The 144,179-nt window shown below is 39.5% G+C and overlaps 2 protein-coding genes and 1 long non-coding RNA gene across 4 annotated transcripts; all 3 read right to left on the bottom strand.

The window, feature by feature from the left end:
* Positions 1-14,716: 14,716 nt before the first annotated feature.
* LOC122987701 lies at positions 14,717-21,230 on the bottom strand. 2 transcript variants are annotated; one of them, XR_006404566.1, is made up of 5 exons: positions 21,204-21,230; positions 20,225-20,312; positions 15,832-16,788; positions 15,227-15,296; positions 14,717-14,886 (listed from the first exon to the last, which is right to left on the bottom strand). It is a non-coding gene; the product is annotated as an uncharacterized LOC122987701 (long non-coding RNA). The 2 variants fall into 2 exon arrangements; XR_006404567.1 differs by having other exon boundaries at positions 15,832-16,785.
* Positions 21,231-63,957: 42,727 nt separating this feature from the next.
* Positions 63,958-132,522, bottom strand: LOC122987483 (eukaryotic translation initiation factor 3 subunit H). Its single transcript, XM_044359383.1, has 8 exons — positions 132,362-132,522; positions 124,270-124,426; positions 96,154-96,321; positions 86,159-86,258; positions 83,344-83,493; positions 74,971-75,091; positions 64,822-64,954; positions 63,958-64,270 (listed from the first exon to the last, which is right to left on the bottom strand). Exons 1-8 carry the CDS (start codon positions 132,461-132,463, stop codon positions 64,176-64,178), a joined length of 1,026 nt encoding a protein of 341 aa, XP_044215318.1. The 5' UTR covers positions 132,464-132,522; the 3' UTR covers positions 63,958-64,175.
* Positions 132,523-133,817: 1,295 nt separating this feature from the next.
* Positions 133,818-143,282, bottom strand: LOC122987471 (double-strand-break repair protein rad21 homolog A-like). The gene is made up of 14 exons (XM_044359366.1): positions 143,149-143,282; positions 139,926-140,113; positions 139,390-139,519; positions 138,984-139,083; positions 138,732-138,838; positions 138,309-138,506; positions 138,050-138,175; positions 137,692-137,817; positions 137,056-137,279; positions 136,387-136,540; positions 136,055-136,200; positions 135,625-135,807; positions 135,151-135,234; positions 133,818-134,780 (listed from the first exon to the last, which is right to left on the bottom strand). Exons 2-14 carry the CDS (start codon positions 140,067-140,069, stop codon positions 134,589-134,591), a joined length of 1,914 nt encoding a protein of 637 aa, XP_044215301.1. The 5' UTR covers positions 140,070-140,113; positions 143,149-143,282; the 3' UTR covers positions 133,818-134,588.
* Positions 143,283-144,179: the final 897 nt, after the last annotated feature.

The following is a 144,179-nucleotide window of genomic DNA, read 5'->3' as shown; positions in this document are numbered from 1 at the left end:
TTTTAAATCAGACAGTTTTCCCAAGCAAGTATAACATCTACACCCCCTCATGTCTTTTAATAACTGCTATTTCATAAGAACCAGGTTTGTTAATAAATGTAAACATTCTTTGAAATAGAGTTGCTTAGACGCCTTTAGAAAATCAAGGACAATTCTAAGAATTGCAACAATTTGCATAAATAACATTTTATATTCTGTCTGATTTTTCCGCTGAAGGCGCTAAAACCACGGCCCAACTGAACAGCCTCTGAGTTAACAACGCTAATACCAACCTCCCATATAAAAATACACAATTTAAAATAGGTCTTGTTCGTAGGTGTAAGGCAAGCGACATGGATGATATTTCAAAAATAAAGTAACATTAGGAGCCACTGTTTAATTTTGGACCTATTTTGTAGGTAAATGTGGACTTGTTTCAGTAAAAATGTAACTTAAGTGACTAGTTAACAAGCGATCTATCACCAATCATCATGATGTTAAATTGTCATTTTTTTCAATGGAGTTCGATGCACTTAACATTACTCACTTCAGTCCTGAAAAGCAACTTCATTGTGGCCATCACCCTTGGAGCAATTGCCTCTCACGCTGTGCTTTTTGGTGAAGTGCTGCCCGGTAAATGCTCTCCCACTGCCCGGGTATCTCCTGGCCGCAAGAGGCCGAAGCCCTGGGCTGCCACTGCCAGCGCTGCATCTGTTGACTCCACCCATCTTCCCAGCCGAACAACCAGTGCTGAACCCGAAGCCGCTGGAAACGGACGCTTCAGCTGAGTCTAAAATATCTCCTTGTCCGCTAACTTTGACTGAAAATAGCCCCATTCACCAGTAACAGCAGATTATCCAAAGTGAATACCAGTTGTCTCTGTATAAAGTTTGTAAAACTACCAGGTGTAAAAATAGTATCTATTAGTATGTGCACTCTAGTTTTTATATAGTAGGGGAGGAGTCATGCGAGTAACCCCTTTATGTCATTGAGCCACCATTTCCGGCCCGCCCAAAAAATCCTGAACACAGAAATGATGAAAAACAGTTTAACGCTCTGACTCCACAATTCAGTACTACATAGTTCACAGTCTTTTCACGTGTTTTCAGTAATTATTTTCTAACATGCATAATGCATTTAAAAAGAAATCTCTGATTTTCCTTTACACGGAGGTTAATATAGAATTAATTGTGTATTCCTGCCTCCCTGGATTTCTGTCTAGGCTAGATTCTGTGTATATAAACCCTCCCTATGTGTCATTTGTTAGGCCAGTTATGTTTAGTTCAGTCCTACATTGCTGCTGCAGTCTGAGCGTTATAGCCAGGGTCACTATATCATGAAACAGCATGAGAAAGCTGACCTCTATTGTTTGGGCTCACTTCTGCTCAGAGCAATCCTGCTGACCAGTTTGACAAAGCTCTAGCTGAACTTTGTCACCTCTTCTTCACACATGTTTACTAGAGTTTGTGCCAGCTGAGCTAGATGTTGCTATTTGCATTTGCATACATGCATGTAGCATGTCTGGGGCTTTACTGCGTGGTTCCCATTAACAATAATAATGATAACAGTAATACTACTACTACTAATAATAATAATTTAATAAATCCTAATATACACAATCAAATATACTAATATACAAAGACACAAAGTTGTTGTCTGGTATGTGAAGGTTCTCATCCAAACATGACTTCTACCCTACTGCCTGGTATGCATACACATAAGCACACTCTGTATTTTCTTCACACATGGGTGGCCTGAAGAGCACGTAATAATTTTCATTAGCATTACAAAAGGCACACATGCACAGAGGACTCCTCCTGCTGAGCACCTCATATAATTCACAGCACAGCCTATGGCAGTTATTAGGCAGGCTGTAGCATGATATGACGCAATACAGCTTCAAAAATTTAAAGGTAGCAGCTGTATCATAAAAAAAGGATGTATGCCAACGTTGTAGTACAGTAAATAAGGAGGATGTCACTTGGATATTTTCAACCTGAATTCTATAATCATAATGTACAGAGGACATGTGAAGATCCAACAAAAACACTCCCAAAGCACCATTCACAACTGCCATTGTTCACATGTGGGAAGCCAGTAAGGGATCATGTCTTTGTTGCTGCACGACTGGTTGGATGGGATCTATGGGAATAATATGAATCCTCACACTTATGATCCCCATGGATGATAAATGGAAGACATGCAGGATGATTCCTAACACATCAGCCCCATTTATTCCAATTAGAGCTGCTCACCCACTGTATACATCAGCAAAGTTTCACCAATTTTCGTACATTTCCTACCATGAGTACCTGTAATGCATGCCTATTAACTCTCTCCGAGCAGACCAACTGCCTGCAGGCATGAATAGCACGAAAAATAATATGTTGAAACAGCTCTTGGTGGCTTTGCAGTTCAGCTCTTTAACAGTATTTAAATAATTAAAACTAAATACAATTAAACTGAATTTATTCAGTTTCTGTCCACTTAAATTAACATTTTGTAGCACAGTAATGTGAGACTTAAAACTGGGAAAACAAACAGAGGGAACAACAACTGCTCCACCAATGCAAAATCCGGGGGAGAGGCGGCCAGAGTGTTACAATACATATTACATATTATATGTTGTCTTAGCCAGAGCCAATGCTTTTCCATGGTACCTTTTATTAAATGCACATTTAATCTATCTGATTCTCTGCACTTTCTCTTCCTTCTCTCAGTCTACGATGACTCCTGTGAAATTAATTAATTAATTAATTATTGTCTTTGGACAGAGAGTGATTTTCCCCACAGTTGCTTCAATAAAACCGATAATAAAGTCAAATACTAACCAATATAACAGTAAATTGTGATTATAATTTGTTAAATTGATCATAAATCAGATTTTATAATTTTTGCTTTTAAACTTCAATAACAATTTCACACTGATAACAATATAAACAGATCTCTTGTGATGTGACAGTAATGGGACGATCGTATTGTGTTTTTGGGTGCAAGGGCTTTAAAACTGAATTTTATGATTTTATGAATTTAAATTATGACAACAAGAACCATAAAGTGATGTTATCATTGCACAGGTGAAGACTTCAGAATGATTGTTTTATTTTATTTTTTGAATAACTAACATGCAACTTACGTGCTAAATGCTAAAATTACACCTGATGCACAGACTGGCAACAGGCAGGAGTCAGTCTAAGGCAGTCTTCCAAAAACTGTGTAAATGATTTATGTAAGAAAAAAAAGGCAGTAATCTGTCTTGCCTTTTAAGTCTCAAAAAATTGAGCAATAAACAAAAACACAGTCTAATCTTTTGGAAAATAGTCTCAAACCATATATAAGGATCTATAACACAGGCTAATAAGTTAATGCTGGCGTGCTGGTTGACACAGAAACCCAGTGCTCACTGACATTTTTCATTCTAATAAACTAATTGAAAGGTTTTCAGGTCAACTCTTAAAACAGTGAACACTGTTTTTCACCTGTGGAATTACATTAGGTAACACTGCAGCAGACAGCAGGAAAACATCCTTTTCCCAGTCAGTGCTGTGCATGTCTGATAAATCGTTGCATTTTTAATGCAGGCAACATTCAACATTGACATAACAACCACAATAACAACGGTGAAATTACACTTCAATATATAACATACTTTAGAAAATGATTACATGGCAAATTTCAGTCCCCTCAGATAAATAAATAATCGCCTGTTAGAAGCATCAAAAAAATCTTCATAGCACAGTAATCGGTTTTTCTTTACCATAGCCACTAGAAAATGATATTGACTCCCTTTAATCCTTTGTCACAGTTCTCCCCTACAGTAGCCATGTTGGGGGTTGCTGGTAAAATAAGTTTGATGGAGACCTCCAGCTTCAGTTTGTTCAGTCAATGCTGTCCATGCACCCAGTGAATCTCACTGTATACAGGAGGAATTTATCTAGCAGTGCCACTTTTACTGTCACACAAAATATGCAACTTGGAGACTTTCTTTAATGTTATTTTCTGTATTACTAATTATTTTGTGCTTCCTACATTTGGAGCTTCCTGAATCAGGTTTTTGAATCAGGAAATTAATTTACCTTGACATTATTCAGCTGGTGAATAATTAGAATGATTACTGGGACCGGTTGTAAAGATGAGCCAAATTAATGTATTACTCGAACAATTAATACAGTACAGTGATACTGAACACAGAAAGGAATCTGGACTTGTTAGCTCAATATTTCTAAAATCTGGCTGCAGCCCTGGCACTTAAGTTTTCAAATACAACATCAGCTGATGCAAAGATGAGAAAACGCATGCATAAATATAACTTCCAACAATGGATGGCAACCACTTCTTAGAATATAAAAAGAGAGTCTGAGAAAAGAGGCTGTGCTATGTTGTACAGTTTTGATTTTAACTATATAAAAGACTTGCCTTGATTTATGTGAGCATAGAGTACAATTCTTTACTTTAGTGATCCTGATTTAGGTGACAAATTATTCTTGGCAGTCGACTGTATGTTCAATTGCATTATTATATACTTAAATGAATCATGACCTCCTTGTAAACAGGAGCTCTTGAGTTTGTTTTACAAGAACCATACGTGACTGCACTGACTCCCACACCAGTGCAGAGAGAACTGAAGACTGCGAGAGGGAAAAAGAAGTTGAAAGAGGTGTTAAAAAGAAATGGCAGTGAGAGTGAGAAACAGACGGGAAGACAGAGAGGGAATGTGCACAGGAGAGAAAGAGGAAAACGAGAGAGAGGGAGGGAGACAGAGAGACAAAGACAGAGAGATAGAAAGTGGGGAAGTGAGAGCAAAGCCTGTGGGAGAAGCAGCAGCAGAATTTCAACTCATGCTTATGGCATTGCTCTCATACCTTGACCTCTACTGTTTCTGCCTAGGAATCTCTCAAGGCCTGTCTCTCACTGTTCAGGGCTGTTGTAATTCACTTTGGAGCTGGGAGATAAAAAGCAAAGACAAATCCACTGGAAAATTCCACTCGTAGCACTTTTATACTATTTGTAGTCACACTGGAACAGATGAAAACACTGTTGTGTCTACTGTTGATAGAAAATGGACAAAAGTTTACTCCTGTGGTATTTTTACTGCAGCATTGACAAGAAAGCAGGAGGGATATGCTTATAAATGGGCATTTTCTTCCCATTACACACACCTACCAGCATACAGTGGACACTCAGCAGACTATAAATAGATTTTTTTCTTCGTCTTTGTGTTTGAGAGGAACTAGCACATATTTGGTGAGCCTCTGTCTGAAACAGCCCCCATCTACCTGAGCTGGCAAGAGCAGATGCTTCATTGTACACAGAGAATCAGTGAAATAAATCTCCTCTGTAAATAGCTCACAGACTCTGAGAGACAGATTATTGCTCAGATCAAAAGAAGACCGTCTTCCGAGTGAAACAACAGCACCTCAAATATGCTCGTTAGTCTCAGGCAGTTAAGCCAAGCACACCTTTTGCTCAGTATAGTTTTGTATGATAGATAAAGGCTTTGCATAGGCGCTGAACAAACATAGAACATGACTGCATTTTGATAAAGAAAAATGACAAACAAGCAAGCTGTATTTGATGGAAATTTAAGCCAATTTCCACTGCTGTTTGGCTTGTAAAGCATTAAAGTGTCACAGCACTCTGATGGGCTGACAAACATGTTACGACAACTGTGTAATAAATGAGCGCTAGTTTAAAAAGAAAATACAATTAGGTTGTTGAAAGCATTTAACACCTGTCATGGTTTACATATGGATCACTTTGATATGAGTAGGTATAAATACATCAAGTTTTTTTCTGAAATAACTGCAGCTGCAGTGATTTGAATAGAGACCATTATGAAACAGAACATGCATCTGGCAATCCTTTATCACTTTATCATCCCTGCCAGTGTTCACACGGCAAGTTAGCTAGAATAGCAAAACCCCTTTTTATCATCTGCATAGCAGTAGCTGTGGATTTTGATGTTTAAACCTTTGAGGCAACACACATACACTAAGGAGCTAATAAGCTGAAACAATCACCAATACCGAGTAGCATTCTACTAATGATATTCTGATGAGTCTCTTTCTCTTATTACACCTATTTTTGTACCAAGACAAATATGCTGAAGCTCTGAATTAATGAATCTCTGCAACCCAAGAGAAAAGGTAAACAATAGTGTTTTCACTGACTTGATAATGCAGGCTAAAGTTTATGTGCAAAAACAAATTCCGAATTTTGACAATACATTATGGAACTCATCTGACAATCTAATTAGAATAATGCAACCAAATGCTTTTCATTTCTATAATGGCTCTAATTTACATTGTTGCGAGATTGTGGATTTCAGTACTGTGTGCCTCTGCAGCCCAGCTGAAGAAGCCAAACAGTGGATGATCTTGGCAGTTAACCACCCTTCTTTCTCAGTTGTACATGGTGCTTCAGGGTATAGAAGAAATGTCATCTAACAACAATGTGATATTTGCAGATGTACTGACGGAAACACAGTGACATTATGAAAGAACTGAGCTTGGATTATTAATTGGAGAGTCATGTTGTTATTAGTTTGATCTTCCATCTAATCAGGCTCAGCATATGTAATTGTGGATAAAAAAGGAAAGACCAAGTTGCAGGAAGATGAGCACATAATGTTTCACACCTCTACTGCGGCTCTTGAAAAGACAGTGAGTGGGGGGGCAGTTTGGCATAATGATGACCTCCAAGTGAGCACTTGTTAAGAATAATTGGAGTGAAGTGGACAGAGAAGTGTTGTGAAAACCTAGGTGCCATCTAATGAATCATCTACATGAGAGGCTGCAGCAGAGCAGGTACCCGCTCACACACAACTCACTGATGTGAATTTCTGCTGGCTACTTATATGTGTAAAGAGCATGTGGCATGTTTTTAGAGCAAGCCGTTTCAGAGCATGGCAGCAACAATTCCCATTATTATTAACCTGCTGTTGTTCAAAGAGTTAGCTATATGAGGTGTTTCATTACATGTGAGAAAGATATAGGATGTAACAAGCAATGTGATGTTAGAATGTAAACAAATCTTTTCTAAAGGTGATTCAGGTGCATAAAATTAGATCTTGGGAAATAATGACATTTTTACCAAGGCTGTCCAATTTGACATCCATCAAAAGCTATTACTTGTTCAGTGTTTACCCACATAAAAGCAGCAGCTGATTGCAATTATGGTTATTGGTGTTTCTGTCTTGAGAACTTTTTTGCACAGTAGCACCAGGAAATAGGATAGGCCTAATACAGCAAAATTCATCCTCGCTAAATATTTGTTTGTAGAAGCTTGGCAACGTAGAGACTACTTGGAAGGCTAGTTGGTGAACTACTAGCTGGCAAGCTAATTGCTAACATGCTAGTCTCATGGCAACATGCTAGCACAAGTTCGTTGCAACAGACCCTGTTGTGACTGTCACTCATGGATGTATCATAAGAGCTGGATATTGGACTATTGCTCAGCTAGTGCATACACCAAAAAAACTTTTTAGCTTCAAGGTTTGCTTCTGCATTGTGCGGCCCACTGAATATGCGCAGTAGTGTTTCTCCTAATGGCTCCGTCCGCGAGTTCCTGCTCAGCCCATAGACTTTAAATTGTGACCATACATTCTTGGCTCAAGGAAAGTTTTACAAGTATAAAACCTCCATGCATCAAATATTCATAAAAGAAAGAGTCATATTGACCTTGTTTGCAGTTTGAGGTGTCCTGTCAACAGTTTTATAGACGTCTATTTTACAATGATGGTCTATGGGGAAAATGCTTATTGGGCTGCAAGGGAAATTTACAATACAATACCGCAAGTGGCCACTGGGAAAAATTGACTGCAAGGCTGAGTGGCGGAGCCCTATCCAGCTTTTATGATACATTCATGCAGTCACTACAGGATTTGAGTCAACTGTGGATTTGAGTCGCGCATGCGCAAGTGGATCCACCATCTTGGACAGTTAGGTAGAGCAACACCACTCGAACAAACCACATGTTGTCACTACAGGATTTGAGTCTGTCACTACATGATGGGTGTCAACTGTGGATTTATGCGGATTCGTCATATGACTTATTTCATGAAATGTTTGGTTCATGTTCAAATTTGTTGGCAAAATGCAAAACTGTACTCATTCAGTAATGTATTGAATGTGTTTGTTTGAGATCTGTCTTTTGTTTCTTCCATCTTTGACATTAATTTGATAAAACATTGGGACTTTTTGTTTTTATATTATTTTTATATTATATGTTTATATATTTATTTTGGTAAAACTCTTTGGTCCATGTTCAAGATGTAATTCCTTGGTCCTGAAAGTTATAAAAGTAGTGCTAAAAAATAAAAATACAAACTTCCAGTATCTGCTTGAGCATTCATTCTGAAAAAAAAAGCTATTTCCTACATTACCACGACTACACAGAATAGCCAATAAACTCAAATATGAGATATACAGAGATTCCATTGTAACTATTTGATTTTACCATTTTGACGTTTTAAATGCTGGTGTGACCACATCTTTCCAGCTAGAGAAAGAGATGCAGTATATTCTTTTGAAACACACATACCACTTTCTAATAAGTACTTATAAGTTATAATAGCTTTTATTAGTGATAATTTACTAATGCTTTATAGATTGTATATAGACCATTAATAAGAATGCATTTTGGGTAGCAATGTTGTGAAAAATCCTTTTAATTTCTTTAGTTGTTTCTGTCCTTTCTATTTGGTAATGTTGTATGTTGGTAATCCATTAATAAATTAAATTTGTGAATTTTTAATTTTGTTTTTTGGTAAGTATTCATATAGTCAAATTAATTAACTTATAAATCCTTTGTAATTGGTGCCTTATTAGGAAGGTAAAAAAAATTACAAACAAACATTATTCATATCTTCACCTGTTAAGTTACTCTTCTCTCCACTATGATGAACTCCCACTGACTGCTGCCTGTGTAAGATGGCCCTTGTCCATCTGACCCACTAAGACAAGGCCTGCTGGAAATATGCCACGCCCTGACCTGAGCCAACATGTTACTATGGCTTCATAACTCCGTCTGTGTGACAGCAACATTCATGACAGCCTGACTCCATCTTCCAATAAGGAGCAATCAGTTCCTATCTCAATCCTGCCCAACTGTCTGTGGAGTCTCATCATTGTGTCAATGGCCTGTGCTGCTCCCACATGATTACAGGTGTGACCTTAGCCATCTCTGCCCATCTCCACTGAGAAGTATGAGGCAGTTATCGACTTTCCTCATCCAAACCATAATTGCATGATTCAGCAATGTCCTCAAGTGCAAATGCAGCAAGCTGTGTGGCAATGAACATTGTTGTGCTCTTCTCAGCAAGAGCATGATGGTCTCACAGCAGGGGTAATGTCATCACTGAACTAAGAATAAGAATAAGAAATACTTTATTAATCCTGAGGGAAATTTAAGTGTCACAACAACAGTGTCCAGCACACATCACACAAAGTAAATAAATAGTGAAATAGAAAAGGTTGTTATTATACATTGTAGTTAGTTGCAGTAATTATATATGTAGTATATAATAAAATGAGAGTAGTGAGATTGAGATATGATAAAAATAAGAGTAGAATTATTATTATACATTGTGCAGAACAGTAATAATAATTATGTAGTGCAATTCTTAACCAGTTATTAGTTATTTGTAAGAAGGGGGGAAGTATAGGGCAGAGAGGGGAGGAGTTGTAAAGTTTGATGGCCGCTGGCAGAAATGACCTTCTGTGTCGCTTGGAGGAACATTTGGGTGATATCAGTCTGTTGCTGAAGGTGCTCCTTTGTTTAACAAGCATGTCATGAAAGGGATGGGAGGTGTTATTTAGAATGCTCACCAGCATCTTGTTACAGACGCTTGGTTAGCATTCTCTTCTCCGCCATCGCCCCCAGGAAGTCCAGCTCTATTCTACCTCCTATGATGGAGCTAGCTTTCCTAACAAGCTTGTTCTGTCTGTTAGCATCTCCAGTTTTCAGATCACACCTCAGAACACCACTGAGTAGAAAATGGCACTGGATACCACTGACTGATCTGCAGCATCTTGTTACTGACGTTGAAGGATTGTAACCTCCACAGGAAGTAGAGCTGACGTTGGCCCTTCTTGCAAAGGGCGTCTGTGTTCTTAGTCTACTCCAGCCTGTTGTCAAGGTGCACTCCAAGGTATCTGTAGGAGTGAACTACCTTGATATCTTCCCCATGGATGAAGACAGGGGTCAGAATATACTTAAGTCCACAACCAGCTCCCTCGTCTTACTGACGTTTAGCAGATGGTTTATGCTACACCACTGAATGAAGTCATCCACCAGGCCTCTGTGTTCTGCCTCCTGTTGCCTGTTGATACACCCCACGATGGCAGAGTCGCCTGAGAACTTCTGAAGATGGCATGACTCCAAGTTGTACCTGAAGTCAGACGTGCACTGGGTGAACATTAAGGGAGAGAGGACAGTGCCCTGGGGAGGCCCTGTGCTGCTCAATGCTGTCTCTGACAAACTGCTCCCTAGTCTCACATGCTGTGGTCTGTTGGTCAGGTAGTCAGTCTGTCATCCAGGTCACAAGCGGAGCATCCACCCACATGCACCTGAGCTTGACCTGAGCAGTAAAAGCTGTATGGTGTTGAAGGCACTAGAGAAGTCAAAGAACATGACTCTCACCACAGTGCTCCCAGCCTCGTCAAGATGAGAGAAGGCTCAGTGAAGCAGGTAGATGATGGCATCCTCCACTCCAATGCATTCCTGATAAGCAAACTGCAGGCGGTCCAATGCTGGTCTGACCAGGGGTCTAAGGTGGGATCTCATATGGCTGCTGGTCTGATTGTAGCTGGTGATTCTCCTCATGCCATTCCACATTTTCCTTGTGTTATTCTGTTGCAGCCTGTACTCCATCCTCCTCTTATAGGCATCCTTTCCTTCCTTGATCTTAGTTCCAAGTGTTTTCTGGACCCTCTATTTCCCCTCCTTGTCCCCTGCTTTGAAGGCCCACTTTTTGTCATTAAAGAGGGCCTTTATGTCTCTAGTAATCCAGGGTTTGTTATTCAGGAAACACTGTACCGTGTGGGTAGGGATGACATTGTCCACACAGAGGTTAATGTAACCCGTAATGTAGTGTGTGAGCTTGTCGATGTCCTCACCGTGTGGCTTGGTCAGAACCTCCCAGTCCGTAGCCTCGAAACAGCCTCTCAGAGCCTCATTTACATCATGCGACCATCTCCTAAATGTCATGGTGGTTGCAGGTTGCCGCTTGACTAGAGGCTCATACTAGGATGAGAAGTGGATCAGGTTGTGATCCAATCTGCCAAATGGGGGGAGGGCTGTGGAGCTGTATGCATCCTTAATGTTGGGTTTAATTGTGTCTGGTCAGGCAGTCAACACACTGGGTGAAGTTTGTCATAGTGGAGGAGAGAGTCACATCGTTGAAGTCCTCAGATATAATGATGAAAGCTCTGGGGTGCTGTGACTGGAGCTTCACTGTGACCGTGCGGATGAGGTCACACACTGCAGCTAATGCTGCAACACTAAAGCACTTGATTAAACCCAGAATATGTCCAATTTGCAATTGACTCCTCTCACTTAAAGTGCTTAAAATATTGACTTGCAAACAACGTCAGGGCATCTGAGTGTCATATTATTCTGGCTGAAGATGAGAAACATTGTGAAATATATTTGACACACATGCACAAAAGCATAACTTGTGAGGATATGATGAAATCCTGTGAAATCTATCATATCAGCAAAGACCAGCCTTTTCAAGCACATGTATGAAAGTGCCAACAGGTCAATCTTCTTCAAGTGTTCAAGGATACACCTCATGTTGAGATTTGCTGACATTTGGACATATTTTCTCTTGCAAAGGGACTCATTAGTACAGTGACTCAAGAAACTCTCAACTGCTGTGTGCCCCCACAATGTGGGCACAACTTGAAAATTTTCAGAACTCACAAATGTCTCAAACTCCCTAACAAGACCAGACCTGATGTATACTAAGCCTGAAGAATAAAGTTAATGCCTGGTCACTGTGTGCTGACCTAACACTAACAAAGCCTATGAAACATGACATTGCTTAAGGCAGTGCATATAAAGGAAGATTTCATGCTCCAAAATTCACATATTCATGAGTTTAAAACAACATTCATTCCTACAATATGTGAATTATTGAGAAGCACGTCTCCTGCCCATGTCAGTGCCCCCTTTATGGAAGTCAAGTTAGTGAGAATGAGTTTAAGGGCATGTACACTGCAACCATTCACATGTAAATTACAACCCTGCTGTACTTAGCTGCAAGAAGTTTTATGAAAAGTAACAAAAGGTCTGCCAAATGGCACAAGGTCTTTATTATTCACTAAGCTCCTGCGTGCTGCGTTATATCACAACAATGCTGTGATGACAGTAAGCTGCAACAATATTAAGAGCAACAACACCAACTGACAAATCTTTCATCCAACAGTCAATATTTCCGTGCAACCAAAGAAAGAAACTTGTTTAAAGACATTGTTAACCTAGAGCCGTGAGATTACAAGCGACAGCTCTTTTAAAGCAAAATATGCTAATATATTCCTGTGGCATGGGGTGAGTAAAAGGTATGGAACATTCCCAGTGTTGCTGGTGTCTTGTGGTGATCAAAGCATTACACAGACAGGGAGCATCACTCCCCTGTGGGCCAAGTAAATTCACCATTACTGGTCGTGCATACACAATCAGTCCAAGCCAGTCCCACTTAAAACGTTTTATCAAGCATTTTATGGGACAAACGTCTGTGCACCCAGGGCCCAGGCTGATTCTAATGAATGGTAGAGAAAAGTTTGTCTTTTCTTGTGGAGTCCTTATTTTAGAATTCAGAGGGAGAAAGCAGAGATCTGTCTGGTGGTTCATTTTACTCTGAGGTTCAGCAAAGTCCTGTATATTATAGAAGAACCATATAATGATAAATGAACAGCCATTTTTTCTACATTGATCCACGTTAGTGAAAGGTGATTAGCTGGTGCTCCAAAGACATATTACTCATTACATTTGTGATCTAGGCAAGCTGGCCACTACCACTACTTGGACTCAGACTCAAATAATTGGCATTTAGAATGGCACTACAGTATTTTTTGGGTGGTATCTGAGGTGGCCAGTAAGATTAGGATGGCCCTTCTTGACATCAATAAGACAAATACCAACTGAGGATTAAAGTAATAGTTCAAAATTTGGGGAAAAACACTTAATTGCTTCCTTCTTTAGAGTTAGATTAAAGGATCATACTATATGAAGAGACAGCCAGCAGGCACCTGCTTATCATAGCTTATCATAAAACCACCCAGAACCCCGTAAAACCACAACTTGTCATTTTTAAGTTTCAGTTTTTGTACAGATTAAACAAACAAATACTGCCAACAATTCCTTTGTAAATTTACATTAAGTTACTGGCAGCACAGTTACCAGCAAGTTGCTATATTTTGATTTACAATAAACCACTGTAATTGTACTGTAATGCAATTTACAGTATATAGAACAATACTGTATTACTACAAAACAGTATTTTAGTGTATTTTTACTGTAATATCTCCAGTTATATTATCATTGATATATTACTGATAATTATTACTAATTATAATTACTACTATAAATAAGTATTAGTATTATTATTACTAATAATGATAATATTATATAATATTATTATATAATATTATGCAGTTACCAATATTGTAATTTTACTACAATTCAGAATAACATTAAAAATCAAAAGACAATCCAAGAAATGGTCTTAATAAAAAAAATGTTACAATACATTTCAAAACATTTTTAAAATGTGTTTTTTCAATAATGTTTTCATTAACATTTTGTTACTGTGTTTTGACAACATTCAAATTTATGAATATTTTCCTGAAAGTTCAGCCAAGACAACAGTGCAGCAGCAATTTTCAGTGTAATGTGATAGTGTTGATTTCCTCCAACATGTTTTGACAACATTCAAATTTATTTTTTCAAATAACATTTTTTCTAAAAAAAAATGCATTTAAGCACAGGCCTTTGGATTTTTAGAATCCCATCCTATTTATTACGAACCAAGCCCCCTAGCAATGCTAGTACAGGTCAAAGGCATGAAAACCTTTAAAATGACCTTGGACAGTAGTTCCCAAACCAGTCCTCAAGTTCCCCTGTCCTGCATGTTTTTGTTCCAGCTTTACTCTCGCACACCTGATATAATTAAGGTCTTAATGTTGACTGGTTAAGCAGCAGAAACAGATCTACCTGAACAGGGCAGACATGAAAGTGTGTGGCCCATAATGGGTTCAGGTGTGCAAAACATGTTAGACAGGGGAACTTGAGGACTGAGTTAGGAACCACTGTCCTAGAAGAGGATTAACCTTACAAATCCTTGCTCACCGACAAGTGAGCAAAAATAACAGCAAGTGTTGCAATACCTTCACTGCTGACTGTAGATGAGTTATTAATGAAGGGCATGTGGGTGGTGGCCAACAGGTCACTGGCTACCTACCACTGGCCCTCAGTTTGAAGTCTTCATTCAAACTCCATCAAGGACCAAATGAAGCTGTTGACATGCAGGTTGATGGCCATCACATTCCTCTGCACCACTCTCCAGGTCTTCTTACTCACTCCCTGTCTGGCAGAGCATTTCTTTTTCTTTCTTCTTCTCCTTCCTCAGGGTTGATCCTACCAGAAAACTTTTAGCAATGTCATAACAGTCACACAGGCACACCTGATTTAATTATAATACAGTGTAATGTGGAAAGAAATTCACTTGCCTCTGAACAAGCTCCAGAGTACATGCAGCAGCCTCCTGGTATTACATGGTGAAGATGTAGTAGCCTGCAAAGAGCACCATGAAGGCAGCTGCAAAGTTGTCACTGCTGTCCAGCACCATGACGACATTTCCCTCAATGGGTGGCATCCACCTGCATACTGTCAAGAGTGAATGTCCTGAAATGAAAGGACAAATTATTACTCAATTACCTACAATATTTTATTCTGAAAGCAGCCTTGTTATGTCAATAAAGTCCATGGATGAGTCTGCACCAGCAAAATGAACTTAACTGCATTCTTATGGTACCATTTGTATATTACTGTTTGTACATATTCAATATTACAACAGTAAAGTGCATACAAAATTCACACACAAAAACAAGTGTGTAAGTAGATGAGTAAATTTATGTGCATGGTTGTCTGTGAATAAAAAAGAAATACTTTTTGACAGTGTGTTGGTGTAGCTGTGTGTATATGTGTGTGTGTGTACATAAAATATGGAAAACAACGTACTTACCAAGCACAATGAGCCTCGGTGTGTCTGGTATCATCTGATGAGCCTCAATGTCTGCCTGGGTTGCAGTGACCTATATCATAATAAAACAACATGAAGCTAAGACTTCGGATATTAAGTAACTACAGCGTCTCAGAAAACATGATTATAGTGAGGAATATGGGTTCACTTATGGATGGCATTGGGGTCCAGATTTTCAATCCATCCATAAGTGAACACACATTCCTAACTATACTCATGTTTTCTGAGATTGAATCAATCTCACACCCTGAAATCCATAGAGATCTAGCATCAATTTTGTTGGCTAAAAAGGCAGAATAACTACAATTTTTAATGGCAAATAATGTTCAAAACATATACAACATGAATATGACTTCTGAGCAGAACAGATATGAAATGATCAAATATTGTCAGGTGATAAAATGTAGCTCTCATGTAACACTTACTTTTACACATCCTATTTTTCATTTATTTAAATATTCTTATGAATCTTCATAAAAATATCTAGAATTTTGTCATTGTGCAAAAACTTAAGGGGTGTAAAAACTTTTCCACGGTACTGTAGGCAAAATGAGCGATGGATGTCTTTGTGATAGAACAATACTTACATCGGCCAGCATGAACAGGGATTCCATCGCCTCCCTGAAGAAGGCCATCAAGAGATAGTCGCCATCAAATCTTGATCTTGTAGCATCCCTGAGTTGTTTTCCATCTCGGTCAGCAGAGACTGAATCTCTCCTCTCCACTTCAACATCTGATGCTAGAAGTAGTTGATGACTCGCCTGCCTTTATTCTGCAGTGCCTCGGTCAGTCTCGAGAGAATGTCAATCCCAGTCAGCTTTTCAAAGTGAGAACAGAGCTATCTTTTCTGGAAAAGAAAGGACCACTCTTGCATAACATCACTGACTATGGGAGGAGGACTGGAGTTGATGAGTTCGCACTGCTTTAGGCACATTATGTGCATGATGTCGTCAACCATCACTCTCTCTGCCCCCCTGGGTCCTTCCTTCCTGTACAGCGTCACTAACATCTGCCTCTTGACCTCAAGAGAATCTACTGTCTCTCCTTCAGGCAGGTTATGAGATTGCCAGTTGATGCATCTATAACTGTCCACTTGACTGCAGGTATTTCTGGGTTGGGTGGCATCACCATCACTCTCGTTTGTCCTCTTTTGTCTTCAAATTCTAGAGAGCGTATTGTCCCTGTTGACATGTTCTACTCTTGTTTTGATCTGATTCAGGAGGTAAGTGTAAGCAGAACCCAAGAGGTCTCCCTCATCTGTGAAATCAGCTAAAGTTTTGGGATATTGAGCAACAACTTCTTGGTGATCTGAGTACATTCAGCTCTGGTGGGATTTGGGCAGTGCATTCGGATTGCATCAACAATGACTCTGATCATCTGTAACCTTTCGGAGTGGGCTGCCCTCTGCTCCATAGAAATGACCTGTCAGAGAGTTGGAGCCATTTTGGAAAGTGGTGATCCAGTAAGGTGGACATTGGGAAAGATATGGCAGAGGAGAGGGAGGGAGGTGGAGATGGAGACAGAGACAGAACACTTGGCTGCTGCTTCAGGGCAGAATTTTGGGAGAAGACAAAAAAAAGAAATGAAAATGAAGTCAATACACAAATCAATACATGTTACGCAGCTGCATGTATTCAGTAATGCTTGTATCCAATTAATAGTCATCATCATCATTTGTATAATCATTATCACAATAAATATTATAGGATGTTTTATCAGATATTAAAGAGCAGAATTTACTCTTTTCTCTGCCTTATACATTCATATATACCTCTGACACTATTATTTTGGCTGTTGAGATATAGAACAAACATATTGTGATCAATGTGAACACACTGGTACAGAAGAATACCAAATTGGGAGTGTCATAGTTCCACTGATTTCATCCTCAGTTCTGAAACAGGGCTGCCTCAGCCACATACCATAATGATGTTGCTACTATGAGGTCAATTGGAGCATTGCGTTTATAACCAGTGTTGCGGAAAGTTCCTTTTGAAACTATTTACTTTACTTTCTTACTTGCCCTATACAGTAGCTAGTTACTTTTCTAAGTTAGTCTCTATTAAAAGTAACTCATTAGAGAACTTTCACATTCTTCACTTAAAATTGTGCCTTTAAAATACATTTTAGGCTGATGTCATCACTATTATTGTACAGAAATTATCACTAATCATTACGTTTGGGACGCAGCCTGAAGTAACAACCTGTTGTTAATCTGATTACTTGCCCCTCACACTGTTGTCACAGCCTCTGAGGGTAGCAATGCCTTGAACAGGTAGCAGTGGTTTTCAAAATGCACTCAAAATGCAACTTGTTGAAACTTTGAATAATTTATTGCACCAAAAAAAGGGGTTACAAACATTGACAAAACAGTTCCATAATTGGTATGAAACTCAAAAGACTCAAAAAACCAACTAAAAATGAAAGGTAATAGCGATGAAGTGGTCAAAATTAGCATTGAACAACAGCCTCAACCCATCCGACACTCCTAGACTTAGTCACAAGCAGCCATGACCAGGTGATTATATGGTAGCCATTCAGTCACCTGACTAAACAATAACACCTCCTGGTTGTAGGCAATCAAAGATAATTGTATAATTATATTCAAAATTCCGTGTTTCCACTGTAATTAATATAGCAATTCTAATTCACATATATACAATAATTCATAGGCTACACAATTAAATTTATTTTAAACTAAAAACTGGGTATAACACGAATCTTTAAGTACGCAATCTGGCCATGGCTGATTTTTGGTGCACAAAGCAGCTTGACTATTTCCCTCCGTTTTAGGCACAATTGCCAGACTTGGTTGTCAACTGGATTTTTAATACAATCCCCAATGTAAAGAGGAAGTAATCATAAATAGCACCAGTTCTGTGCTGTATGACCCCCAAGTTTCTACCCATCTTTACTAACTTTGCATGGCCCATTGTTCAAATCACTCCTTGAATATGTGAATGTATGTGAACTGTGAAATGCAGTTGTTTAACTGGATGTATGTAAAGTGTTTCTCAAAATTTACAAGATGGCTAATGTACATTGCCAAGTCATATGAGACTACCCCCTAAAACAGGTCTTGGCCCAAACAAAGAAGGAGACCTGGACACATGACAGTGTTTCAGGTTATTGAAAAATGAATCAAATTTGATTCTGTTCATGAATCATGATCATAGCTTGGTCACCACTAAATTGCTCAACAATTTCTCTGTAGTTTTCAATTGTGCTCTTGGGGCCTACTTTTTCAGGTTGTTTCTGAAATGTACACCTGTCTATCAAGCAGTAACGGCAGAAGTACTTGCTTTTGCTAAAATTCTCTGTGAATCCTCTGATACAATGTGATCCAAGATTGTCCCCTGATATGGCTATCAATGTGCCTTTCAAACTGCTACCATCCTCTGTGTCAAAGCCCAATGCTTCTATATCCTTCAAACCAGCTACAAGGGGGGAGAAAAATTTATCTTGCCCAAAGTAACAAAAGTCTTCCTCCCTGCAGTACCAACTGCATTGGATCAATACATGAGCGATTGTGGGGTAATATTTCACCAAGAGTCAAGTACACAGCCAGTGTTTTATGTTTCTTTTTACCAGATCCAAGAGGATTGGCAACATCAAATGAATCCTGATACAGAACTATTGACAAAGACGAGGGGGATTCTTTTAACAAAGCATTGTCTTTGATGGTTTTTCCACCCATCACATCTGTCAAAACATCTGTCTGACAGTTTGACGTCTGCTTCGTCTTTGTCTGTCTATACCGGTCTTTCACTACTGACTGAGAAGAGACTTCAGTGTCTCCTTGATAGGTATGTACTGAAAGAAAGTTCCCTGCCAGCTGCATGTGTACCTATATAGATCTGAGTGGGCTCAATGTAGCTAAAAGACTTCTTGAAAAATTATGTCCTTGTTTGGTCAGATCTCATGGGCCCTTCATGGCACTCTTTAAAAAGATCTCCCTTTGACACATCATCTAGTATCTGACTAATTTCATTGTCCTGCAGGTGCAACATAGTTAGCTTCTCATGAACCTCATGAAAGTACATACCTCATTCCAGAGTTCTGCACCTCATGGAATTCCTCTAGGATTGTTTGAATAGTGCTAACAGGAAGGAGCATTTTGGCTTGTATTTTAAGATAGAGAAGAGCTAAGTTGTTCAAAAACTGACTTTGGTCAGGCATAGCATCCTGCTCTGCATCTTGCACATCAGACACAGCTTCAGGGAACATTTCATCAAGCAATGTGCACTGCACATTTTGCTGGCTGTCAGGTGCAGTGTGACTTCTAGTTTCATGGTGTGAAAATTTTTGGGCTCTACTTAAATGAGAGGAAAAGGTTGACCTAACCCAGAAATATTTGGCACAACCTGACAGGTCACTTTTTTACAGTCCCTAATATGCCACTGCAAGTGTGCACATAGATTTGAAAAAACAGTGCTTGGAAATTTGTAACCCTCCATGACAATATAACATTTTGGGGTTGAGCTCTATATTCAATTAGCGCCATTTTTGGCTTGTCATGGTGTCGATACATATGAGACTTAAAAGATTGAAATTTCTTAATAGTGCAAGGGCACTCAGGTATACCACATGCAAAGCACTGATTAGCCACATTCCTATGTACTTTTACATGTGTAGTGAAAGCATTTAAGATAGAGGTTGAGAAACTGCATGATGTGCAGGTGTAGCTGGACATACTAAAAACTTTGCTGGGATGACTTCAGTGGGTAAGTGGACTGGAATGCCTGCCTGGAAACCCAGTGAAGATCGGACTCCTCACTGATGATCAAAACTGGACCACAATGATCACACACTGTAACAAAGACACACACAAAGACAAGTAGAACAAAACCTGTTAGCTACAGTAACAAGAGCAATGGACAGAGAGTGCACGAGAGAATTGGTTAAAGAAAATTCTGTAGCAAAACAAAATACAAAAAATGTTGAAGTCTAAAAACCTGTTGTATTATGGCTAATACTTACAGAAAACTCATAAACCATGCCAAGGCCTTGCAGCAGGGATGCCCTCCCCTGGGTGCAAAGACAAATGGACCACAATTGTAGTGTAGAACTATGAGAAAGCAAATTAGATTTGATTCAATGATGATGATGATGTTAGGCTTAGTATGGAGAGAGCAAGAGAGAGAAGGTGAAAAAAATGGCAAAGTGGCAAAACAAAATACAACAAAACATACAAAAATAATCAAGGTGAATCCCAGTTGTAAAGAAAACAAAACAAAACCCTGTAGTACTATGGCTAATACAGCAAATTCTATTAATCGCACTAATGCCTCGCGGCAGGGATGCCCTCTTCGGGGTGCAAAGACAAATGGACTGCACTTGTAGTGTAGAACTATGAGAAATCAAATTAAATTAGATTAAATGATGTGTTAGTTGTTGGGGATGTACAGGTTAATGCATCACTGTGTTTCATACACTCCAACAATACATCTTGGTTAGTAAAAATGAACTTATGCTTGACCTTGCTGAATACATACTAACTTACTTTTGCCATGGCATGCATTGTACTTGTCTTTGTTGCCCAGTAGATCATTAGTAACTGTGAAAAAAGTAATTTACACCCCTATTCATATTTTTATTATCATCATTATTTGCCATTACAATCACTGTGCTACAGACCTGGATCTCCTGCCAGTGCTTCAAGCAAGTATGAACAAATAGTTGAAGTCAAAAGGCTAACATAGAATTGAACCCGATAGCCAATCTCTGTAACCCCAAATCACTTGTTAACATTTTAAACTGTGGTTAAGGGTAACTCAACTAATGTTAATGTTAACTAACTACACTACAAGTCAGCTAACAAGACTACAAAGTTACTGATTATTTTATTATGAAATAACATTAGGGTATTTTTTTGAGACTGAGATTGACATTCTCAGTACTGACATTCTCATACTTACAATATGATCAAAAATACAGAAAACAGAGTGAGAGAACTTACTTTTGGTCTTCCCATGGCCTTCAGGAGACTCAAATGATACTTCCTGTTGATCATGTGACTTGTGGAATGTCTCAAATTTTTAGAAGGGGGGAATGTGTCAGGGTAACAGGACTGAGTGAAAACCTGGGAACATGAGTAAAATGTGTATTTTAACTAACACATTTTTGAATTTCTGATAAGAAAATGTATTTTATGAGATTGGATTGGAAATAGAGTCACACAATAATACAAAAGGATTCTAATCATTATATGTCATGGTGAAGTGTAAAGTGAGAGAGAGAGATCGGCTCAAATCCTATTTTTCAGTGTTCTAGGTAGTTTTATTAAGGTTTTACATAATGTATCTTCAAATTGCAATTAGGACAAAGTGCAGGACATTTTGCTTGATAATATAATGTATTATACAGATACTTTTCATGCATATTTATGCATGTAATGTCCTGGGGATGGAAAATGCACCAACTCGGTGAATAGGCCCATATAATGAAATGACTAATTACTTTGTAAAAGTCCAAAGAATTGTGAGTGAGTATTTTATTTGGTTCTCAGGGTTACTAGGATCTAGATTATGTCCATTATTGCATGTAGGTCCAGTGAGATAGGAAAGTTTGACCAACCGCTGGTGGCCATTTAGAAAAATAAAGTGAGAGTTTGTGATGGCCCAATACCCAGTTTTGTTCCCAGTATATCTATCAACACATCTGCCAAATTTGGTGCTTTTATCACAAAATGAACAATTGCAAAAAAAAAGTCAAGTGATGAAACAAAGAGGTCATGCAGCCAAATAGAGTGAAATTAAGTGAGATAAAACAGGCTTTAGGGTACTGAAATTGTAAGAACCCCAGTTAAAGCTCTCATTTGTTGAAGAAGCAGCTGCAGGTAGCAGAGCTGTAATTTGGATGAATTTGACCACTTCTGCAGATTTTTGTTACTCACTCTTATCAAGTTGGGCAGACTGAAGTGGCAGGTCGAAAAGTGTGGAATTTGTTTTTCTATGTCCTAAGAGCAGATTGCAGAGTAGAGGTTTGTTGGATGGTCGAGATTTGTGTAAATGACTATGAGTCAATGAAGTTGAGTCTATTGCACAAAGATTGCCACTTGATAAGGAGCAACAAGTGGGAGTTATCTGCCATCATCTGTGACTGATAACAGAGTGGGAGAACATCTCAGTATTTCAGAGCAATGTGTATGGGGTTTCATACAGGAAATCACAATTATACAACATGTAGAAAATGATAATTCACTGTTAGACCAGAGATTGAAGTGAAAGGATTGACTGAGTATGCAGTGTGGCTATTTCAAGCTCTGAGCCATCAATAGAGCCTGTCAATCTTATCAGATGTGGTCTTGTTTGTTTATGGAAATTATGACTCAAAATTAGAAAGATACACTCTTTATTGTCTAACAGGGAATTTGTTTTCACAGCCAGTGCATACACAGAAACATACAGATAATCACTCTGCAACATAAGGATATACATACAGACATAACATTCATTCCCAGCCTGTATCCCAGCACATGTACATGTATCACACACACACACATAAGTCTGGCTCTATACTAGGTCAGCAAGGCAGTTTGTTTAGTGCTGCTACGGCAGAAAGGACAAAACTTGTGCCAAAACGAGCTCTTCTCCATTTCAGAGTCCTATATCTACGGCCTGACAGCAATAGTGTGAGATGTGGATTGAGGTGGTGATCGGTGTCATTCACCATTGTGAGTGCGAGGCATGTGATGGCTCTGTCGTTCATGTCTGAGAGGTTGGGTGTAGGGTAGTAGATGATTTTAGAGGCAGCATGTGTGATCCTGGTAAGTTTGTTTTTGTTGGAGATGGTCAACATGGTATAGAAATGGGGAACAGTACAGCAGGATGGGTTAGATTAGATTAGATTGCTTTTGTAAAGTAACAGCAGGAGGTGGGGGGCAACAGAAAGTGTTTTGAGCTTGCAAATGACATGGAGTTTCTGCTGGGATCGTTAATGGATATCAGTGATGTGTTGATCAAAGCTGAGTTTATTGTCTAAAGTGAGTCCAAGATACGTTACTACAGTAATGTTTGTCATAGTTAAAATATTGCACAGTAAAAATAGCTGCTTACGATGAAGGATGCAAAGTGGCTTTTCTGAAACGGCTGAAGATAGAATTTTTTAGGATAAAAGGACAGAGGAGGGGGAAAGTAACAGCAACACATACTTACAAGTCATTACACTTACCCATACTTTGGCTTTTATGTTGCTGCTCATCTCAGGGTTCATGCTCTTATTTGTGAGTTCCAACCTTTATTGTGGTGTCCCTGATGGTGCAGCACAACACAGTGGTAAAGACAATTTGATATGAAGAAGAAAGGAGAGTAACCAAACAGGCATGAGTGCAGGCTGAGTGGCTGTTCAGGAGGAGTTGGGTGCTATTGACGTAGCAGTGATTTAGGACATTTTACAGTGGAATTGTATGTCAGGACATTAATTGCAGACACAAAATGCCAGATAGAGAGTGACACAGAGTGCTGACATTCACTCCACAGTGAGCAGCCTGAATGTGCAAGTTTAGAACACAGCAACCCAGATTTGTTGTTGTTTTGAACACACGCAATTGCATGCACACACACACGCATGCACACACGCGCGTACGTGTGTATAAAATTGAGTGTAAACCTGGATTCTAACCTTTTATATTATGCAAGAATTGAATAAAATATTTAAAAAAGAAAGTGGAGGTTAATGTGCTCTATCTGAATGTTTATTCAGCAGGGCAGAGTGGCACCACTTCTGCTCTTTTCACTTGGCCAAGCTTCTGTTGAGAGAGGCTTTCCAATTTGTGCAGAAGCGAAGGTGGAAAGCAGAGAACACAAACATCTCGCAGTGCACCCTCATGAGATCATGATGGATGGGTGGATGTACCAAACCATTCATGAAGAATGGCACACAAAGTATGTCCTATGGTGCCACTTGTTGCTTCCGGTGCAACACTCTGAAAGGCTACTTCTGAAATTCAGCTGCTGAAGGTGAATAAAAATATTCCGTATGAGCACCGTGCAAAGTACAGAAAAGGATCTGGACACAGAGATACACAAAAAGAAGCTACAAAGAAGAGGGAGGAAGGGTTTGAGATTCCTGATGTCAACCAGTAGAAAGTAAGAAGGTAAACGACTTCATCTCAAAATCAGACGGCTTCAAAGCATAACACAACAATTCTCTAGAGATGATGGAGAGACAGGAAGACGGCAAGGTAAGGGAGCAGAAAGAGATGCTCTAAATTTAACAGTCAGACAATGTCGGCAGTTTGTTTGAACGACTGTGCACGTTCTGAATGTGTTGTACATGCAATATATGCTTTAATACAGATAGATAGATAGATAGATAGATAGACAAATAGATAAATAGATAGATAGATAGATAGATAGATAGATAGATAGATGATAGATAGATAGATAGATAGATAGATAGATAGATAGATAGATAGATAGATAGATAGATGATAGATAGAATTAAACTAAATGCCTGTTATAGTACTTATAATGGTATGTGAGACTGAGGATTGTACTGTGAGAATGTGTGACATCAAATGAATGTAAAATAATATCACCTTTTCTTAATAATTTGCCAGTTAAAAGTCAGTGTGCAACAATGGCCTTTTGTGGTACAAACCCAGAACCAATGATCTTAGTGCTAAAATTTAAATTACTGAGTGGCACACTAAAGCTTCAAGGTGCCACACAAGCTTTGACCACACAAAGTGAAAAGTGTGGGTTGCAGAAGGGACAATAACTGCTGCCCACAGCCAACATTTTGAAAATGGTGTCCAGTCATTTAAAGCAAAACACAAACAAGGACAGGGTCTAATCAAAGGATCAAAGCTGCTATGCTTTAATTTCCCTCTATTGTGGACACCTGTGATGGACTGCTGTTGTTTTCAGAAGTGAGCACAATGAAAATTATTGTAATCATGTTCAAATTACTGGTGATTTGAGCATTTTGAAATTGAAGGGAAACCTCAAATTGCTGTAATAGCGCTTTCACTGAATAATCATTTTCCATACTGTTCTGTCTTCCTTTGTTCCATTTGATATAATTTTGTGGAGATATTATTCTGACTGGATTGCCTTGGGTGTGGGTGCCCTTTAGAATAACAACACCCAGAGTGTGAGCGATGACTGCTAATAGTGTTATTCAATGCTATCCAGTGGACTAATTATTATCATTCGGTCAAAAACATGCCCACCATAGCCCCATCTGGGTCAACAGGAGTCTCCTAGTGCCTTTAAACTTTAAGAAGGTAGATGGCTGGCATTCAGTGTTCTTCAGTCAAAAGTCACCTGAAACATGTGCCTCAAATTACCTTTTTAAAAGCAAAATCTCTACCCGGGGCATGTTGCCCTTTGAGCCCTTTGGCATTAGGATATACTTTAGTCTGGGGTTTTTACTTGTGTCCCTGAGAGTTTCTGCACAAAACTGTTTGGAAGAGTTTGACTTTGCTGAATGAACCTTATTCTCCATGAAAGATTCATGAAGAGAAAGAACAAAAAGACCACAGAAGTTTTGGACTGAAAAAGAAGAAAAAAAACTTGCACGCACACACCCTCAAAACCACTCTGAAGTTTCATCATCTGTCTTGGATTTTTTTTTTTCCTCTCTTTTTCCTTCAACGAGCAAAACTGAAATGAACAATGAGTGATGAATGATGGTAAAGAACAAAAATCAAAAGGGGTACGGAGTGATATTTCCTCACTAGGTTGGATAACTGGTGATATACTGCGGCCATTAGTGTGACTTGTAATGCAAAGCAGAGCTCATCAGTGCTTTTTTTCCCCCTGCTCTGTCCAATATACCTGGACTGATAGGAACAGTGGATCTCTATTATCCTGAGTATCTATTTCCCTGAGGAGCTATTACAGTCGTTAGCCTTATCTTATCTTTAAACAAGGGGAACTAAACGGCGCTCCCTCCAGCCCTATTCAGACTGAGAGGAGGAAACTTCGGCTCTGTGCTGAGGCAACTTCAGTCACTAGAGACAGGCCTGGTGTCAGTAAGCCTGAGGCACCTGGCTCGTGTGGCCCACTGTGGCTGCAGAAAAGTGATGACTTTTAGTATAGCGGATTGGGGCTGAGTCATAATGGGCAGCACAGTGGAAGGATTACAGGGGAACACAGAGCTTAGCCACGTCTTTCTCTGGGCGTAATGAAATGTATCCACCTACCAGCCTAATTACCACTGACTCTGGCTGCTGGAGTCACACTTCCTGTCATACAGTAGCAGTCCACTAAAGTGTGGATCATGTCTCAATTCTTGCCCAGAATTTGTACATATGCCATTTTACAACAACACATACAGTACTATCTATTGTTTCAGCCTTGATTCTAAAATGAAAAGTAATTCTTCTAATTAAAACAGTACTGACTTACAGTAGTATTGCACTTCCATGAAGTTGGATGACTTACAAGAGACAGATTTTTAAAAGAATGGTCAAAAATGATGCAGCAGAGGCAGAGATATCCGGCCTTCCTGAAATTAAACTCGATAATATCTTCTATTAGTCTCCCGCTGAATGGTTAATGTTCACATCTTTCAAACTCCACAACCCCAATTTATAAAACCGGCTTTGCATTAAAGTTTTTTATTCTCCAAGCCCAAATTGAGATTACTCATGTGATGTAATTTGGGTATTTTTCTGAGACTTGACAAAGACTTGACTGTGATGTGTAAAATCAGGGGGACAGCCCCTTAGAACATGTACTAATTGAGTCTTTGGCCAAGTTGAGGCAGGGCAACAAGGTATAAACACAACATCAGGCCTAGTATCACCTTATAAAGTTGTTATGGTGAACGGGATTGTGTTAGCAAACAGTTACCTTCTTACACATCTTAGCAGCTATGTTCACAAGCTAGCCATGACTTTTGACCAATTGTTCATATAGAAAATATTGATGGGTGCAATTTTAAAGGCTGTGAAATAGAAAATACATTTTCCCACGTTCTAATCCTGTGCCCTGTGTTAATTGCTCTGTTATCTCTTGGTATATGCCAAACATATGTATGAATGTATGTACTTGTGTAATCCCTCTCTTCTCTCTTTCAATAAAAAGTTAAACGCACAATATGATTTTTTTTGCCACTACAGGTCTCTCAATCAAAACAATAACAAAAGATGGAGTTTGCTGATATTGTGAAGTAGCATGGGATCATGGGAGTTGTTTTCTTCATTGTTAAACAACCAACATTGCCGTCATTGCAGTCAGCTTCTCCCTGTTAGGACTCCTTCAGTGTTCATCATTCAGGAGGTTTTTATTGGGAGCTGAATTATCTGCAGACGTCTCCTCCTCTCCAAAACAAGCAGACTTGATGATTATAATCAATAAAAACACTGAATAAAGCAGTTTCAAATTAAAAATCAGTGTTTCTCCCACACTATTCGGCGGACACAGGAAATCCTGAGGGGCTGTGAGCCGAGCTGCTGCTAACGTTTGCTCAGCTTGTTTCTCTGATAACACAAGATCCAGACATTCGATGACTAAAATCCTTAAATGATATCGAACTCAGACGTATACATACATTTTATTTCAATCAAATATGATTTGGGGCAAACCCTGCCCACCTTAATAAAATGCAGTTAATCTTTAGCTCGTGGGTCAGGGTACCTAGCAGTGTGAAATCATGGGTCAAAGGTATGTATGTTTCTATTTCATTGGGACTTTAAGGAAAAATGTAGCAAATTTGTATACATGTGATATACATTAACATACTGTATATTGACATGAGTTCTATCTGTTAAAGCTCCAATTAATTACTTACTTATTTACTTTAATGTGATGTAATTCCTGTACAAACAGGATGTTGTAGTGGGGCTGTCTTTATGAAGTAGACAATCTTAAGTGAAAATAAATGGGCTTTCAGTTATGAAGTAAAAGGAAGTTTTATTTATTAGGATGAGAGGGAAAAAGAGGTATTTTAAAAAATTGCATTGACTTTTTCTTTTGGTTATGCATATGAGTGTACCATGAGATCACCACTGAAGATGCAATGTTTCCCAGGAAGTTCCTAAATTCATGGTTTCTTTACAGTAATTCACAGAATATGAAGTTGATCAGTGATGTTAACTTAATATGTTTCTCCAGTTTTTCCTGTATTCTGCAATATCTCAGTTAAATTTCATCTGATACAGCACTCCCACTTTTTCATGCAGCAAGTGCACAGCAGCAGTATGAAATGTTAAGCACAGAGAAAGCAACCTTTCAACCGCACTAATGACTAAGCCATTAAATGCAAACAGGAAAAATAAATCAAAGAGAATAAAAACAGATTTACTCCAAACAAGTGGCTTGAGGTCAGGTTGAGATCAGGTTAGAGGCGGTTGCAGCCACTTAAACTTTCTTGTTCACTCGCCTCTCTCCATCCCTCAATACCTTGGCAGGGTAAGACAGCATACATGCCACAAGATATGAATAAACCCTTAGGCCATCATCTGTAGCCCCCTCAGTGCTGTCACAAGTGGCACTTGTGACTAGTTAATCAAAAGTAATGAGACGTCAGAGGCCTGAAATTTGGTGGAAAAAGGAGGTGTTTTGAAGGAGTTGTAAAGTGCACTCTGCCGTTACCAGCAGAGAGCCAGAGACTACAGTATTTCTTCATAGAAAGATTGTTAGACCAGTATGAAAGAAAAATAAAAGCTGTAATCATGGCTTTGGTAGCTCGCCAATGAATTATATTCTCCTGTCAACAAGCAAGTGGGAAGTTCATTTGAATAATCTTGAATCAATACTGTTAAAATTTCTCCCCAAAAATCTCTCATTTTGTAATGCCTCTGACTCATCATCTGGACCTATGAATGCATTTTGTGTTGGTGTTGAAATGGCACACAGCTATACATTTGGCAGCACACTCATCTTGTTAGGCTGTTTGTACACCACTGCTTCATCTTTGCTTTGAGCCTAGCATTAGCAACACTTTTGACTACTAAATGAATCCACTGAGCACAGCAGTACGCATAGCCAAAGCAGATCGGCACAATTAACTCCTGCACTCTGACACACATTCATGCATTCAAACACATGCCCACACACAAACGTGCACGGCTGATGGGATGGACAAAATATCAAAGAAGCTACGAGGAAATGGAAATAGCTGGGTAACAGCAGCTTGAGCTGAGCCACAAGGTGAGGGACAGAGTGAGACTAATGCAATGGGACGGGCTAAATGTGAGCTAAAACACCGGCAGGACGTGGAGTAAGAGGGCTTCAAAGCGGGGGTGGGGGTGTTGAGCAGTGGAAGCTCTAATCCAGACTGACATTGTGTGAACTACAGTAACTAAACCACACATCAATATGGAGCCCATTGACTCACTTCAGAGGATGATCTTATCCTTTAAGACAGGCTGACATACGCAAAGACAAATAAGAGAACCGAGATTTTAATGTCTTAATAATAATTCGATACCCAGCTGCATATGTACACACAAGGGCTGACACTTTTCCAACTACCATTCCAACATGGGAAAAATTACATATTTGAGGTATAATGATCTGTTTGAATTCAGTATTCACATGACGTTTGACAAAATATCATCTCAAATGTCCAGGTTGTGTTGCCCTCAGCAAATTATGATATTGTTGTTCACTTTGCTTGTGCAAAATGGAGGAAACTAGTGAGTTGTGCTGAATAGGTAAACGTGAAAACAGACTGCTTGAGAAGTAATGTGTGTAGCAGTTGTTTAGCTAGACTAAACTAGCACTTTTTACTCCAAACAAAGCATTTCAAATGATTTTTGAAATACAAGTTAAGAGTTAAGCAGTTTTAAATTAAAGAATTGAAAAAAAATAGTTGAGTTATTACCTCACAGAACTGTAGTTTTTAGCTGACATGTCATTTAGTAGTTGGAGTAAATAGTGTATTTGTTGGGGACTATTTTCAGCGGCAGATAAATACACACTAGAACTAGGACAGTGTATGTGGGATTTACTCTAAAACAAATTGCAGTGTCTGTGGTCATCGTAATGAATGTATATGTCAGCCAGTGCAATGGTGTGGCTCACTGGTGTGTTTTTAAAGTTGTCTGGACAACAGTGGCCATCACCAATCGCTGGCCTTACCCTTTAAAACTAAAATGGTAAATCTATAGATGTTGAACATAACAGGCAGGTTTGGTTCTTGTTCAGTCTGGTCTTATTCAGGCCAGTGCTAACCTGACGTGTGGGAACACCCAAGGACCCAACCTGTTCACACACAATCTGCAGTGGCACAATCCCATTACTCAGCCTGTTATTGGCCCCTTTCACACAGTGCAGCACAGCACTGGATCAGTCAGTCACAGCCAGCCTTGCTCCCTCTCTGGGGAATGGACTGGCTGCTTAATTTTTCTAAGGTGCTCGTCTCACACTCTCTCCCTCTCTAACCCTCCATTCACTGTCCTCACTCCTTCATGCCCGCTGTCTATCTCCCACCTCGGACTCCCTCCCTCCCTCCCTGTCTCTCTATCTTTCTTGCTCATTCCCTCCTTCCCTCTATTACCCTTGCTCCTCCTCTGTATCCCTTGTCCCCTCTCTCTCTCTCTCTCTCTCTCCTTGCCTTGGTCCCAGCTCTTTCTCTGGACAACAGAAAACCTTATTTAGCAGTCTGCTCAGCACAGCCATGGTAAAGCTGCCAATTCACCTGATTGCTGTATTCTCTACCCTGTATCCAAAACCCACTGCAATTACAATTCCTGCATTAGTAAATGCACTGGTACACAGCCATGCCTGATCAACACCCTGTATCACAGACACACCTTTTCTAGATGCTTTAATCTAGATAATTTCACTCCCAACAAATGCTCCTTTTTAAATGTTAAAGCAGCCATTATCTGACATTGGTTGTTGAAATTCTGTGTGAAAGAAGAATGCACATTAGAAGCAAGCAAGTGATTTTGAGCAAGACTCCCTGGTCAACATTTGCGTGCCTGGCTATTGTAAGATTGTACAGCCTTGCCTTGACAATGCTGTACTGTGCTTTGAAATCATTCAAGGCAGAGGTGGAATACTTTATGATTAATCCTGGATTACAATGCAAGAGAGGGCCACCCAATGTCATATGTTTGCTTTACATGGATCATTTTTGTTGCACTGAATGATAATGTTTCTATCTTTTTATAACTTGCAATTCCAATTGCAATTGCCAATAGAAAAGTGTGCAAAGTCAAGGCTTAAGTTTTGTTGTTGTTTTTCTGTGATATTCTGTTGATTGTGAGTCCAAGTGTTTATGTGCTTTGGGGCTATGAAAAGTGAGGAGTAAAGCAATGCTGACATCTCCAAGGAAGCCAAGCACTGTTGTAAGAGAATCGCTAGAAAATATATTTAATTCATGTGTTGACTTCCAGTTACAGTTCGACAATCACAGAGCTACTTGTACATGTCTGCATTGAAGATCGTCTGACTTGTACTGTACTTACATGTTCAGTTCAGTTTCAGTTTATTCACAAATCAGTTAAAATGCAAGTACAATCATATAAGACATCATGAGAGAATAGGGACCCAGACACTAAGCAGATAGTATCTAAAATATATGTTTACTAACACATTGTCTAGATTTTTATTATACAGTACATGTACATAAGTAAGTAGAGTAAGTATAAGTACATGTACAACCTACAAATCACATAAGACTAACCTAAGACCCTAAAAATACTACTAAATGGTCCCAAGACATTTTTTCCATCAGTCTAAACATCGATTAAATAGGTAAGATACAATAAAAAGAGACATATGGCAAGTAGAAATAACAGTATAATTTAAATGGATTTCAGAGTGGATTAACTAGTTTAGAGGTCCCCAGCCATCTAGGGTATTCAAGCTTAAACATATTTTAGTAGCAAATGAAAACAGACACAGATAATAACATTTTTATAGTGTTATCAAGCTCATTCCACACCTGTGGACCTCTGCAAACCACACTAAAGCTTCTACATTTAAGTTTATATTCCATCCTTTATAAGATGCTTTTTGCTAGACTTATATGTATAGAGGGAAGGTAAGTCCACATAAGGTCACAAAGTCTATTATTGAGCATAAAACACTATACATTATACAAGCATTGTGAAAAATATTACATTCAGTAAGCTTCAGAAAACTGTAGCTGTGGAAAAGAGGGTCAGTGGGAGCATTTACCTTGGACCATGACACATATATATTTCTTCTGTAAAATCTGTAGTTTCTCAAGATAACCAGACAAAGTATTGCACCATAAGACATTAGAGTGGTTTAGTTTATAAAGACTGATATAAGGTTAAAAGTGCTCCAAGTGGAAGAAAAAGCCTCAACTTGAAAAAGAAAACAACATATAGTATTTGGACATTTTTTTTCGTTATTCCATCAATATAAACCCCCAGGAATTTGGTGGATTTCACTCTCTCACAGTAGCCAAACTGTTTATTTTGATAAAACATTTTTTTTATTTCTATTGGAGAGAAATGTTTGTTTGTTTTGTTAATATTTAAGGATAATTTATAGCATTTAAACTATGTATCCACCTTAACCAGTTCCTCATTTAGATTATTTTGCAGATCATTCAGATTTTTGTGTGATAATAATAAAATTGTGTCATCAGCAAATAATACTTTATGTAGAATACTAGAGGAATTCACAAAATCATTTGTATATAGAATAAAGGGGAGTTGCCCTAAAATGGATTGCAGGGGAATCCCATATTTGATGGTTTTACTTTGAGATTTACGATCATTTACATATACATATAACTTCTGAACCAACTGAGCGCTGTGCCTCTGACATCATAATGTTGTAGTTTGCTTCGAAGAATTTCAAAGTCAGTATTGTCAAATGCTTTTGATAAATTAAGGAAAATTCCAATGCTGCAATCATCTTTATCAATAGCGTCACTGACTTTTTCAATGAGATCAAGACTCACCATTCAAGTGGTGTTCTTTTTTCTAAAGCCATACTGTGATATAGAATATTTGATTTATCACTAAGTCTGCTGTACACAATTCTCTCCAATACTTTGGAGAGAGTAGGCAATATAGATATAGGTTGGTAGTTGTGCATATCATTTTTATTACCAGACTTAGAGACTGGTACAATTCTAGCAATCTTTGTCATTTTAGGTACAATCCAACAAAGTAGAAAGAGATAGAGTGAACAAGTGGCTCCAGAATTTCATTCACAATAGCTTTAATAGTCTTGTCTGAAAGCAGCACCCTCTGGTTGAAGATCAGCCGCGGATCAGCTGTTTGGGTCAGAAAGTGCTGTTGTGGCGTAACACAGCACGCAGCATGAGTAGGACTATGGAGGCTCTATGGTTAACAAAACGTAGTGCCAAAGGAAAGGGCTGTCTAAAGTGGTGAAAATATTCTAAATATAGCATACACTTGTGAGGGCCAAGAGAGGGCCATCGGAGTATCACAGCTTCCTGGCTGCTGCCACCCAGCTGGTCGCCCACCCTCTGACACAGTTTTACAAGGAATGGTGTTACGTTATCGGAGTGAATAGACAAAACACTGAAACTGGGTTATTCACTCCAATTCTGCCATGTTCCTCCTCCATTCTTGGGTATCACGGAGATAAATCTATCCTCCCAACAGGAGATAGATTCTCTCTTCGAGGAGATCCAGGACCTGAAACAGGCTGTCTCAATTGTTCCCACTTACAACAGACTGAAGGGTTTTACTCAGTGTACTTCCTGGTCCCCAAGAAAACGGGAGGCTTCAGACCAATTTTGGACCTCCGCATTCTGAACCAATGTATCACCTGAAAGACGTTCCGCATGCTAACCATCAGGAGATTTCTGGAACTGATTCACCACCATCGACCTGAAAGATGCTTATTTCCACATCGAGGTGGCGCCGAAATACAGGAAGTTCCTGTATTTCACCTTTCAAGGGATAGCGTACGAGTACAACAAGCTACCATTTGACTACTCTTTGGCTCCCTGCATGTTCAGACAGTGTCTGGATGCGGCGCTGCAGCTGCTGTGCAACCAGGGAATGAAGTTCTTCTTTCACTTAGATGACCTCATTGGCCAAGTCCAGAGAATGGGCCATTTTCCACACAGCCACGTTGATGCTGTCCTGTCTGCTTTTCCAAACTGGGTGGTGTGGACTGCCATCTACTGTAGGTACTGTAATATACTGACTTATGGATAAGTATGGGAGAGCTGATATGAAAGTAACACTTTTCAGATAAATGTCATTTTAAAAGATAATGTTACAGACAGAAACTAATTTTCATTGCGATCACATGTGTGGTCTATCAATACCAGGTGCTATTTTGTACAAATGTGGAACAACATATATAATATATAATACCTATATAATTTGACTTTGAGCGGAGGTTGCACATTGTTACTTTCGACCCCATCAGTCGGGTCAAAAGTAACACAGCAGTATAAACTCAAATTGTTTATGTTATTCTTGTTTTTATTAAAAGTATCTGACAATGTCCTTGTCCTTGCAATTGTAAACATATTATGTCCTTTATCTTAATAAAAAATTATTAAATTTAATTTTCAATTTCAGGTTTCAATTTCATCAGATGTTTCACAACAATAGTATGAACAGTCTAACTTTTAAAGAACCTTTAGCAGTGTTATAGTGTAAAATAATGCATTTCATTTGCTGTATTACTAACATAAATTCTCTTTTTTAAATTCATTGTCACAGTTGTGACAGATATAGTGCTCTGAGCCCTCAGTACATGTCTCGTGGGACTAGTGCAGACAAAAGAGACACTGCACTCACACTTCCCCTGGCAAGGATGAGCTAAATGTCTCCCCACACACAAGACATTCCTCTACCTTGTCCTGGGAAACTGTAGGTGCAGTGATTTGATCAGAGTAGAACCTGCACAGTGTGACAGTATTAGTGGTGGAACAAAAGAAACAGCTGATACTATTGTCCCGACATTGACTCCTGACAGTTAAACCTGACTGCTTCTATACTGAAAAACTCTGACATGGCAAACTTCAGGATGTGTTAAAGTACTAAATAATCTGTCAAATGATCATGACTATGACACATGAAACAATTAACACAACTTGTCATTCAAAAAAATGTACCACTTGAGTGAATTTACTGTGGTCAAAAACAACTTTTCGGGTAAAACTACCTGAAAGTATAATGTATCCACATGATTTTTTGTGTTTTGTCAATTTCCATTACAGCTTATATCATAAAGGGCCATACAAAGTGTGATAGTGATATGGAGAGTGTCAAGTGACTGATGATGTGACTGTGAAAATGATTTAAGATCATACTAAAAAAACCTTATATCTAAAGATCCTAACATCTGAAAGCTCAGAAATAGACAGACAAAAGATTAAAAATTAAATTAAACGTCCAAACAAAGAAGGCCAAAAAACAATTACATCAGTTTCTCTTTCTGTAAAACAGCCATAAAGGTTTGTAAGGAAACTGCATCACAGCCATGTAATGTGACACAATCTAGTTATAAAGGCCCTTTAAAGCTCTAATAGAAAAACAGATGTTAATATCTTGACAGGTGGGATAAATCTCCCGAAACACTGAAAACAGCCTTTCTGACATTCTCAAAGACTTGCAGGTCCAACTAGAATCAATGAATTATTGAAGGGGACGAAGAAGAATTCTAATCTCACTGTTGCTGAAAAGGTGTTTAACATGAAAGCCAGTTGACTATATGATCCGTCAGTTAGTCAAAACCTTTCACAGCAAGCAGCTGCTTGTTATGCGTCTACAGGCCGAACAGAACCTGCCCCCAGAATGCACAACAAGCTTGACCAAGGCAAGCAACATGAGCATCGTCTGGCCTGGGCATTTGGTGCTGCAGCCCCAAATATTTTTACTTTAGCCCCAAATATAATGTCAATTCTCTGTCAATTCTTCAACTAATAGGGTTACTATGTCAAATGCTAGCTCACAGTCAATAATGGATATACAATGATTTTTTACCAGTAAAGGGGTTGAATCTGCAGCCGTGGCACAAACATCCTCTCATGCTGAGCTAGTAAAACAAGGTGTGTAAATGTCTGTATAAGTTCCAAGTTACGTGAACATGATATGAGCAGAGCATAATTTATATACAGTTAACATACTTTACATTGCACTTATATGCAGATTATTTGGTAAATCAAATCCAAACCCTTCCTTCTCCAATTTTCACATTGTTTAAGCGATGTGTAGCCCTCACATGCAAGAAAAAAATGCATGGAAATAGTCTATTTAGAAGTACGTTTTCAAAAGTTTTTTGATGGAGAAGAATCTGGACTCAGCCCCTGGTGTTTAACAGTCCAGCCAACGCTCCTGGCAAGCAACGTGCAGCGACTAGCATCATGGATTTAGACTACTGTATTTTTTATTCAACTTGCATAAAAAGTTGTGGAAATGCAAAGACAACTGCCTGAGCTGGTCCTGCCTATGTTGCATCATAGTCTTGTACCAGTTTAGTGGATCTTGTCTGAGTGTTTTACCCTTTTTGTTCCTTTAATATTTAAACTCTTGACTGATATAGCCTGTGGGCCTATTAAGACTTCCAAAATAGTAAAAATGCTCTATTTTTTCCTTTGCATAAGATGTTTGGTATTTTTTTACAAAAATAATCAACATAAAAAAATAATAAAGAAATATAAAAAATACTGCATCTATTGGGCTTTGTGGAGTGCATGCAGAATATAAAGATTACACCATGCTTAATTAAACTAGAGAGGCTCCATCCTTATGTCTGTGCGAATTTCCCACCTGCGACTTTGGCCTCAGTGTTCATAATTTGGTCTTTATGTTCCTAATCTAAATTAGACTGCTTGAATAAAAAAAATAATGAGATTAGTTTTGACCTGAACACCTCCGTATTAAATTCCAAGATGTCGTTCTTGATTAAGCAGCCTCTAGCCATGTGTAATGGTTGATTTTGGATCAGTGTGGTGTCAATCAAATCAAAAATGTCATGAGCAGGACAGGAAATGTTTTTCTGTATATGAGCAGAATGCATTATGACCACTAAGTATTAAAGAGTGTTGGTTGCCTGGTTCTGAAGAGCACATTTATTGCGCCTTTTCATTTTCAACATTTCCAGATGCATCTGTTTAAGTATAAGGATCTGCAGTAGAATGATTTAGCTGACTGTTATATCACTTTGACTGACTCGCCATATTCAAGGTGATAAAAGCCAATTTACAGCATCTCAACGATGCTTCACACTGTTAAAAGCTTGTTTCCAGGATGCCAAACAAAATTTTAAAAAGGGCCTTTAAATACTTTCTGATAAAGAAAAAACATTTTATTTGCTTGAGGAAAATAACCTCACAAATGTGTTCACTGTCAGTGTGATGCAGTATGTGTGTATATCCTGAGGCAGCTGTGTCATCTGTGGCTAAACATGCATGCACTTTGCTTATATCAGTTTTTTGTATGTGTGTGCTGCAGGTTGGTGGAAAACAGGAGTGGTGTGTGTGTGTGTGTGTGTGTGTGTGTCAACTGTCAATTGTCTGAGCAATTGAGTCTGTCTTTAACGTCTGCTGTGATGCCATACTGACCTTCATGGGGCTTGCTGGGAAACTGTGCAAACAGCTCAGGGCAACAGTCATTAAGATGCACACAAATTACAACGTCTGCGATGCCATTAGACTGTTTGTCTGGTAGTCCTAGAAGGACAGGGACTCAACCTGAGGAAAATTAAACAAAAACACTTCAAGTTCATTTTAAAATTTCTTAAATGCCAGAACTTTTGGCTAAACTTTCTATAATTTTGGTTAGTTCCTGTGAGGGAGCTGGAAAGCATCTCCCTCACTAAGGCGAAAAAACACACACATGCACACTGACTAATGCAGGAAGTTCATTTTGGTTATGTTGTGTTTTTATTTTGGGAACCCCTACTAATCATACTCTCTTTGAGGTCTACTTCCAGGGGGTGTGTTTTCATGGAGTGCACACATGAGAATGCACAGGACTCCAACGGATGTCAAATACCCTTGCTAGGTAACTAAGTAGTCAAGGAAGAGAGAGCGGAGTGGGTAGAGGGGTTTTTGTTAAGTTTGGCTTTTGTTTTGTAATTCTTCAGTTGATTATGTATTTTATTTAATCTGTATTAGGCAATAGTCATTCATATTTTGTATATGTAAATATCAGTAAGGTTTAATTGTAAATATTTGTTGTAAATTTATTGTGGGAGTGTCAATGTGCCCTTCACTGTATAATGGTGCTGGTAGAGACTGTATGTGGCAGGTGGGAAAGCAGTGTAGTGTGTCAGAGAGAGGGTATAAGGTTGGGCATCACCTCTGCTGCTGGAATCTGCTGCACCTGCAAGACTGCTGTTGTTGTCCACCCGCCTGCTACATGTGTGGAAGAATTGTGGAACTTCTTTTACTTTTCACATGTAAAATTCAGAGCTCTGACAAAAATCCCTGCTTCACTGCAGCTCATTTCTCAGTCACACTTTACACCTCAATCCTGCTGGCTTTCATTCTGTTTGTAAGGGTTCACCACCATCAAAACTTTACAGTTCCTTATTATTAATATTTCTGTATGATTTCTACACATGGGTTTTGACTAGGTGTGTCTGAGTTGGAAGAAACTTTCTTTGTTTGTTTTTCTGTATGAATTTTGCCTGAGGACCAAAAGTTGTGTTATTAAAGTGAGTTCAAGTGATGGACAATGTGCAGGATTCTTTGGTTTTCTTTTCAAGTCAAGAGTTTTTGATCCAATGCACCTGTCACTAAGACCTTAAGGTGTGCAGGAAATTTTGACATACTTCACTGCAACAATCAGTATTTACATGTAGCAACATTTGAAACAAAAAGTAATGTTACCAGGCAACAGTCAATTAAATTTGATCAAAACACACACACACACACACACACACAATCCAGAGAGAGTGAAAGTATTATTTATCAAGGTATTATTTAAGAGAGTACTCATAAATAATACCTTGATTGTTGCTTATTTATTTATTTGATTTTTGCTTAATTGTTTCCAAGTAGATCCCTGCAGACATGTTTTAAGACATGTAAAAATACTCTGCTTGGAATAATAATTATTATGTGATATGTTTTTTCTACAAAAAAAGTTGAATTACCTCATTAAAAATGCTTTAAATTATCTGCACCTCCCTCATAAGTCCATTCTCAGTGTTTGTGCGCTGCAGTACGTACACGCCTTAAACTCAGACATAAGGTGAACTCAGAGATACTTTCCTTCTTCAGCAGATGAATTAATCCTGCACAGCGTAGGTCAAATATCCAAGTGACGTCACAATAAGCAAAACACGTTTTTGAGTGGATAGGGATTTTAATGTTATAAAGAAATACCTTGGAAGAAGTACTATAAGAGCTTTAAAAAAGGGAGTACATTTTAATTATGATGGGTTAGTTCAATTGGGTTAGTTAATTAGTTCAAGTGGACGATTAAATCAGTCACATCTCCACCTTAAATTTAGTAAACTCGGAAACTAAAAATACTTGGTATCACATAACTCCCCTCCTTCTGCAGGACAGTGTACCAATTATATATTAGAGAGATTGGGAGGACACTCAGATTTGATGAACTGATAGACTGACAGGTATATACAGAGCCACTTGAGGACAGTTTGAATCAGAGATTGCAATGGGAAATGGGGAGAAAGAGGAAAAGGGAGAAGGTGAGAGACACACAAAAAATAACTATGCTGAGGATTACTGTGAGAAAGAGAGAGGAAGAACAAGAAGAGGGTGACATAACACAGCAGCGATGACCTAGCCAAAGAAAGAGAGAGAGAGCATCTGTATCAGTGATACTACTAATGAGATGGCACTGTGTTCTTCTGGTATTTCAGCCTTTACATCGTGGTCACCCCTGCCGCTGCCGTTAGCTTGGGGCGAGGAGTCATAAAGCATGTTGAAATATACATAGCTTTGCAGTCACAAAGAGGGTACAGGTGTGGAAATTAGCCATTCGATCCAAAGGGGGCCAGTTCTCTGTTACCTTGGAAACCAGCTCAGTCCTGTGGAGTTACTTTGTTCTGTGTTGTCCACCTGAAAGTTCCCTCTATGAGAGGAGAGGAAGATGATGAAGGTGGAAAGGATTACAGTTGTTGACTACCCTTTTTACCAATCCTTCCTGATTATTCTCTTTGTTTGATGGACTGTTATGGATCTACATGTGTGTGCCACAGAATAAAACTCTTTCATATTTTCAACTAATGTCCATTAATCCTCAAATAATCTTAGGAGAATCATATTCTGCTTAGTCCACATAAATCCATAGCAGTGGACTTTCTCTGTTGCTGAGTTATTCCTCCCCTTCTTTTTCTATTCCCTGCTATCATCAAGGCTGAGGTTGATATGTTCAGTCTCTTTTCTCGTTCTTCCCCCTTCACAAAATGGATCACAAGTAGATGATGCTATTGTGTGCTTTCTTTCCTTCCCGCTATAGCCCCGGTGGAAGATTACTAGTCTTTCTGTACCCTGTAGAGTTCAGGTAGAGTATGCGTTGTGCTTTATCTCACAGGAAGTGTGAAGCCCAAGAGATGACTTTTGACAATTTTTACATTTTCCATTCCAGGCATTTAGTGGGTACACTGATCCAACACAGCATATAATAAGCAGAATGCAAGTTGGACAAACACGAATTCATGCCTGAATGAATACATTTATTCTTCTTTTTCCCATTAAAGGATTAAATTCATTGTCCTTTTCTAAGGTTCTGACAAACATGATTCTTATGCATGAGGCTTAAGAGATTTCATAAAGGATGGTCAAACCAATCCATTTGTCATAATGTTACAATGTCACAATTTCATTTAGTAGACACTTTTATCCAAAGCTACATACATCTGAGAGTTAATACAACACAAGCAAGGATCTAGTCAGGAGAGAACAATGTGAGTAAGTGCCAGAGACACAGAGGCAATGCATAGAGTGCGTAGAAACTGATTTTTTTTTTCAGTCCATCAGGTGTGAAGGTGTTCACGAAAGAGCTGGTTCTTTAGCTTTTTCTTAAGATGGAGAGGGACTATACGGATCAAATAGAGTTTGGTAACTCATTCCACCACCGGGGAACTACAGAAGAGAAGAGTCTGGCTCGTGACTTAAGGCCCTGTTGTGGTGGTATTACCAGGAACCTTTCATTGGCAGAGCATAGTGAGCAGGAGGGAGTGTAGACCTGAATGAGGGAGTTCAGGTAGGTGGGAGCAGTTTTAGTTGCTGTTTGAGTGTCAAGGTTTTGAATTTGATGTGGGCAGCAACTGAGTGTCAGTAGAGGGATATAAACAGTGGGGTGACATGCTGTTTTGGGCTGGTTGAAGACCAAAAGTGCATTCTGGATAATCTGAGGTTTGAATGTGCATGCCGGGAGATCTACCAGTAAGGAGTTGCAGTAATAAATGCATATTACAAGAGCCTGTACTATGAGTTGTGCTGCATGCTCAGACAGGTAGGGTCTGATCTTCCTGATGTTGTACAGGGCAAGTCGACACAACCAAGCAGTCAAGGCCATGTGAACCTTAAACCAAGTTTTGGGCAGACTTTGTGAGCATGAGTTGGGTTGATTTGAGCTGTATATTGATCTGTTGTTGTATAGAGGGACTGGCTGGGATGACAAAGAGCTCAGTCTTAGAGAGGTTAAGCTGACGGTGGCATTATTTCATTCATGCTGAGATGCTGGCAAGGCATGACAAGATCCGTGTTGAGACTGTGAGGTCTTCTGGCAGGAACAGTAGGAAGAGCTGGGTATTGTCAGTATAGTAATGGTGTGAGAAACCATGGGAGTGGATGATTGCACCAAGTGAGGTGGTGTAAATTGAGAAGAGAAGGGGAAGGGGACCAAGCACTCACCCTTGAGGAACCCCTGTGGATAAGCTGTGCGGTTTGGACACTTCCCCCATCCAGAGAGAGGTAGGACATGAACCAGCACAGGGCAGATCCTGAGATACCAAGCCTAATGAGTGTGAAGAGGATTTGGTGGTTAACTTTGTCGAAGGCAGCTGACAGATATAGATATAGATATAATAGAGCTGAGGACTCTAGCCGAACGCCGTGACTCAATTACCGACAGGAGTGCAGTCTCAGTAGAGTGATCCCGCTTAAAACCCAACTGTATCAGATCATACAGGTTGTTCTCGGAAAGGAATTCAGAGACTTGGTGAAAGACTGTGTGCTCAAGTATTTTTGATAGGAAAGGCAGGAATGAAACTGTTTTGTAGTTTTCAACCTGGGCTGGGTTGAGTGTAGGTTTTTTGTGCAGCAGGGTGACTCGAGCTTGCTTAAATGCAGTGGGGCAGACACCCGTTGTAAGCAAGGAGTTGATGATGAGTGTGACTGTGGGGTTAAGTACGGGGGAAATGGTCTGTAGGAGGTTGTATGATATCAGGTCCAGCAGACAGGTAGTAGGACAAAAGTCCAGCAGAAGCTTAGATACTTCCTCCGCGGTCAGAGGGGATAATGAGGAGAGTGCAGCCCTGTTAGCTGGCAGCAGACTCAGTTGGTCAGGCTCAGAGAACTGGTTACTGATTGCAGAAACCTTATCTGTAAAGAATGAGGCCAACATATCTGGAGTGAGCAGATTGGAGGTCGGAGAAGGAGGTGGATTGAGGACTGATTTAAAAGCAGCAAACCTTTTTCTAGCATCTGTAGTGCCACAGATCTTGTTCTGATAGTAAGTGGTCTTAGCTTTTTTAAATTGGAGGAGAACAATGCTAGGAGACACTGATAGTCACTGAGGTCAGTGGACTCTCTGGATTTATGCCATTTTCTCTCCACTGCTTTGAGCCCCGCCCTTTGCTCTCTGATGACTTCAGTGAGCCATGGACTAAGGCGGGCATTATGAGCAGGTTTGGATGTTAGAGGGCAGAGATTGTTAAGAGAGGAGGCTGGTGAGGACCAGAGTATGTCTGTAGCCTCACTGACAGGGAGTAAGGAGAGTTCATTAAGAGGAGGCAAGAACTCACTGGAAGATGAGTCGATGTAAGGGGCCGGATGTTTTGGCAGAAGGAGATCATTTGTGGTGGAACATGAGGATGTTCTGGTAAAGTGAATTGAATAAAGAAGTGGTCTAACAGATGTAGGGGGGTGACAGTCAGATTTACTGTGGAGCAGTTCTGAGTCACAATCAGATCAAGAGTATTACCCGCTTTGTGTGTAGGAGGGGTGGAGACCTGTTTGAGGTCAAATGAGGACAGAAGTACAGGAAGTCAGCTGCTTGGGTTTTGTCAGTATGGATATTCATGTCTCCCATGACGATCAGGAATGGCTGAGAGTGACATGTCTAGTTAAACTACAGTGTTCCCTGGTTGACACCCTGGTGGGCGATATATTACAACCACAAATAGCTTAATAAGAGCAGTAACCTGATTGCATGGTATTCAAAGGAGTTGTTGCTTAGTGGAAAAAGCTTAGTGAATTTCCAGTCTTTAGAAAAGAGGACCCCTGTACCGCCTCCGCGCCCATAAACCACACTCTTTATGAATACTCTAGCTGTGATTTAAAGCTTTTAATGGTTGTGGTCATTTGGAGCAGCGAAGTGTCAAAGTTGATAGCTCAAACTTTGGTAGAAACTTTGGGTATTGGCTACAGAAATCCAGCCAAAAAGATTTCTGCCCAAACAGATGGAAGACATACTTAATAAACCCAGCTTAATTAGAACACGCACATCATTTTGACATGCTTTGAGTTGAATTTCATTTCCCCATTGCTAATGGCTTTGGGCATTTGTGCACTTGTACCATCATAACTCCGCTGGAGACACTTTTGGCATAGCCTGGCAAACTTTTGATCTTAGAGGGGAAAAGTGCCTTTAATCTTGATGCAACTGTGCTCCACAAGTCACGTCCCCGGGGTCCCTGGTGAGAGCGGCGAATGACTGAGTGGCAGTAAAGCCAGTGTCATCAGTGCAGAGCCAGGCTCACTGATTCCTGGTCTTATAATACTCCATGCTGCAAGGCCTCAGCTGTGCTTGTGTTCCCCTCTCATCTTGTCCATCTGTGTCTGGGACCACGAGGGCACTCCAGTTCTCCACCTCGCTCTCTCTATCCTTCTCTCTATCTCTGCATCCCCACTCCATCATTAGAGTTGAGCCTAAATTAAAGATGAGCCCGGTCTCTGAGTAGTTTATTAGGGAAGTATTTGAACTCACTTATTGCTCAGAAGATACATGCAAGAGTGCAAAAAGTAAATAAAAAATCTTGCTATTATTGTGTCTATGCACACAAACTAACTCTATTAGAGAAACAGTTGTAGATAACAAAAAGAATGTCCTACAGGACCCAAAAAATCCCTTCTCTGAGTGTCAACAAAATTTCAATGCATCATTGAACCACAGCGCACAGACCCATCCAGCTCTGCAGGACTATGGTCGGGGCTATAACAGGTTATCATTGGAGATTTTGAGCTTTGGCTGACTCTGCAAGAGAGAAAAAGGTTAGTACGAGAGGATTATGGTGCAGACACACTGCAGCCTGATATGTTGGCTGGCTTATCACAAAAGAAAAAAGAAAAGACCCAGCTTTGAAATTATCCTCAGGTAAACTCAGATAAATCAGAATAGTTAACTTGTTAAAGGCTCAATATTCTCAAAAATGTATTAACTTATTTCGTTTTCATGCGAGATGAATAAAAAAGAATGCTTTGCATGCATGAAATCAATGACAGTTTTTACTTTGTGTTGTCTTTTTTACTTTGAGTTCAGTGACGGTGAATATAAAACAATAAATAAAACAAAAATCCTGTTTGGGTTTCTGCCCACACATCACTCACTTCTACTTCTACATATCAAATATTCATACAACTAGTTCAAATATTTGATTGGCTTGAACACCGTCCTCTCTTGGCTTTCTATTCAAGTTTTAAATCTCCTCCTCCATAACTGGAGCATGATTCAAGAACATACATCTCTTTATTATTGAAATTAACTCCTCCATCATTAGTATGTGAAGACATGACTCACATTTGAGGTGCTCACCTCTGCTCATTAAACCCATTCATTCGTTAATTACTCACCAGCAGGGTTTGTTCTGAACGTAGCCAACATTAAGAACAGATACAGCGGAGTAATCATTTTCACTGTATCTATACATGGATACCTATCCATGTTCTGTGATAATTGAGCTTGCATTATGTGACTTGGATTAATTGGTGCATAACTTTTTAAGTGTCTGTGGTAATTACATTCAATGGAGCGAGCGCTGTAATGAGAACTTTGCCCCATGTTTCCCTAATATTTGCCTTCAAGGTGATCAATACGGTACTCGGTGTGTTTGCAAAAAGTTAACTTTAAGTTGTTTCAGTATTGAAGGTATAAAGCAACTGAAAGCAAATTATGGACTTGAAGTTGGATTCCAGTGCTTTATTAAAGATGAAAAAGTAATACTTTAAGAATAATTTTATGGTGCCTATTGGAATTCCATCTTTACCTTTGGAATGAGGCTGATTGTAGATTTATTGCTTAATACTCGGGTCACTGTGGTTTCCAAATGTCTGGATGCAATAGAGCACAAGACTGTGATTCCAAGTTTGTATGTAAAGTCCTTCATAAGTTCATATAACTACTGGCTAGTTTCAAATTTAAGATTTTTTGAATTGTAATTGAACCATTAAAGCTTTAAAAAAAAAAAGTGTTCAAATAGGCAGAAAAGATTTTAGGTGTAAATGATTGCTAAGAAAGATCTATAGCACCTATCCAAATTGTAAACAGGGAGTCACTGAATCACAAGCTGTTGCATAACTTCCAAAAATCAGTTTTAGGGGCCAAACCATATATTATATAACTGCCAAACAAAATTTTTGTTTTATTCATATAGTGCTCATACAGTTTAGAATGAGTGGGAAATGTCCAATTATGCTAACTGGATGTGACTGATACTAGTTAGTCATTTAGTCTGATGTTACAGTATAACATTTTGTAATTTGAGGTATAATTTGTCTTAATTTAAAATATTCACAGTTTATGTCACTGTGTCTGGGCACATACAATATGTTGACCATAACTTCTTTAACTCTGAAATTTAAATGAGTCATACAGGTTAGTGGGCTAACTTAGGTTTTGTCAGTTAGCTAGTTCAGTTACACCTTGCAGTTACTGGGTGTAATTATTATTTTTTTTATGTGTAAATATAGTAACAACTTAGCTCTACTTATGAATTAGTTTGTGTGGTGCAACTTGTTTTAATTTAGTGATGTGTAAATCTCCACTTAGTAAACACTTTTGTTAGGCTAAGTCTGAATTTATGAAGAGCAAAGTGCAACAGGCTCCAGGCACTGAAAGCTCCCAAAATGTGTAAGGATTAATTATCAACAATGACACTGGAGCTCACCACCATTCACCTGACAACGTCTGGATGGATGAGTGATTTGAAGAATATATTTTGTAAATGCAAATGTAAATGCTTTTGCTTCCTGGGTCATGTGGATAGAGTGAGGATGAGGGAGAGTTAGGGTCATTATACTCGAAGTAATGAAGGGATCTGTGTTAATGTCCTTTGGTTGAAGCATTACATTTTACCGCTCCCTCCTCGGGGACTCTATTCAAGCCCATCAATGAGGTCGGTAATTTCTTTTTCACGTCCTAATTGTCTTTCTTTTTGTCTGCATTTTATCAGAGGCATACAGTCTCTGTTGCTAGAGTGAATTTCTGCCAGTGGCATAAGGTCTATTACATGTTGATCATGGCATTTTAATGCATCATTTGTGGGAGTTATGTGCAGAATAATGCGTTCAAATGAGGTCATTTCAGTTTGTCTGCCATTGAAAGGTAATTCTAGATGTCCCTTAGATAGCTGATAGATGCTGTGAGTAAATGATAAACACAAGGACTAAATAAAGGTTGTTTTGGATATGCTTGGTGTGATCTCACCTGCTGAGGGATTTCCCTCATTTATAGCTGTGTAATGGCTGCTGTTTCGGGCGTTTGCTGCTTCTGGGCCAGGCCAATGTTTATCACGACTACATCATATTTCTGAGTAATCACCTGGGTACTCCATTTTTATGTTGGCTAGTAAAAGCTCAAATGGGATAATATCTGCTTATTGAGGAGGGCGGGTGTAGTACTGTCGCCTCATGATAAAGCAGTAGAAACCCTGTGTGAACAGTGGCAATGACATCCCACTGGCCCTGATTTAAATCTACTGTGGAAAAAGAGCACAGAATCTTGAGTAGGAATAGTGCTTTGAAACCCATTTGAAATTAATTAGTAAATTATGAATCATTAGGGGAAAAAAAGACATTTATAGTTTACCTTACACATTATTGATAGCCTACACATGCATTATTTTATGGCTTGAGACCCTCATCAAAGCCTCTTATGTTTGGTTCTAAGGCTGTGTGATCACACTGATTAAATGCACGGTGTATGCATGAATCAGATATCTGAGCGACCATGGGAGACTAAAATAATGAAGTGGTTCCAGCATCAATTAGCAACAACCATGAGGCAGTCTCAGATATTGCTTAGCAATGCATTTTGAAAAGTCAGCCAAACAAATGGAACTGAGCTGGGGTGTTTGTGTGTGTCTGTGTGACTGAAAATGAAACGATAAAATTCATTTTGAAAAGAGTTATATCTGACTGAATTCTGACTAAGCCTTGAATCTCAAAGGAAAACTGAAAGTAATATTTTCTTTGGTAAATGGGCCTGTTACTTGATAGATTCCTCAGCTTTTGAGTTATGCCTAAAGGAAACTTTGTCAGCAACTGTCATTGTCACGTCAAAGGAAGGAAGCATGTAATGAAATTCATGAAGCGTCTTCAAGGTTGTGGTGACGAGGGTGTGAGGACTAACAGATTAAAAGCATCCTACTGCTGACCCTCCAGGAGCCTTCAAGGTGAGCTGCAATGACTTCTGCACATTCTCTGTGGATGCTATAATTGCTCATTTTCTAAATGTTGCTATGCTGTGTTGAATTTCCCCTGCATGTAAAAATAAGAACTTTGAGCCTCAATGTTTTAAGTCCACTGTTTTGGAGCATTGTTTTATGAATTACACACCCAAAATAATGTTTAAAAAGGACTATAATATTAATATAATAATAATAATATAATAAGTGATGACCTCTCCATTTATTTTATCCACATTGTATGTTTTCCCTTCTTGTTTCTTGACTTCAAAAAGATAATTTAATGTGAGAAATCCTCACTAAACTGTACAAATTCTAATAAATACCATACCACAAACACAATGGTAGACATTATAAAAATGATAGCCATGATCCCTTCATCGTACATTTGCCCTGCAGCATTTCCCACACAATAATCTCACTGAGATCAAGCAACAGTGACGTTTCAAGGCCGCGATCCTGTTAATACTCTGACTTCTAGTTACATCTGCCGGTGAATTGCACTTTAGGGTGGATATTTTGGAGATTTGATGTTAAAAAGCTCCTAAAACAGCAGTGAAATCCAGTTAGGGACTATATCATTGTAGTAAATCATCTTGTGAAAAGATGAAAACCAATATCTTTTTCTAATCTAAACCTTTTTAGATCATTCTGGACAAATAAACCTGCTCTTTGATGGGAGAATCACATCCATTTCATCTCCACATGCTACTGAAATTGCACTATTACTAACACAAGTTGTTTTTCCTTCAGCTCTAAACTGCTTCTGTTCAATATAATATCCAATTAACGAACTCTCGTCCTCCTCTGTGTGGTCTCTGATCTTTCTGCAGTAAATGAAGAGAATCAACCTACAGGGGAACTGCATTGTCTGTTTTTATGGCTCTGATGTTGACCAAGATTAATCAGCAGATTTGCTTGCAACAGTGCAGAGATGCTTTGCGACGAGGAGCACAGGGAAAAAGGAATCTGCTTCACGGAGAGGAGAGGTCGTGTGGCAGGAAGGTGGGACAGCGACTTGGTGCTGTTCGCTGCAAGCAGACCGACAGGAAACTGACTACTAAGTGGCAGGGTGGGTTGGCAGTGGCTGTGCGGCTGAGCCTGACCCCTTTATCAGGCAACAGCACTGAGCTGCCGACCGCAGACTGCCACAGCACTAATCATCCAACCGTCTGGCAGTAAAAGAATAGGCTAAAGCCAGGGCTGGACTCACTCAGCCGGCCAAATGACAGCCTGCTGTAGAGGAAATAACTGCTTTCAGATCAGTATCACTCATATCAGTTGATAAACACTATGGGTTTTCACCTGCACCTACACCATCAAATTTTCTACTGCACAAAAGGGGACCTTTAAGCTGCTTGGCTCAAGATGTGTTTTTTTTGTTGACTATTGGCAAGCAGCTGAAAACAAATCATAACCTACCACGCTGCCAGATGACAGTTAAAGTTGAATCTCTCAGCCAGGTGTCAGATTCCATGATACTGTCAACGCAGAAAACACCCACAAACAAGCAAGGAGACCAACCAGAGTGCCAGAAACTGTGTAAAATGACCAAACTACAATTACGTATCACATGCAATGTAACTGATGGTGGCAACTGCCTGAATCTGCATTAAATGTGTTGACTAAGCAAAACACCGTTACAGTGGAGATTTACACTTTGTAAACAATTCCAGTTCCCAAATCAATCAGATCAAATGAAAATATTGTTTTGGCTTACTATCAATCAACTGATTCACCACCACGATTAATTTCATCTTATAGCCAAACAAACTGCAAAAAACAACTAAAGAGCTTTGGTGGCTATTCCAGATGGCTACTTTCATATATAATTTGTGCATCAAGAATGAAATAAGAACTATTGTACCTAATTTATACACATAACACAGAAGTATGAGAGGCATCAACAGTGAAAAAATGATGCATATTTTGAATCTGAAAATCTCGTTTTTGTCGACCTCCAGTGGTTTAAATTCTGATGTAGAACTGTATTTTTGTTCAAATGCAAAATAGGAACACAACATTTGTACAAACATACAGGTAACAAGGACTTCAGTGTTGCAGGGTTCAAGTATCACAGATGCAAATTATGATCAAAAAGATAGGTTAAATATAAATATTGACATAAACATATAATCATAGAATATAAATCACAATTAGACAACAATAAAAACAGTTAAACTCAATAATAAGTGATGCAGAACTGTACTTTGCGATGTGTCATTACACTGTGACATCACTGTGAGGTGTGGTTACAGGTAACAGACTTGAAACTTTCAACCAGAGCGTCAAAGGATAGTTTCACAATTTTTCAAGTCTTTCCTAAAATGACAGTCAGGTGCCCACATGAACACTGAAACAAAAAGAGAATTTGGTTCTGAAAAGATATTGACTTGAAAGATACTGACTTGAATTGACTGATTTGCATGGCTGAAGCTTCATATTAGCTTCAAATAAACTTTTAAATACATTTTTGTGGAAAAAGAGGACTTTGGAATCTGTCCCCCATCACTTACATTGAAAGTGGATTGTGAAGGGATCTCTTGGCGGTCAGTCTGAACAGGAGGATTGATTACAGCAAGAAAAACTTGTGTCAATGTTCATTTGGGCTCCTGACTGTTGCTTTAGGACAGACTTGAAAAATTATGAACCCTTACTGAAAGTTACTCTTCAATGGATAAGACTATTTAAATAATTACATTACTTGAAGCGATATAGAAAATAAGTATAATTTTTTTCTTAAGGCCAGATTGTTGCTTAAGCTTCTTGACTGAGGGCTCCACATATTCCATTTTTTTACTGTTTATAGTTTATTTATTATTAATCTGTGTGCTCAGTGTACTAATCCATGTGCATGGATTTTCATAAATGTTCTTTTTCTAGCATAAGACCCATATGTAGGAAAGTATAGACGAGAATTCAACATTTAATGATTAACTCTGGAAAGTGGTCAACAGTAATCTTCCATAATGGGTAAAGTGTAGGAAATGGGCATAAGCGTAAACAAGCAGAGGAATGGTCCTTTTGGACATTTTCATAATGTATGACTAACTAACTGTTGAAGGACATCTGTCAAAATATGATGCACAATAACCCACAGAGCAGCTAATTCTCAACCACGCACTTAACCCGATGCTCTCTTTCAGTAAAAAAAAAACATGTCCATTTTCCTTTTTCAGTTTCCAACAATGGGAGACACAGGAGGACCATGTCCTTGTTCTGGAAGCAAAATGGTACAATCTATTATCCTATAATTTTTTCTAAGCCACTGAACTCTTTAGTTGTCATTCAGAGCATACCCTATATTTGAAAATCTAATGTGTCTTACATAATTCAATTCCGCTTGAAATTCTGTCACATTTACAGTTTAAAGGACATTCTTTTCAATGAAAGGTCTATTTCACTAATGTTAATATGGTGTCCATTTCCTTACACCTGTATCTTGAAGAAGTTTCTTTGACAGTTCGTGTTAAATATAATAACTACAAACCTTTAACATACTCTTCATCAGTCACTGTACCAATTATCTTTCATGTAGGTTTCTACAAGGTTATAATCTGTCATTTAAATGGTCCCACATTATACGATAAAAGGGATGTGAATGATGGTGCACATGCACTAAAGCAAATTTATAAAATGTTACAGGATGTGTGCGGTGCTTATACACTGATTTCCACTGTGCTGCTGTAGCTTTTTTTTAGACCTAGGCTAGGTGTCCAGTTGGTGGGCCTGAACGCATCAGATATGCTCCCTTTTTGTGCACAGGCCATGTCAAATCAGCTCTGTGCAGCATAACCAGTTCCCTCTAAATTGGGTGAAAGATTCAGAAATTTCTCTTTACTGAGTATATAGATCAGGTGCCAGACCAAATACAGTGAGACAAGCCTACAAACGGCACCCTCAGACAATTTTTTAGAGGTTCTGGAGTGAAAGAGGCACATGGAATGACCAATTTCAGCTCTGAAAATTGTGTGAGAATTTATTCAAGCTGAGCCTAAGGTAAGCGATGTGGAAAATGCTGACACTTTGAGAAAATTTACAACTGCTTGGCCTTGGCCTGTGCCTCAACAGCAGAGGGTTTGAAGAGCATCAACCTGATTTTCTCTAAATCACTTACCTGCAGGCCATCATGCCCTTGCTGTACAAATGCCTGTTATGGCTGCTATAAGCTTACTCTCTATCACACTCCCACAATAGCAGGTCGGCAGTTGTATCCAAGTGGCGCAGCATTACCCTGCAGGTGGCTCGGAAGAAATTGAATTAAAATATTGTAGAACGGGGTAAAAGTGCAGTCCTGGATTGCTGCCTGCTTTGTTCCTTGATGTGTGTGCGATCATCTGTGTTGCTGGGCAGGGTCTCACCATGAGATTCAGTTAGGCATCCGTGTATATGTGTCCTGGTGGTTTGATTTACACAGCACTTGTCATGCACTGTGTTATGTGAGGTTCAGGTCACAGGTGGAGGCAGCGAATCATTGTGCCAAAATAATGTGATTGAATGTCAGTGGGCTTGCTGCTCCCCTCGAAGGAAATAAATGGACACCAAATGACAAGGTTCAGGGCCCAGGCATCAACATTTGTTATAGTCAAAACGTGTGTGGAGAGAAAAAAATTAATAAAGCTGAAGGTGAAAACTGCAACAAATCTAGAAAAATGAGTTTCTCTTCATTGTTCAAATTTGTTGTAATCTGTCTTCTCAGCAGGGGGATATTCTGCTCATTCTGTTAAAAGGTCAGTGACAGCTGCTCTGTATGCTTCTCTGGCAGTTTGAACCTGTATTAACAGTGTAAAACACATATTTAGAAACAGTTCAGTAGGCAAAAATTTCATTTTTTCAACATCGGTGCACTTGAAAAATGTTGAAAGCCAACTGTGCAGATATTTTTGCTTCAGACAGAGGAGACATCAGAAAAAACGACATCCGCTGTGTGACTGTACATGTACAAGCACATGCACGTCTCATCAGAGTAAAATCTGAGATGTGTTGGGAGTCAAAAATAGATAATAAGCTGAAAATGGAACAAGTGGGATTCGGAAACTGAAGGGGAGGCGTGAAATTTTCACACTATGTACATTATTGTGCACACTGCATTGCAGCACTATAGCAGGACCTAAAGGGAAAATTCACAGCTGTCAATATGATGATTTCTTAAAACTAGGTCACCTACATGTAGTAGACATGTGCAATTAATTTTGAAATTGGTGCCCTATGACTAGAGAAAACTGAGAAAAAGGCTGTAGATTCCCTATATTGCACTCAAAGGGGAATCCTATAACCAGAGTCCATTGCGTGGTCCCATCCAACCAGCTACTGACAGTGTGTTATGCAGGAGGTGAGTACGATTCCCAGCAGAGCAGCCAGTTAGCAGAGAAAAAGTATCATATGTCTTTACTGAGGCTTATTTTCATTTACAAAATGTTTTCCCTCATTGAGTCTGAATATATCGTACAGATGTGAAAGGATCATAAAACAAACAAGGTGCTGGAGTCAGTTATGTGGATCAATGCAAATTTTAGTGAGAGTTGCACACAAGCCAGAATACTGCCAGAGCTGCCAGGGGCAGTCAAAAAACCTCAGAGTCTGCCATCTTCATTTCAGCTTGCTTTGGGAAACAATCATGGACGATGGGTGAAAAACTGCAAGCAAACACTGTTTCTTTTACCTAGTTTGGACGACAAGGAACCGGGACTGGATTGTGCTCAAGTTGAATGCAGCCACCTAAGTTACAGGTAACACACAGTCATCGTGGTTGGCAAAGTCCAGTATAATATTCTGCCAGAAAACAAAGTCAGGTTGACCAAAGTTTTCTGTTCTTTCTCCATTCTCTCTGACAATCCTCACCGCAAAGAGTCTCCGGCTGCAGTGCCTCTCTTTCAGCTGCTGCTGTTACATCTTCTGTGATCATATTCTCCTCCACACTCTGTTGTGTTTGATTCCACAGTGCAATATTCTGCCTCGTATCTTAAAACTAGTTTTCTTCAAAATATGCTGATATTTTAAAGTATTTAGTAGTATGATATTTTAGTGTCTGCTTTTCACTATCGCTAGCGTAACATGGTAGATGGGAGACCCACCTTTGACCGTCCTTGAAGGCACCACTACACAAAAAACAAAGACGGAGACTAGAAATCCAAAACTGAAATAGCTGTAGTTCCACCTTGCCCCCAACTACGTCACGGTACACGTCAAATGATGGTGCTGGTGCCAGAACAGATTTTGCAGCTGTGCCCCAGAGACACAGAAAACATTAACAACAACTGTGGAATTAGTGGAATCAGGCAACAACATGGCTTCGTTTGCTCCTTTAATCTCCTAATAATCAACTGGAATGTGTGCATTACAACAATAGACACATTTTGAAGCATCCAGCGGCCTTATTTTTCTCATTTAGAGGATATGGATTCCAAAACCATCTTCAAAGAAAGACCAACGTTTGAATTACTATACAAACCACACTGGTTAAGGTTAACTGTATAAGAAGACATTGAAACAAGGCCAGGGAAACCTTGAAGAGCAAACGTAAGGCTTCACCCCATCTGGATGTTTACCCAGTACACTGTGATGGCTGATACTGAAGACAGAGCTGTAAAAAGTCATATCAGTACAGCTGCATGCTGGCCAGTTAATAGAGGGGACATGTAAAAAGACAGATGCCTTTCATAATGGCTGCCTCAGAAAAATAGGATGTATCTTCTGGTCAAACAACTTCTGTGCATTAGAACAAGTAGCAACAGTGTGGTCCTCCAGATCAAGTATTGATGTGATTGATACTTGATTGAGACTACAATCTCCTAATTCACATTTATTTCATATTCTGAAAGGTGTGTTATGATGGACTCCACCTTAGAAAAGGAAACCTGGTTGCCAAAATAGCAGTAAAACTTGGTGTAGGACCAAACAATGAGCAAGCAGAGATGAATTTTTTATGGGGGGAGGACCAACATATGTCCAGAGACCAGAACAAAAGGTCAACAATGGTCAAAAGCTTATGTCCTTTTCAAGACCGAAGAGAAACAAGTTGCAGGTATGTGGGTGGCTTTAGTCAAAAACTGGCTGATATTTGGGACAAAGCCAAGTTGAAAATCAGGAAGAAAAATGGAAGAAGATGCAGAAACATAAATAAAAATCTTTCCATTTCTCATTTCATGTGTTGCAACACTGTCTCCTAAAAAGTACATTTAATGCTTCTGAAATACAAGGATTTTCACTACATTGTTCCTACCGGTACACAGCGTGAGAATAAACACACTTAAATTAGCTGTAGGTTTTTCTTGAGAATGTCTGTGTGAGGCAGACAGACTACGCTGAACCTAGAGTGAGGAGGAGTGAATGAATAAGTGAACTGAATGTTAATGTTTACCTGCAAGGAAGAAATATTCAAATGCACATCAGTCATTCTAAGGACACAAGCTGAGACCAAGGCATGAAGTGCATGATTGAACATCAAAGGGGAGTGTGCTATCAGCATTTATCTTTGCAATGGCTCACTTTAATTGCGGGTCTGTCTATTGTACGTCATCAATCAGTGTGCCCGGGGCAACCCAGCGTTGCCAGACTTTAAGGAACAGAGGAAAGTTGATCATGAATTATAATAAATTACTCTGCTTGGCATTCTCTCATTTTCTTCATTAGGGAGGAAATATGATAACCTGATACGCCAGATGGTTTGTTACACAGAACCTTCTGAGAAGTCATCCATCTGTTTGGTAAAAGGGCAGGCACTTTCAAAAAATACTTGGCAGGTGATTGGATGAATCATCTGTCTACCACGCCCATAGCTGCCAGTAGTTCTAAGATGTTGATTGGTCCAAACCACTGCTAGTTCAGCCACAAGTGCATAACTTGAAGCCTGACAAGATGGAGTCTCATGTGATCTCGCAAATACAGCTGCCTCGAAAGGTAAGAAATAGGATAAGCCAGCAAAAAAAAAAAAGAAAGAAAAAGGGGAAAAAACAGTTTGAAATTCAAGGTTATAACAAAAATGATTGAAAATAACACTTGTAGTATTGAATAAAAAGCAACAGGACTATTAAAAGAGTATTAAGGAGAAAGTGGAGGTCACAAACTGTATATGTGTGGTCTTTAAAAAGAATGACCAGTATATTTGTATCAGTGCTGAGCTTTCCCCTGTTGACTGTTGCATAAGTAGCAGGTTATCAATATTTCATCTAAAGCCCTGAGGTCGACACACTGTAAAGGATTCACTCTGAAGCAAATGAGGTCCAGTATCTGCATAATAAAATAAAATGTAATAAAAATATACAGGACCAGTCAAAAGTTTCCCATTCACTTGAATGAGAAAATGTGTCCAAACTTTTGACTGGTACTGTATGTACGAATAAATATTTAATCCAACTGGAGCTTTGGCTCCACTCTTAAAGGAATAACTTGACATTTTCAGAAATACACTTATACAAGAGTTGGATTAGAAGATTGATACCACCCTCGTGTCTGTATGCGTACACAAAGAAAATTTTGAAAACAACAAGTTGTTGTTTTGCAGGATGTTACATGCTTGTGGTCATGACAATGGTCGGACTAAACAAACAGGATACAACATGTTAATTATTGAGCTTTAGACATGCTAGTCGGAGTATTTTTGAACTTACAAGAGAGCAGGTCTTGCTGTTTCCCCGCTCCCATTTTTAATGCTAAAGCAAGCCATCCATTTCCTGGCCTCCATATTAAATGTAAAGGCATGAGACTAGTATCTATCTTCTCATCTTATCTCTGCAGGGAAGCACATAAGTGTTTTTGCCAAACTGTCAAACTATTCTTTTAAAATATAATACAAACGTATATCACACTAAATCCACATGACAACATGGGCTTTATGTCAGAAAATGTTGAGAAGCCCTTATCAGGCTGTTTACAAGAAGCAGATATGCATGAATAGCAGATGAGGTCAAATCAATTACCTCTTTTCAATGATTCTGATAAAACCTACAGCCAAAAGGTTCCATCATAACACACTTCTATTGGAAAAATAAAAAACCCCAAATCAGTCTTTTTGATGGTGGTGGTGGGGGGTGGGGGGTAAACGCAACCAATTTTCTTCACTACTCTAAGGCAAACCAATTACAGTATCTCGTTAAATGGATCCACTCTAACTGGGTTCATATCTTGGATTAAATTTGAACAAGCAGAATGCAACAACATAAAAATCTCTGTTTACCCTTCATTGGCTCAAACATCAAACATCACAATTGCTTCAAAAACCCACTCATTTCCTCAACTCTGACAGCCTGGTGGAAAACACTCGAAATTAGCAAATCATAATTGACTCCCTGCATGCACACCATTCTCTGGCACAACCCGGACTTTCAGCTCAACAAATCTCCCCTTCACTTCAACATGGGAACAAACAGGAATCACACATCTCCACCATCTATTTCAAGACAACTCATTTATCTCTCTTAAAGACCTGATCCAGAGGTGAGGAGTCAATATCTGCAAATTAAACCAGTCATTAAAAATGTAATCAATATAATAGGTAATCCACTCCAACCACCCTAACCAGCAGAACAGATCATGAAATATTCTACATCCACCAACATTCTTTCAAATTTATATAGATTATTCTCCAATATAAATAACAACCAACTACCTGCCACCTGCTAAATGGGAAAGAGATTTATCTCTCCGCTCTGACACCAACCTCTGGACACAGGTCTGCAGAAACTCATTAGAAATGACAAAGGTTAGAAATCTACTGAACTTACTTAACCATTGTCATTTCATTTCTACCATTTTACAAGTGTGACAATACACAGGTATCTTCACATTCAGACCATACATCGACATACAATTAACAATTACACTGAACCTCCAACTCAACAACCCACTCTATTCACCTACATGTTCTCTTTATCATTGTTTACTCATTTATTTTTATTAACTTGTTTGCATACTCATGTACCTATCTTGTGTTATGTTTTATTCTGTTATGTTTTATCCAACCATATCTGAATGATGGGAACACCGCGGATTGTGCCCTAGTGATTGGGGGGGCCTTGGGGGACTGGACTGGTTTGGGACAGCTTGGAGTCCCCTAAACCCCTCTCCATCTGACCTGCTACAGGCCTGGTGGCAGCCTAAAGCAGAGCAAAGAAAGCAAGGAAGAGGAGAAGAGGAAAAGAGGTAAATATTAGGAATACAAAAAGAGGATAAAACAAGCAAACAAATAAAAAGAAATGAGAAAAAGGAAAGGACAATAAATAAAGAAATTAATACATCCAAAATTCTGCCCTGACCCGCCCCAGATCCACTCTGGCAGCTCTTTGTTCTTAGAGCCCAACCAGAGATGGCCTCCAAGGGCATTTTAGCTACTTTCTCTTTCTTTCTTCCTTTGGTTAATACTGTCTCCCCCTCTTGCTCTCTCTCCCCCCTATATCTTTCACACAGAAAACCAACCCAAACACACACACACCTACCTGCATGCATGCATACTACAATAAGAAAATCAAAGCCGAACATTATGCTTTTTTTGTTTGTCTGTTATATTGATGTTCTTCTTGTTGTTATTGCTGCTGATTTGCTTTTTTTTCTTTGGCTTGTTTGAGTCTATTTGTCCCTCTTGTCTTGTGCTGTGTCATATGTTCTTTATGTTGGTCACTTGTATTGCACTATAAAAAAAAACAAAAACACAGATGGAGTCCTCATCGTCCACCAGACAATACCCTTCAATCACAAACAAACAATAAAACACAATCAATGGACCAAATGGCCGTCCTTTTACAGATGCGTCTTGACCTGCAAAATCAAGACATCAATAAAAACATCATTTATTATTTGTAACAACCGAGGCCAAATCTGAGTATCAATAGCAGAGAGACAAAGCCTGGGAGAAGATTACACACAACACGTGATTGATCTTCAGAACGAGGACATCCAGTACATTTGTCTTAGTGGCTTGGGGATAAGACAATACATTAGTGATGGAGTAGGATCACAACAATGAACTGTAGCCTTGCCTGAAGCCCACGGATGCATGTGACAGACAGGGTATCATGCTCCGAAACCCCTCTTGAAAGGCTTCTGTTGCTGCTGTTGTGGGGATTAAACCAGCCTCATAATGGCCTGTGGGATTTGTGCCACTGCCGGGTGACAGCCGTCGAATTGGGTGGCAGGCAGAGACGAATTGCAACTAGAACACAGCACTCAATCTATACAGTTGCCAATCACAGTGCAGATCTATTGACCACAGAGGGGAAAAAAAAAAAGATAAGGCAAATATAGGCCTGCTTCAATGACAGGTGGAGCGTTGTTATGTGGAGAAATGTATTCCAGTACTGGTTGTGTTGGACTCATGTGCATAATCCCATAAATGCTAAATTCTCTAACCATACCCACACCTCTTCCTACAACTGCATCCGCCTTCCTCTCTGCTCTTGTTTTGGGGATTTGCAAGATTATTTTTCCACGGGAACTACTTTACATCCTCAACAGCTATTCCTTACAGGATCCACAGTTGCCATGGCAATATCTGTAGCAGAAAAAAGAGAGAGAGTGCAAAGACAGAAAAAAAGGAAAAAGTATTCGGAGTTGACAGGGAAATAACTGGTTTCATTATATTCAGCCAGCTGATTCTCTCTATCACCAATGACAGGGCGACGGCAGGCACGGTGAAAGAGCTTGTGTTTGTGTTTGAGTGGTAATAAATTACTGCTGGGGTCAGGGCTGTGCAGGCCGGACTCACTGATTAAATGAGACCAAACTTATATCCCTCTGACATCTTCCAGCCTCCTTCTCAGGAATCTGAAGGTGTAGAGACAAATCCCATAATCCTAATTAAGTATTTCCTCCTATTGCAGCGTACAAAACGCCTGGCTGTTTACATAGCTAAAGCCCTTATTCGGTTCCCATGCTCAGTTCAAACATGTAGTTTAGGGTAATCTCTGCAAAAGCTGAAGAGAAAAGTGGCATCACTGAAAGTGATAAAAAAAATAATTGGGAGAGCTAATGAAATCACTGCGGGGGAAGAAGTGGAAAGTTTAATAGTAAGTATTGTGTCAGCGGAACACAGGCTCCGGTCGTGGGGGCAAATATTGTGTCTGGAATTCGAGGACGTCGCTCTCATTTTCACTGACTCACAGCAGTCTCACGGTCAATTGAGCAGGATAGTGTGGGAGAGAAAATGGCAACTGCAGCTGCTGCTGTGGCTCTTTCTTCCAAACAGTTTAACATTTCAAAAACAAGTATATAGCACAATGAACCAAGGACTCTGCACCTCAAGTGGGAACAAAAGGTGAAGTGTGAGGACATATGGAGGAACGTGAGAGTGTTTCAGCAGAATCTCTTTGTTGCGTATATACAGAATGCACTTACGATGGCACAATGACTGAACTGCAAAGAATGAGTCACTCGCCTCTGTTGAATAGCAACTAAAGTAAATGACAATAACTTGCAAAATCAATAGGTGACACTTTAACACTCCCTATCCAGCATTTGTAAGCAATAAGTGGTTTACATTGTAAGATAATTGTATAATTTATTCACAACAACTTAAACTCCTGTTGTGAAGCATCCATTGCTGTTGTACAAAAAATAATGATTGATTAAATTATAATTATGGCTACAACCAATTAATTATTTTTTAGTATTTATTTATAAATGCCTGTCATAATTTCCAAATCATTTAAAAAGTGAAAGATAATCAATTTATTATTATATGACACAGAGAAAAAAAAATGCTAATAATTTCAATTAATTAATCAACTAATTGTCATAAAAGGCATAATCTAATAAAGCATATCATAAATATATTTCTATAAATATTAAATATGGCATGTTTATTATATAGATTGTATTCATAATATTATTTATATAAATTTATTTACTAGTTAAGTACTTATAAATGTTTACTAATGGAATATTTGTCAAAATACTTCATTCAAGACAACTGAACAAACTCAATCTGCTGATGAAGGCCATGAGATGTGGATGAAAGCTCCTAAAGAAATCTAGTATGTGGATCTTGACTGAAGTATAGTGTCACCAATAAGAAAGACATAAAAACGACTGTTAATATAAAGTTTAATTCCAGAAACCACATGATTCTTCTTCTTATACAATCCTGTCATTTCCTGTTTAAACTCATGAAGGATCAATCATCTGTATCTTTTGCTTAACAACACAGTCAGCAGTTTACGTCATCATTTATATGACAGTGGAATAATGTGGAAGCAAAACACCAGCTTGACTCCTGTGCACCTCCACTCTATTGCCCTTGAGCCCTGCTGTTACTGCATCATTCAGTCCAAACTGCTTTCCACTCCAATCAAAACACTGTCACTTTAAATACAAGCTGAACCTCTGTCACTGTGCTTGTACTCTGCAGGGGCGAGCATTGGCCTCGACGGCTTCACACAATGCTTGTGGTTCTATTGAGGGCATTTTAAGTTTTGTAATTCCTCACACATCACTGGATTAGGGACAGGAGAGGCTGTGCCCCAGTCAGCCCTCAAGGGCAACGTCATCCTACAGTGCTGCTTCAGAATTACAAATACAGATTCAGCTTATGCAGAAGCCAGCTCTCCAAAGCAAATCAATAACTGCTAATAAGAAATGCCTCACATCATAAGACATCAATCACACGCACAGGTGCGCTTGCCAAATTAGCAAATCCCTTAATTAATAAATATCAACTGAGCCCTGTACAGTGAATTAATATTTCCTATCCTACCGGCATGACAGGAAAAACATGTTGTGATTTGAGGAAGAAATCATTTCCGGCTTGGGTGTTGCTGTTCCAATAAGCATTTATCATGTTGGTTGACTTGTAATTATTGTTAATGACATTGTGCTGATGACAAGCAGGAGCACTACAAGTTATTACTCGACTAGGCGTTGCTGATGACAAGTTAAATAAACATCATGTGCTGAATTAGATGCTGCTGTTTAACCACAGGTCGAGGAAGAACAATAGAGCACGCAGCCAGATAAGAGCCACAGTGTAATTATTATACAATGAACCACACACTGGCAGGTTCTTTATTAAATGGAGCAAGAAGAGGCATCATTCAGCCGCCTGTTGTTGGGTGGAGTGGACACCGGTGACAAGCTGCACAAATGAGCTGTGCCTTCTTAGCATGAAGAGTAATTCTAAGATGTCTGATACTCTGTGCAGGATCAACACTGACAACAGCTGACTGGTACATTTGAGGTATTTAGCTGATGCTTGTATGTAGGAGGATTTAGAGCGAGTGAGCTGGTGGAGTTTCAGTGTTGTTCAGGGAAACTTTTCAGGGCTGGTTACTGATGGACACGCGCTGGATACTGCACCACCTCAACCAGTAATGTTTAGGACAAAAGTTTGCTCTCAGGAATGAGCTACCCTGCTCAAGAAACAGCTGAAACTCAGCTCTTCTGAGAACACCTTAACACTTGAGCCTCTTTAACCTTCAGCGTTTCTTGTTTCTTATCCACTTCCAGCCTTTCTTACTTTATAAAAAAAAGAAAAGACAGAAAATTTCTAAGAAAAAAACTTTTGTCTAGCACTCTTTCTTATTGCACTTTTATCTGGTCAGCAACTAGAATTTGTAGCACTCTTTCAGAGTCACTGTCCTATAACACTCTGTCAGGCCTCACTTGTGCATCTGCCAAATAACAAAATGTAAAATGTACATGTGAGCTTAAAACTATGAATGTGAATTCTAGTCATAAATACATTAACACGTATATAAATAAGTACATAAAGAACAAACATTAGCATAGTAGCATGGTGCCATTACTGAAACAGCCTCACAGAGTCTTTTAGACTTTTTAATATATGTACCAAGAACTACCTGGACATCAGTATTGATAGTGAGTAGTTAATCCTGGTGAGCTAACTGAATAGTTATTGTAATGAAAGCTGCACAAAAGCTTAAAAATGAACAATCAACATAGCGATGTCCTGAAGACAGCAATTTGCCTCAGGTGGGATCAATATGCTCATTGATTTCCTTATGATTTGTTGTCCCAAACTCTGATCCCTCTGTTTGACTTCAATTATTATTGAATAGATCTTAATACTGTTTCTGTCTTTATCTGATAAATATCAGAGTAACTCACTGAAAATGAGTTGTTTTTGGGATGTTTACATCCTACTTCAGAGATGGTTGTTGAAAAATGTACCCAAGTTATTGCACAAGCTCACAACAGTCTTATGTATAATGCTGTTTGTCTTCAACCATTGCTCACATTCATTATCAACAACATCATAGCTTTGGTTCATTTCTCAAAATCTTCCCGTGTGTTTACATGAATAAACTTCAAAAATACTTAATTGGTTCCCCTGTTGATATTTTCACTAAAACTGTGTTATCAAGTCATTTATGGGGTTTTTTGGTGATTCTAGACACAACAGTAAGTAAGAAACACCACCCCATGCTGATGACAATTTCTCTCAGTCTGTCATTCTGCACACCTGCAGTTCCTTTTTCAAATGTTGTCTTGAAACTAAACAAAAACAAGAAAACCTTTGTTTCAAGCCAAATTTCACTATTGGGATTTTATTTTTGCATCCTAAAAATAAACTGGTACTAATTGCTACCTGTGTGGAGGAAAGGCAGATTCTGGTGCGTTATTTAATTTCCCATCAGAAAAAAAAAAACTGACACAATCAAAAGTCTATTAAGTGGAGTGAGGCTTTGGGGGTTGAATCATGTAGCTGGTATTTCATTTAATACTCTTTCACTGTTACTTTGTTGCAGTGCTGTTTACAAGGAAATCATTGTTCTCACCATGCGAACCGACATTTCAGCAAATCCACTAATAATTGGTTCCACCTGCTTGATGTTTGAAATGCAAGACGAAAAGCATGCAGCAATAAAATCATGTAGAAGTACTATTGTACTGTATAATTATTTGGTAATATGCACAAGCCCCATTTTAGCATATTAATAATCTGTACAAAACTAACCATTTTTGTACAGCTTAACACAAAACAATACCCAGAGTATAAGACAATGCAATTAACATCAATAGAACAGTTCAACAGTGAAAACATACAAAGAGCCGGGGAAGATGTAGAGATGCAAAGGTTTTATTTAAATCAAAATCAAATGATCTTCAAAGATAATTTTATATCCAAGATGGGGTTAGGCATAAAAACAATTAACAAACAGGGTGTTGCTCTTTCGGTTGTCGTCGTCTAGGTGGTTTTGCATCTCTGTCACCTTTCCTTTATCGTCCTCTCTGCACTTCTCTCTCTTTCACTCGCAGATGACTTCGCCCTGTTGTCTCATCTAGTTGTGGCCCTGGAGAGCCTCCGCCATGAACAGCTTCCCGAGGTTCTGCGAGGTGAATTCCTTCACGTTCTGGCAGTAGTTGTTAATTTGCCCTGTTGGAGGGTAGCCACATGCATCCACACGCCCCCACAAAAAAAACACAAACACACACCCACAGAAACAAACATACATACATATGTACATACAATTGTACACAGACGTTCACAAACAGGCGAAGGCGGGAAGGGGGTGAGAAAAACAGCAGCACAGCAAAACATCAAATTAGTGGGGAACAGAGTAAATGGAAGGATCAGAATGTTGTCAGAAGGCGGAGGAGAGCTGAACAGTGTGAAACTGCGGGGAAAGCGGCGGTCGGATTGGAGATTGAGTCAATAAACTTTAAATTAATGTAATTTCAAGATGATGGCAGAGATAATTACAGAACAGAACCTGAGCTCCTGTGAGGTGAGCAGAGGCGGCTGATGGCGTTTGGAAAAGATGGGGGTGTCTCTGTGGTGTCCATGTGTGGAGGTTGTGTACTTGTGTCAGTGTGTGTGTGTGTGTGTGTGTGTGTGTCAGTGTGTGTGTGTGTGTGTGTGTGTGTGTGTGTGTGTGTGTGTGTGTGTGTGTGTGTGTGTGTGTGTGTGTGTGTGTATGTGCGTACCCGCAATAAGCAGTGTCTCCATGCGTGGTGGAGGCTGGGGAGGCTTGAACATTTTGGTGATGTCCTCCTCAGGCAGTGGAGGCTCCCCTCTGCTCTGTCGCTGGGCGTTCTCCTGCTGTCGCCTCTGCAGGTACTAGAGGGAGAAAGACAGGTGGCATTAGAGGAGAGGAGGCACAAGAGAGGAGAGAGAAACAACAAGAAATAGTACGGAGAGAGGGGAGAAAGAAGAAATGGACAGGCAAGAGTTACAGGGAAAGGCATGAGGGGATGATGGCGAGAAATGACAGAATGTGAAGAGAAAGGGCGAAACAACGATGACAGGAAGGTATAGAGTGGGAGCAAAGAAAGAGAGAAAAAAAGTCAGAGTAACAGGTAGGAGAGAAATATAGTTAGAGAAGAGAGCTCAAAGTGGCAGTGGATAGTAGGAAGAGGGGAGAAAAAGGAAGAGTAAGGGGAAAGACAGACAATGGAAACGGTAACAGGAGGGAAGTGAGATGTAAAGGAACATAGTGATGAAAGAGATAGAGACGACAGACAGACAGAGAGAGAGAGAGAGAGAGAGAGAGAAAGAGTGGAGTTATAAGTGCTGACAGGGATGGAGTGATTTGTGAAGGGCTGACAGTCGGTAAATCAGTGAGGTGCCGGGTCTCTGGAGATCCTAAAAGCCTTGTTAATTTGGCAAGATGGAGAGACTGACACAGTCTGGTGCAAGGGGAGGTTGCGGCAGGCGAGGAGAAAAACGACGTGGGAGCAACTTGAGCGTTTTAAACCAAACATCCCACAACGCACCTGTACGGGTGACTGAAGCTGACAAAATTTGCTAAGATATACAATAAATGAAAAATATAACTATTTGTTTAAATGAACTGGTACTCTCCCAGAGTGTTTTCCCTGCCAATGCGTCACAGCATGACTGTGCACAATAAAAACCTCAAATCATACAGTTTTATTTTTAAAAACTGTACGCAGACTTTTAGAAACAAGCAAACTAAAAAAATTACACTTTTACTCCACCTTCCATATAGATATACCATGTCTTTTGGAATTTTAGACACAAGGACATGTGAAAGAGAAAATAAAAACTTCACAATTTGATCTAAATTAATATAAAACAAAATAAATGACAAGTATGTTTAAGTGTTCTCATCAAATTTGAATCACAATTTACCTTTGGCTGCAGAACTATGTCAGGTCAGGTTTAGCGTCGGGACCGAGTGAACAGCAGTGTTCCAGTCCTGCCACAAAGTCTGATTTTGATTGAGGTCTGGACTCCTGTGTAGCTTTGGCCTTATGTGTGAAGTTGTTGTATTAGTGGAAAATGATCCTGTCCCATGTCGCAGTTCTCTTACAGACTGCAGCAGGATTTCTCTGTATTTATTTTAACTTCAAAAGCCTTCCAGAGCCTGCTGCAGAGAAGCATCCCTGCAGCTTGTTGCTGGAACTACTGAGCGTCATGCTGGGTATGGTGTGTTCCTGGCAATGTGCTGTTTGGCTTATCTCGAGTATAGCTTTAATAGGCTGGCAAAAGTCTCAATTTTGGTATCAGACTAGGTCTTCACAGTTCCACTTTTTTTTGTACTCAGTCTAATTGGAGTCAGTTAGGGTCTTGTTTTACTGCCACGAGTGGAGTATCAGCTTTGATAAGTCATCACCATGGGAGAAATTACTTAGGCAATATGCAATGTGTATGTAAAAAATCTGTTATTAAATTACTTTTCAGAACTTGTATTACAGATATTAAATTGGTTAGTAAATGATTATCTTCTGTCTATATTTGGCCCGATTGGCTACAGAATGTTTTCTTGTTGATGCAGAAGGTGAGAACTGGGATTCAATTATTTCTATTAATTAGCATATGAGTTAGTCTCTATGACTTTACATTTGTTTTCAAGGCATTATTATATTGCAGCTCTATTTGACCACAGTTGCCTGTTAAATGAGCATCACGTTGTCTTTGTTTTGTTTGGGTCAAACACATTTTGCTTTGGGTCCCATTCAGATCAGGCTTTTCTTTTTTTTAAAGATGTATTTATGCAAGTAGGTTTGAGTGAGTTTTCAATGGGTCCGTTTCAGGTCTGGTCCAAAATGAAAGCCTCTACATCAGATCAGTCCTTCATACACTTTGTATCAGTCTCCCATGTGGTTTTGGCACACTAGCCCTGACGTCACTAGCTGCAACTGATGAGCTCTTTCTGAGTTGTAATAGACTTAATAGACTGAGTTGTAATAGATATGTATATATACATATATACATATATATATATATACACACACACACACACACACACACACACACACACACACATTAATTATCTAACAAAACCAAATACACTCCTCAGGTATAATTACTATGTTATCTTCACTATTATTTATTTCACCATTTTTTGGAGTCTATCTACTTCTGTATTGTTTGTCCCACAAACTTTGTCAAAACGTACATCTTAAGGAGATGTATGCTATTGCACTTAATTTCTTTATTGTAACATGTTTCTGTATTTTATATGATTTTTTAAGGTATTAAAATTTATAATAGAAAGTCTATGGGAGGAATGTTTTAAAGTTGATATCTCAAAAACTAAGAAGTATTCATATTTTATGGACAGTTGCCCCATGTGGAAATGCTTCACATATCACCACCATGTGGTCAGTTTTGGCTAATAACTGATGAACTGTGACGTGTGGCAAAACAACATTTGCTGTGTGTTCCTTGGATGAAGCTGATTCGACTGATATAGGCCACACCCATTTGCGCCTGGAAAAAAATTCAGCCATTTTGGATTTTTTGGTAAACATATTTTTTGCTTCTTTTGGCACATATTTAATCTAATCTTCACCAAACTTGCTACATACCATACTTAAAATGACCCTGAACAAAACAAAAAAACACTTAATGGGCCCCATAACTCTTCAATACTAAATTGGATTGCAACCAAATTTGAATGTTGTACAAACAGCCACACGGCACAAGTGTGTCACTTTTTTCTAACATGTTTCAGTGATTTTAATGATTTTATATCATTTTTTAAAGTATTTAAGTTTATAATGGCTGTCTATGGGAGGAATCGTCAAACTGAGCTGGAACCTTTGTCAATTTGAGACTCAACTGCTCGGACATCCTGTATCCTACAAACCCCATTTAAACTTTAAAACGTTCACAAAACTTTGAATTATCAAAGTTATCATATCGTGTTGTGATCTATTTTGTACTTTTGGAGCAATTCAAGTTCAAAGTGAGTTCAGCTTTCAGGTCTCACCAGTGTGTCATGTTATCAGGCAGAGGGGAGAGCAGAGATATTTTTTGATCAGAAAAAAAATCTAAACACGTCTCACTCACACTTTTAACTCCTCAAGCATATATTATACCTTAAAATGTTGCCACGTGCCTCCTCTCTCTCACAATGTAAATACATTTTGGATGGGACTTTTTGAGATCTAAACCTTAATTTATAGGTAGAACTCTGTCATGCTCTCAATGACTACAATATAATCTGCAGGCTTCAGTCTCCTCATTCTCCTGTTTCTTAAACTTACAGATTCTCTCTTCCTTCTAACACTTTGTGCAAGTTATACATCCTCATGCTCTGCAAGTCCTCCTGTCACTAATGATGTACAAATTTCTAACCTAGAGGCTTTGTTTCAGGCAAATCGGTTTTTCCTCATCAAAATGTGAATTCATTCTGTGTTTTAGGGATCCTCCACTGGCTCTGTGGTTAAGCCCTGGTAATGGTCAGCTTTCCCTGTTAGATTACAAGGTTCTGGGTTCGATACCAGCTCATGGCAGTGCCCCTCATAATAATGCTCTTATGACCAAAGTTGCTTTAGATGTTCATCATGTACCAGCACTCTTTAATATTTAGATTGATATTCATGTCAGGTAAGAGTAGATTTGAATAGTCCAGTGATTTAAGATCTTGCCACTTCTAAGTTGAAGGTGAAAAAAAATGCAGACGTACACAGATGTTCCCAATCTACTGATTGAAACTGGCAGCAGCTGGGAGAATCAGCAGCTAATGGCTTCCAGCTTTCGCACCCATTTTCTTCAGAAAATGCACATTCTAATTTGGCTTGTTTTTCATGTGTTTATTTTCTGTTAAATGTTATCAGAAATTATTATATGGCTCAAATAATGATGTTGAAAATGTAGTGGTTGGGGGAAAAAGAAAAAAAAACAAAATTAAAAAACTAAGGGGGAATGAGATGTATCTTTCCTCATACAAAGACTGACTTAAGCTGTGCTTTGACCTCAGGAACTTTCAGGTACTAAGAACCTTTTGAGGAACTCAGTTCCTCCGCCTGCATTTCCACAGGGACCAGGTCCTAAATTAAGCTCCCGGCAGATTGTTTTACCCCCCAAAAAGTCCTTCATCGGAGGGGGTAGTACTTTCCAAAACTACAGTACCTTTGGGGGAAGGGTTTTCAGGGACAACCGTTGCTGAGTGGTCAAACACAAACAGCGCAGCTGCTTCAACTTGTGTGCCATTTCATTCATAAAAAGGAGGAAGTACTTTGTATCAATTTTTTTTTATCAGTTTAGGACAAGGGGAGGAGATTTTTCTTCATTTGTTAATGTTAAAAGTGAAGTGAGAGAAAAAGAGAAAGAAAAATGATTAGTGAGAGTGAGCTGAGTGCACAAGTGAGTGTGTGTGTGAGAGAGAGAGAGAGAGAGAGAGAGAAAGAGACAGAGAGAGACAGACACAGAGACAGAAAGACAGAGCAGCGGTGGTCGAGCAAGGTCAGGGAACGGTGGTAGTGAGAACAAACCAGTGAATGAGAGAAATAAAACGCTATTTTCTGATTGTTTCACAATCTTGAAATCTTGTTTGTTACGTTCTAAAGCAGAAATAAATAACCATCAAACACTCAAAAGATGTTATACTGTGGAGACAGACACTCTTAGTTTCAGTTTCATTTTCCTCCTCTGTATTTAGTGCTGCAAGAGAAATTCAAAGAACAGGACAAATCTGTGTTGTTGTGTCCTTGTGTGTTAATACTGAGTCTTTAAATGCTGCCATCTTTTTTAAATTCCTCAAGGGTCTAATTTGCTTGATCTGCCTGGTTCCTCAGATGCGGTGGAAACACAAACAGGACTACAGGGACTTTAAAGTTCCAAGTTTAGTCCCTGAGATTAGTTCCTCTCCGTCCAAAGTACCTGGAATTTTTGCTGGAAACAGGGCTTTAGCCACAAATTGTGCCTGGGAACCTGCTATTTACCAAATTTAGAGAGCTATAAATGAAAAATGGAGCCCTCTCAGCACAGCAACTCTTTGTAACTTTCTATGATGATTAATAAGGTTCCATTTGTCCGGGAATCAGCGGGGTCAATAGCACAAGATTACATGGAGCACATTCTGTAGGCGTCTGAAAGGTGTAATAGAGGCTTGCTTTCTGTTCCTCTGTGTGTGCTGTTTGTTCATTATACAGAATCATGTGAAACATGAAAAAAGTAGACACCAGGAAAGGGGGCTGTCATTGTGATACTGTGTGTGTGTGTGTGTGTGTGTGTGTGTGTGTGTGTGTGTGTGTGTGTGTGTGTGTGTGTGTGTTTGTCTAAAGGGTTAGGCTTGGGGCCTGTGATGATGAGAAGGTCGGTAGGGGAAGATGATGAATTGTAATGGCTGGAGTGTGGGTGATTGGCCCCAGGATTTGTGGGTATGTAGGTGTGTGTTTCTTCGCAGCCAAGTGTATAAATGCATGTGTGTGTGTTTGTGTATAGGGCAGGCTACCTATGGTATGTTTATTCTAAGTCTGTCTAATGTGTGTGAACCTGGCTGTGGTTTTAGCCGCTGTCGGATGAGATGATGATGACTCAGTCTGGACCGACATTAATACTTCAGACATTTTCTCATTTCCATTCGCAGAAAATGATGACAGAATAATGTAGTTGTTTGAACGTAGGTGTAAGTTTGAGCGCACATCAGTGAGTCACCTTGTGCCTCTATGCTTCCATTATCTGGAGTAATGTTTGTGTGTATGAATGCGGGACTGTTTGTGTGTGTTGCTGGTTGTTTATGATGCATCTGGCCGAGGTTGTAGTTGCAGATGGTGCGTGGATGACTACTTATCTTAGTGTGTATGTCCTGTTCTGGCCTTTTGTGGCGCTTCTGGCTGAGTTTGTGCTTGTAGGTGGTGTGTGCGTGTGTGTGTGTGTCTCAAGTCTTTGCACACAGTAGGTGTGTTACTGCTGCAGTAAATGAAGTTTGTGATGTGTCTCAGTGGTACAGAAAAAGAAGAAAAACAGAGGATTTTCACACACTAATTAAAATACAAAAAGACTCAATTTGTTAATATGGGAAGATTTTGTGTCCATATTTACCAGCTCTCCCTGAGTGTCGACAGTATTTGAAGACTGTGTGAGCGTGACTCATGGTATTTAACCTATTGAACCAACTCTTCTTCACATAAGGACAAATTAATGACTGTATCACAGATGTAGCCCTTGTAGTGATGGAAATAACCAAGTCTTTGACAGGAAAAATAATGCAGCAGATGGACAAGAAGCGTGTTTGAAATTGAAGAGATGCTGATCTGCAGTGGGCTCATGTCAGCTGCTGCAGTGAGTTGAGGGATGATAACACCATGACAGATACTTGAAGGTTGATATAACTCATTCTTATCTCATTAGTGTTTTCTCCAAAAAACAAAAATGACTTTTAAACTTGGGTCTGTGTCTTTGCTTCAAGTTCCTGGTATTCATGTTGGTGACGGTGATTTGCCTTTTCTCCACTAACTATTTTAAAGCAATTACAGCTTCTATTTAACTCTTCAATCCTCCAGGACACCTGGTGTTTTCTATCTGTTTTCTGGCTGTGCTTTCTTTTGTCACTGGTTCTTGTATTTTCGGTGGTTTATTACTTAGGCAAGTGAAAAGACAGCCTGGTGTCCAGATTATAGGTTTTCACAAGTCTAAAATTTTGAAACCAATCTGAAATGGACAGGTGGAAACCTGACATGCATAAATTCTCTTTCCTCGAAGAGAGGATTTATCCAAGAGGGACCCAAGGACAGTCAAGACCCAATAATCCAAGGAGACCCCAGGAATATGAGATTAGTCTCAAAACAGCCCAAAATAACTGGTGACAGTCAAAAAAGGCAATTATTTCTTTTTCTCCAGCATTTTACAGGTGGCACTTTGGACCTTGTCTCAAAAAGCACCCTTTTTCCAGTGGTGATTATTACACACCACGTCAAAACAATACTTAAAATCCTGACAAGAAAATGATACATTTAAAGTCATACATAGAATTTAACTACCCTCTGTTTTTTAAATGTACCCTACCACATTGGTACTTTCTTACATATGTACTGGGAATGTCTTGGTGTTGCATGTTTTTTTCTCGGTAATTTTGATTAATCGATTAGTTGCCAATCATTTTGCGTAATTCTTTAACGAAAAAAGTTCAAATTCTTTGGTTCCTGCCTCCTAGATGTGAATATTTTCTAGTTTCTTTAGTCTTCTATGACAGTAACCTGGATATCTATGGGTTGTGGACTGTTGATTGGAACAAAAGATGTCTTCTTCTCATAAATCTTGGGCTTTGTGAAACAGTGATCAACATTTTCACCATTTTCTAACATTTTATAGACCAAACAAATACTCAATTAATCGAGAAAATAATCAACAGATTAATTAATAATGAAAATAATTGTTAGTTGCAACCCTAATTTCCTTGACATGTTTTATTTTATGTGGAGATTGAAGGATGGTGGTGAGTATGTGGTAAAGTTGTTACGCAACGTCACCAGGGAAGATGGAGTATGAAAAATTGGGGGCACACTGTTTTGGGTGTGGGAATACACAATATACTGTACATGTTGATATACAGCATGTAAGTGGTTATATTATGTTGTCTTGCTGCTCCTTGCGGACCTTTTAGTTAATCATCTGCTGCTTCTTACTGAGTAGTACGTCTATGACACATGTATGTGTATCAGTGTGTTTCATGGCTATGCTGATGACACGCAGTTGTATGTCAAAACTGCTCCAAGCCCTTCTGCAACCATGTCACATCTCAGCACCTGTCCTAAAGGGAAACTTTGGTATTTTTCAACCTGGACCCTATTTTCACATCATTTTGTGTCTAAGTGACTAATGGGGACAACAATTTTTGAAATTGGTCCAGTATTGAGCGAGAGCGCTTCAGCTGGCAGCTGCAAAACGGGCTGCAATGTAATCCGATGGGGCCATTGTGCAACATCAATGCACGTCCACTAAAAGTGCTTGTTTTTGCCACTGACAGGCTCAGATTGTTATCCTAATATGTGTCTGACATCTAAAGTAACGTTAAACACAAGAACTAGTCGCCTGTAGCATGTATGTATGAAGCTGACTTTTACCACAGTTAGACTGTAAGGAAACTATATGTAATGTTGATATATTACACAAATATGCAAAATGTAAAATTAGGCACATATTGGATCAGTAAATGAATGGTATATAAATGTATGTTTCTCCATATTTTGTGTAAAGCCAGAGAGTGTGCAATACATAGGGACAAGAGAGCAGAATTTATGATAACATTTCAGAGAGTATGGATGACCTTGATTATAAACTCTTACATAAAGAACTGAGACAATACTGAGAGATCTGCAGAAATGAACTCGTTAAGATAGAACAGTGAGAGAAAGAACATGACATTTGTTAGTGTGCGCATGTTCACTCCAAACTCCTTCTGTCTGTTTCTGCAAGCCACCTGTCCACTACAGACATGGAGTTGAACTGTAATGAATGAATGAAAAGGAGGAAAATGAAACAGAAACTAAGTCTGTCTCCACAGGAAATCATTTGTTGAGTGTTTGATGGATTTAATTGTGCTTTAAAATGTAACCGCCATGAAACAATCAGAAAATAACGTTTTATTTCTCTCATTCATTGCTTTGTTCTCGCTACCGCCGCTCCCTCTCCTTGCTCGACCACCGGTGCTCTCTCTCTCTCTCTCGTCTTTTTTAAAATGAGTCAGGAAGCTGACAGCAAAGCCAAACTTTACTTTTAACGTTATCAAACAAAGGGAAATGTCCTCCCCTTGTCCTAAACTGTATACTCATGACTCTGATTGGCAGTCACTGTGACTGCCAATCAACTTGCTCTGCATAAACTTTTACTGGCCCTGGGCCATTGGTTATGTCGGACCCTGTTGTCCATGCCTTTATCTCCTCAAGACTGGACTATTGCAATACGCTCTTCACAGGGATCCCGGGCAGGAGCATCGAGAAGCTCCAGTACATTCAGAACAACGCTGCCAGGATCCTGATGAGAGTGCGAAAACATGAACATATAAAACCAATTCTGTTTTCATTGCACTGGCTCCCTGTCTCCTTTAGGATTGACCACAAAGTCCTACTACTCACATACAAATCCACCAACAGACATGCACCTCCCTACCTACAGGAACCGATCATACCACAAACCTCCACCTGCACCCTCAGACCTGCCAGCAGCTTGCTCCTCTGGGCCCCCAGTACTAAACTCTGCACCACTGGGGATCAAGCCTTCTGCTCTGCTGCACCACACTTGTGGACCAGCCTTCCTAACCATCTGAGGGCAGCAAAGACCCTAGACTCTTTTAAAAGTGGCCTAAAAATCTTTCTATGCAGCAAGGCTCTTTCATATTAACTCTTATTACTATTTTATTTATGTTGAGTGTTCTATGTTTTTAATACTGTAGCACTTTGAGTTTCATTATGAATGATTTAAATTCAATTTAATGTATCATTTATTATTATTGCACATATAGATATTTATAAATGTTTCCATATTTCAACCTTTGCTGTATACTGTAGTTATCGCTGTGGGTCCTCAGTGGATGAATGTATGTTAATGTGTGAGCCCGGAGGACCATATTTCTGTGTGTTTGTGTATGTGTATGTGCTACCTGGTGCTTCTGTTGCTTGCATGCTGTGATTATAGCTGCAATTGGTTGTGGCCCTGGCTGAGAGAAAGATACCTGCTGTTTTCCTGCTGAGATTGTGGCTGTAGATGCATCTATGTGTGAATGACCCTGTGTGTGTATGTTTGTACCTCTTTCCCTTGTATGCTGGTAAGCCGATGTTTCTACTGCTGCTTGCTCATTGTGTCTGTGGGTGGAGTGTGTGCTTCAGAACATAAAAGCATGTGTGCATGTGAGTTAGTGAGAGTGTGCGTGAGAGAGTTACCTGGTGCTTCTGCTGCTGCTGCTTACTCAGGTTACGGCTGTAGGTGTTATACTTGACGATGTCTTGGCTCATGTCATCCACTCTGTCCATTAGAAGCTGAAGGCTCTTCTCCAAGTGGTTACTGGAAGAGAAATGACAGCATGTCATTCACATTTTTGTACTGCCATCAGCACGTGTGAGCAGCAGTTTTCATTCAGCCTTAAGCCTAATGATCTTCTAAATAACCTACACTAATCTTAACCTCATCGTAACTTATCTTCAAAAAAACCAAAAAAAAAACAGGTTCACAATTTTTCAAGTTGTCTTTAAACAATACCCAGGTACCCATATGATTATCAAAATAGTTTTTTCCTTGCTGTAATTCTGCTAAAAACACAGTAACTTTGGAACATATACACTTAATTTGATTAACACTGCTGGAGCTCAGAAAATGAACCTATCCTTCAACTTTACTTTTTGAGTGAGTGAAGTGACAACCCCAAATAATCATTAGTTTTTAAGTATTAAGAACAAAATGCTGTGGTTAATTTCAGTTTAATTCACTTGGATAATTCACACAGTATCTATATGTTTTCCAGGGAACCCTGGGTACACATAAACAAAAAATAAAACAATAAGACAATTACATATGAAGGAATGTCCAATTATCAACACTTTCCTGAAATGTGGCTGTACATTACTTGGCCTCTACTGACACCTTTTATTAACATGGATTCTGTATTTCTGCAATCGGAATACCATCGGATTGGTGTCCTGGCTTGAACTGTGATTAGATCTCAGCCAGGTGTAAATACAGTCTGTATAGTTTGGCCACATTCTTAAGAAATAAATCTGTCCAACAGGTTGAAAAATTGCTTAATTCCCGTTCTTACTTCTACTACAAGCAAACCCATATAGCAGCAACCCTCCCCTTGACCTGGGCAATGTGTGCCAGCTCTGCCTAGAGTCCGCATACAATCATTTCTTTACTGAAGAAACCAACTCCTAACCAAGCTCATGTCAACAGGACTTAAAGATTACAGCCATACTCACAGCTCTTTGGATGCTGTCGGTATTTAGTCATTAACAAAAATATTGAACTTTGAAATTTTGACCTGACAATTGAAAGTTAACATTCAGTTGAAGTGCATTGCTCTAAGCACATCTTTCAGCTGAAAAGTTATGGGATCACCAAAGTGATTACGATTCATCTTGAGGGGGTGGCATTGCCATCCCTTGAGCTATGCTGCTGGCATGGCTAAAAATGTCATCTTAGACCAATCCTCACTTCACGGGATGCTCTTTCCCAACAAGCAGCAACCAGCATGACTGGAAAACATGGTGGCTGGTGGAAAGCACAGTTACAAACTTTAAGATGCCCCTCAAGAGACCTGTGGTTGCCGTCATAAATGCTATATCCATTTGACAATTATATTTGAATTTGTATTGTTTACCTTGACAACAGCATAATTTGAAATTGAATTTATCGCATTTATTAATGCAATTATTCAAGCTGAGCAATACAAGTTCAAATATAAATTATTCAAATTCAGTTTCTTTTGACATATTTCTGTCCATACCCTTCCTGTTGTCCCTGTGCTACATCTCTCTACTATAGTATCATGTCCCTTTTCCCAACACTGCCATGCTGACAACACTCAACACACAACTTTACCAGCCTTCCTCTTCTTTCTCTTCCCATGAGCCCCATTTTTTTTTTTTTTTTTTTAAATCAGGATGTCTCACTACTGCCTTAAGTTCACCCGTGACAAGGCTGCAGTGCTCCACTTTAAGTCTTCTCTCTCTCTTGTATTTCTCTCTCCGGAATTATATTGTTTCATTTGTGAATGTTTGGGTGCTACATAATGCAGCATGTTCTGTGGGAAAACAGATTCTGACTGTTTATTTAAATGACAACTGTACCCGCAAGGACTGCCAGCGCTGTGTATGTTTTGGCTGTGTGTGCACTTGCGCTGACGTAACAGTGTTTGGTGTGGAGTCTGTGTGTTTGTTTGTGTGAAAATGTGGAGGAAGTCACAAGTGTTTTGGGTGATTTTAGTTGCTGTCCTCTCTGCTGTGAGAGTTTTCGATTAACAATTTTATAAATCAATATTACTCTCTCTCTTTTTCTCAGCTCCAAACGCTCTCTGTTTTCTGTTGGAAGCTGAAAAATATTTGTAATAATTTACCCACCTCCAATTTCTTAGACTCTAAAATGAAAATAAAATCCCACTAATCATCTTCTAGCACGATTGATTAGGAATACCTTTCTTATATTCATGTGAGGGATTACTAAGATTTGGTAGAGAAAATGTAGCTCAAATGTAACCAAAATTAACCTGAACCAAACACCTTATCATTGTGTGCCAATTTCTTTTGCATTCAGTCCTTCACATTTCTGCTGTTGAGTGTAAATGTAGTGTGAAGTGTTAGAAAGCTTCCTCACTTTGTCACTATGCTGCAACAAATTTCATCTGTCATTTTAAACACAATTTAACTCAATGTCCTACTGAGTCACCTGATATAATGTATGTAAAATTTTGCAGTTAAATGAATAGTTATTTTCTTTTTTTGCAGCGAGTTAGATGCAGCGATCGATACTCCCTCATATCTGTCTTTTACATATGGCGCTACAGGCAACAGTATGATTAGCGTAGCTTAGTATAAAGATTGTAAACAGGGGAAAACAGCTAGCCTGGCACTGCCATAATCCAGCTACAGGCACCACAACTAATTAACATGTTACATCACGTTTGCCTAATCTGTACAAACAAAGTGTAAAAAGTTTTTGTTCTATAGAGGGTTATGTGCTGCACTTTTTCTGGGTGCAGTGACTTTATGAATTCTTCTTGTGTTATTTTATGAGCTTTAGAGGTGTTGTTACAAAATGTATTATCTTTTTTAAAAATAAAAAAAAAACCTGTGGACGGGGTCAGATTAGCTATTTCCCCCTGTTTCCAGTCTTTATGCTAAACTAAGCTAACCAGCTGTTGGCTATAGCTTTATATTTAACACAGACTTGAGAGTGGTATCATTCTTCTCATTTAACTCTTGGCAAAAAAAAGCATATTTTCCCAAAATGTTAAACTATTCCTTTAAAGGTATCAGGAGACTGCAGTTCATTTCAGTGCAGCTACACATTAGTATTTTTGTTTCTATGATGGAAATCAGAAAGAAAATGAAGAGGGGAACTATTATGGAATTATATCAGTGAGGAACCACAAAGCAATTTAATGATGAAGTCAAATTACAGTCTTATTTCAAATGGTACTGTGCAGGGTGCAAAATTACCTTTTTTGTCACTGGCCATTTGGCCAGTGAATGTTCACATTTTACCAGCCACTCAATAGATGTGGCTGTTGATTGAAGCAAATCTACCAGCATATTTTACAGGCATCTGGCAGGTGGCTGGTGCCAATTTTGTGACCTGGTACTGTAGTTGTGACTCTTGATTTCCTTACTATTTAGTTGTCTAACATATCTGGCATATAACGCTTCAGGAAAGTGTACTGTTCTATTCTACTTTTTTGTGTTTATGTCAGGAAGTATCATCAAAAATGTCAGGGAGTAGACAGTCTTTGGCCACAGCACACACCAGAGTAGAAACTCAAAGACTTAGCTACATTAATATGCATGCATTAAGCATCCATACATGTGTAAACAGACATGCACATCCTGAAGCTACTAATCATCATCATCTCAGATTGGCATCCGGCTGCCATCAACCCACATTCGACTGGTAACACCTTAATTACATCTACATGCAAACACACATAGAGATGAAGTCCCCTAAACCCACAGAGAGAGAGAGAGCAAACTAATAAAACCACATCATGCATGTAGATAATTGTAAGAACACTGCTGATAAACCGCTCTGATTTATAAGTTGTATCTAAATGTAAGGGATCAAATAATCTACCAAAATGGCATGCCTGTATACAAATATCGCAAATTGGTTTTCAATCACGTTTCCTGTTTATTTAACTGAGGCACAGTTAGCTGAAAAAGCAAAGCCAACTTTGTAATGAAATAAAAAATATCTTGTGAAGCGTATGATTTTCGGCAGCCCCAAAAGTCATTTCCATAGTTTTAAACTACCTGAACCATTTCCAGTACTGTTGTGTTTGCCTGTGAGGACTGTTGTGTGATCAGTTTGTCAACTGACTCCTCTACTGCAGTGTCAGAGCTGTAAACATGAAAACTGATGGCCCGGGACCAAATCTCGCCGTAACACTTCTCTACTGTGTCCCTCCGACTGTGTCAAAATTAATTCTCGCTGACGAAAGCCCATTTAAAACTATTTCATCAAGCAATATGGTAGCTAATTTGTGTGGTGTGTATTTATAATATATGCAAAGGGAAATCATTTAGTCAGAGCAAGATCCTTCAAAACATCTGTCGTCAATGCAAGTGTCAAGTGTTTTGAACTAGACTACAAAGACGCGTGTCTGTCTGTGTGTGTTGTGTTCAGTGTCTTTTTGTACCTGAAGTTTGGCCCTCCAACGGAATTTATGAAAATAAATGATAATATGAGTGATAATTATTTATCTGCACTTAAAAAGTTATTGTACTGAATGAGAATCTGAAGTAGATGAGTTTTTATTTGATTTTATTTTATTATGTTAGCAGTTTGTATTACATAATTTCTTTGATTAAACACTACAACGACATAACTGTGATTAATAAAGCCTTATTAAAACACTAGTGCTCATAACTATGAATTCAATGATTGGCAGCATTTCCAAGCTCTCAAAATTTAGAGGTTAATTTACACATTGTTGGAAAAAAATGCATTTTACACTACACACACTGGCCATACCCTCAAAAGAGTTTAATTATTCAAGCAGGTCAGTGAGCCTTCTGATCAATATCGAATTAGAAATCAAATTCTATCGAGGGATTTCCTATCATCACCGTAATCCATTACCACGATCAACATCATCATCTGTGGTAAGAGCAACCCTGTTTGCTGGAGTGAGACTGCATTCACTCAGCCTTAGACATAGATGACACTGACAAATGGGGCCTCAGATTGGAAAATGAGACAAAAAGAAAAACATTAAACAAAACCCATTATCGTTTACTTTTTTGAAGGGGTGGAAATGAGGAGAAAAGGGTGGGGCTGTCAGCAGAAGATGCAGAGAGACGGACGCTACAATCCAATACAAGGACAGAGCTGCGCAGCAATCTGACAACTTCAGGAAACAATTTCATCTTGCCAGACATCCCATCGGCAGTCATGCCGGGAAACCTATGGGGAGGGCCGGGCTGCTTCAGCCCCTTTTCAAGTCATATCAAAAGCTATGTTTCAACTTCAGAGTAGTCATTTGGAAAAATGGAACAATATACAAAAAGAAGTTGGTATTTTCAGTCTCTTTGACAATTTGTAACAAATGACTATGCTGGTGCTAAGGTTTGCTGGACAGGCACATGCATTCTGTACATATAATAATAAAACATTTAATTTGTACCGCCCTTTTCATTCATAGTGAAACTCAAAGTGCTACAGTATTAATAACATAGAACACACAACATAAAGAAAATAGTAATAAGAGTTAAGGTGAAAGGCCCTCCTCAGTAGAATGGTTTTTAGTCCTCTTTTAAAAGAGTCTAGGGTCTGTCCTGCCCCCAGATGGTTAGGATGGCTGCTCCATAAGTGTGGTGCAGCAGAGCAGAAGGTTTGATCCCCCACGGTGCGGAGTTTAGTACCGGGGGGCCCAGAGGAGCAAGCTGCTGACAGATCTGAGGGTGCAGGTGGAGGTTCTGTGGTAGGAGTTTTCATTAAATTCATGGTTTACTTATGTTACAGGACACAGATGAGAAGAATAACAACAACAACTCCTGGTGTGCTACACTGCAGTCTATAAGTAAGTGCACTGGCACTATGTTTTGTGCACTAACAGTTTGTAAATCGGCACTTTGAGTCATTATTGTGCTAATTTCTCACACCTGCCCCTGGGAAGCGTTTTGATTAGCAGCTTCACAGCTGTTGCTCCACTTGCAGCGGTTTATCTCCATAAATGATTGCTGATAAATTCTCCCGAGACTGATGCTGAGAGCCTCAGAGATCTAAACATGAGACTTTATGAGCTAGGCTGTAAGTTGATATGGTGGGGTGATATTTGTTCATATTGTGCTCATTAGTGATGGAAAACAAAGTTTAATGTTAAGCCCTGTTTTGGGAGACATTTCTGAATAAATATGCTGTGACATTTAGATGTGGCATTTACTGCACCTAGTCTTGGACTAGATATCCTAATCAAACATCCAATACAAACCCGAAGCTGCACCAATACGTTCTTGAAATATGGAAGAACTAGAATATGATATTAATCTTGTGATTTCTGTGTGGGTTACAGATCTGACGCAAAACAACAAATGTATATGAGGGTTATTTTACCACTCTAAGATGAACAATACAACCAGACGTTTTCACCAGCCACAGAAAAATGTCCAAGTTATTCATTTTGAGATGACCTGATACTGTATCCCCCATACATCTGGTACTACAGTCCAAGCAGGTTCAAATAAGGTTTAAAGGATTAGGCTGGTGTAATTTTTAATCATTAATATCATCAATAAATACTATGAAAAGACCAAAACCAACAAATAATTTAGTATCATCTGTGGAGCCACAGTCTTATATAGCTTATGCCTATGTGCCATAGAACTTCATTATACTCTAAAAACTATTAAAAACACATAAAAGAGCTATGGTGTGACATATTCCTTCATTACAACAAACATGGCCAGTGAAGTTTATATCTCTCAGCTCATTATTGTTTTTCCTCTTATGACACTGCAGGTCAAACCAAATCTGACCCTTTTCTTTGTGAGTGTTGTCAGCTGCGTATTCAGCCTGGTGATAATGATCCAGGTCAGAACCAGACATTGTACATTTCTAATGATCATTTCTGCAGATAATGATAAACAGTGAAGTAAACTTGCGGTGTGTGCAGTGACATCTACCTGTTATAGAAGCACTTGACCTTTCAGTGACCTAAAATGCAGTTGCAAGTTATTAGTTTATGAGAAAACTACACTGGCTGTGCTCATTGTAATGAAGGAATATGTCATCCAATGTAATGGTAGGACTCTTTTATGTGTTTTTAATAGGTTTTGGAAGACAATGTCACAGAGGCGTAAACTTTGGCTACACAAACCTTTCTTGTTAGTAAGATAAATTATCTTCAAATTCTTTCTTTTCATGAGATTTCTGTGATAATACCAAAAAACAGAATTTTATAAGGACTACTTGAAACAGTGCTAGGAGCAAGTATGGTGGGTTAACATAATGCAGAATACATCAATAGACCTCAGATTCTTTCCTCCAATCTGGTACACTTTAGAACCGCCTAGAAGACATAGATTAATGCCCAGGAGTTCCCTAATGTCAAATCAATTTTAATTTAGAAGTAGCTTTAACTCATGTCTGTGAAAGCAGCCTGCAGGTTTAAAGAGATACCATGACATGGTTTTAAAGATTGTAAGACACTTTTAAGAACTAAAAGCATTCTTCAACAGATATGTATTTACAGTGCTATGGTAACCATGTGCAAATTCATGAAATTAAGGTGACACTTTGCGGTAAAGTAATTCCATTTCAATTAATAACTTATCAATTTTTTGTCCCGTTTTGGATCTCGCTTGTGTGCACAAACAGCAGGTGTTGTTATAATAATAGCAGACATCGTAATGTAATCATACCATGGTCTTTTCAAGAAGAATAAAAGATTATTCATTTGCAACTTCGGTAAACAAGCTCCTTGAACTGGTTGAATAGCTAATCAATTATCCTCTGGCTAGTGACCTTGTTTGCAGATAAATAAACAAAAAAACTTTGATTTTAGTATGAGAGTGAAAGTGTTTCCCATAGGTTTGTTTTCAGCAGCAGTGCTGTTATGCGTGCGCAGAGCCCGACACCAGGACCCATATTTGCACACACTGGCAGTGGAATAACTTTAAACTATCATAGAATTGTTCCGGATAGGTTTATTCATGTTCATCGAGTCATGAGCATGTTAATTTACCAGCAGCTTTTAACACCAGAGGCACTACAGCGTGATAATTGCTCTGAGAGGCCAAATCACACAGAGTATCTAAAGCAGGTGATTCTGTAAAAGGTACCAGTGTGTTCCCTGCAAGTCACTGTGAGATTAGAAATTTTACAGCAGGACTGGAGGTCACAGGCTTCTATAGAGGACAGATATTGATAAACCCACACAATGCCCACACAAGAACATGCTACAAATGTAGTAAATGTGGGTCCCCTGAGAAAAACCTCTTCGAAATAATCTAGCTAGCAGATGCACCTTTATACACTAACATTCATACAAACGGAGGTGTTTGGCCTTTGGCACTCTTAGTAAACGACTGCATGAACTCATGTCTGACCTGCTGGAGAGGTTGAGCAGTTCGTGCTTATCAGCGACTGTGGACTTCTCCTCCAGTTCCCACATCAGGACGCTGATGAGGTGGGAGTTTTTGATGACAATAGGGACCTCCTCGAACATATGCTCGAAGCCGATGCTAGCCTTCTTCAAGCTGGAGAGTGAACAAGACAAAGGCAGAAGAAAAGTTATTTCAAAATTCCCTTCACAGTGATATTATAGACATACATGTTATAATAGACTACAATGATTGTACCATTTCCAATAACACATGCAGCCACACATTAATACTAAAACCAGAGGGAACATAATCCATCATCTTCTGCTGACACTTCAAGTGGTTCTGAGGAGACAACTTGCCTGTTATGTGAAGAATCTTCATGTGTGACACGACAGAACAAGAACAAGGAATCAGTTCTGGAAATGAACCTTAAACAAACAAAACTCATGCAAAGCAAAGTCCTGTTCTTGGTTGATTCACAGCCATTTTGAACACATTTGTAAGTGAACAGGGAGTGGGTGGGGTTAACTGTTTTTTCTACCTCTAGTTTTAATGCAGCTCCATACATTTAACTGTTCCCTCTCACGTCTGCTTTTGATACATTTCCACATTTTGCTTCTTGTTGACGTACATATATAACAAAGTTGCATTTTGTTGTCGCCATTTGGCTTGTACTTCTCAGTAAATTGCACCCCCAGTCATATAAAAGCAAAATGAATAATAATGTCATGCATGTTGCATTTTGATTATCTGAAAATTGTCTGATATGATAGGATGTCCATATTGCCGAAATCAAGCAATGTTAGAAGCAGCAGCCTAAATGGCTTTTTTATGGGCTCTGCTGATAAGTGTGCAAAGCACCGACCGATTTTTAACCACCTCTTCATACTCCTCAGAGCTAAAAGCTGCATCTCTCTTTCTCTGACATGGGCCTGTTAACACAAAATGGAACTTCAAACTTTGCTTAATGTCTCAAATAAATCCAATAGCATTGACTGACTGCCTTGGTTCAGAGCCTGTCACTTGTGCACAGTGCATGAGCCACAAACTAATGTCTGTATATGTCTAATGTTGACTTGTTAAGACGCGACATGCTTGTTATGGGATCAATACACTTGCTTGCATTAATTCACCATGTGCACTGCACCAGGAACAGAGATGCTTATATTATGCTTGTCTGAGTGATGAACAGGGGTGTGGGAATCATTTGATTCTGAAAAGGTAATTTTGAAAAATGTTTTGTATTCCAAGTAGAACATCACCTCAGGCGAGCTTTAAGAGGAGACTCTGAGGCAGAGGAATTGGACAATCCTGCCTCGGGGTCTAAGTGGGGAGGACAAGATTCAGTATAGACAACAGAGGTTTATAAAGAAAATCTATAATAGAATAAATGCTGTTTCTTATACATATTGGCACAATTATCCATCTACAGGGCTTTAAAATATTTCCTGCATATTATGACCTTTTCAAATGCTCGCAGAGTGATATGAAAAGGCGTATGAGGAAATGGAAGGACAGCAGATTATAGGCAGGACAAATTGCTCAACCCTACTGGACATTGGCACACTTAATGCCATGCTCTTTCCAAGTTGGGTCCCACTGGACAAAGCCAAAGGTTGACTCCACAGGCTGACTAATTTGATGCTTCAGATTGTGTGCTGAAGTGGAGGCTATTGACCACTGCCTCCATGGCCCAGCGGACTTGGAGGGCAGTTCAAAGGGATGGGTCTATTCAGCACTCATCTAACCCTGCTTTTCATTTCAAAAAGGCGTACAATATATGCAAGCTTATGTAACATCAAATACACCAACATGAAAGAGACGCTTTTCCCTGCACATTGTAGTGGAGGGAGGAAAAAAAAAAAACGAAACACTTTTGAAGTTTTGCATCTTTGGAAAGAAAGACATTATTGATATTCAGACTTCTAGTCTATGCTGAAAATAATGGGATAGAGACCAGATTGTTGTAATGTGGTGATATTGTCCTTTCCTGCCCTGAGCTGCCCTCTTTCAATCATGGGCTTATTGGGAACACTGATAGCTACAGATTGGAGCTGTAATAAATCATAGGAACTAATGAAAAGCTGCAGAAATGAGAAGGATCCTGACTCTGGGCCAAACACACTGGGTCAATAACGGAGTGGCTGGCGATAGAGATACACAGGTGGAGAAATACAGAGGGAATAGAAAAGAGAAATGAAATGATGCTGTTAAATTGTCCGTTCTCTCTGCAAATAAACTTGCTTTTAGTGGATTAAAAAAAAAAACGTGTATCTGAAGGTTTTAAATGGTCAGAAATTTGATACCTGTGGGACTTCTTCATTGAGCTGTTATGCTTGCATTTGTCTGTGTATGTGAGTCCTCATGCGTGTGTTTATGCATGTGTGAGTTTGTGCACTTGGACTACCCTGAACTGCCTGGAAAATGGTCCCCTCATTACATTCATTTTTAGCTGCAATTTAAAAGCAATTACGATAAGGCTTGGGGTCAAAAAAAGCGTAAACATGGTACATTTGTTTGACGGGCAAGGGCGAACTGATAAATCATCATCATCAGCATCCATCTCCAACTGCTACTAAATGACTCCCCTGTGGATGCACAAGCCTATATTTGCATCCATTGAATAAGCAGAATCAAAAGAGCGAAAAGGCATATTTTTAATTATGTATTCCACTAAGCACTGTGAGCCCACGTTTATATATGCACAAAGGCAAACACAAGATTTATTTGTGAACATCCGTGTTTCTGTGTGCATGTGATCACGAAACTCATCCACAGTGTCTTTAAATGTGTGTGTGTTCTGCTATGAGCTACTCACGCCTCAGGTGTGAAATCCTTCTCTTTGCAGATCTCCATGAGTTTTGGGGTAAGCCTGTAGGCCTTGAGAGACAAGGAGCCCTGGGCTGTCTTGATTGGGTCTAGAGGAAGAGATGTAAGAAGAAACAAATAATGTAAAACTGTCCTTTAAATCACATTCTCTACACAAACAAACAAAAATAATCATGGCATTCACTAGAATATATTTTTATGTATATGGATGTCACATTTGCTACAGTAATATCCTGCTGAAACACTTCTTCACAATCACACTCAGCACCATGGTCTTCTACTGCCGGCCTCTTAGCATCTACTGAAGCACTGGGGGGGGTACCTTGAAGATAACTGGAGGAGTTGCCAACATTCATCATTCAGTTTTTTTGCCACCCACATTTTCCCAAGAGAAGTCAACAAGCTTCTCGTTACAAGCCCACTTTTCTACCCTGTGGGCAACTGCCTCCGATTGGCTATTTCAAGTCCAACGCTTGTTGTGTGTTAATTTGCCGCTGGTTATCATAATCATTCCCTCAAAGTAACGTGGTGTGTATGTGAAAAGAGAAAAAAACTGAATTTAATCCTACAAAACAGTCAAAGGTCATTTTTTCACATTCTACAACATCTTTAGACAAGGATTTCACATAGTAAAATAGTGTATTCAGTAACAGAGGAGTGAACATTTAAACATGATACGATATGATATGCTACAATATATGACATACTTTATTGTCCCCTTAGGGGAATTTGTCTTGGGTTCAGTGTTGCTGCATTCAACAAATGTCTTTCTACATTTTAGATACAGAGTACATAGACATGTGACACAGTCAACCACATACTAATATTCAGTTAGTACAAACTTTAAAACATATTGTACGACTTTAAAACAACATATTACACAACCCATCCATCCTAACAAAGTCCCTTGATAACAATGGCCTCTATGGCTCATACTATGTCATTGCTGTTTAAGATGTTAATAGAAGAAAGCACAAATGAGTTTTTCAAACGACTGAGTCTGATTTCTGGTCAACCCCATACACTCTGAGCCTTCTCAGAAACTACAACCTCTGCTGTAGCCTGGAGCACAGACTGTCAACATGGGCTTGTCAGATAAACATGTTATCAATATGGACACCAAAATACTTTTAAGAATGTACCTGATTAATGGGAGTGTTGTGGATAATCACCGTGCTGTGGTCACCTACTACCTTTCTTCACATTCAAAATGAGGTGGTTAGCATCACACCAATGTACAAAATTCTCTATCTCAGAGTAGTAGGATGATGTATCATTGTCTCGGTACAATAAACTAAAGATAGCAGTGTCAGAGAATTTAAGTATGTAATTATCCAGGTGTATGCTTACACAACCCTGGGGGGCATCTGTACTGATTGATTTGGGGTCAGAGAGGTTTTTGTTGACTATTACATGCTGGATATGATCTGTCAGAAAAGAGAGGTACCATTTAATAATAAAAGGGTTGACACTCATCTGTTTCATTTTCTGAATCAATAGATAGAAGGCTGAAGGGTATTAAAAGCTGAACTAAAATCAACAAAAAGCAGGCGTGCATGAGCTTTGGTGTCTTCCAAATGTGTGATAATCAGATGGATGATGCTGTTAATAGCATCATCAGTGCCTCTCTGTCTATAAGAATATTGGAGAGGATCTAACAATGGATTTATATGTGCTGTTGAGTAAGGAAACCATGTATTTTCCCAAGCATTTCATCACAACTGAAGTGAAAGCTATGTGTCTATAATCATTGTTGTCAATTGGACAAGAGTTGTTTTTTTTTTTTTTAGGAAATGATGTAATGACACTTTTTCCAGAGGGCAGGGACAGTGTGTGAGTCCAGTGACTGTAGGAAAATAGGGCACCATGCTGGAGTCCACAGAAGTCCTCAACAGAAAAGCAGAGATGCCATCTGGGCCTGTTGACTTTTTGGTGCGTACCTGACGGAAGAGTGACTGGACCTTGTGTCGGTCCACAACCGGCCTGGTGCCGGTCACTTGAAATGGTCTCTAGCACAGTGTTAAAAACCTGAGGTGAAATTCATTCAGTTAATTGGCTTTCTGAAGATCATCTGTGGTGATCAGGTGCCTCTTGCTTGGTTCCATGTTAGTTATGGATTTCAGAGAATCCCACAGTTTTTTGGAGTTCGTTGTGGTGAAATTTTGTTCTGTCGTGTCCTTTTGCTGCTTCCTGGCCTCCTTTAACAAATTGATCGATTGAGTTCCTTTTGAACCGTTTTCAGCTTCACCAGGTCACAATTTCTGAAGGCTGCATTTTTCCTGTTGAAACAATCCTTCACCTTTTTTGTTATGTGTGGTTTGTTGTTGGGATACACAATAATGTCCTTTTTGATGTCAACATTATCTACACAAATGTTTATATAACCGATTACTGTCTCAGCAGCCTAATGTACATTTGTGTCATAAAAAATTTCTAAATAGTGCATATGAAGCATCCTTTCAATGCTTCTTTGCCATCTTCTGACCACACAGTCACTGTTTTAACCTGTGGTTTGCTGCATTTAAACAGTGCTGTATGTTGGCATTAGATGTACTGTGCTGTGGTCAAAGGTTGCCAGAAGTGGTTTGGGTTTAGCTGTGTAAGTGTTTTTAGCATTACCATGAAAATGATAATAATAATAATAATAATAATTACGAATTTTATTCATAGAGTGCTTTTCAGGGTACTCAAAGACACTTTACATAAGTTAAAATGATCACAGAAAAACAACAAACTAAAAGCATATTTCATAGACTAAAAACTAAAGAAAGAAAACAACACATTAAAAACATATAACACATATAGTTAGTCTCAAATTAAAAGTAGTTCTGAAAAAGTGAGTTTTGATTCGTGATTTGAGCATGGACAGATCGGTGCAGTCTAAGATGTGTTTGGGGGAGAGATTCAGAGGAATGGGGCAGCTATGGAGAAGGCTCTGGTGTCCCAGGTCCAGTGCTTGGTCCTGATTGGTGGAGAGAGGAGGTTGGCATCAGAGAAGCGGAGGCTGCGTGAATGAGTGTGGTGGTGGAGCACGTTGTGTTGGTAAGGTAGGAGGTGGCCTGGTTAACAACATTTGTCTAAAATCTTGTTGTCTCGTGTTTTACACGTAACATATAGCTCAAAACCAGGAAGGGATAGCTCGAGTTGCACTGGTTAATGTCACCCAGAATGAAAACGGGGGCCCCGGGTAAACGCTGCAGCTGATGGTGAACACCGTCTGCTTTGTGGGCTACAACTCTCACCGCATTCCCACTGGGTGGGACAAAGACTGCTGAGATGATAATGTTCACAAACTCCCTTGGGAGGTAAAATAGTCTCATACTTAGACAGCAGAGTTCAATGTCAGAGTTATAGACAGTTTCTCTAACTATGTATTGTTTGCACCAGTTGTTACTCACAAACACACAGATGCCTCCACCCCTGTCCTTCCCCAAAGATTTGTTTCTGTCCACACAGATGAGAGAAAAACCCTCAACTTCAACCAGGAGGCTTGGAGTATCCTTGTGGAGCAAGGTTTCTGTGAGCACCATGACACTTGATTCATGATACTCAAAACATGCCCTGGCGTTGATGCACAGTTCCTCCATTTTGCTTCTGAGTGACCTCGCGTTGTACAGTATCATGGAGGGCAAGGAAGGTCTGTTTCTCTGTTGCCTGAGGTGCTGTCTTACAGCCCCCCTCCCGTCTGCCTCTTCTCTGCTGACACCTACATCGTTCAGGCTGCACTTTCACAGCTACAGGCAGGTCCGTGATGGGAGTAAATCCAGCAGAGCGGAGTGACTGCAGTGTCTCTCTGGTGTAGGAGATAGGCAGCTGAGTTGCCCTGCATGCTGGAATTGTTCAGCATGTTGTAAGGAATTCCAAAACTATCAGTGTCAGGAGAGGAACTTGCACACAATTTGCCATAAAGGCCTGAACCTAATATTGCTCTGACAAAATTGAACAAACATCTATTAAAACAATCAAATCCGGCACTAAAACACCCAAACAAAATGAATACAATGCAGCAGCACATAAGCCCAGGTTACAAGCAGAGCAGCACCATTGGAAGTTTTTTTTTGCTGTAAAAATAATAACTTGTGCTTCCTGAAACATCTTAGCACAGGAATCTTCATATCTTTCAGTGATATAGTGTACTAAATATCATATTTCCGGAGATTCAACCATTTCTTAAGATGCTATGATCCAAGGGTCTACTGGTGTGAAGAACAAACTCCCTTTGAAATCCCCTTTCCTGGTAAGCAAAGCTAAATTTAACAACTAGATCTGCAAATGAAATTTGGCAGGCCATGACAACAGCACGTATTAGGGGCTTAGCTTGCCTTTGGTATTTATTACTGCCAACTTCATAACTGCTATAAAACATGTTGGCTGTGATAATAAGACTTGTTTGCCATCGATGACAGGACTTTCCGCAAGGACAATGAGAAGCCAGCTAATGGGAAAAAGTATCCAGCTAGAGGGGGCCGGGGCCTTGACTGATCAGAACTTTTGTAATTAAGAATCATTAGACCTGATTTATTATTTTTTTGATACCTTCACTGTGAGGTTTATCAAGACATGCCACAATGATGGTTAATGTAATGTTTTAATAGAAATATACTCTTATTCAACCAAAACAAACAAGATTATGTTATGGGGGTCATGTTTTTACCCCCATATCTTATCTGGCTTATGTATCAGTTTTAAATTAAATTTATAAAATAAACCTATGCCAAAATTAACTCTAAAATAACAAAACATGTGAATCACTTGACTCAAATCATGTGAATCTACTGAATCAACTCAACTTCTAGTCATCTTCGTCTTCATTTTCACCTTCACTATCATCCTGAGTGTGCAGCTATATATATATATATATATATAGATAATATAGGTATAGCCTATATTCTCCTCAACATTGCCTGTTTTACTGTGTGTTTGCAAAGCGTCTTATAGATGGAACTGCTGTAAAAAGTGCAATGTAAATAAAAGATAATTAATTTATTCGTTCATTCATTAAGCCCATAAACGTCTGTGTGGCATATAGAAAATGCAGCACTTTCAGTGGACTTTTTAATATTTGCTGCACAATCGTTGCTGCCACCAGTGTTTTCCGGTGTTTCCCAAAGTAGCCCGTCTAATGAGGATGTCCCTTTCTGTGCAATCAATGCAATTCTTAAATGTGTTTTGTCATCAATTATTTTGCCAATATTTGTCAAACACTGAAGATGACTCTCCGCTCTCTTCTCGTCAGGACACAACCTCTCAGCTGAGCATGAATACACACATTCATATATAGCATGTGGGGGCGAGACTGATACAGACACATTTCTCTTTTATCATGCTCATATTGTTTTGAAGTGGAGGCTTGTGGTCATAAATGTACACGCATAGTAAATCACAATTTCTTAATCAAAACAATTTTATTAGAATCAAAAATTAATATAATAAGTGGCCGGCTGGACATAAATGAGTAGTCAGCTGTTTGGCCGGCAGCCTGTGCTTATGGACAGCTCTGCAATGAAATACAGTAATACGTGTATACATTATGCATTGCCCACCATCATAGGTCAAAGTTACTATACTGCTTCTAATTCAGACATTGATTTCAATTCTATATTTAATGGCCTGTTGTGGACTGCAACTTGTACTTACTACAAATGACAGCAGTGTTCAGCAGCAGTCTGTGTATAGCACTAGACTCACACATCTTAAAAAGTGTCAATTTCCTATTTACAAAACACAGAAAGAGGTCTTGCTGATTTGAAAATTACAACGCTCCTCGGTGAAAAGAAGTAAAAACTAAATGTATTGTTAAAAGGTTCAGGCTGCAGAGAAGTTACCAGTAATAGTAGTAGAGAAACTACTGGTCTGTCCATTGCAAAATGTAATCGCACAGCAAGCTTTCTATTATTTAAAGTCAAATTGATAAACTGAAGTGTCAGTGTAAGGTAACGTTTAAAAAGAGAAAATGTAAAAAATACCTCGACCGACTGAGGAAAGGTTCTCTCGTCTAATTCTGTTCCACTACCTGTTTATGCTACTTTATGTAGAGAAAGTGGGAATATTGGCTCAGAGTGGACGGGCTGACAGCCACCAGAGTCTACCAGAAATTTTAGCGTGACTTATTCTCTTCCCAACAGCCAACTGTAACGAGCCATTTGCCTACAGCATTTGCCTACACCAATCCCAAAACAAGATTGACAATTGACAGCCAATCTCAATTTGTGCTGGCCAATCCCCATTGAGACTGGGTCGTGACAGCTACACTTGATTGATTGAGACAACTCTCTCCTATATCCATAGGAACCTTGCTGACTGAATTAAAAACCCTGAATTACAATCCCTGTGTGATCTGGCTTGAGCTGCTCAGATTTACTTGAATTTGGGCAGCAGTACTTCATATTTCCTGCCAAAAGGAAAGGCTAGTTTGCACCATGTGTTGCATACATTTGCACACATTATGTACGCATGTGGTCAACATGCAATAAGCTGCTATGGTGAACAGGGAGGAGGTTTTGTTTCAGTTTTGTCTTCAATCTGTTGATGTCATGTAAGCATCAAACCCAGGTAAACAAGGGGATGACAAAAGATCTACTGTGGACTTTTGGTTAGGTTTCAAAATTCCAGAAATGTTCTTCCCCAGTAAAAAGCAAGCCAGCCAGGTTAAAAGAGTTATGACATTTTACATCTGAGGGAAACTCTGAACTCATTAAATTTTTAATTGTGATCAATTAATAGACTAAGAAAACTGATGTGCCAACTTGAAATAAGGCAAATACAGATACAGCTGTAGATCCCCACATATAATATTGCATTTATCCATAAAATTGGAGACTCACAATAGACATATTTAAAAAAAAAAATCCAAACTGGTCCAAATCGTCAGAGACTAGGATATCCTGACCTTTAGTTCCCGTTATGAGTCAAGCTCAGAAAACTCTGGATCCTACATTTCCCATAATGAACAAGTATATTTCATTAGACCCTGTCTTTTAAATGCCCTCTTCTTTCAAACCCTACACCTCCATTTTGTAATGCAAGTTGAGATAATCGATAATGCCTTAAGTGTTATTTTTTCAAACTTTGGAAAACCTCCAGAGCCACAAATGACATTATACAACTACTTCCACCAGTCAATCAGTACTCTTTGTGATGAGTAAACTGAACTTCATGTGTAAAATTGGTGGAGCATCTCTTTAAATCAGTATATATCCATACTATAATAATGTTCAAGAATAGTACAATAATACTCAAAAGTAAGCTTCTAATGAGATTCAATTTTGGACTAGTCGTTCTGTTTTTCAATCGTTCCGACTTAAAAGCTCTGAATCTGTCTATCTTGACCTCTTCAACTGTTCACCTCTGGTAAAAAAACGTTGTCATGGTGAACATATTTAACCAACTGGTTTAATACCCCGCTGTAATTCTAAGCTGTCATTGGACGGAAGCTATTAACTCGCCAGTTGGCCACCTGATTGATTCATTCATTGGCATAAAATGACCAGTAAGCTAATGACGAAGAGAACAAAAAAGAAATCAATTTTCTTTCCCTTTGACTTTAAACAGAGATAATGTCAATTCCTTTGAGGTGCTTTGATCCATTAAGCACTGCATTATTGATTGACATTAACAGGAGCACTCGTTTAGAATGAGAATGGGCTGCATGAGTGGCCGGCTGGCTGGCAGGACTAGATCAGAAGGGTTTATGTGTCACGTGGTTAAAATTAATCCTTGTGTGTCATGGATTTGTACAATCTGAGAACATGACAACCCTGAAGTTATGTTGGGGAGAAAGAACAGGACTGAGGGAGTTCCTTTACACTCCCCAGCACTGAAACATTGATGAAATTCAAAGCAGTTTTCATAATTTTTTAAAATGACAATTCTGTTTGCCGTCTCTCTCTTGACTGGAAGTTAGCAGATAAACACTGAGTTGTTTTAATGAAAGATTGTGACTCCAGTTCAGTGAGCTTAGGAGACTTTTTGTGTGACCCTGGCTGTACTTTACACTTATTTTTCGGTTAATAAACCTGAGAGAGGTAAACTTAGAACATTATGGTGGGTAAAATACAGCCAAGAAACATTATCTTGATACTATCTGGCATTTCGACAATGTCTATATTTGATAGGTTTTCAGCTTGTAAAAATCTGTGATGTGAGGGTCACATTTTATTATCGCTGATAAATATAAAAACCACAGTACTGTCATAGTCCTCAGCCACGAATGACATATTACTTTTGTAATTTACTTCTATGTGCTCCTATGCATGTAATGCACTGACTCTGAACTCAATGACCACTTGCTGCTGTTATGAAATAATCAATTATTCATTCAGATACCAAGGAGTTTAATCTACACTGTTTTATAGTAGCAGGTTTTAGTTTTCTGTTACTCTAATATTGCTGCCATTTGAAAGAAAGATTGCATTTGTGGTGCAATAATTATGAGCAGCTCATAAAGGTCTTTACTGTCACGCAGGTGCAGGCACATTATGTACACACATCAAGGTAGTGGCAACCAGCTACCTTGTTAAATCCGTTTATTTTCCCTGTTTTCTGCTCGTCACTCCTATCTTTGCTGTTGGCCTTGGAAGGGCTGTAGACAGACGTGTGCTACTTCTTTGAAATATGGCGTCACAAGCAGCTTCTTTTCACCTGACACTGATGACTTATGGGGGGTATGACCCAAGTCTTTGCAGTGCTAGGACTGGAACTTGGGCCTCACTACCTCTGCATTGCTCATGCCTGAAATTACTTTGTCGTTTGATACTTTTAAAAAAGCTTTAAAAAAAAACCTTCTTCGATCTATTTTAAATGCACTTGATGCTAATTTAAACACTTGCAAGATTTATCTGAAAATGTAAATCTAAATCTAACCATCTTGATGTTAGATTTAGACAAACATTCGTACTAACCTCAACTAATCTTTTCCCACTTCTGTCACGCTGATGTATTGCTGAGACCTTGTGGATGTGAATCTCAGTAGAATATCATAAGACTTCTCAGTGGCAGTCCTATTCTTGGATACCTTTTGATTAAAGAAACTAAATTTGACTTGAGATTCCTTAATCATGACTGAAACTGAAATGGATATCACCAATAAATGCCTGTAAGCAACTCCTTAGTAGCAGTGCCATTTTTATTGCCGAAGATAGAGGACAAATTGTGACCTTATACATTGAATCTTTCGAAGATTTCGTGATTTTCATTGTTGATTGGCTTGGAACTATTGTGTTGACCTTAACTGGAAGTGGCCTTCTCTCCTGAGGCCATTGAACCCGCTGTAACCACTGTTAACCTGCATGCACCTTTATCGTAAGTGGTCGCCTGTGAATGGCTGAGCAGTTTTGTGACAGGTCAACAATATGGCATTGGATCTGCTCTCTCCATTCACCTCCTTTTACAGCAAAGTCAATAAAACATTTCCTGGTTGTGACGGCAATAGATTGATGAAGAATTAGACCAACTCATGTGACCATTCCCAGTACTGACCGATGGTTGAACCCTTTATGATCAGGGGCTTCCATTTCATGAAACCACTGACCTAAAAGGTGAGACTACAATTATTTTTCATCACAAAACCAATTATTTAAAACTTAATCCTATTTATTATCAATTTGCTAGCATATTGTCATGGTTTAGCAGAGCATCATAACATGTTTCATCATGTTTCATCCAGATGTGTCTAACTGGTGACATCATGAGCATAAATAAATCTAAAAATGTTTTAATGTTGAGCCATAGCTGAGATTTTCAGGAAGACCCTGTAAACCATTTGAGGGTTTACCGATAGTAAAATGTATCCTGACCAGTCTGTCTGGACACAAAGCCATCTTGTCCTTTAATCTGATGTCACAGGTCCCATCTATAGATAGTTTCTATGATGTATATCCACCAACAAATGCACAGTTGAATTTGTTTGAGTATGTGCAGTGGTAAAGATGAGAAGAAATCATCATGAAAACATAGTCTTTATGTAGTCTGTATAGGTCTACTTACCATAGATGAGTACAACGGACTCTTCGATGGCATGCTGGTAGCTGAACTGGGAGTCGAGCAGCGCTCGGCTGACAAAAGAGCCATAGTAGGTGGACTGGTACCAACCCACATGCAGATGGTCGATGTTGACGTGACGCAGAGAACGCATCATCTCCATCTGGTACTGGACTAGAGGCAGAGAAAGAGGTAGGAAAGCAGAGAGAAGAAAAGTCAGAGGAAGAGGACAGAGAGAGAGAGAATAAAGATTTAATTCAAAATGAACTACATTGAATTTTTTTTTTTTTTGATCTGTGAATATCTGGTCTCCATCTGGAACTGGACATGGTGTACGAACAGAGGGAGAGAGGGAAGGAGAAGATGTGAGAAACATGACAAATGGAGTGAAAAAATGAACAACAAGGATATGAAGGAGAAATAAACTGAAACAGAGAAAAACAAAGGCTTCATCTCCTGTTATCAAGTGGTTGTGGTGGAGATTTCTAAAACAAACATCAACCAGGATTCACCAGTCGCCCTTTCATTCCTCATGTCAGTAAATATATCCTGGTGGACGGAAAACAGCCGAATAGATACAAAGACAGGCTTCAGCTAGTGGAGAGAGAAGGTTGGATACATTACGAGGAGAGCCATTTCATTACGCCAGACACATTGTAAGGACGCACGGCCAGAAACACAAACAACCCTGCCTCGCCGGCTGTAAGTAACAGCCACAACAAGCGAGCAAAACAGCATCTCCATGCAGGCTAGCTGGAGGAGGTTTATAAATCAGGGTGTTATTGGGCAGCTGTGGCCCCCTAGACTCCAGTCTGTAGAGCACATCCTTCTCCTGCTGGGGCTGTTAACAAGAACAAACCGGAGAGGTGGAAAAAGGGAGGGTGGCAAGCAGAGGGAAAGAAAAAGAGCCAAGAAGACAGAAAGGTGAAGGACAGTGGAAAGAGAGGAAGAGGTTATAAGGAGAGAAAAGGAACAAGGATAAGAGGTAACATGAGGAAAAAGGAGGTGAGGAGAAAGAAAAGGGAGCAAATGAAAACAAAATGTAATGTCACCTAATTACATGGGTGACATTTCTCTTTTGGCGTCTTATAATGGCCCGAATTCAACCCCTGGTGGTAATGTTATGTAAAGCAGGGAGTGACTTGTGTCAAAATAATAGGCTATTAATATTTCAGTTGGTCACTTCGAGGCATTTGACCACACAGAGTCATGTTAGACACAGAACTGTGTTTTAGTATCAATAAACTCAGCAGCAATGTACAAAATAGTGTCTGGATTATTTGCATTCATTTAAATTGTAAATGGACTGTTCTTGTATAGTGCCTTTCTAGTCTACCCGACCACTCAAAGCGCTTTTGACCCTACGAGTCACATTCACCCATTAACACACATTCATACGCTGATGACAGAGCCATCAGGAGCAATTTGGGGTTCAGTATCTTGCCCAAGGACACTTTGACACGCGGACTGGAGGAGCCAGGAATCAAACCGCCGATCTTCTGATTAGTGGATGACCCGCTCTACCTCCGGAGCCACAGCCGTCCCATTTATCTGGTATTAAAGCACCCTCCTCCTAACGCATACATACTTCTCCCTCATTGTCATGCTGATCCACTGCTTCCACTGTACTCCACACAGAAAACAAATGGCAATGGCCTGCCACAAATTAACAAACAACTCCGGCAATGAGTGCGACATGAGTGTAGCACTGAGGTGCCTCTTCTCCTTGACAATAAAATCTCACTGTATTTCAACAACACCTGGATTGGAGCGCTGAATGGAGACAGACTGGCAGAGAGGCCCTATTCACAGCCCCTCATACAGGGATGGACTGTGTGTACCAATCTACCCTTTTAATCTAACCTTTTATTTAGTGATTGACATGGTCAGTGAGACAAAAGCAAGCAGAGCAGATCGGCAGGGGGGAGGAGGAGGATGGGGAGGAATTGAGAGAGATAGGGTATATGAGGGGGAAGATAGAGATTGCAGACTGCGTAGCAATGCTGTGACAAACCACATGAGGAGGAGGAGGAGGAGGTGTCAGGTGGTGTTTTGCACTGTGTGTGTGTGTGTGTATGTTTCTTAGCTGTGATTCTTTAACAGTGATTCTTTAGCGAAGTAGCAAACCCATGGGAGCAATGTGTGCATGGTATATTTCATAAAGAAAAAAAATAGCTGGTGGGGGTAGCAGGTGGGAAAAGATGCAAGTGTCTTCTTTGTAATTCTGACAGTGACGAGTGAAGAGAAAGTAGGTGAGAATTAAAACACGGAGTGTGTGAGAGAGAACAGAGGGGAAGTAAAAAGGGAAAGCGTGAGAAAGGGAGAGACTGATAGTGACAGACTAAGAGTTAGTCTGTTGGAGAGTGGCTCTGCCCAGGGGCAAGCTGGCAGCTGACTCCAAGACGAACAGACCTCAATGGAGAAGGAAGGCAGCCTGTCAACTAACTTCTGTATCTGTCTCTGCACCTCTATGCCAATCAGTATGGGTACTTACCTCTCAAGCGCCTGTGATGCGTAAACCTGCCCCAACAACCTATCATTAGTAAGGAAATTGTGCACAAAGCGATCTGTCTCTGAAGTGAAAGGCTGAAGGCTGGCGGATTGACAACAGAGGCTGGAAAACCAATCAACCAACTCTCCTGTCTCCAATCGGCAACTCCCTTTGCTGTCCTTTATAGTCTTCTATATTGTAATGTGTGTACAGCGTCTGTATGTTCAGTGTCAAATCAATTTGTGTCATAAAATTACTTATAAATCATTGCTGACAAAATAGATTTAATATGTGAGGTTTTTTGCCTGTATAGACACTTATCTGTGCACCTCCCCTTCACTCCATATCAATCTAATAAGTACACACACCTTGTTTAAACTGTTAATTCCCTTTTCACAGAGCAAGAATGTTAATATCATTGATTATATGTGTCAGTCAAGCAAATAAACTTTTACATCGATGATGTTTATTTCATTTTATTAATTTAGTAATGAATTGCTGCTGTTGTTGCTCTTTTTTTCCTATTTACATGCAGTCTTTGCCCTTCGAGCATACGTATCTGGTCATTGTGGTTAAAAAAAAATATATAAAATGCTCTAAAATGACACAATTCTGAAATATGGTTTTCAATACGTAAAGAGGACATACAGTACATGTGTATCTGTTAGAGATTAAACAAGACTTGATGTGTTAAGTGATATAATGGAGATGTAATGGCCAACTAATGAATTAAGCAGTAGGCTAACTAATCATCGCCTAAGTAGCTAAGGGAGTGAGAGCCTTATAGAGTGTAGATGAGGCACTGAGGTTGCTAAAGAACACCCCGACAAAGAAGCAGCCCATTGCACAACTGAATATGTGTTGGTGTGATTACAACAACAAATAAACAAGTGATGGTTTTCCCCAGTCAACTAACCGGCTTCAAACTGTGTTTTATCAGTTCACACTGTGATGTCTTGGTGAGTGACAATACACAGAACTCTGTTCACTTGCCTTGCTTTTCTGTTAACTTTCCTCAGAAAGACTTTAAAGTCAATGACTGAAGTTTTGATTTACCATGGATGTCAAGAGTTAAACGTTTAAACAAATTTTCAATGAAATTCTTCTGAACGTCCTTGAAATGTCTTTACCATTAGTTCGTTTCAACGTTGCTCCAGAATTCAAAGACAGAACTGTGAAAAGGCATGGATTTGAGGCAGGTCATGAAATAACTTCTCAAGTACAGAGAATTTCAAAAGCCCAGAGTAGGCTCCAAAGAAATTTAAAGAACATGAGATGTTTTTTTCCCAGAGCCGGTAGGTCAACTGAGAGCAACCAAGTGACCAGGAGACCTCAGAGCACATAGAAATAGATTATTGGTTGCAATGAGTAATTATTCTGCAAGGGTGACAACATGTAGCCCTTCGTAAATGTATTTGTTAATTTTCTGAGAGAAAGGTTAAGGCGCAAATATAGGATAATGCTTGAGCTTTCTTCTGAGTTGCAAATATTTTTTTTATTTTGCGTTAAAATTAATGCACCAACTACACAAAAACCCAATAACCATAAAGCTAAAAAGAAGAAGTACATAGGCTTTAAATCAACCTCCAAACCGCAGGGATTCATTGCTTTTCCGCCGCGGTAAGAGAAAATCCATACCGTCACAGCCTTAGTCAGCCAAAGTTCTGTTTAAACAGACACTTACCAGTGTGTCTACTGTCCAGTGTGATCGACTCTTCAAGGTGTCAGCAGCCGACAAGGGGGATGCTCCACAGTGCGTTTGGATTTTATAACTGAACTAATACCAGGACGCAAGCTTTTTATTTCTCTGAAATTTTCACATCACAAATGATAAACAACAGCAGTAAAACACAAGTCTTGCAGGTAAAACATACGACTCATGCAGCTGTTATATCAGTTTAGTGTGGGGAAGATGCGCTTGATTTGACTGTGACTGCAGTAACTGGGCGGAGATAAACCTCCTGAATTTGCTCCCAAAACTTTCATTTACAATTTCTACCACAGCCTCCTTAACTGAGAAAGAGACAGAAAAAAGGCTTCTATGATGCATGAGGGAGGGCGCACAGTTAAAACACCCAAAATAACAATCACACTGACAAAACACAATGCAAAACGAGTGCAACACGAGAGACATCCACAGAGTGAAACAGATGAAAGAGCAGGGGGAGTTAACAGATAGGTAATTAAAATAGTTATAATTAGAATTAAAGTAAGTTTGCTTTCAAATCAAACATCCCAAGATGTGAGGGGAAAAATTGTTCTTACAACTGTATTTACAACCTTTTTTTTTTGACTCAAACGTAGCTTCACCATGTCATGTGATGCTACTTCGGCACACTTTACCAGCATATATTACTGGGACCACTACAGAGCATTGCAGATGAACATTTAATATCCAAGTATTCTCATTATAGACACTACACTGACTGTCCCTGTAACAAACTGGCCACATTTTCACACATTGACCATACACGGTCCAGCCATATACCAGGTTTTGACCTAGTCTTGTTAATAGTCAAGTCTTTGCATTGATTTTAAAACAGAACTGACATGAACGGAGACCAGTGGACTGGCTACAATGCATTGAACCAAAGAAAATGGTCTTATACATGAAAAAACATTTTATGGCCATTTAACTTATTTCCATTTTGTTTGCTCATAAACCTACTACTGCGAAAAAAGACAGTAAAACAAACTGTGACCATCTGATTGAGGTGCTAATGGAATCCAGCTGCTCTATGCAAGTGCATACTCCACCCCAGAGTACAATCAAAGCCTCTTAGTATGTGTATTAAACTAAAAATTGTTTGAAAAAATAATGAATGCACATCTGAAATACCAGTGACAAAAACCTTTTCAAATTAATTTTATGAATAAGAACCTCTATAAAGAAAATAGCAGAAAAAAAAACCCTACATATGAGGACTTATGAAGCTGTAACCATCAAATGTTTGCCATCTTTACTTCAAGGACTGAGCAGTGTATTATTCATTTCTTGATCAGCAATAAAAATAAGCTATAACAAAGATAATGATACCTAATAGCTAGTAACAAAGACCTAATTCATTAACTTCTTCCACTCCCCGAAGACGCCGGATTCTGCAGTTGACATTACTTCCTTTCAGAGGCTGTAGCAGGCTCAGTATTAAAGTGAAGATACTGGCATCATATGAAACTAGACGACCTAAGGAATCCATTGCTCCCAATCATGTCATGCTTGTTGGGAAGGGGGTTAAATAATGCTCCAAAGTTAGGCTAAATTTTGGCAAGGGAAAAACTGGAATGGCCATTTTCAAAGGGGTCCCTTGACCTCTCACCTCAAGATATCTGAATGAAAATGGGTTCTATGGTTACCCACGAGTCTCCCCTTTACAGACATGCCCACTTCATGCTAATCCCATGAAGTTTTGGGCAAAACCCATGCAGGATTTTGCATGCAGTATAAATGTGTTATTTTCGCCTATTCTAAAAGTGGTGTATTTGAATTTCTACACAGCAGGGTCACTAATCAGTCTTGGAATTGCATAAATTGGGTATGACTGGAAAGCTGAGACTCTTGTGGATTCAATGAGCCCAATTATATTCATGTCTGATGATATAAGTCCCCACAGTAGAAATTTCATTGTAGCGAGACCATTTGTTAAAATCACAGCATGAATTTTTCTGTGGTGTTCCTCAAGGTCTTGGCGTCTTAATGTGGTGCTTTGGAGGGATTTTTGACTATTTTTATCAATTCTCAAGTGGTCAAAAATGGTTAACTTTTCTGTGTAACAAATGGTATCAACCCAAAAATTACTGCAACAACTTATGAGACATAACTGAGCATGGGAATGACCATCATATACTTCTATCATAGTGTTCTAAGCCCTTATACACTAAACTTTCAAAATTTGATTAGGTGCCTAACCAAAACAATGTTCATTACAGATTTATGACTAGAGAAATTTGACACACAGTGCCTTCAGATGATGTATACCACTTCTATGTGGCATATACTGTTGACCTGCCATCTCCCCTTAAACATCTCCTGCCCCCCCCCAAAAAATGGGTCTATGGTAGGAGGGCTGGAGTGGAAGAGGTTAATGACAAAAAGTGAGAGCAGCAAAGATTTTGGATTTTCTGTATTGCACGGCAATATGAAAAAAAGCAGTAAAATTAATGAATATATTTTCCGTTCCTTCGACTACCATTGAGGTGGAGGTGACCTTAAATAAAACACTTAACCCTCCGCTTCAATGGAGCCGGTCTGCCCAACTGTAGAGTAATCCAGTTAAGCCGGGCAGTTCACAGATGTCTGACCAAATAGAAGCAGTGCACTGATGAACCATGCTGTGTACATGCTGACAAATGTGATCTTGGAAAAAAGAAAATGAAGGAAGGCCAAATTCTTTTAGTACAAAGATGGATGTTGATTTGCATTTGGAGGCATATTAGAGTTTGGGTTGAGGTATAAGTATGTAGCAGATATCGGTTCTTTTCCCTCTATCTCCCTTTGATAAACTAACTCAGTGGCCAACATGGGTGTCAGAAGGGTCCTCGACTGATAAAATTCAGACAATACCTTAGTCTAGGTCCTGTCCAGGCAGAGCCTAAACCATCTTAAAAAATGTGGGTCCCAGCATGACAGAGTTGCATTACCAAGACAGACGGTAATATTCTGTGGACATAACGGCAGCATTAGCCAGAGAATAACCAATTTAACAATATCATCAAGGCGTGGAGGTGGGAGCATGTGCCACCGCTTGCTATTCCTCACTCATTTCTGCTGCCCTGCTGCCTCTCCTATCAATCAATCTGGGTCCCGAGGCCAGACAGGGAATGAGTCTGCCCATTCCCTTAGCGCTTGATTGTGTGTGTGCGTGTGTGACAGGGATAGGTAAGGGGATAGGGTGTGTGTGTGACACAAAATGAATGCGTGTTTAAAAGAGTGTGTGTGAAACCTTCAGTTCAGCATGGGGGGAAAAAAAAAAAAAAAAAAAAAAGGGAAAATGGAGAAGGAAACAGGACGTGATGCTGGGTGAGAGCGTGAAATGTGGAGTGCAAAAGTGTGTTTTTGTATGTGAGCAGTGCAAAGTGCACTGGAAAGAGACATTTTGAGATGTAGAAAGCCCAAGGATGCCATATAGTGCATGCTGTACATCCAAAGCAAGTGTGAGTATGTAGTATGGTGGAAGGTATTTATCAGCCGGGAGCCAAAGTCTCCACCTTGGGCAGTAATGTTCATAATCAAAAAGGAACAACCAGTGAGGGTGTGTGTGCGTGGGCATGCATGGATGTGTGTCTCTGCGATGAACCAGACAGATAGTCCATACTCTAATACTCAATGACACAAGAGGTGAACTGCATCAGACCTTGCATGCTGCTGCAGGCCACAACATCTCAGTGTAGGCAGCGAGATGTGTGTGAGTGTGTATGTGTCTCTGAATGTGAGGATGTACGTATCTGTGTGTCACAACATATTCTAATCACCACCTTGACAGGCTGACGGGGGCCTTGCCTAGAAAGTCTGCTGCGGTTTTACACATACACACATGTGCTAGCCTAAGTTTATATCCACTAATGTCAAGTTGAGCAGATGAATAATAGAATAAAATGGTGTCACATGTCTGAAAGATGGTGAAATATGTTTCCTTTACCCCCCTATTTCCCTCCTTTTCTTACTGACTTTGGGGAACGGATCGACATCTCACACGAAAATAGCCTGATTGCATTTTGTCGAAATATTTCCTCCTCTTAACTTTCCAAGTGAGGCCCTGTCATGCTACGCTATAAAGGTAGCATGACTAGCATTAAATAGACCATGGATCAAGCACAGGTTAAGAAAACTGTTGTGGAAAAAAGGCTGGATTTGAGAACAAACCTATACAGCTGCGATTGAACCGCACTGCATAGAGCAGTAGTGTTCAGAATGGTAAAAGTCAAGGTAATAGATTTGCTTTCTTCCTCAGCACATTTAAAAAAAAAAGTGTTTTCATTTCCTTGACCCATCAACATCCTATCAAGTCAACTACAAAAAGCACACAAAAAAAAACAAAAAACATTTTGGGTGCTTAATAGAACTGCTAGTTTTGCTGGCTGCTCTAAAGGACCAATTCCTCATGTTTTGTAAGCGGTGCTCAGTGGTGACAGCAAAAATATGCTCATCTTGGTGTTTCATAAATACATCAGAGCTAAGAAAAAAATGTTTATGCACATTATATTTAAAGACACCTTATTCTAGCAGTGCTGCTGAGTGGAAAAGAGTGTAGTTCCATAACTTCTCCATTTTTTTTTCCCCATTTCATCTTCCCCTTACTCTGCAAATATACAGACACTAACCCCAATTTAATGAGTCCACACTCCTGACCAATACATTCAACACTGCCGACAACTTACTTTTACTCTGCGCTCTGTTCTGCCATTCATTTACTTCTCAACACAAACTATTTTGGATGGTAAAAAAAAGAGAGAGTAGCTTCAAGCATCTATGCGTTTATACATGTATTCTGTATCCCCAGTTTTCAGTGTAAATCCTGTTAAGCATTCTGTAGATACACCTGGCTTGACCTTTGTTCAGACATAAAACAAAACAAAACACTTCATCTTCTATTGTCTACTATGGAGAACAAAGTGAATCTCGGTGTTTGAAGGCCTTGAGACTTACTGCCTGTTTTGCCTTGTTTTTCTGATCCATCTCTCTGTTTATCCAACCTTGCTACTCCTCTGGCTTCCCTAAACAAGAACGGAGAATATCCGACTATATTAATGCACTTTTCTCCTCCTCGAAGTCCCTTCATCACATTACAAATCACTGCTGATCTGTAGAGTCCGACTCCTGAGCATTTTTGGGTCAAACGAATTCACTTTTGCTCTGGTGCTGGTGGGATGAAATATAATGAAGCTACGAAGTGAAAATGATGCCTATACTATGACTGAATAAGGGAAAAAAGGGATGCAAAGTTATTCTCAAGGACACTTGAGAACAGACATCATTAAACACACTACAATATCCGTATCCTGCACTGTTGCGGTTAGATATTTTTAAAAAAAAAATGCTACTGAGACCAAATTTGACATCCTCAAATATAAATAATATTGTCTGTGTCAATTCAGACCCCACCACTGCCGATATGTACCAGGGATCTAACTTGATAAAAGTCCCCTGATGTAAATGTCTGGAAATCCTGTTTCCAGCATAACAGGCACAGTGGACAAAGCCTTCAACAAGGTTCCAGTCATAGTTATTATGCTGTGCTTCTTTTGTCCAACAGGCACAATACAATATGCCAATTAGGCCTTGAGCTAACGGACACTGCCCTTGAGCGAACCACAAAGTGCCACCTACATAAACCTTGGATTGATTTTTCTTTTTATTTGTTCCCAATCTCTCTTTCTCTGTCTGTCTCCAAAAAAAAACAAACAAAAAAAATATTCTCCTTCCAAGCCAACAAGACACATACACACATAGATGAACGTATGCACACATACAGTTAGTTGCAAGAAAACAGCTGACTAAGCAGCTGTCCTGCTGTTAAGCAGGTATAGGACATAGTGGTGGCTTCAAGGCACCACTTACTGGTGTTTAGAATAAAAAGAGGCCAAGATTAAAAAAAGACAAAAAATTACCATGCACACTAGCTCAAATACTAAACTCCTGTCCCCTAAAAACTGTAGGGAAATAAACACCAGACTAAAGAGCTAACCATGCTCAGAGGCAGTGTCAATTATAGTGTAGATATTAGAATGACAACACAGCTACAAGATTAATGAGGACTGCCATTGAAAATCATTAAAATCACTGTACATGCGAGACAGAAATAGAGGTTAATAGTGGAAAGATGAAGGGAAGAGACAGAGAAGAAAAAGGGAAAGAGTGTAAAAGGTATAAGGAGGGCAGAGGACGACAACCGACCTGCCTTTCAGCTCTGAATACTAATTTACTAAGTGAGCAGACTAAGTAAAGCACACAGCGTGTGTGTACGTGTGTGAGAGATAGAGATGGCACGGTGAGACAGGGCTGACCTTTGACTATTGATCTCAAAGGGTCAGTATGTAGACAGGGAAAAATGATATGTCATGACCTTACATATATGGAGAGTCCCTGCAGTGTGAACAAATAGACAAAAACATAACTGTTCAGAGACCCTAAACATAACAAATTATGAAATGATTCTCTCTTTTTATGAGTCATTTTAAAGTCCCCCTCCACTCAAAAATATGTTTTCCTTTTTGTTCCTGCAGTTGGATGTTTGAGCTTCACTGTGCAGAGTTTGACACTTAAAGACTGTTTTCACATTCATCTGCTGAAGGAGGAAAGTGACAACCCAGTTTTGAGGGGTGTATCTATGAGCATGATTTGTGACATCACAAATAGTTTGGAAGGCAACTGTGGTCCAATACTCAAACTTACACAAGTGTGATGTGGAAACTTAAAGGCTCCAGAGCACAAACAATGAGAACAAGTAGGAGACATCTTGTGTTCAGCAGTTCCACTTTCGAAACAAACAACATTTGCATATTGATAGATTCTGGAATTTTTAATTAAGAAGTAGTAGATGTAATTTTAAGGATTTCAACAAGATAATTGAACTTTTTTGTGGGAAAACCATATCAGACAAATTCTTATTCAAAGTAGAGTATTTTATATAAATCTTAAAACTTGTCTTGAGGGAAACCTTTAAAGCCTGAGGGACAGCTGTATGAAGTTTAACTAAAGTTACCTGTCAAAATATGACACCTAGTTTGTTTCTAAATCATATTTCATTTTTAAAATCATCATTTCCAGCACACTGATTCCGGAAACTTAAATGGCACTGTCAACCAGGACAGGTGTAACCTGACAGGCTAATCAACATTTTTCAGCAGCAGAGTAATAATGTGAAGGTTTTCATTTAAGGACACTCCATCATACAGGTGAATACACAAACTAAAAATGAATAATTACAGCTAATTTCAGTGACTAATTATCAACAGCAGCATACTACCTTGCACAGTAAGAATATCACTGACCCAGACCAATTCATCTATGTGTTCTGGCAGATATGCTTCATCTTGGATACTACTGTCAAAGGCAATAACTTCAAGCATATTTTTTCCTTCTCTAAAAGAGAGAAGAGGACAAACGCTTTCTTTCTCCGTATTGTCAAGGTCAGCTGGTGGAGATAGCTTGTCCTTCTGTCATGGCGTGGCATTTTGTCCGTCCGCGCGTTCATCTGTCGGAAGGAGGTAGCAGTGATAAATGTGAGAGTTGTCGGGAAGTAAATGGTGGTATCGAGTTGTGGTCTGGTCCGAGGTGTCAGGAGAGGCACGGGGCTAATTTTCAGCAGCAAGGCTATAATGGGATGTGTGTCCTTATTTGTGAGTGTGTCTGTGTGTTTGTGTGAGCGCAACCACCGTGGTCCATGTTCCACCTGGCACAGTGGATTAGGTGCAATTTATCTTAGTTAAGCAAGCCCTGCGGAGAGCTGCCTGCCTTCCACGTGCACGCACGCACAAACACACGCTCACCGGGCCACAAACACACTCAGTGGATGCTCCGATGCACGGGGAAGAGTGAGAGCATAGTGAAGCTGCTGCTTTGTGTGCATAACACGCCGACGAGTTCACCATATGCACATTTGACAGCGCCGCTTGTCACAAAGCTTTGTTTTTATAGCGGGGGGAATGGGGAGATGATGTGGAAGGGGAAATTGTGTGTGTGTTTCATATGTGTGCATATCATTTTTTCTCTCTTTTTGAACGGGAGAAAAACAAATTCTACTTCATCTCGTCAATGTTCATTTAACAGCAATGTATGCTAGCAAGAGGTAGGAAGTGCAGTGTGCGCATAGTATGGTGGGTAACATACGTCTGCAGTCCTGTTAAGCTTCACATCGTATTTACACTATATAAAAGCCATTAAAAGACTACGTGTGCCAATTTTACATTCCATAAATGCAGAAAAAACATTCAAATTAGAAACTACAGATGAGACATGTATGACAACTACCAAAAAACCTTTAAAATGTCACCTCTGTGTTGGTCAAAATACTGCCCACTGGCTTTGGACTACGCAAAACAACACATATTATTGAGACAGACCCTGTGATTAAACATGTTTAATGGATCGGACTTTGTTTTTCTTACATTCTTGTTAATCCCTACATGTCCTCTCCTTAAATGCCATCAATTATCCCTCCTCTCTCTCTCTCTCTCTGCCGGCCAGAACAGATGAAGCGACCGCACTCACGGAGCATGTATGCCCAGGTGTAGGTCTTTTCCTCTTTCCTATACAGACCTCAGTATCCATGCTTTAATCGCAGCGCCACCCACGTCATTGATCTGATCCAGATCCCAGGTGGACTCGCATGCGTAAAGAACTCTACAACCGTACACGCTTGCATGAGTAAACATAGAAACATCAGTGATTTATGCATCCTAATAGAAAAGCAAAGTGGGAGGAGATATTTCAGACATCCAGGATTCCAGAATTAGGAGTCCTGTTCAATTTTTATGTACAAGACTGTGAACATAAAAAAAACACATAATTCCTTGTCACCATGAAGGCCAAACAGGGGAATTAAACACTTATTGTACTGGTCTGCTACTGGTGTTTACTAGTCTCCCCAAGTGACCAAGTTATTAACTGTTCATTCCTCTATTTTGTTCACCGTGAACAACACTCTCGCCTTTCACCGCTGCTCTCCTAGTAACTCATCATTGCCATTTGTCTTCTTCCTCGCCATCTTGCTCCATCTTTTGCCGGGTGTTCCTTCTCCACAGCATCTCTCTCACAGCTGTTTATTTTCGCTGTCTATCTTTTTCCATTTCTCCTCTCCTTGCTTCTGCCCTAACTCTCAATCTTTTGCTTGGTTGCTCTCATTTTCCCCTCATAACCTTCTCTCTTCTGTGTCATCTCCCCATTCCTCCACCACAAACCTCCTTTCCCCTCTCTCCAGCCATCCTCAGCCCTTCTTCATTTTCTCCCATCCTTGTCACATCCTTCTCTACTTTCTTACCTTTCTCCCTCCCCCTACTCCCTGCAGCCCACCTGGATTAGCAGCAGGCTGCGGTAATGCATTCTGACCCCACCTCCACCCACACACACGCACACGCGCACACACACACACACACACACACACACACACACACACTTTAATGTGGGGCAAAATCGTGATGAGACAAAGGAGCGGATGAATAAAACAGTGGAACTGATGGCGATGGTGACGGCACCCGGGGGACCCATACTCTTGATTTATAACGCTGGGTGAGCATTCAAAAGCAGATAGAGCCCCGGCTCGCTGCTAACAGCCAGTCTCAGATCTACACTACAGCGAGAGAGAGAGAGAGAGAGAGAGAGACAGAGAACTCAGAGAGAAAAGGTGAGAGACTGGGAACGATGAGCAAAAGACAAATAAGTGAGAATTTTTTTTTAGACCTTGAAAAAGTGCCCCCCTCCCAAAAGAAATCCTGATACATAACAGTACACATGATATCTTCAATATTGGACTGCCAAGTGATTTCTAATTACTAATTAGCCTCACTGAAGGAGAGCCAGGAAAAACGGAGGAAATCAATTTCCCATTTGGGGCAGGTAGCGTGATCTATTGAAGGGTTAACCCCAAGAAAGACCTTATCAGAATGGGACAGGGCCAACTTCTTACAAAACACACACACTTCACTGCATACTGAATAATGTATTTACAGCAAGGAGTGGGGTGATCATGGCAGAGGCGTTTTTAATCCCCCTGACTTCAATTAACCCACCATGAAAATGTCTGCCACAGATGACAATTACAGCTTTGAAATCCAAGGACTAACCTTACAGACCCTACTGGAGAAAAATGCTGATGTAATTTGCCTTAATTAGTTCTGTTTGTGTTGCACTTCCGTTGCTTTGCTTTGGTTTAAGAAGATTAAGGGTTTTTTTTTTTATTTGTTTTTACAAACATCCCATCCAGTTGGCACTTCTTGTTGTTCCCTCTGTTGCCAGCTACTTTCATAATCATATGTCTACAAACAAAAATGTATGAGTCTCAAACCGCAAAGTTTTTTTGTGTTCAATCTTCAATTAAGAACTTAAGAAACCCTTTGCGATAATTTGACAATACAATTTATTTAGTTTTTTTGTAATTGCTTCACTGTGCATCAAGAAAGAAATTCAGTTTAGTCACTCAGGGTTAAAAATAAAACCTCTCAACCTATGCTCATTATCAAGTCTTATGATGGAGGTGCTGTGCTTCATAAAAAGTATTTTCTAAAAAAGAAAATTGTGTCTTTTTATTAAGTAGTAGCAAATTATGAAAAGCAATTTTAAGCTGTATTCATGTTCATATTTTAGCTGAGTTTTCCACTCCCTAAATCTCATTTAGACAGTTTAATGTTATTCCAAAACCTGCACTAATATCTCTCTCTTCCAGAGAGTTAATCAAATGCAGAAAACATTTGAGAGGTATTAAAACTCATATCTGACACATAAGCTTCCAACATAATGCCATGGGACCACTCTGGATTTCCATTATTACAGCATGCTATTACAATACACACAATTGTTAGTGATGGTTCTCCATGCAAAAAGCAGTCATTAGAATCCAAACACACATTGGTTCCCACCATCTTTGAACTACCCATGCAGCAAAACTCTGCTGAGGCGTGAACACAAGTTAACTTTGTCAAGTATAGTTCAGCCTGGCTTTGAGTCCATTTCAAACTTGGTTTGCTTTATATAAGAGGCAAGTTTGCTAGTTTATGAATGAAAGCATCTGCAGCAGACCACAGGAGCCATGAGAAAATGAAGGGACTGGAGAATAAAAGGAAGGCAAGCAGACTGCAATCCACTAAAATCTCAAGAGAAGAAGACAATTCAGTGGAGGTGTCAAGGACCATTGGATGGACAATGATGGATGGAGAAGAGCCAAGCAAATCTGTAGCAGATGCTGCAGCTTTCCTGCCAGCCACAGTCAAAGCTGAATTGATGATTTACACAATGCAAAATACAAGTTCCCTCCATCAAGTGCATCATTTTCCCCAATTAAAGAAAGTGTCACTACTACAACATGGGCACCTACCATTGAAACAAAGGGGAAGCTCTGTTTAATTAACTCTAAATATTTATTTAATATATTGAATATTTAAGGCAATCAAGAAGTTACTTACTGTAAAATATAGGTGGGTTGGGAGAAAAGCAGGAAAGTGACAGTAGCTAAAATTTTAGTAATAAAGTCCGACTGACGCAATTAGCCTGATTGCTAATACAGCATTTTAAATTACAATGTCTTAGAAAAGATTGAAATAAAGAACAAATGTAACATTTAACATAATTCTATGGATATCAAGTGGCTAAGAAAGGTTGAGCATATTTCAGAGGAGACTAAACATAACGAGGGGAAATGTAACTTGTATGGCAGGCACACCTGTTTTCATTACACTCACCGGCAAATGGCAGCATTAAAATTATTTTCTAGAAGTGTACCAGGGCCACTTTCACAGAGCCAATACAAGAACCACGATGTTGAGCAGATCAGGCAACATGAGAACCAGCATGAAAATCACTAATGGTCATGGGCACAGGCAACTCGCTTGAGGTGTTACTTTGTGTCTGGATGGTGTTAGGACGCTGCTTCACCTCCCAAGCCCTCTTTCAACTGCTATATCAATATTTTTGGAAGAAGGAGATATTAAATGGAAGGCTACACTTGTTCCCTTTCCACTGAAAAAGCACTTACTGAACCAAAGCGCAGCTCATTTAAAAAATAAAACTTATTTTTTTTAAGATTGTGCCATTAGCTTGAGCCTCTCCGCTACATTCATAGTAATGTCTGCAAATTGTCAGCATAATTGGAAATATTATGGCTTGTTTTTCCTGCCTTCAAGTTACAGCTTTTTCCTGCCATTTAATCTTACTCACAATATTTTTTTCTAAATCCACACATTTGCAAATGAGTTTCATAATCATTCACACTGAAAACACTGGAAGTCATGATTTGTCAGTCTGTGAAAACAGGTACAGTAGAGTTTTACAAGACCAATAATTACTTGTATATAATTTCAACATGTCCAACGGTTCAAGATGCTTTTTTACAGCCGTTAAGTTCTATTAGTTTGGGATTTTATGGTATTGTCTCTTTTTTTTTTTTACATGAGAAAAGTAAACATTTAAGAAGGGCGTGGTATACATAGTGATTAATATATATATTGTGATAAATATTATTGTAAGATAAGAATATTATGACATTTTCAGCCATACTGCACACTGCTAGTACTATATTGCTTGCACAAACATGATCCAAACTGCAGCGCCATCAGAAGGCACCCTTGCCTTCAGTATGCAACACAACACTTGGATCAAGCACAAGCTTTTTGGACCAAAGTGCTGCAGACTGATGAAACAAAAATTGAACTCTTTGGCCACAAACTGTATGTCTGGCAAAAAAGAGAGAGAGAGAGAAGCATTTTGGGAGGGAAAAAAAAAAAAAAAAAACACCTTGCAAACCATTGCACATTGCTGTGGATTTATTATGATGCTTAGAGTTATGCTGCAACCAGAGGCACAGGAAGTACAGTCCTTTTCTCACAGCAGACATTTTGACTTGTCAAAGCAGGAAAAGCACATGTGTAACTAATAACATTAATGATAGCTCTGTTCCATTTAGGTTCCAGTAAACCATACCAGTTAGCCAGCATGCACAACTACAGAGCGTTGGACCTGCGACACCTAAATGGAATAAAACCCTGATTAATGTTATCTGTTATACCTGTGTTTGACAAGGCAAAATGTCTGCTTTGAGAAAGGGCTGTTGTTTGAGGAGAGAGAAGAATGAATCAACAAATCCTGGAAACTAATCACAAAGAGTCAGTAAAGAAACTGAGGCTAAAACAACCTGAAAATGAATGATAAACTCTTCCCAGACTTAAAGATCTGGTATTACGGTCTTTTTTGATTCATTTTTATAAACACTGAGTCTATTTTAAACATATCTGTGACATTTAATTCACCAAAAGTTGTTTGTGTCTCCAAATCCATCTTTCTGTAAAACCCAGATTCCCCTCTGTCCTCCAGCAGGCTGTTTCCGAAGCTATTCACATAAAATTGGCATTATTAATGACCACTTAAATTGGCTGGAGGTGTGGCTCCCACCTTCACCACCAGCCAATCGGAATAATACCCAATGAATAATGCCGTTTCCCTTACACTGCATGTTTACTAGGAGTAATGGCTGCCGCTGGACACATAAGACAGTACATAGGAGTTTATGAACCAGAGTCTGGTCATGAATGAAGGGGAGGAACCTGTTGTTGCACAGTTGAGATTTAAAAAGGTTGTTTCAGAACAGTAAGATCGTGTCTAAGTTTCGGAACAAAGTAATTGCAGGTGGCTAGCTTAGCTAAAACTGACAACAGAAGTTACGTATGCATTCAGCGTGGCAGTGGCGGCCTCGTGCTAAAGCTTCCCTGCATATTTGATGTGACTGTTGGTTGTGACGTAGCAACGAGTTCGGCCACGTAACCGCTAGCTCTTGAGCCAATTTCAACATTTCAAATAACTTAAAAAGACAGAGGAGATAGAAATGAATAATTTTACAGCACAGGAGAGCCCCCACTATCACCCTAATCCATCTCAAAGTTAATTTTTTCTTGTTTTCCACAATACCAGCTCTTTAAATAAAAATGAAAATCAGTTAGAGCTCAATCATCCAGTGCATGTGAGATGATCCAAGAATATTTCCAAACCAGGCATATTCTACAAGCAAGAGTGGGGATTTTAAAAAAACAAAACACCCCAAAGCAAGAACAGAAAGACTTAACAGGTGGAAAGAAGCAGAGTGTGATTTCTGCCAAGAGTTGTGTTACTAAGTAATGACTGACAGGTTGCCTACTGCTTAAACCTTTGTAGATGCCACTGTTTCCCAAAGTTGTGGAAATAAGCTAATTAGAGTAACTGTGAAGTCAAATTTGCAGGAATGTCTAGTTAAAATGATTTTCTGCAGAAGTTCTGTTATATTGGTTGGGATTAAAAACAGTATTAGTAAAATAGAGGTATGCGAAGGTTTTACCACAACCAGACAGATACTACAAAGCCCTGCACTTCTACACAGGAGTTTCAACTTAATCTGTTTGACTGGACCTCAGCTCAGGATGAAGGTGGGTGAAACTTTGCTGGGATTTATGTGGGGTCAACTAAATCTGTACAGTAATAAAAGTGGTGAAGGTGTAATTTTTCCCCACCCTAAAAGCTGCAAATATCCAACCAGAGACTCAGGGAGATGCCAGTCAAGTACGATCTGTACATACCCCCACAGCCTTTAAATGGAGCCATTTGAGAGCCATTTGAGGGCCTTAGGGGGTTTCAAGAACACAAACACACACATATGAGGTATTGTAAGTGCTTCCCCTGGGGCCCAGATAAGTCACAAGACACATTCTTAATGAGGATTTGCAAATTTCCCCACATTTGTGTGTCTGGTACCTTTTCAACATTTGATATCACTAAATGTGTAGCTATATAATGACAAGTCATTAACATATTCTGTGTCCCAATCTATTATTTAAGAATGTCCATGGAAAGAGAAGAGTCTCTTGGAATTTCAGAAGGACTTGCTCCTGTCGTTCAATTCTTTTTAGTGTTTTAGTCTCAGCAGTCACATTTCCCTTACAGAGAGGCATTTTCCTCTAGCTCACAGCCCAATCATATTCCATTCAATATGAAGTTGTGTGGCTAATTGGTTTGCAAAGTAATTCAAACAGTGGCAGAAGGAGTGACATAAACAACAAATAAACTGAAAAGGGGGTGCCAATCAGCAAAATCAACCTCATTAATGACTACAGGTTGTTTGTACATCAAGAGTGTGTTTGCAAGCTCTTTTTAATTAAGTGTCTTGTTAGGACTGGAACAGCTAAAACCTTGTTATATGTTGTCACGTCATATGTCCAAATGAAACGCTCCTTGGCTAAGAAAAGACCATCATGTGTTGGCTGTCGAAGAAGCCTACCCGCAAAAACACATGTCTAATTACTGAATCAGGACACATCACAAAACAAGCCCCCTTAAAACTTGCTTGTTTCACCAGTGTGATATCTGCTCCCATCTTCTGAGCCAATCTGAAGCAAAGAGGAAGCCCAGACTGGGGCTTTGGCAGCCCCGACCACCTGTGCTGGGCAGAGTGCTAATAGCTTGGCATGGGACAGCAGCATAACCAGAAGGAAGCGCTGTGAAGTAGTAAATAACTACTTGTTTGGGGGAATCCCACACACAAACATATACATAGACATATAATGATATATATGTTAGCCTCTTATCATAAATACATACATCATAAATATACAAAAACCAAATTGTAGTCTAAATTACAATCATCAATCAAACATTTTCCATTTTGCAAGCTTTACCATTTTTTGGTGTAGTTATATTCACTCTAGTGGGGGTACTCCCTTAAAATAGACACTGTAATTACTCCAAATATTTAATTATCTCGTCATCGATGCACTGCTCCGTTCCCAAAAAGCTGAACAGAAACCTGTTCCTGGCCATTTAAGTCGATAATTTTGATAAAATGAACGCATCATTTCTGGGACATAATTATCCCGACAGGACATTGATTGGGTGCTTACATCATTTCTGTCTCAAACAGTGTTTTGCTTAATTAATCCTCCTATGGTTGGGGTAGACGATTCTAGGGTAGAAGGGGGTAGGTGGGGACATTCGAAGGTAGAGAAAGATAAAAGAAGGGATAAAAAAAAAAAAGGTGTTCGTTGGAAAGAAGCAGAGTCACTAATTGCAAAGAAGGAAGAAGGGAAGTGGTGGGAGAGAAGGGCGGAGGCATCTCCCTTACCTGCAGTGAGTTAGGGAAGAAAGGGAGGGGGAAATAGAGGGAGAGGAGGAAGGGTAGCGGAGGGTGAAGGGAGAGAAACAGCCAGCTAATTTTGTTCTACCTTCAGGATACCTCCTCATGCTGTTGAATTCTAGTGACAAGGGTTGAATATCAAATGTACTTACCAAAAGTGCAACTGAGCAATGGTTAGCTTGACAAAAATCCCTGCTTATGAGTCAAACAGGTAAATCAATCATGCTTTATAAGCCTGTGAAATGCACCGAGTCACACTTCATCAGTTGTTTAACCAACCGATATTAACAATACAAGAGTTCAGTCTTTATAGTGTTTGATATTTAAGTCAGATTGAAGCAAAATATATCACATACATATTGAATATAGTTATCATACCTTGTGATGAGAAGTAACTTAATGATGCATTTTACATATTCGCTGGAGTTTTCGTTCTGGTGCACAACCCCCTATAAATAAATATCTACATCTCTTTGGCTTGCTAAATGCTTGGTTCTCTTTTCCAGCCACTTATTTCACTTGCGTCATTCCTCTGCTTATTTGGGACCGGGCAGTGGGCTTTGTGCAGTGTGCAATCCGTTTGCATAAGCTTGTGAGATGGGAGCAGCTGCCCTGTTTTGTTTTGTTTTTTATGATAGCAGTTGTTGAAAGTATAAAAAAAATTGAAAAAAATGTTTTGTAAACCTGTATAAGAATAGACAGGTGCATCACAGTACATGCAAGAGGTGAAACAAGGAAAAATAAACTCCCACACTGTCAAAACTTGGTGTAGAGTCATTTTCAATAAACGTGAGATACATGATGAGTAGGGATGCAACGATTATAGATTTTGATTGTATGATTGTAATCTGAGGAAAAATCATGGTTTCATGATTATTATACATTAATTTATTTCACAATACTACAGATGGATAAAATCATATGATCATGTTTTGTTTTAAAGAGAGAGCATAAGACACTTCACCAAGGATTCTGCAACAGTGGGTTGAACTGCAGCAGTACCAGCCGCAGTCCAACAGTGAATAAGAAAAAGGAAAAGAAATAATCCATGCCGACATGAACTGCAATTGGACATTGCAGTAATGACTTACTTTGAATTCTAACATTTAAAATATGGTGTTTTTAATCATTATTATTGTCATTATAGGATTAAGATGAACTTTATTGATCCCCTAGGGGAAAATATTACTAATATAGGTAATAAACTTAAGTGTTTTTATCATAAACTTTCATCTATGCCTATTTTTTAATTCATTTTGAATCATCTATTTTAATAATTAGTCTAATTTTTACATGTATCCTGAGAAAATATGGTCTGTTTTTTCAGTTTTAGTAAAAATGAAAGACAGAAATTGAGCACATCTCTTATGCAGGTGTTATCACTGATATGCAATTAATTAGATCCCATGGTATAGTGCTGGAAGTCTAGAATATCTTAATGTTAAGTGAGTCTTTTACAGCTGGCATATTTACCTACCATACCAGTGTTGACTCAACACAGATGGGAGGAAGCAACAGGATGTAAATGGTCACACTGAAGCCCTTGAGGGGATTACATGCTGTTTCGGTGAGTGGTAATTTATAAACAGTGTAATGCTTCTTTTCCTGCTTTGTGGCTGTTGGTTTACGTTGCTGAAAGCCCAACTCTTAACTCACCGCTACTTCATTGATTGTAAGTGACACTTTTATATTTAATTCTCTACCAACTCAATGTTTCATTATGTAACTTGCCTCTAAAGTAATGATTTTTAAATTACTCAGTGTATTACCTTCACTTGAGCGTTTATAGCTGGATGGTGATCTCGAAGATGTTGTTTTAGGTTTGAGGTGTTGGATCCTTTAGCAGCGACTTTTCTTTGGCAAGTTTTACAAATTGGAGATGGGTCTCTCAGACATTGCCAGAGCACTTCTTGTCTCCTTTAGCTTATGTAGCCCCCCCCCCCGAACACAAATAAGGGGAGTCGCTTGTGACAGCATGTGTAACTTTGCGTACTATAATGCCCCTTTTTTGAGAGTAAGAACAGAAACACTCAGTGTAGCTGAGTCTTTATGGCTACAAAACTGTGACGTTTTAAAGGCCCTGTTTACACCTGGCATTAACATCTGTCTCTGATGATCCGATCACAAGTGGACAGCTTTAAATACATCTGTTTACACCTGGCATTAACATGCGTCTCCACATGCATCTTGAGTAACCACTTATGATCGGATCTCACTTCCCTGCTCTATATGCAAATAAACACGGACATCATTTCCGTTCGCAAATTCGTTCGTTATTAACCGGCGAGAGTGATCTCCCCGCAGCTGCGTCTCTCCATCGAGAGAAGCTGTGCGCATTTACGCACGAGACACAGCAGCATAACTTCATTGATTATTTAAATCTCCGACACGCCGACAGCAGCGGTCAGGATCTAATTTTAATAATGTTGTTTTCTTCTACACATCCAATAGGTCAGCTGTTACACACACACAGTCCAGGTTCATGCTGTTTGTAGTAAAGCAGCCGCCCTCCTGATAAATCCTGAGCTCATCATGTCGAGCAGCGCAGCAAAACTAAAAACTGTCGTTATCAACTTGTTTTTTTTTTTAGACAGACAAGCGAAAAACAAGTTAGTTTCTGGTTTTGGTTGAATTACTATCCTAACTGTCGATTTGAAGAGTGAAAGCGGTTAGGGGAACGGGAAAAACAGGAGGTGGATTACGTTTTTTTAATTCACATGAAAAACAAATTAAATTGTTTATCCTGTTATCAAACAAGTTGAACAGCTTTGGACCCGGAGGCAGCAATGCAATTCCTTGCCTAGTCTGCCGGAAAATGGAGAACGTTGGTTGAGCAGGTGGTCCTTCAATGTGGTCCAGGACGCATCGCGTTTACATTGCCAAATGAATGTGGCCACATGCGGCCCAGACCACCTCCGAATGTGGTCTGAGTGATCGGATCTCAATCCGTCCTCAATGCGTCTTGGGTGCGTTTACACCTGTATTTAGAGCTGTCCACTTGTGATCGGATCACGCAAGACGGATGTTAATACCAGGCGTGAACAGGGCCAAAGTGATGTTAATAGTGAAATCGGTTAATCACTGCATCCCTAGTGTTAACAGTGTGCAGAGGTTGGAAAGATCCACTGGGAGCCAACTGTATGGACAGGCACCGAGTGTAGAGTTAAGTGTTGAATCTCAATGGGATCAGCAATACTAACGACCTTCTGAGATCTAATGTAGGTCACGTAGCTTTAGGCCTCATTAAGTAGCGGGAATGTTATGCTACTACCATCTCTTCTCTTATGTAATAAATGCATACAACTTCTCTTGAACCAGTAAAACTAAAGTGGAAGGTATGTTTGTGTGTTGGGGGACGGTGAGGTGATCACAATTACTACCTTGCGAGGTCTGATCTAAATTTTCTTTAGTGTTGCTGTCCCTGCATAATCTCTCTGTTCCAGGATACATCTTCTTTGTATTATCACTGATGCCATAACAAAAGAAGAAGGCCGAAGCACATTATTAACATGCTACTTGCGTGCCTCTAGTGCACAAAATGCCTTGAGAATACTGCCTGCAATTCTACATCTCTCTCCATACATTTTGTCAATGATACAAGGACAGTGTATGCAAGGACATGGGAGATAGGTGGGCTGGGGTTCAGCCAAGGTTTTCTTTTCTTTTTTTTTTTTTATCTGAGGCTGATTCTGCTCCTCGCGCTCGATTACTCCCCTTTTCTCACTCATATTGTTGCCGCTGACAGTCTGCCCTGCAAGTGCAGCTCCACACTGGCACCTGTTGATGAAAAAGCAGCATAGCACACACACACACACACACGCTCGTTCTCAAACACACATACACACACACACAGTCATGCAGCCTCCAATTCGGTCCATCTTTCCTTTAGAGATAGACTGGAGGAGTAATTCTGATTTGAGGGACCAGGCAATGAGTCAGTGTAAGATGATTCAGGTATAAACACACGCAAACACCAACAACAGCAGCAGTTCAGGAAAAACACATATACACAAATGCAGACCTTGCAAGTGAAACGTGTCCAGGGTGCATGATTGGCTGTGACAGCAGTGCATGCTGTTCTGCTGAGTCATGCTTTCACCCAAAGTATCAGCATGACAAGCTTTATCTAAGGGTGTAACGATTAACTGATCAGAGAATCAATACAACAGGCAAAGATGTGGCTACATCGATACAAAAAACACAGTCCTAACCACATTCAGAGAGAAATTCATCAAAAATTTATACCACTGTAAAACACTGTAGTAACTCACTGTCTGTGCTCCTGTGCCTCTAGTGTTTGTGTGTGTGTGTGTGTGTGTCCCTCCCCTCTCCCTACCTACTTCAGGCCACCCACTTCCAGAAAAAAAGCTAGCCTGGTACAGAATGAGAAAGAGTGCTGATGGAAACATTACTTCTATTACAAGTAAACCTAAGTGTGAACAACTACTTCCGAAGCACACCTGCCCCTAACTTCTTCTAGTTTAAGGCAATAATTGAGAGATAGTTTATTTGCAAGAACATACACCCACCTGGTGTTGTTGAAATTACTGGATTTAGGCAGGTGACATTGACTCTGCAACAGCCTGTCAGCAGTATTTTACTGAAAACTGCATTCTCTAAGGGGACTAACATTAACCAGACTGTCACTGCCCATTGTTTGTCGTTATTGGCACGGCAATATAAATCCTTTGTGGCTTTTAGCCAATAGATGACATTGTATCTATTTTGTATTAGGTTAATACATATTCACCTTTATAAGAACTGCATCATTTGAGAGGGGTAGACACACACTCTTAACCTCATGGCATTCATGTGGCAGGTGGGCTCTGGATCCTCAGCAGAATATCAATGTCTCCAAGAGTAAGTGCACAGATGCTCCGTAAAGACATTAAAGTCCAATTCACATGTCAACAAAACTCTGTTGTTCTGTCGTCTGCTGACAGCTGCAGTGGGTCGAGGCAACCCGCCCCTACAACAGCACGGATAAAATATTAACAATTAGGGGTGGGGAAAAAAAATTGATTCCTAGATGCATCATGATGCAGACGTGGACGATTCTGCATCAATTCACAAATGTCAAAAATCGATTTTCTAAATGTTAGTTAATAACGTGATGTTGACGGAATGGAAAAGGCAGAGCCCAACTGTGAGGGCACTGCAGCACCCGGAGAGTCTACAGTGCACACACACGCTAGAGTTATCTAGTAATTCATCTTCACAAACAGCAGCAGTTGCAAGCATGTTTTAATTCAATGTCTAAATAATAACCTTTGCAAGATGAACATGTAGTCCATTGTGAACCTTCTACACCGTGACTCAGCGACTATCATTAGCGCAGTGGAGCAGCGAACTCCAGCAGAAACAAACAAGACCAGCTGACCAACACATACTGCAGCACTTACACAACTTAAACCAACTCTGAAGTGAAGAAAATAACTCGGTACTCAGTCTGTTTCACCTCAAAAAACCCTGCACCTGCTCAGCGTCTTGTACAACGACGTCTTTCCCTGGAGCTAATGGTGCAGCAGAGAGGCTGCTCTCCAGTGCTGGAGACATGACGTTAATAATAACACAGCGGAGCACTCTGCCTCCCCCTCGTTTTGTTATTCTTGTACAGGCAGGAGACTGTAAGATGCTTTCAAATTAATTAATTCATGAATTAATGCGGTTAATTTTTTACATAAAAAGGCTGCGGACCATTTATCTTATCTAATAGTTATGTTCCATATTGTATTTCAGTGGAATAAGGACACCAGTGAAACGTTTGGCAGACAGTTTACTGGAGCAAAAGACCGAAAATAGTGCCATTCATTCAATGGAGAATCGGTTTTGAACTGAGAATCAATTCTAAATCAAATTGGACACCAAAGAATCGGAATCGAATCAAATCGTGGATTCCCACCCCCAGTAACAATTAGTTGCTACAGGGCAGACGACAGAGAGAGATAGAAGAAGTGGTTTGACTGGTCAGCTGTGTGCGTGGGTAGAAAATGCAGGCTGAAATATGAGAGGAAAAAAAAAAAAAAAAGACCAAATGTACAGGCATTAAATCCATTTTTCACTTCTTGTCAGTGTGATCATTTTATTTCTCCAAGTAATTCTTTCTGTGGCTGTGATTTGCTGGATAAAATCATGGTGTGTAGGATAAAATTCTTTCTTCGAATACATTTTGTGTGCAGAGACGAATCCTTCTGTAGTCTACAGTTGTCTACGTTTTGCTGTATCCTCTCAATTCAAAATCATTTCAACAACCACCAGTACAAACACAACATGAATGACTCCCAACACATTTCCATTCAAATGTAGTTCCGTACTGACAGGTAACCTGAAGTCTGACACCTTTTGCAGATGGATCAAAAGCCCTGTTAAGACGGATTCTGTTCTAACTACGTAAATTTCCCAAAGGTTCATGGCAAGGCGCTCCTCACTGAAGCCCTTGTTAATTTAAAGGGAGTGACAGATGGAAAATCCAGCACATCAAAAGTCAACAACACAACAAACCATGACACTCACCACCACAGATGTACACACAGAGAGGGAGATGTTCCTGACACTAACAACCTTTAGCCACCATTGGCGCTTGTGTATCTTGCAGAATTTCTGACAGTTGCTCGTTAGCAGTGGAGGCCTGTTAGAGCTGGATTTTCTCCCTTTCCTCTGCTCCCCGCATCTGCTCACCTTCCCATCCTTCAGTCTGGCTTGTAGCAGATTTTGCTGCGCTAACAAGGTGCAAGTAACAACACGGCTTGATAGGAGGAGGGCTAAGGTCAGAGGACATGGCATCCTTTGATACAAAAGCTGACGAGAGGAAGGAGGGGGACAGGAAAGCGTACGTGTGCGGATAAAGACTAAATAAAAGCCGGTGCACGTTCACGCCACCCACCTGTAACCCAAAGACTGAAGCCATTCCAACCCTGCACCACCGCCCTCGTACATCAACCCTGCCACTGACAGCGTAGGACAGTCAGTACCAAGTTAGCTTAGTTAAAAGTCAGCATTGTCCTCAACGCTGTGCCTGGTACACACATCGTACACACACATCGGCGAGGAAACACACACACAGACATTAAATGAGTTGTTGATGTGATCATACCTTGGCTCCTAACCTCGACAGTTTGTCATTTCTTTAATATTTGTGGCATTTTTTGTGCTTTGCTTAAATGGCAATCCCTAATCTATCCCTCAAGAAGGCATTTGTGTGAACTAATACACAGTTTAGTATTATATTGTGTCCTGTCAAACTTCTAGGTTGAGGCTGGAGGTAACATCTGTTCTGAGCCACAGTTTTGCTGCATTTCTACTATCAGTTCAGTGAGGATTAAAGGACCAGTTGCTTGTGTTCCAACTTATATTGTTTTTAATATATTAATTTGACACAATGTCTGAAATTAACTTTTCAGTTTTCCTGTAACAGACAAGCTAACTCAGACTAATACTTATACCTTAATATTTTGTATTCTGGTGCTTGAGTTTGGCAAGTACTGTGTGTGAATTTGAAACTTCGCAATTAATAATGAAGTTGAGAAGAATACAAATGACAAAAAAAACAATCTTTAGTGTGGTTTCAAAATTTGAGCACAGGCTAAGACCAAAGCCTCTATATTACTAAACCATTTAAATATCACCAGCCCATAAATTTACCAGCCATTGTCACAGGAGACCCCATCGCTGAAGACCACTAAAGACGTGTTTTACTGGCATTTGGTGCTTATCAGGTATTCATTTCAGACTCTGTTGTGATGTTGTTTTTCGTGTGTGGGGGGAAGTAAACATTTTCCACCTGCAGGAGAGGATTGATAGAATAAATAGAAAGAGTGCACTGCTCTTGGTTACCTTCATCGAAGTCTGCATCATCCTCGGTGTGCTGAGGGAAGGGGAAGCAGTTGGTGATCTCCAGCCGGTCGTCAACTACCAGGCCCAGCAGGACGCCCTGAACCACCTCGCTGCCCTGGCCCTCTTCCTGGTAGTGCTTGATGATCTTCAGCACCACCTGTAAAAACAGAAAGAACAATATCACTGTGATATCGAACTACTTCAGCAAAACAGAGAAAGAGAGGAAGGGACAAAGGCTTTCAAAAAGCATTTCTGGAAAATGATTTCATTTTCTGAACCGGGGCCAATTTATTTATCTTGCCCATTGTTTGTGAATTTTGTGGCTGCTGCTGCTTTTTGTTAATGTAATTGATTATCCTTTGATTTTTCATCTCTCTTGCTGCAGATAAGTTTTTTTCCTTTTTCTGTTCTTGTTTTTTTTTCTCAACACATTATTATTTTAAACCACGTAATTAATACCAATGGGAAAACATCTAACCAAATATAACTATGTTTTTCCAGTGTACATTAAAACTGTCTTTTAATGTATAGGAAAGTATTGAGGGACGATGATGTTGAGTTAGTGCTTGATTAAAAAAAACATTATGTGCTGTAATATGTGAACATACTTTATTTAATGAGGAAAGGTTATAATGAAGAATATTTTCCAACATACTGAAGAAATAAAATAATGAAAATATCAATAGATAAGTAGGAGTTCAAGTGATTGTGAGCTAATTCATCACTCTGAAGTTTTATTTTGTGCATTGGGAGGCTTCATCTTTCTTACATGGGCACCCAAAACAAGTTGTTATAGTTAAGAAAATGCATTTTGACTATGTGAATTGTGAAATATTTCTAGTATCACAAACATATAAATAGGTGGCACTGTGTCATTCAATCAGGTCTGTCCCCCCTGCAGCATGCAGGATAGTGATGTAGTGGGTGTGATAGATTGTAAGGAAGGACTGGACGTGGTTATATAAATACTGTTCCACTGCCTTTCAAACAGTTATATTTTTCACAGTTTTCCTAAAAATGTGTGCAGCCCTCATAGGTGATCACGCTTACATGGAGCATCCCACCCTTAGCTGGATCACCACCTCCACCCTCTGGAAACCTATTATACAATACTCCTACTCTGCATCTTTTAAAAGTGAATTGAAGAAGTCACAGTTTTGCAGTATTTCTCATAGCATAGTCACCTGGTGCCTAAAAGGACTGCGGCTATCTGTAAGGGACAGTTAAAGTTAAAGGAGCACATATTAGTTATCCAGCATATCCAGCACATCACTAAAACACCCTTACATCAATACTAAATTACATAATAAATCCACTGACACCAATCTGCACTCCTCGCTGGGTACCGAGCTCTTACATAAAAACCACAGAATTGCCAAAAAACCTTTGTATTATGTTAAGAGGAAATTCTGGGACAAGTTATTCAGGCAATCACTGACTGTGGTTGAGTGGTAAGTTGAGTGCTAAGCACCACCTGCAGGCTTCAACACTGGTGCATCACTGATCTTGAGTATGTACAAGGCCAGTCAGTATTCAAGCAATTTACACTGGAGAGGGAAGAGGCAGCACACATAAAGAATAAAACCTGAATTTAGTGAAATTTTAAGAAAAATGCTTCCCTCATACAGTGGGAGGGTAAATTTGGACTTGTAGTCTGATATCCAACATTGCCGTGCCTCATCTGGACAGTGTCCATGCATCATTGTATGTGTTTAATTTTTAATGCCAGATAAAAATGGGCCAATAGGACAAGCCTCCACATGATTGAGGAGCTGGTTTGAGCTCTAATGCTGCGTCACCGACACCAAGGACTGCGGGGAAGAGCTATGGCTTAATTCTACACGCACGCAATTCACAAAAAGGCTCGCGCGCACACATACACTCACCCATCGTGAGCCACAGTGACCGGCAAAAAAAAAACAAAAAAACAGCGGAGCCAAAGAGTAGAGAATAAGGCAAAGCGTCTAAATGAGCAGGAACAGGGCAAGAGGCTGAAAGCATAGTGTGGAGGGGGAGAGCATAAATCACGCTGATAACAGTGTGGGCAGGTCACAGCCAGAGGCATTAATAATACACACATTCACGCACGCACGCAGTAGCAGGGTGGCAGTCCTGGAGCAAAGCTCACAACAAAGCACCCATCACCACCATGAGGGAGCCCTTACTGGTCTCACTCGCTCACGTGCACACATGCGTACACACACTTGCATCTGTCCTGGAAAATGATTTATTTCAATGGTGCGGCGGACCTGTCATGCAACAAGTAAAAGAGCTTGGGGCGCGAGAAGAGAGACGATATGGGGTGGAGTGGGGAGAAAAACAAATCGTGTTCCCTGCCTGCCTGCCTTGGCTTCTCTGACTGAGAGGGGAGGAAGGTCTGAACAATAGGTCAGAGGAGGGGGAGATGGATGGAGAGAGGGGGAGAAAGAGTAAGAAAATGTAAGAATGAGAACTCAGTGGGGAAGTTGGAGAGCAGGCTGGATGAGAGAGCAAAGAGGAGAATGCAACAGTGAAAATGTGAGAGAGAGAAAGAGAGAGAGAGAGAGAAACCAGAAGAAAAAAAGAAATTATGAGAGCAGGAAAGGACCAGATGAGGGCAAGAAGGGCAGACAGGTGAACCAATGAGAGCGAGGGAAACCAAGGAGGGATAGGGCGAGGGAGAAGAGGGCTACAGTGAAGCCCTGGCAGCCTCCCGCACTCCTTTGAGTGTCTGGCTGCTTTTTCTGCCAGCAAATAGCTTTTCTAGTCTCCCTCCATCAGTGAGAGCAGATAGCAGGGATACACAATGCTTTCAGCTATCTAACTCTTGGCAATCTGTTCATCACACACTTAAATAGCAACTGTCTGGAAAAGGAGGAGGTGAGAGATGGACAATTGGCCAAAAACAACTCTAAGAAGGTCAAATAAATAAAGCTAAATTCGAGCAGGGCTTTACAAAAACTCCTGAATCTACAGAAATGCTTTGAAGAAGGGAACTGAAGAGGAGCCCGCACCAAAAGAAAGGAAGGAAGGAAGGATGGATGGGGGGTTTTGTGGATTTGTTGTGCTTGCTTCCTGGTGCTGAGTAAATGCCATCAGGTATTGTAAGCAAAGCCTGGAAAGCTCCAAGTTTGCGCACGCGTGCACACACACGCGCACGCACATAGGATAACTCTCTCTAGTGCTGTGTTTCCCTGCTTCTCTCACTCTCATACACACGCACACATAATACAATTTTATTGATCTAGCTCACCAGCAGCTAGCTAGCCCAGTGAGCTCACCTCATGTGGAGACGCCCAAGATTGATATGTGGACAGCGTATTATAAATCAACAAGCTTAAAATTGAATTGTGCAAAATCAATTGCGGTCCAAATCCCCCGTTGGCTGCCTTTAATTCTTATCATAAATCTTCTCTCTCACTCACACAAAAGGGCTCATATTCCCGCCACAACAGGGCTCAAGTTATGAGAAAGTACAGCGAGAGAGACGACGCCATAATGAGTTTTCTTTCTTGCGCCGCTGATGTGGAGACGAACTCTACCCTCAACGTTGGCTGTAATATACTTGACAGAGAAAACATGTTTGTGTGGCATGAGTCATCTGTTGGGTTAAGCCAGGATAAGGAGCACGGCAGGTTCCGACTTCATTCAGTCTGCTTTTGCCTGTTGGCCTGAGGAGATCTTTTTTTAAACATGTTTGATTTTGGTGGGTCAAGTCTGATTTGTAGTGCGAGGTAGTCTGAGACTAAAATATGACAGTGACCCGGGCAACAACCAATGGCTAGCTTTATTGCAATGTGAGGAAAGAAACAATATAGAAGTGAGTTTTAACGACAACGCCTGCACACAGAGATTATGTTCACATTATGGAGATTCCCAACTCTGCTTGCTCTCCTCTTTATTAGCTGCCTGCTATTCAATTTCATTTGCAGTAATTCTCACACTAAACATTATAAGATGACATAAATGTCTCATACAAAATGCACCACCTTCCACCGCTGAATATTTGACTATTTGTTAAATTCACACATTTTCACACTATGATCTGCTGCATGTATACACAGATTTACTGTAACCAGGTCACAACAGTGCATTTCAACATGTTCTTTATTACCTGCGTAACCTTGTTTCTCTGACTAACCTGGTTACTTAAGTGCACATCCACTGAATGTAAGAATATCATTATAACGCATACAATTTTCATCAAATCAAACCGTTTTGATGCTATTTATGGTTGTATACATTCTGTAATTACCTTGCTATAAATTAGTTTTCTGCCATTCCTGCACTGGATTCAAATTGTCTGCAAATGTATAAGGGATTCACAGGAAACGATGCCTGCATGTAATCCAGTGTTACCAGTTTTATATTTCTCTCATCGATATCAGCCTCTGTTCACTTTCCTAACGCATAGTCAGAGTTGTGTTAAGTTACTGCTAATGCAAACCCAATGCTTCCTACTGCTGCTGCTTCACATTAAAACATTCAACTGGCAACACTCAATGGCTTTTATTGTGCAGCAGTTACATGAAATGCAAACCAAGTCAGTCATTTCCTGTTTTCTCTTATTTTAAAATCTTTTTTTTTCTTTTAAAGGGAGTAACAGAACAATAAGGAGCAGCCACGGTGAGCTGTTAGATGAAGAGCTGCAGGTGACAGGCTGCACACCTCAAACTTGTCCGCACTTCACTGTGCTCTGCTGTTGTGTGGAAAACAACTCGCACTGTGCGCAACATGAAGTCTTATTGTGGCTGCAATTACTTTTGACTGATTTTTTTTTTATTAAACCCATGCAAGTTTGTTTGGCTGTGCTGTAAACACTGTAGCCTGACCAATACTGGATTTTTGAGGAAAATACTTATATCAATATTTGTGAGTTTACAAAATCCATTAATGATACATGGACCTCAAGTATTTTTTTTAAAAACAAACAATTTTGATACTATATTTTTTAAAATTATGACCAATATACATACTAAACAAGCATTTCTGCACAGCAATTTCTAGTTACTTATTTGGATGACATATAGACCAATAACTCACATCTACAACAAGCTAATATACATCTGTCTAGCTATAATAAGATACACTAGCTGCTCTTCTGTTGTGTCTCTGAGAAAATAACTACTCAATCAGTGTTTGCTGTGACCACAGGTGTCACAAAATCAACCAGGTCTGAAATCTGAAGAATTAGCTACAACTTTAAAATACCAAGTTAACATAAAATAGCTGATTCTGTATTATGGAAATGTGATATAACACACACAGTAGTTAGTAACTGTTCTAGACAGATGGGAACATATGTTTCTACACTGGACAGTAAGTCATCTCTTTTGTCTGTGTACGTTACAGCTGATCTGTGTCATGTAGTGTGAACACCTTCCTGGCAAGGCTCGACATGAGAGACCTGAGGCAAGTGGAAAGGGAAGAAGGGACTGTTCTGGTACAGTGTTTTCTTCATTCATATACTCACTGGAAAAAACCCAAAGAAAATGTCTGCGACTGCCACCACTGCAAGAAATGTTAACATTAACCCAAGATTGACACATTCCCTCCCCTTTTTTACCCCCCAGAGTTCTCAAATCACAATGCAAAAATGTCCTGTACAAAGTGCTCTGGCCTTTCCTTAATTCATGGGAGGCAATTGTTGTCTGTGACTCATTGCAACATGTCGTATGTCAGAATAAATGAACAGTCTTTTTCAAACATGCAGGCAATTGTGTGATCTCAGTAGGTGTTAAATAGAACCCATCACTGTGCAGCGCTCCAGTCGTGTGGCAACATCTCAACTAAAACCTCTTCAAAAGCAAGGAAACAAGCAATTCTACTACAGAGCAGTGGTGACGCTGTCTGTGGGCAACCCTCCAGCCAAACCTCTGACAGACGGGTCATGACGCAACACAACAGCAACTGCTGCATATCAATGCACTCAGGTGAAACGCATTTCATAACTCTACCTGAAATAGACACCTCTCTTTCAAAAGTCTGAATCCAAATGAGGTCACACACTAAACAGGTCTCGACTGTTTTTAATTAAACTGCTGCGATTAAAATGTTTGGTTGATAACGCTGAGAGAATGAATTAAGAAAATCTCATTAGGGGTCTAAATAATACACATTGAGGTGAAATATTTAGATTTGAAATTAGGGCCTGAGACTCTAGGGCAACTTTAATGAGCAAGATAAAAGGAAGGCAGCAGCTGGCAAGTTAAAGTCCTGCTACTCCGTTCAGGCACACCAGGCAAATGAGCTGCTTTGTGTCCAGTGCAGTTCAGGGCAGGAGGGGGGAGAATGTAAGTGCATGGCAGTGTAGCAAGTTTGTCCTCTGCTGTTTATACAGAGGTACTACAGAATCAAAACATATGTGCCACATTTCAGTTGTTAAATATGACGTTGATGTTAAGAAAAAAATTCAAAAGTAAGACATAAGAATCATTAAAAATAGGTAATCCTCTGCCAAAATACACAAAAATACATGTGTGTCCAAAAAACTAAAGCCAGGCACAAAAGTAAACGGGCATGTATTTGCTTTCAATATCCAACTGCACTTTAATACACTTCCTTGCAATAGTGCCCCCAAATCCCCCAAGTTGTGAACTATATTGAGTTGCAAAACATTAGCACTGAACTGGAAGGAAACTGACTCAGTCTGCAGTAGATATCTTCAAAAGTACTCAAGTTTTCATCTGAGAACCAACAAAATAGACCAAAGAAAAAGTGGTCATTGAAGAATTTTTGAAAAATCAATCTAGTGGCAATCAAGAGTTACTTTGTGCTGTACGGGCAGAATGAAGTGGGGTTAGCATATCAGTTATATTGATGTGTTTTTTTTAAATTGATCGCTCTAATGTTGCTGTATTTAAATGTTAAAGTCCCCCTCCATTCAAAAATGTGTCTTGCTTATTGTGACTCCACTAAGGTGTTTGACCCTCACTGTGCAAGGGCAACGAAGTTGCTCTGTGTTCACCTTAAGTCTGAGTTTTGAAGCCTCCAGTGCAAAACATCTTATGTACAGCAGTTAACCATTTAAAACAGCATATTCATAGCTTCTGTTTGTTTTTTTACAATTGGAAAAGGATCATTTTAATAATTTTAACTTGGTAATTGAACTTTGCTGTGGAAAAACCATATCAAATTGAAAATATTATCTAAAGCAGATTAAAGCATGCCTGGATGGATCTTTGAAGTTAATCAAAGACTAAGTGTGGAACAAAGCCTAGACCTTCTAATGGATGCAAGTGAAAAGACTACTCATCTGTGTTTATTATCTATGCTTACTAGCCTATATGTTGGCAGTGCAGCTTTAACGTTAGCCTATGTTGGGATGTTATATTTATCCTCAATTGGAAAGTGCCCCGTATACAACAAATTAAGCCGTTTGTCATTGTGTACACACAATATGTTCAGTTTGTGGCTAGATATTGTATTGTATTGTATAAACTCTGGTCACGCGGCCAGTAGCCACTCGGTTTGACCAACCTACCGTCCATTTAACTTGTGACCCATCATCAGTGTGAGATACTGCAAACAGACTAAGCGTTTCCTCTCAAACAAGCTAAAATTTAAAAAGACTAACTTCAGGAAAAATAAATGAAGAAATGTGAGTGCTTCTTCTTGGCGACACCATTTAATTTACATAAGGTGAGATAAAAATGACCATACGAATATACTATATATTGTATTGAACATTCAATTTAAGAGAAGTTAAGGCTTTTAAGAGGACACATACGTGTTCTGTTCGTGTTTTCAACAGCTGCCGTCACTACGAGCAACCACGGACATTAGTTAAAACGGTCACTATTTAAACGGAAACACCGGTCCACTGTTAGCCTACTATTAGCCTGTTACCTAGTTGGGAGGTTGTAAACAGCAAATACAACATATATATTAACTAATTTATTATGTTGATCTATTTTGTCAGTAAAGTACTGGATTAAATACCGTAAAATACATTATAAACATCGGGTAAAGTATTAAAAGCATAAGAAACTGCTTAACATTATCAGTCCGCCGCCATGATGATGCTCACACTTTAGCATCCACATCAAGTAACTCTCAGCATCCTCACATTTCTCTCACATCCGCCACCGAAATTCATCTGAGTGTCACTTACCAGACCCTCAATCTGGATCTGTTTGACGGGAGAGTCCAAAGTGCCGCCTGTAGAAGTCATCACGGTGCTAGATACTGAACCAGAGTCTTTACGTGAAGCCATTTGTGAGCCGCCACACGCGGAAAAAGGGAGGAAGGTTTTCTGTGACGGACGTTTTCCGTTAAACGCGGGTCCGTTTTCCTGTCCGTAAAGCAACAAGGGCTGAAAGTGAGCAGTTCCCCCTGTTTGTGTCACTCGTGAATTGTGATTAATTAGAAGCTGTTTGGTGGTTGTTGAGGGTAGTGGTGGAAGAAATATTCAGAAGCACCAACACAGCAATGTAAAAATACTCCACTATTAAAAGTAAAGGTCCTGCATGAAAAATACTACTTAACTAAAATTACTTAAGTATTATCAGCTCGGTGTAGTTTAAGTGTTGCAGTAAAAGTAGTGGTTTGGTCCCTCTGACTGATATATTATTATATATGACGTCATTAGATAATTAATACTGAAACATCAGTGTGTCAGCAGCATGTTACTGTTGTAGCTGCTGGAGGTGAAGCTAGTTACAGTTAGCTAGTTGATGGTTCCCAACCTAAGGGTTGGGCCCCTCCAAAGGGTCACCAGAGAAATCTGGCTTCATCTTGTGTTATATTTTAAAAGTTTTACTATCCATTGTGTCACATCTTCATCTGAAAAGTGACTGAAACTGTCACATAAATGTAGTGGAGGAGAAAGTACAATATGTCCTTCTGAAATGTAGTGAAGTGGAAGTATAAAGTACCAGAAAATGGAAATACTCAAGTACAAGTACCTCAAAATGTTACCGAAGTACAGTACTTTTTAGTAATTTCAGTGTGAAAGCAGCTTTTTGTCATTTATTTTATAGCAGATGTAACACTGTAATTTCCCTTAGGGATAAAAAAAAAAAAAAAGTATTCTCCATCTATCTACTTCAGTAAACCACTGAGTGAGGGCTTCATTTTCAGTGGAACATAGATACACTAACACTTATAGTAGATATAACATTTCACCATGAAGGACCCAGTTATGATTTTCTTTTTTTTCTCTTTGTCGTACACAACTGGCTGTGCTGGAACTGGGGCCTGAAATCTGCCATCTATTCCCTCACGGAGCTTCTTTAGTAATCAGTAGTGGACCTGGACTACCACTTCCACTTGAATAGTAGAATACAAGACGTATTTGTATTTTTCCAAAAGTATTGGTGAATGTTTGCATTTCTACAGAATGGGAGGATGAAGGCCTTTTTTCTCCAGTACTGTGGAATCACACTCACAAATACCACCATAACCATTTGAGTTTTGGCACCATTATATTGGGGATATAATGTATAAAATGTAAATGATTGCCTTACACTACACATTGCCAAAAGTCAGAATATGGTTTCTTTAACATCTTCATAACCAGCTTAACAAAGACCAGTGTAAAATAACACTATAAATGAGTAAATATCCAGTTACCAAGTACTTAAAACACTTTATTTCAAATCTTTACAGATGTATCACAACTAGAACTTACCCGAAGACTAAAAAGGTGGGATACTGAACTTAACTGTAACAAGTACATTGCCTAGTTAGATAATGCAAAAAGGTGAACAAGCATAAACGTAAGGTACAAAAGAAAAATATTACATGAAACTTAACTGATAAACTGCCTGAATTATACATCTGAAACATGATATTTAATGCCAGGTGAGATTTACCAATTTTTTGACTGATTAACCTTTTTGTTTATCAAGTGCAACACAGAGGAGGTGGGAGAGGTTACACTTCTGAGCAATAAAACAGTACCTTTCCATAACATGTACAGAGTCAATACGGGATTCCATGTGAAAATACAGGGCAATCTGCAATATTTTGTGAGTGGGGCAATGGTACAAAATTTATGGAATGAGAAGACAATGGAAATTTAACTTACAAAACAAAAAAGGAAACAAAATGAAGCAAAGCTTACAAATTGGTGACTGAAAAATGTTGCTTTATAAATATAATTGTTTAACATTCTTCCTCTCTCCATTTGAACCAAATGAATACTGCATGATTCCATCTGTATTACAGTAAAATGCTTTTTTTTTTTAAAAGTTTCCGACCCACTCCCCATTAATCCCACCCCTTCCCCAGAGAAAAAAAATGGGCTGACAGGAAAACACAAAATAAAAAGGCAAAAAGTCGAGTAATTAAAAAAGTTTGTCTGTTGCAAGCAGAGTGTTTGTCTGTTCTTCCAATGTCTAAATAAGGTGGAATCTTGGTCCAGCAGTGGCGATGATGTCGCTGTAGGGCTCAGTCTGGGTGACCTCGATGGCTTGCTGCTTCTTGAGGACCAGGAAACTGTAAAACTTGGCAGCTGCCTGCTTCCTGTTGTTGTTCCGGCACAAGTCAAGCAGGCTGACTGAGTCTGCTCCAGTCTTAGCCATGACGCGCTGTGGGAAGAAAAGCTCAAATCATCAGTTTAAGTACTTTTTTGACCCAAGGTGAGCAATTAAATACATGTAAATGATATGAATTTCCCCTACCTTTTATCAAAAGGGAAATATATTATATTATATTATATTATACACACACACACACACACACACATTAGGCCAGGTAGCTGGGTTCCCCTAGAAGATGCTTTTCCAGTTTAAACCTATACAGACCTATTTTGTACATGGCAGATGAATGAAAGGAATATAGCTTGTGAAATCTGCACACAAAATTTTACTAACAAATACTATGAAACAACTGTTTCCATGTACTTGAAATCTGTTTTCAAAAAAAAAAAATTTGAACATGGCAACAGTATTTTTGTACCTGCAGACCGTGCAGCATCTGCTGGGTTCTCTTGTTCCATCTCTTCTCCTCCTGGTCCTGGTCTCCAGCCTGGCCATCCTCTTCCTGAAAACATTCAGTCATGAGCATCAACTGACCAAGACTCACACAACAATACAATCACACCTCTCTACAGAAAGACATTGCCTTCAGGGTATTCCCATACATAAATCATAATCTAATCAGTGTTCCCCCCTAATCTGGGGGAACATTGTCCTTTGAGTTACTAAATAGCTAACAAGAATTGCCATGTCATATCCTGCTGTTTGATTTTCTTTTGCTGCGTGTTTTCTCCTGTATCACTTTTGTGTTTAAACAAACTGATGGAAACAAGGCATCACTATTACATGACTGCTACTACATATAAAATGACAACATTAAAAGTTGGGAAGAAAACTTTTTCCACAATATAGTTAACTTTTCAGTGTCATAGAAAAAGCAGTTATTTGTCCCCACCTCTTCTTCATCACTCTCATCCTTCTTATCTTTGCTCTTTTCACCAAGCAGGTCAAGTTCAGGAACAAGCTGGGTGAGGTTGATGCTCTCCTCTGGGGGCAGATCCACCTGAGGCATGTCTAACCTCTGAGACAAGACTGAGCGGTCAGCCACCTGTTGTGGCTGCTGCTCTAAGGGAGCCATCTGAAAGAGAAAACATGATCATGAAGGCCATGTCAAGATTCAGTACATAATTTATAACTGTTTAGAATAAAGTCATTTAGTGTCCTGTTTTCACACCAGATGAGACCAACATGTTTATCTGCTAGAAATTAAACATTATGTGTTATGGCTCTGCCACTGAAGCATAAATCAAATACCATTAAATGCCTTTCAATGTGCTTTGACAAAAGAAAAGCCGAGATAAAAAACTTGGGTGTCGAGTACTCACAGGAAGGGTGCTGTCTTTGTCGAGGGTCTTGCGTTTGACACCGCGGGGAGTGGAGGGAGGAGGCATGACTGTCTCATCCAGGGTCGTCCTACTGCCTTCCATTGCAGAGGCTGCCAGCATACTGGGCTCCTCCATGATAGTCTGGTCTGAGGGACAGATCAGGGAGATTGTTAATAGAATGTAAAAGGAAATGCGAAGGCGGACACAGATTTATTCGCAAACTGATGGTCTCTCAGTTAGAACGTCTGCCATTAGTTTCTTTCTCTCATACACAACTGATGACTGGGATCACTGGGATATGACCTCCTCTCACATCCTACTGCATGACTTACCAATAACATCTCTGTGCTGACTCATGACCTCCTCTCTAGGCACCTCTGGGTTCTCAAGCTCTTTGAGGAACTCATCCAGACTGTCTGCTTCACCACCCTTTCTCCTCTTCCTCAGCTCATCTGGCACCAGAGGCGTCAGGCAGCGTGTGAACATCTGGGAGAAATAAGCGTGAGAGTTAACAGTTAAATTTAGAGAGAAGTTTGAAAAAAAAAAAACTTTATGCCAAGCCTGTGATTCAATAAAAATGTTAAGGACTGATGCAAGACAAAAGGAAAAGAGGTCTGTTAAATTATGCATCGACACACTTTTCATTCAGTATTCTGGAGGGGTACATGTAGGTGTGAAAGGATAGGGAAAGAGACAGACAAAACCAGTCATTTCCTTCACCTCTTCTTCCTTCAATGTTCTCATTTTAAATCCTACAACCTGAAGTGAATGTCAATGAAAGATACAATATTATAAGTCTTCTCTCTCCCACTATCATTCACCAGTATCTGAGTCTGACCTTCTTTGAGAATCAGACCTCTAGAGGGGCTTGTTTATTACTATTCTCCAAGCTGTAAAATTGCATGTAAGTGATTTCAGACACACAGCCGACAGTTTTAGAGTGGATGTGTGCATGTTTTCCCACAAACACATGCACAAATATTCTATCAAGCATTTGTCACCTTGAGCAGCCTGGCATTCCAGAGAGGCTGAGCAGGAAGAGAGAAGAGTTTCTCCACTCCTCCAGTCTCCTTCCACATCATAAGCTTCTTCGTGGGAGGGGCAAGGTCCAGAGTGGTGACAATGTCTGAGTAATCGGAGAGCTGGGCCCTGATGGTCTTACTGTCCAACTCCTTCACACTGTCCACAATCAACTTCCTCTTACGCTTCGCCTTGGTCTCTTTCACTAGGGATGAGTTAAATAAAAACAATCAAAAAACAAACAAAAAAAACACAACTAGATTATTGTCACCATCATTAAAAAAGGTAAGGTTTCAGCTAATATGCTTTAGTCATAAAACAGTGTTAAGCTTAAGGGCTCTATAGGCAAATTTTATATCAATGCTATGTTGGTCCAATTCTTATGGTAAAACATTGCTTAATACAGCTCCATGAAATGAGCACACTTTCTTTTAAATGAACAAACTACACAAGACAAAGACAGAAGACTAAATCCCTAGCTGAGATACTGACCTACAAAAACAAGAAAAATAATTTAAAAAAAAAAAAAAATTAAATACAGAATTTTATTTGAAATGGGAAAAAAATGTTTTGAGTAAAGCCTTGCATCTCTACTGAAAGGTGAGGGAGAATCTTACCAGTGATGTCGATGGGCTCCAGGGCAAAGGCCTCCTCCTCGTTGTGAACCAGTGTAGTCTGTTCTGTCTGGTCAGCCATAGCTGGCAGTGGCTCTGCTGGGCCAGAGTCTGGGCTGTCTGGACCCGCTAGACACACAAATTGCAAAAATTGAATTGTAGTGCTCCTTAAATAGACACAATGTGCACTCCACCCGTAATGGCACACGACTGAGCAGGTTTTCCAGGTCATCTCTGCAATGTGTACTCAATTAAACAAGTAGCTGAGACTGTTCTTCACATGAGTTTGGGTACAAGAAAAAAACTGAATTTACTGTTTCATCTCTTTTGTATTTAGGAAAAACAACTTAGCTTTACTTACGTGACTGGAGGTTGTCAAAGTCATCCTCGTCATCTCCATGATCTGGAGGCATCATGACACTCTCTGTGATGGCTGGAGGGTCGTCAAAAATACCACCTCCATCTTCAGAGCTCAACAGCTTATCAACTGAAAAATCACAAAGTCATTTAAAAATCAACCATCATTCCTCATTATGTATCAAATATCTCACAGAACAGCTACTATAGTTGTCCCATATAGTCTGCAATCAGATTCTATAAAGACATCTTAAACTGCTCACCCAGCATTCCCCCGTCACTGTTGCCCATGGAGCCGTCCCCAAAGTCATCATACTCCATGTGGTTGGACTTATCAGGGAGATTAGCTGGACCAGGCTCAGCCTCTAGCAAAAGGTTGGAGGCTGTGGCACCATGCATGATATCCTCCTCAAACGTGCTGGCATCACGCATCATCTCTCGGTCATCCATACCGAAGTCAGCTGAAGAGTACAAAGAGTTATTATTAAACATGAAGAGGATGTCTTTTTTCCTTTTGTATAACAATTATGTTATTGTGTTAATCTGAATTTAACGTTATATCTAAAATGATTCTGCACTTTCACACACTCATGTTGAAATTTACCTTGATATAGAAATGGTTTTATGAACTCATGCATATGTAGTGGGTGGTGTGAGTGTACACATCAGTACATTAGTTGTCGTACCAAAGTCATTGTCCTGCAAGAGGCTGAGGTTGCCGACATCTTCCCTCATGGTGATCTCTTCTACTCTGCTCTGGTTCAGGGTGAACTGCTGGGCCACATCGATATCACTGTGTGAAGAACACAAAAAAAGACAGCATAGTTGGGTAAAATGGTATAAACTGAATCACACCCTTTACCAGTGTCAGAAGAAAGTCTCACCCTACAGACCAACATGAAGAGACAAAATGAGATCAGTAGATGTAATGAACTTACTCCAGATCAGGAAGTGGCTGGTCAAAATCATGGAACTCCTCAGGTAAGGTGATGGCATTATAGGCTGCCTCTCTGTTTTCCTCAGGCAAATCCACCACACCTGAATACAGATACAAGTAGCACTGTTATACCACTGAATTGTACTCCATGGTTCTATGCCTCACAAACAACCATATCAAGTCAGTGCCACTGCAAAATTTAAGAAAATTGTTGCATCCCTACATCACATGTAACACAGCTGGCTAAAAATGGAAAAACCACCACAGCATTTACATATTCAGTTTTTCTATTCTGCTCTCAACTGTTTCAGTACAGAAAAACGTACAAACTTCTTTCTTGAAATGAAAAAATTCTGAAAAAAACTTGACAATACGTGTTTTTATGAATGAAGGAAATATCTCCTTACCTGGCCTAAAAGCCATTTTGATCTTGATAAAGGCTTCATTACAGTCAGCAAGCAGGTACTTGGCCTTCCTGTGGTAGATTCTCACCACCCCAAGGAGCAGGTGGCCTGACGTACGCAATGCCATCTTCACCTAAGAGAAAAAAAAAGAGAGAGAGAAATACCAAGAAACTTTAAGTTTAAGATATATTTTCATTGTAAAAACAAGACTGAACTGTTGTCAGTGCAAACTAACATTATACGGCAACAAAGTTCTTTGAATCAGAGCGAGACACGATAAAAATAAACCAGTTTTAAATAAACACAAATACTGTGTTAAACTGTGAGAGCTGCAAGCCAAAATTCTGTTGTGTTTCTGTTCATCAGCCCTGCTTCAGTTGTTGGTAGAAAACATTTTTAATATTCCTGTTTTTATTTATTGAGAGGTAACGATAACGGCGGGGGAGACAAGCCTGCAAAGAGAACACAGCATTATACATCAACAACGTACTTTAGACCATCATAACCAGAATGCAGAAACTACAGTTTTGTGTTGTTACCTTGGGTGAGATGATGCTCTCCACACTGCTCTCTAAGTTGCATTCGAACACATGGGCCTTGGTCAGCTTCTTGTCCCAATGGGCCGCTAGCCAGATCTTGGCCAGCGGCCCACGTTTGCTGAGGACAAAGTGGGCGTAGAACATTGCCCTGGTTCCCCTGGCTCACACTCACACTGGGGTAGGTTCACCTGGGAAACATAATTAATCATAGTTAATCAATTTACAGTTGAGATCAATCATTTACATGCAGTTTTAAGGGACATGTATACTATGGCAAAAAAAAAAAAAAAAAAAAAAAAAAAAAAAAAAAAAAAAAAAAAAAACATTCACAAATTTGGTTTCTTTAAAAAATACATTGTTTCATCAGAAAATATAAAATATACAAAACAAAACAAAATACAATGGGGTGAAAAATATACAAACAGTCCAGCAAGTATTTGTTTGCATGTTCTTTAGCCCTTTTCACAAACGAGCCTCTAACAGAATTGGTGGAGTTCAAACAAATTTCAGTTTTCTTACATGTATCCTCAGGGCGGACCTCATATTTTCAATAAGGCTGAGTTCAAAACTTTGGGATGGCCATTCCAAAATCTTAATTTTAGCTAAATTTAGACTAAGATTTAAATTTCTAGCTGATGGGTTGGTGTTGTCCTGAGGTAATCTTCATCATTTTGACCACTTTCCACAATCTACCTGTTCCACTGGGATCAAAGTAGCCCCAGAGCACAATACTTCCACCACCATGCTTGACAGAGAGTACAGTGTTCTTACAGTTTTTTGCCCCACTTGATCAGCAACTAACTTGACTCACACTTTGGAGAAGGGACTTCTATCTTGCATGGCAATCTCTCAGCCCATGTCAAAGTGAAACTTGCTTGACTGAAGATGGTGACACCTGTGTTCCAGTAACCTATAAAATCATGGCCAATCTGTCTTTTGTTGATTTTTTTGGTGGGGGTGACTCTTAGATTACATCTGATCACCTGGACCAATTCTCTCTCAGCAGAGAGTGACAGTTTGGGTTTTATTACAGACCTTGGCAAAGAAACCACTGTTGCTGGTACTCTGTACTTAAAGCAATTGATTGCACTGATGATCTTGGGATTTCAAGTTGCTTTGAGATGGCCCCAAGACACTCCTGACTTGTGTAAATCTATTATTCGATTTCTCAGTTCAGTACTGATCTCCTTGGACTTTACCATAATGTTTGTAACTTAATCTAATGCATGCAGTCAAGCAAGCCATATTTATAAAAGGCAACAGGGAAGTTACCAACTGTAATCAATCACAATCACTGACAAGAAGCAAAGTCAAATAACATTTTAGAACTTTCTGTGCCACCAGTTAGGGCTGAACAACTAATCTGAATTTTATCAAAATCATAATATGGCCTACTACAATTTTCAAATCACAGGAGGCACAATATTTGTTAAAGGTGAAGTGTGTGTCAAAATACTGTTTTAAATTAAATATTGTTATGCTGCAGAGATGTCCTCGCCTACACATAATATGCTATAGACTTAAGAAAACATCTTCATTTGGTACAGATCCCTGCAAAAATCACATTATAATCATTTTAATGTTTTTCAATCAATAATGATGTAAAAGTTACCATTCCCTCTAATATCACAAATCATATCAATCAACATAAAAAAGAATCGATTTTTTTTTTTCAAAATCATTCAGCCCTTCCACCAGTATTTATAATATACAGTATGTACATTTGACACACCATAATTCATCATATTTTCAGAAGAGACAACAAATAAAGAAACCAAATTTGTTTTATGATCCAGAATTAAAGACAAACACAAGCAGCACAGTATCATGTCCTTACCATGGCAGTCTTCCTACACAGATTATCTAGTTTTAAATGCATTTTCATAAAAGCAGCAAATAACGTCGTGTTTGAAAAACAATCTTGATCTTCAGCAATACCATCTTTCATATCTCTGACTAAGAATTGGTTTTAGCTTGATTGCTGCAAAAATCAATGCTTTGTATTGATAACAATATAATATTTTCTACTTAAGATGTGTAAGAGACAACAACAATCTTGGCCGAATATCCTGTTAAAAATGCCATTGTTCAGTTAACTGTTACAGTAATCCTGTGGTGAACCTCGCTGGTCCAACATGGCCTGTAATAACGAGGCTATGACATGTTATTGTTGTTATTGTTAAGATAGTTTTTTTTAAAATCCATATATTCTTGGCTGATGAACGAAGCCCAAATAATAAGGTCGCACATGCCTGAACATATCCAAAAGGGCTACACATTGTTGTTAGAGATCTTTTTGGTCTTTTTAGCAAGTTCGCCAAAAACGAAAGATGAGGAACGTTAATCCCCAATTATGCGGATTGTTTTTTATAGCTGATAAATTCGTTTTTTAGTGACATTAGCCTGCAAATTATTCGACAAAATTAACTCTCTTAAAAACTTTTTTTTGTTAATACGCTGGCGTTAGCTAACCTAAAAGCTCCCTTAAAGCACTTCCTTTGCCTTTTATTACGTTAAATTTAATTAACTTCAACCGTTGCTCATCGTTAGTAAGACACGGACACTAAACACGACATTAGTAAAAGTAACATTTTATCAAAACAAGCGCCGACTTCATTCAAGTTCCGCCTATTTCCCAGTCAGCAGGGCAAACACTGGAAATGCACATGTCTGCTTAACGTAACGTTTTAACGTGTTTCTTGCTTCAATCAATTAAAAACGTTGAAATTTCACATATATATACAAGTAAGTTAAAGTGAAATTACATAGTTACCTGCGTCTAATACAGAGTAATATTAAAAGCGCCAACGGGTTGGTAAACGCCAGTAAATAGTCGGCGCCATCAAGTGGGATGAACTAAATTAGCCGCCAGCTAGCGTTAACTACAAAAGGAGCAATGAAATCGTGTGAAGCACAAACGTCTACTACGTTACCGAATTAACTTCACGCTACTTCAAAGTAAAATTATATATTCTTGAAAACGGTGGACAGAAATACAGTTCGCCCATGAAAAAGAAAGTAACTAAAGCATACAAAAACAAGGCGCCCGTCAAACCTGCTCATACTTTTTTCCCTCTAGCAGCACAACTGTGTTGTTAGCTGGCGGCTAACGGCTGCTTGTACTGTGAAGGCCGCGGCAAATAAACACTAACGTGCATGCTCACTTCATCCTGTAAAATACACCAAACAACGCGCACATAATTCCACTGCAAACCTCACTTACCGGTAGTTTCCCCTTTTTAGACTGAAATTCCAATAATTATGTTATTTCTCCCAGCGAGCTCTCCCCTGCTGTACTCATTAAGACAGCCAAGATGGCGCCAGTCGCCTTCCTCCCGCTCACCGCTGTCCTTTTAAAATCGGCAGGATGTTTACAGTCAAAAATGGCGGAGGAGGAGTCTGCTGACACTGACAGACAGTCCGCTGTGAGCTGCGAGAGGCGACTGGGGGCGCTGTGGCACAGTGCTCACCACAGACACGAAGGCGCCCCACTCATGAATCAGTAGATTTGGTTTTACTGCATTATTATGAATTTAATGATATTATTATTTAGCATGTGTTGTCTATATTATTTTTTATATGTTGTATATGTATGTTCATATAACATACATTTATAATGTGTGTTTATATTATGTGTCTTACAACCTCTGTTTACATTTTCTTAAAATTAAAATTTGCCTTGTTTAGGCTACATTTTAATTTAAGTTATTATTAAGCATGCCTCTATGTGTGTGTGTGTGTGTGTGTGTGTGTGTGTGTGTGTGTGCCAGGCATTCCTCATATTGTGGGGACATAAATCTTTTTACAGTCATGTTGGGGGGACTCGCCTCCCTAATGGGGACAAAAAGCAAGTCCCCTCAACGTAAATCATTAATTTTGGGGTGAAGTTGTTTTAAAGTAAAGGTCAGTTTAGGGTTATGTTAAGGTTAGGGTAAGGGTTAGGGTTAGGCATGTGGTGGTTAGGATAAGTCTCCAGGAAATACATGTATATGTGTAAGAAAGAATGAGGTTAGCTGATATCCAATGCAGTGAAGCCATAAAAGTGTATGTTTTTTATGGGGTATGTTTGTCTGACTATTCTACTCTCATCCCCAATTGTCCCATCTGGTTTCTAATCTTTTGAAAACAACAGAATCCATGTGACATTAGTTGTGATCCACGCCTATTGTGAATCATGTCCCGTACATCACCAGGGCAGCCTAAAACCAATTGGGATCTTCCAATAGGCCTTTTTCACAGCAGACGTTTTGACAC

This window comes from Thunnus albacares, chromosome 8, assembly GCF_914725855.1.
Source record: "Thunnus albacares chromosome 8, fThuAlb1.1, whole genome shotgun sequence".
NCBI classification, from domain to species: Eukaryota; Metazoa; Chordata; class Actinopteri; order Scombriformes; family Scombridae; genus Thunnus; species Thunnus albacares.
The sequence above is the reverse complement of the archived record's forward strand: the minus strand, read 5'-3'. Positions and strand labels throughout refer to the sequence as shown.

Excerpts from the sequence above, each read along its gene's own strand:
- LOC122987483 (XM_044359383.1), bottom strand. The coding sequence starts at position 132,463 with ATGGCTTCACGTAAAGACTCTGGTTCAGTATCTAGCACCGTGATGACT. Across the intron at positions 64,955-74,970 it reads AGCAGCAGCAGAAGCACCAG|TACCTGCAGAGGCGACAGCA; the intron begins GTAACTCTCTCA and ends TTCTCCCTCTAG. Across the intron at positions 64,271-64,821 it reads GGAGACACTGCTTATTGCGG|GGCAAATTAACAACTACTGC; the intron begins GTACGCACATAC and ends ACCCTCCAACAG.
- LOC122987471 (XM_044359366.1), bottom strand. The coding sequence starts at position 140,069 with ATGTTCTACGCCCACTTTGTCCTCAGCAAACGTGGGCCGCTGGCCAAG. Across the intron at positions 138,507-138,731 it reads CTTGCAGGACAATGACTTTG|CTGACTTCGGTATGGATGAC; the intron begins GTACGACAACTA and ends TGTACTCTTCAG. Across the intron at positions 137,280-137,691 it reads GGAGCCCATCGACATCACTG|TGAAAGAGACCAAGGCGAAG; the intron begins GTAAGATTCTCC and ends ACTCATCCCTAG.